General features: G+C 41.7%; 3 protein-coding genes and 1 pseudogene across 5 annotated transcripts in view; 3 read left to right on the forward strand and 1 right to left on the reverse strand.

The window, feature by feature from the left end:
• The first annotated feature begins 1,687 nt into the window (after positions 1 to 1,687).
• On the forward strand, positions 1,688 to 75,310 carry GPR155 (G protein-coupled receptor 155). Of its 2 annotated transcripts, none has more exons than XM_089690478.1 (16): positions 1,688 to 1,924; positions 16,011 to 16,509; positions 25,933 to 26,332; positions 40,585 to 40,750; positions 42,913 to 43,068; positions 43,971 to 44,054; positions 46,362 to 46,482; positions 48,603 to 48,687; positions 49,319 to 49,409; positions 50,044 to 50,248; positions 53,859 to 53,954; positions 56,680 to 56,816; positions 60,897 to 60,992; positions 62,893 to 62,957; positions 66,167 to 66,307; positions 70,706 to 75,310. In XM_089690478.1, exons 2-16 carry the CDS (start codon positions 16,071 to 16,073, stop codon positions 70,926 to 70,928), a joined length of 2,505 nt encoding a protein of 834 aa, XP_089546604.1. In that variant the 5' UTR covers positions 1,688 to 1,924; positions 16,011 to 16,070; the 3' UTR covers positions 70,929 to 75,310. The 2 variants fall into 2 exon arrangements, with proteins under 2 accessions (XP_089546604.1, XP_089546605.1); XM_089690479.1 differs by having other exon boundaries at positions 70,653 to 70,844.
• A 7,273-nt stretch (positions 75,311 to 82,583) lies between these two features.
• Positions 82,584 to 106,618, reverse strand: SCRN3 (secernin 3). 2 transcript variants are annotated; one of them, XM_089690480.1, is made up of 8 exons: positions 106,463 to 106,618; positions 94,346 to 94,515; positions 94,069 to 94,250; positions 93,779 to 93,978; positions 92,425 to 92,637; positions 89,904 to 90,066; positions 84,747 to 84,927; positions 82,584 to 84,582 (listed from the first exon to the last, which is right to left on the reverse strand). In XM_089690480.1, exons 2-8 carry the CDS (start codon positions 94,499 to 94,501, stop codon positions 84,433 to 84,435), a joined length of 1,245 nt encoding a protein of 414 aa, XP_089546606.1. In that variant the 5' UTR covers positions 94,502 to 94,515; positions 106,463 to 106,618; the 3' UTR covers positions 82,584 to 84,432. The 2 variants fall into 2 exon arrangements, with proteins under 2 accessions (XP_089546606.1, XP_089546607.1); XM_089690481.1 differs by having other exon boundaries at positions 94,346 to 94,511; positions 106,463 to 106,615.
• Positions 106,619 to 107,130: 512 nt separating this feature from the next.
• Positions 107,131 to 144,179, forward strand: part of CIRSR (corepressor of RBPJ and splicing regulator) — a 65,130-nt gene continuing 28,081 nt past the window's right edge. The window contains 7 exon segments of the mRNA XM_089690482.1: positions 107,131 to 107,316; positions 114,280 to 114,374; positions 117,744 to 117,817; positions 119,991 to 120,001; positions 127,231 to 127,286; positions 131,646 to 131,694; positions 133,065 to 133,182. Of these exon segments, the coding sequence (XP_089546608.1) occupies positions 107,245 to 107,316; positions 114,280 to 114,374; positions 117,744 to 117,817; positions 119,991 to 120,001; positions 127,231 to 127,286; positions 131,646 to 131,694; positions 133,065 to 133,182 (475 nt within the window). The 5' untranslated portion in view covers positions 107,131 to 107,244.
• On the forward strand, positions 120,947 to 127,271 carry LOC149451615 (uncharacterized; annotated as a pseudogene).

Raw genomic sequence — 144,179 nt, forward strand, 5'->3', positions numbered from 1 at the left:
TGACACTACTGGTAGCATGAGGCGATACCTGGACCCTACAGAGGTTGCACAGACAGTCCAACTCCTCCAGGATGGCACATCAGTACGTACCATTGCCAGAAGGTTTGCTGTGTCTCCCAGCACAGTCGCAAGAGCATGGAGGAGATTCCAGGAGACAGATATTTACTCTAAGAGAGCTGGACAGGGCTGTAGAAGGTCCTTAACCCATCAGCAGAACCGATATCTGCTCCTTTGTGCAAGGAGGACCAGGATGAGCACTATCAGAGCTCTACAAAATGACCTCCAACCACTGCTGTGAATGTCTCTAAAAAACATTCAGAAACAGACTTCATGAAGGTGTCCTGAGGGCCTGACGTCCTCTAGTGGGCCCTGTGCTCACTGTCCAGCACCATAGAGCTCGATTGGCATTTATCATTGAACACCAGAATTGGCAGGTCCGTCACTGGTGTCCTGTACTTTTTACAGATAAGAGCAGTTTCACCTTGAGCACATGTGACAGATGTGAAAAGGTCTGGAGAAGCCATGGAGAAAGTTATGCTGCCTTGGTGGTGGGTCAGTGATGGTCTGGGAAGGCATATCCATGGAGGGACACACAGACCTCTACAGGCTAGACAATGGTACCCTGACTGCCATTAGGTATCGGGATAAAATCCTTGGACCCATTGTCAGACCCTACGCTGATGCAGTGGGTCCTTGGTTCCTCCTGGTGCGCTGCCTCATGCGGTGAGAGTATGTAGGCAGTGCCTGGAGGATGAAGGAATTGATACCATTGAATGGCCCCCACACTCGCCTGTCCTAAATCCAATAGAACACCTCTGGGATATCATGTTTCAGTCCATCCAACGCTGCCAGGTTGCACCTCAGACTGTCCAGGAGCTCAGTGATGCCCTGGTCCAGATCTGGAAGGAAATACCCCAGGACACCATCGGTCGCCTCATTAGGAGCATGCCCCAACGTTGTCAGACATGCATACAAACACGTGGGGACCATACAAACTACTAAGGACCATTTTGAGTTGCTGCAATGAAATTTCAGCAAAATGGACTCGCCTGCTGCATCATTTTTTCACTTTGATTTTCGGGGCATCTTTGAATTCAGTCCTCTGAAGGATGATAATTTCCATCCATCGATGGGGCATCCTTACATTCCTAACACATTACCCAGTCCATATCAGTATAGATATCCAGCATATTTCCCCCATTGAGATCTGATGTTTTCAAAGTGTTCCTTTCATTTTTTTGAGCAGCGCATGTTTATTATGAGGTTCTTTGGCTGCATTTTCTTCATTGGGATATCGTAGTAATGGTAAACCTGCAATAACACAGCAGCTGCTAAGCCCAGCAGGTAGTCACGGTTCTGAAATGATAATTCTGTGGTCACCTCAGTGCTCAGCTGAAAGGTTTCCACACACAGGGCTCACAATTGGCATTCCACGCCATAACTGAGCTATGGTTTATCGTGGGAACCCTCACCTCTCCTCTGACAGAGATCAATTTACATTGTATTTACATTTCACACAACCCTCCATGAATCATTTATTGGGGACTGCCATTCACACACAGCCCATCCTCCCTCAGCCCTCTCCCTCGACATTTTCACAGAGCGCAGCGATGTATTTTCTCCTCATGTCCCCGCCCAAGACGTGGCGTTCTTGCCCACGTGATCCAAGCCCGTCTCACGCCTTTCATTGGATGGTCAGAGTGCCGCAGACACCCTTGATTGGTCGGGCTCTGCTCCGTTATTGGTTGGAATGCTGCGTCAGATCTGCGCTGAGCTGCTGAATGAGGGAATGTTGTTTTGTAATTGAAGTTACGCAAGTGTGCGGATCCGTAGGGAGAGCTGTGGCCCTTCAGTGCGGCTGCTGGGGTAGCCAAGGATGGGGAAGGTGAACGAGCCTCCCTGGTAATTGCTGCCGGTAATACAGGTAAGCCCGAGGCAGATGTATGCAGACCACCCGGGGGGAGGGGGGCAGACACCACATGATATTTACTCGGTAAGTCAGGCAGGCTGACACATGGCAACAAATTGTTTACTGCAGGAGAGGACCGAGACATTACCATGATCCGTACATTGGGGGCGCTACACTCACCCTGCATCTTCATACACTGCGTTATACTATTCGGGGGGTTACCGCACTATTTACATGCATTATATTGCCAAAAGTATTGGGGCCCCCTCCAAATCATTGGATTCAGGTGTTCCAATCACCTTCATGGTCACAGGTGTATAAAATCAAGCACCTAGGCATGCAGACTGCCTCTACAGACATTTGTGAAAGAACGGGTCGCTCTCAGGAGCTCAGTGAATTCAAGCGTGGTACCGTGATAGGTTGTCACCTGTGCAGTAAGTCCATCCGTGACATTTCCTTGCTACTAAATATTCCACAATCAACTGATAGTGGTATTAAGACAAAGTGGAAGCAACTGGGAACAACAGCAAATCAGCCACGAAGTGGTAGGCCACGTATAATGACAGAGTGGGGTCAGTGCATGCTGAAGCACACAGTGCGCAGAAGTCAACTGTCTGCAGAGTCAATAGCTAAAGACCTCCAAACGTCATGTGGTCTTCAGATTAGCACAATAACAGTACATAGCTTCATGGAATGGGTTTCCATGGCCAAGCAGCTGCATCCAAGCTGTACATCACCAAGTGCAATGCAAAGCGTCAGATGCAGTGGTGTAAAGCACACCGCCACTGGACTCTAGAGCAGTGGAGACATGTTCTCTGGAGTGACGAATAATGCTTCTCTGGCAATCCGATGGTCATGTCTGGGTTTGGCGGTTGCCAGGAGGACAGTACTTGCCTGACTGCATTGTGCCAAGTGTAAAGTTTGGTGGAGGGGGGATTATGGTGTGGGGTTGTTTTTCAGGGGTTGGACTTGGCCCCCCTAGTTCCAGTGAAGGGAACTCTTAAGGCGTCAGCATACCAAGACATGTTGGACAATTTCATGCTCCCCACTTTGTGGGAACAGTTTGGGGATGGCCCCTTCCTGTTCCAACATGACTGCGCACCAGTGCACAAAGCAAGGTCCATAAAGACATGGATGAGCGAGTTTGGGGTGGAGGAACTGGACTGGCCTGCACAGAGTCCTGACCTCAACCCGATAGGACATCTTTGGGATGAATTAGAGTGGATTCTGTGAGCCAGGCCTTCTTGTCTGACATCAGTGCCTGACCTCACAAATGTGCTTCTGGAAGAATGGTCAAACATTCCCATAGACACACTGCTAAACTTTACAGACAGCCTTCCCAGAAGAGTTGAAGCTGTTATAATTGTAAAGGGTGGGCCAACTCAATATTGAACCCTACGGACTAAGGCTGGGATGCCATTCAAGTTCATGTGTGTGTAAAGGCAGGCGTCCCAATACTTTTGGCAATATAGTGTATATTGTACAGCCACACCAGTCCCTGCCCCAGAGGAGCTTGCACTCTATGGTTCCTATCTCACATACACATATTAGGGCCAAACAGGAACCAGTTATCCTATTGACATGGAATATGAGAAGAAACCCTTCAAGCACAAGAAGAACATGCAAAGTTCTGACCGGGATTCAACACCAAGGACCCCCCCAGTGCTGCAGGACAGGACCGATTAATCAGAAATGGGGGAATGAGCACAGCATTGTAGCTGTTGCCAATAGCAACCTTTCAGGTGTTGCCTGTTATAAATTGTGATTGGTTGGTGTGGGGGCAACAACTTCAAGTTTTGTGCTCATTTCCAGCTCCCCAAATTTAAGAAGTTACCCCATCTATACCTTTATGACCTGTTCAGAGAATGTGTCATTGGACCATGTTGCTCTCTGGCACTCTGTTTATAGGTGGTGATCACGGCATTTTGGCTGGACATGGTGACACTGCCGCCTTGGTTGTCACGAGGCATGATGGCGCTGTGATCACATGGATGTTGCTGGTTATGGTGGCACCGTGTATACATGATTGTTACTGGGAATGGTGGAACTACAAACATGATTGCGGGCTGGGCTTGTTGGCGCTGTGATCACATGATTGTGGGTGGTCATGGTGACACCATCATTTGTCACTGGTCATGGTGGCACAGTGACCACAATTGTAGCCAGGTATGGTGACACCACAATCACACAATTGTCACCTGGCATAGTGGCACAGTGATCACATGATTTTTGCTGGGAATGGTGGCACCGCACTCACATGATTGTGAGTGGGAATGGTGGCACCATAATCACATGAATTTTGCTGGGCATGGTGGCTTCATGTATACATGATTGTGGCTGGGCATGGTGGCACTATGATCATAGTTTTAGCCAGGTATAGTGGCATCGCAATCATGATTGTCACTTGGTATGGTGGCAATACAATCACAAAACTGTCACCTGGCATGGTAGCACTGTGATTACGTGATTGTTGCTGGGAATGGTGGCACCATGAGCACATGATTGTTGGTGGTCATGGTAGCACTGTGATCATGATTGTCGCTGGGCGTGGTGGAACCACAAACACAATTGTGGCTGGTCATGGCGGCCCCAAAATACATGAATGTCGTTGAGCATGATGGCATCGTGATCACATGATTGTGGCTTGGCATGGAGACACTGCGTATACATGATTGCAGTTGGTCACGGTGGAACTATAATCACACGAATGTTGCTGGGTATGATTGCACCGTGTTCACAGGCATGGTGGCACCACAATCATGATTGTCACTGGGCATGGTGGCACTACAATCACATGATTGTCACCTGCCATGGTGGCACTGTGATCACACGAATATGGGTGGTCATGGTGGCACTGTGATGTGCAAATAGCAATATACAGCATTGTGATTCTGGTGTGTGTGTTTTCTGTGGGTTTTTTTACGAAGTAAAGTGACTGGCCTTTAGGAGATATGTAGGAGGATGTGTTTCTCCTCTGCATACGTTTTACTTATCTACAGCTGTTTGTTCCCTATATCTATTTAAAGTGCAGAATTTACACAGGATCTCTCAGCTCTGAAAAGCAGGGGGAGGAGAGCTGAAGTTACACTCAGGAGAACTCTGAGAGCTGATTGGAAGGAAGAGATGCACCCCCTCCACACAGTCCCTCCCCTGTCATCTTTTTTTCTCTTGGTGTCAGGAAAACTTGTGGTTAGTGACTCATGCTGAGAGCAGAAGAACTTGGCAGCAGACAGAAATAACACTTAGTGCTCTGGATTGAGACCAGCACACACTATAGTGGGACATGTTTTTTCATATTTCACATCTGATGTTTATAACCACTTTAAGACACAAACTGTGCATCTGTTGTAGTATGTGTAATAACTATATTCTGTGCTGAGTGCAGTTCCTCCATTTGTTTGTCTGACGTCCTCTGCTTTCCATCAGTTTTTTTTTTTGTGCTGAGGACTAATAATGTTGACCCTGCCATTGTAGCAATCCAGGGTAAGACGGAGCACAAATATGACATTTAAATGTCATATAATGGGCAGGAGAGCAGGGAACTAAAAGATTATGTAAACGCAACATTTCATATTCCTGATATATGTGCCTTCTGTACCCATGTACTTGTATGAAAAAGTATCCTGTTCTTTTTGTATTTCTTACTTTGTGAGAAATCCCCAGTGTCCCCAACAGTTCCTCTGATGATTTAATAAAATCTGACCACACTAGGCAAAAGAGCACAGCGTGGTCAATGTACTGCTGTTTCTCTTCCCCCCCAGCTCTCTATGCAGCTTAGAACACAGGTCATGTGATAGAGAGAAAACAGGTGGCACACACACCTAGTGTATTATCCAAGGTTTATTGTAGGAATTAAATCATAAAAACATACTCACAGACGAAGCATGTATCTAAAAAGCATAGAAAAATGACTATGGCCACAACGGCGGGCAAGGTGTTCTCACTGTCAGTGCGGTCAAATGGATGACGCGTTTCGAGGACGAATCCCTTTCCTCAGAGCTGATGACCAACCTCTGATGCATGATGAATGGAAAGTAAAGTAAGAGCCATTCTGTTGATGCCTCAGGCATCATTTGTCATTTTTCTATGCTTTTTAGATACATGCTTCGTCTGTGAGTATGTTTTTATGATTTAATTCCTACAATAAACCTTGGATAATGCACTAGGTGTGTGCGCCACCTGTTTTCTCTCTATCCAGTGGCTGATTTCCCCATCTGAGGAGGGCTGCACCCCTGGAACATTTCCTTTTGGTTGTCGCTGTCCTGGTACCCTTGGCTTCCCTTTTGGCTGTGCATATCCTGAGGCGCTGGAGAGTACATACACTAACAGGTCATGTGATCACTTGGTCATGGCCAAAAATATTGGCACCCCTGCTTTCCTGTCAGATAATGCACCACTTCACCCAGAAAATTGTTGCAATTACAAATGTTTAGGCTTTCTCATTTCTTTTGTTTGTATTGGAATGACACAAAAAAGTGGAGAGACAAAAAGCCAAATCTGACACATTCCATGCAAAACACCAAAATGAACTTTACAAAATTGTTGGCACCCTCAATTTAATAGCACGCCCCTTTAGAAAAAATAACTGAAATCAGTCACTTCCTGTAACCATTAATTAGTTTTACACTTCTCTTCTGGAATAGTGGACCACTTTTTTCTTTTGCCAACTGCTCCAGGCCTCTCAGATTGGAAGGGTTCCTTTTCCAACTGCTGTTTTGAGATCTCTCCCCACAGGTGCTCTATGGGATTGAGATCTGGACTCATTGCTGGCCAGTTCAGTATTCTCCAGCACTTTGTCTTTAAACCTTTTCTGGGTGCTTTTTTTTAAATGTTTTGGGTCATTGTCCTGCTTTAAGACTCATGACCTCTAATGGAGACCCAACTTTCTTATACTGGGTCCTACACTGCACCCTAGAAATCTTTGGTAATCTTTAGATTTCATAATACCATGCACAGGGTCAAGACATCCAGTGCCTGAAGCAGCAAAGCAGCCCCAAAACATCAGTGAACCTCCACCATGTGTGACTGTATTCTTTTCTTTTAAAGGTCTCATTTATTTTTCTGAAAATAGAATTTTGGGCTTTACCAAAAAGCTGTAGTTTTGTTTTGCCTGTCCAGAACACATTCTCCCAAAAGGATTTTTGCTTCCTCAGGTAAGTTTTGGCACACTCCAATCTGTTTTGTGTTTTTTTTGTGTCATTAACGGGGTCTCCTACCATATCATCCCTTTTCATTCAGATGGTGACGTATAGTGTGAGCTTACACAGTTGTACCCTGTGCCTGAATGTCAGCTTGAATTTGTCTGGAAGTTGATTGAGGTTCTTTATCCACCATTTGAACAATCCTTTGAAACAACCGTTGATCAATTTTTCTCTTTTGTCCACATTCAGGGAGTTTAGCTACAGTGCCATGGGCAGAAAAAAACTTCTTGACAATGTTGTGCACAGTGGACACAGGAACATTAAAATCTCTGGAGATGGTCTTTAAACCTTGAGATTGTCCATGCTTATCCACAATTTTTATTCTCAAATCCTCAGACAATCCTTTGCTGTTCTTTCTCTTCTCCATGCTCCATATCATACGAGGCATGGAGGAGCTCAGCTATGAGGAAAGATTAGAGGAACTAAATTTATTCTCTCTTGAGAAGAGGAGATTAAGGGGGGATATGATCAACATGTATAAATACATCAGTGGTTCATATAGTGAACTCGGTGTAGAGTTATTCACCCTGAGGTCATCACAGAGGACAAGGGGGCACTCTTTACATCCTGGAGGAAAAGAATTTTATTCTCCAAAAATGGAAAGGCTTCTTCACAGTGAGAGCTGTGAAAATGTGGAATAGACTCCCCCAAGAGTGGGTTCTGGTCAGCTCAGTGGATTGCTTCAAAGAAGGCCTGGATTATTTCTTGGATACAGAGAATATAACTGGATGCTAACATTTATAGGTAAAGTTGATCCAGGGAATATCCGATTGCCTCTCGGGGGATCAGGAAGGATTTTTTTTCCCAGCAGGAGCAAATTGGATCATGCTTTGCTGGGTTTTTTTCCTTCCTCTGGATCAACTGTGGATATAGGATTATAACTTTTTTTTTTTTTTTCTGTGGTTGAACTGGATGGACTTTTGTCTTTTTTCAGCCAGACTAACTATGTAACTATATGGCACACAGACACCCAACAGAAAGGTTGAGTACATTTTAACTGGTTGCTGGTATGATTTCTATATGGTTAGCACCTGTTAATTGATACAGATGAGTTTATTTACAAATTACAGGAGCATCACAAACTTGGAATGCAGTTATTTCTTATAATTTTGAGAAGGCGTCAATTTTGGCCAGTCCGTTTTTGGGGTTTTGCGTAAAATGTGTCAGATGTGGCTTTTTGTTTCTCCACCTTTGTGTCAAAACAATACAAACAAAAGAAATAAACATGAGAATGCCTAAACATTTGTAATTGCAACAATTTTCTGGGGGAAGTGGTGCATTGTCTGACAGAAATGGGGGGGGGGGGGGGGGGGCAATATTTTGGCCATGACTGTATAAAAAAGAAAATATGTGTTTTTTTTTTTTTGTTTTTTTTTTATATCTATATGCAAATGTATTGTATTTTATTTTAACTTGAATGGGTTGTCTTACAAATACATTAAGTGGACCCAATCTGTACAACAATTATTTGGTCTGGTCAAGATCCCTTCATCTATCTGAGATTTGAGGTTCTACAGACAGTGGTCTTACTTCTCCTCTCGGGTTGCTGTCCTGGAAGATATTTGGAGAAATTCCCCTTTTAGTCTTACCAGTCAACAGTTTTTCTACCCTTTTTTACTTTCCACCCTTTTGATTCTAGTTTATTTTCTAGTTATGTTTTTTCCCCCTCCATACACTGGTGGATGTAATCCACTTTCATCTCAACTGATCTCATAGGAGGAGGGGGGTATGAGGGTTTTTTTCACTGGTTTGGCTTGCCTTTCCTGTAGAGGGAGAAAGCAATCATCTGTCAGGTTGCTGTTTTGGAAGAATCCTAGAAAAACCGTTACCCGCAAGACAAATGGAATTTTTTCTTCCTATGTAGATTGTGTGTCATTGTTGATGATCTACAGATTGCTAAATTTGTTGGCCAGTTTCCATTGGCAGTGTGATATAGTGGCAAGAACAAAACTGCTTAATCTAACTTGGTAATTATCACAAGGTTTCCAGTTTCCCTACCACAGCAGAAATGTTATATTACAATGCCCCTGATTTTTTTTAATTTTTATTTATTTCTGCTGGAAATGTTTGTGTTTGAATAATTTAGTTACATCATTACATTGTGTATATTCTGGTTAAAGTGTTAGTAAACCCACAGCAGTAAAATCAATCTGTGTAGGCAGTAAAGCATGCTTGTTATGCTCACTGTGGAACCTAAGGGGTTAATCCATGCATTGTGTAAAAATGCTGATTGATCCTGACTTCTCTGATCCTTCCCTTTTTTCCAGTGTCTACCTCTCATCTCCTGTTAAGATATATTGCATGGAGACACTGCACATGCTCAATTTGGTGTGTATTCCTATAGAGGTGTTTTTTTTTTTTGTTTTTTTTTTTTGGGAGAGTGCATGTGATCAGCACAGGGCCAATCGGCTCTGCCCAGTCAGGGGTTCTACATCCTCCTAGAGAAAACACCTCCTACAAGCTTTAACCAGTGCTGGGCTGGACACTGATAGAAGTCACAAGACTGCTCTAACTGCTGATGAGAAAAGGTATTTAGCAGTTTATATTTACAAAAATAATTGCATTTCCATGTTCTGTGTACTGTGGGAGACCAGATATAGTGAATGCAGGGTCCGGGGTTTAGTAACACTTTAAAGCTGAACTCCTGCTAATAAAATGCACCAACACTGTACTAATGACACTGGGTAGGAAGGGGTTAACATCTGGGGCCATTCAAAGGGTTAACTGTGTGCCTAACTATGTGTAATGTGTGCACAATGTGCTGTTTTACTAAGGGATGTGACTGTTTTTGTCTCCCTGCTTTGCCGGGAGACAAAAACCGATACAACGCCGCTGTCAGTAGAGGGATCTGTGTTTTCTGCCACCGATCTCTTTTCTGTCACTTTCTCTGATGATCGGTGGGTCCCAACCATGAATCATTAGCTGGGCCCCACTGATTGGCATGTAAAGGAGCCAGTGACATCACGAGTAGGCAGGCATGTGTCCCCTACCCGCAAAAGCAGAATCACGTGTATATGTACGTGATTCTGCACAGCCGTCCACACGCTAGCAGTAAAGCTACAGTGCGCAGATGGCAAGGGGTTATTATGCTAATTTACTTTGGATAGATGTGTGGTGGGTTACACACTTTTGTGTACCTCTCTATGTTCACAATTCAGAGACCCAACGGTCCTATTTATGACTACCTTTAGCTGCCCCTACTTCCCCATTTTGTTTTTTTGTTGTTGTTTTATTGGGTTTTTATATATTTTTATTTCACATTTATCTGTGTTTTTATTTACTGCTAGGTTAAGAAGTGGGTAGGGTTTATTTTTTGGGGGAAGATATATGTAATGTTGGTCTCTGGGCTTTATTTGTTCATTTTGGGGTGCACAACATACACTTGACACTTTATACACAGCATGCCACTGCATACCGTGCACCAAAAAAACACGTATTTATTCCCATGTTATTGGTAAAGGTATGGAGAAAAATTACCTCTGAGGATCACTAGATTTTCGGTCTCTTTGTGCCTATACTCTTTAGCTGTTATTTTATTATGTAATCCAAATAAGAATAGTTCTTCCTTTCTCCTCCCTCCTTCCTCCTCCTCCTCCTCCATTAGACCAAGTAGATTTCAGTTTGCTATAGTCGTACCAATTTAAGTTTTTTTTTTTGTTTTTTTTTAAATAAGTTATTTATTGTGGTCAAAATTGGTACCTAATATTCTTCCTTTGTGTGTTGGCAATGGACACTGTGCATAGCTTTCCTACATTGCATGTGTTCTGTATTCACATCATTGTCTTGTGAGTAGGGAGCCATCTATTGGGCATTCACTGCAACTGCACCCTTTCAGTATTTTTATCAATGAACAGGAAGTGTCTCAGGTTTGTTAAAAATAAAGATTTGCCATCCACCACTGCACATCCACTTTAGCTTCAAGAAGAACACACCATATGCCTGTAAGTTCATTCATTGTGTTTGTTTAAAGTCACGTATATCTAGATTGCAATTGAATGTATTTAATATGATTTGTAGGTTTGAAAGAAATGTGTTCATTGTAAGTATTTGTGAGAGACTTAGAACAAGCATATTGTAGCTTCCATTTATGTGATTGTATTGCAGTTTTACAGAACCATTCACAGAAGTAAATTCAGTTGTGGGATGAAACACAATGCTGCTTCTGTCAGTTTTGTTAGCTAGCTGTCAGCTAATCGTTAGTAGGACAGCATAGCATGTCTGCATTACTGCATTTATTTTCATTATTAGCCCTGCAAAACTAATGTCTGAATCAGTGGGGGGGTTGTCTTTTTTCACTTTGAAATTTCATTATTTTAAAGCCAAATTCCAGGTTTCGTATAAAGCAGAATTTCAGTCAAAATTGAAAATGTGTCCATGATTGGTATGTTAAATATCTTTAATTTTGATGCTATGCATTTTCAGACTTGCTGACTGTCAAGCTCCGATTGGTGTTGGTAAATAACAGAAGACAGCTGATTGTCTAGCTTACAGACAACGGTTTGCCTGCTGAGCAGAATTTGTCAGCTCTTAGTCACTTCTTAAACCGTTGTCGGTCTCTGTGTGAGAAATCCAGCAGAGTTTGATTAAGTCACCGACCACACCGCTGTGATTTGAAATCTCACGATTTGTATGCAATTACAGCGTGATTTCTGAGGACATTATTACTACTTGTGAAGATTTTCAATTTAGAGTGCGATTTCCATTATATTCTATGTATGTGAAATTGCAACAAAACTGCAGAAAACCTAATTCAAGAACTACTTTAGAAATCGCTGCAGCATATTATTATTATTATTATAATACAGGATTTATATAGCGCCAACAGTTTGCTCAGCGCTGTACAATATAAAGGGAGACAATACAGCAACATATCGCAAATGTTAAGACCCTGACATTCATTAGATATGATTTCAGGTGTGATTTCAATTCCCAAATTGCACCTGAAATCACACCGATATGACCGGGCACTTAACTCGCCCCTGCCTTTCCCAGTTCCACCCAGCATTGCCCCCATTTCTCCAAGCCATCGGTAGAATGTGCAGCAGCTTCATCTTTAACTTGGAGCATTGCCAAGGAGCAGCCATAGTAAGGCTGTAAGTACACTGCACATATACACAATCGTGGAGTTTTCAGCTTGCAGTGCGCTACACTCGCACTATAAGGCGGAATCGTTGCGTTTTCAGCTTTCTGTGCGGTACACTTGCACTATAAGGCGGAATCACGGCGTTTTCAGCTTGTTGTGCGTTACACTCACAGGATAATGTGGAATCGTGGCGTTTACAGCTTTCTGTGCGTTACACTCGCACGATAAGGTGGAATTGTGGCGTTTTCAGCTTGCAGTGCGCTACACTCGCACTATAAAGTGGAATCGTGGCGTTTAAAGCTTGCAGTGCGCTACACTCGCACTATAAGGTGGAATTGTGGCGTTTTCAGCTTGCAGTGCGCTACACTCGCACAATAAGGCGGAATCGTGGCGTTTTCAGCTTGCTGTGCGTTACCCTCGCGCTATAAAGCGGAATCGTGGCGTTTTCAGCTTGCTGTGCGGTACACTCGCACGATAAGGCGGAATCGTGGCGTTTTCAGCTTGCAGTGCGCTACACTCGCACTATAAGGCGGAATTTTTTTTTTTAATCATTATTTTGAAAGGAAAACTGTCCCAAAAGAGTAAAAAAAAAAAATCTTTTTTTTTTTTTTTTTTTTTAATTTAGCTGTGTGTTTTCTTGTTACTGGCATAACCTACCACCAAAGAACAACCCAAAATACATTTTCCAGCTCTTGACGATCACAGCGATACCATATATGTGTACTGAACTAGATCAAACCTTGTTCTAGGTATTTTTATTTTATTGTTTTAATATTTATTTCTTTTTTTTTAGTGTTTTTTTTTTTTTACTTCTTCTTCTCCTCTTTGCACTGTATCTCATCCATTCAGAGAGAAATAAAACAAGGGGGATGGGCTTCACAGTGACTGATCACTGTGATAGCCAATCACAGGCGGCTATCACAGCGATCATGTGATCCGGAATCGGGAGTCCCAGAAGCTAAATTCCTGCTAGCATTTTCTAAACAGTTATAGCAAACAATTGTCGTCCTTTTGGGGTAAAGGTTTTACAAAATAATACAAGCTGATCATTGTCAGCATCCCTGTTAGTGTTAAATGGTTGGTCTTAACCCTCTAACTACTACATCTGCCGGACATTTTGTTCTGTTGAAAAACAGCAGACTTACTGGCTGGATCACCAGGTGAAAATAAACAAAAGAATCTTAAGTTCATTTGGGCTGCACTACAGCTGGGGGTCCCTAACATCTCTCACTATTACAAAGCAGGCCAGATAGCCCCCTTAGTTCTACTATATGCAGGTAAAATGGCACCTTTAGGGACTTCCATTGATGTGCTAGATACCAGTCCCATTTCACGTTGGATTCCCACACTAAACCTCTTAATCCGGTACTCATACCCTAACAGTTTGGGTTTGATTAAAGGATAAGTTTGCCTATTAAAAAAACAAAAACATCTTTTTGCAGGTAAAATAAAATGTGCCTAAAAAGTATTGCACCTGCGATAAGCACATCACGGGTGCCATGCAGGGCTCCCAGCAGGCTTGTCAGTGTATCTATGCACTCGTACCTCATATGGGCAGGCAAACACACACTGACAGGAAGAGAGAATGAACTACCACAGTGATCACAGTGCCATGATAGTTAATTGAGAACTACAAGCCAACAGCTGCAAAGGCTGTTGGTACTTGTAGTTTTCCATTCACAGAATTCTGCAAATGAATGATGCAGCTGGGCAGGCAGAGCCCCGCACGACTGCATTTTTAAAAAAAGTAGTGACAGCTAGTGGGGGGGGGGGGAGAGAATGCCCCACTAGCTGTCACTAGAAGCAGGCAGCAGGAAAATGTTAAATGTTCCACCCAAAAAATGGGTGGAACATGTAATATGTTCCCAAGGGTGAACGTATCCTTTAAGTACTCGGCACGCTTGTCTCCATACCTCCCAGTCTGACAGATATTTAACTGCTCCCTCTTCCCCACTGGGCTGGAAAATCCCCAGAGCTATTATTGGTGGCATAACAAGGGCCCCGCGACAGTCCGCTCACATTTGACTACATTATGCATTCAGTCCTTCCAATAGCTAAGGGAATCATAACATACCAGACTCTGAAAGATTCCATTGTTGGAATCAGAATTAGGACTGGTCTATGCCCACGGCAGCTTTCGAGTCCAGATGTCAAACGTGCTCAACAACTCAAAGTTTTATTTCCCTGCTATACTCCTCTGTATTAGGTAATACTAATACACAAGTCTCAACGAGAGCTTGATTTCTACACTACCCTACTCTCCAAGGACTAGAATAATATGTGGGAAGCTGTATTCAAGTTGTCTTGCACTGGAAAAGGCCACTTGCACAGGGGAGATATATTTACGACCTGTGTGCAAGAGGCCAAAGGCTGTGTGTAAAGACCTGAGTAATGTTGATTTATAGGCAAAGGTGTGTGATCGTATAGACAAGCAAAATACTTCTTCATTGCCAGTATTGGAATATACTCATTTATGTTTGTGTAAACATTATGAATGGGCAAACATGCAAGTAAATTACTGCACTCAAATGAAAATATTTCTATTTTTGTTTACTGCTCTGTCTTCAACACTGTATTACTGACCTTTACTCAGCTGTATGCAATGCCCCATAGACAACAATGCATCTCATTTCAGATCAGTAAAAAATTCTGCATTTTTTACTTTCCATATGCAACAGGCCAAACTCATCCAAAGTTATGTCTTGGTGGTACTTCACCCCTGCTAGGATTGTAAAGTGCCTCCCCACTTACCCCAACATGTATGGGGGAAATGCTGTAGGGTTATAAGGCTTTGGATAAGGCTCTGCGCTATGGTCAACATGGGGAGGCGCTTCTATACTATGGTGTACTTTTATAACTAATTTATCTTCTAACTCATATTTTTATGACAGCAAGACGGACAGTAGGGAAGGCATGAAGGTCGTCAACGTTCTGCTTTGACAAAGTGAAAACCTGAGTACATGGCACATTTTATAAACCAGGAACTCAGAGTTGCCCCAACAATACAAATGACAAATGTTTGCACCCTTGGCATGATCAACTTCCTTCCTCACAGCTAACCACACACTTTTTGGAACTCTAACTTGAATGTGTCTGAGTATGTTTTCCCAATTTGCTGACACATACTCTACTTTTTTTTTTTTTTATGGTCTTATACCCATGTTACATATCACTGCGCATGTTGGAGCGAGAGCAATAGTTCTAGTACAAGACCTCCTCCATAATACTAAACTGACCTTTAGGGGGCTTTTGAAGCTTTTCTTATAGAAAATATAGGGTACTGACGTTTGTTGCTATTTCATGGGCACAAACAAATTTAAGGTTTGACATGTAGGGTTTCTATTTACTTAGCACAATCTTAGCTTTTATATTTTACCAAAAATTTGGGTGACTTCTTGCATTTGTTTGCCTTAAAATTCACTTTAGTGTGTGTGGTTTTTTTTTTTACAATTTTGTGTTTCCTAGACCTTTGCGGTAATATCGTGTTTCCTAGACCTTATGCGGTAATATTGTGTGACATAAAAAATGTAAACTACCACTATTGTATTCTCTACTGTGTCAAAAATTATATAATGTTTGAGGGTTTTGTGTAACCTTCTGGCCTAAAATGATTTTTTTTAAACCTGCAAAAGTGGCTTTGGCAGCAAAAGGGATTAGACCAGCACACACTAGCTTATGGATGGTAAAAACCAAACTGGTATGTTTACACAAGAACTAGTATCCCTAGCTAGTGTCCCACCATCCAGCTTCATCCCAGAGCTTTTGTGCACACTTTTTGTCTTTTATGATTTAGATTTCTTTTTGTTGTCTTTCACAGACCATCATGAATCTGTCTGTGGCATAACCGTAATTGATATTAAGAGGAATAATCGAAAACATGGATACTGCTATGGAATCTGTATGGAGCAACTTCTCTGCACCCAATATGACCGACATCACAAATACCACCAATGGCAGTCCATCAATGTCCATAAACAGGCTTTTTCCAGCACTCTTGGAATGTTTTGGTATCATTATGTGTGGATACATTGCTGGGAGAACCAACGTGATAACTCCTACTCAGGCAAAAGGACTTGGCAACTATGTTTCCCGGTTTGCACTTCCAGCGTTGCTTTTTAAAAATATGGTTGTCCTAAACTTTTCAGATGTCAACTGGTCGTTCCTGTACAGCATCCTTATTGCCAAAGCCTCAGTGTTTATCATAGTATGTGTTTTAACTTTATTGGTGGCACATCCACAAACTCGTTTCAGCAAAGCTGGACTATATCCTATATTTGCTACTCAGAGCAATGATTTTGCACTTGGCTATCCCATTGGTAAGTAGTCTTGTACTCTTTTGTATAGTTTGCTTAAAGCTGACTTCCAGGCAAACCGCTATATACATATATACACATATGAAATTATTTGTAATTCTGTCCAGCCATTTTGTAAATCGTATACCTCTGTCATACAGCTCAGCCAGCAGGGTGACACCAGTTCCTTATTAAACGTTGAGGGTGTCACCTCCCACATGTTAAAATGAAAAATGAGCATCATCACACTGATAACACATCAGCCCTGCTCTTTACTCCAGTTGGCATGTACTTGTCAGCACATAGCTCTGCCTGCTTGATTATTAGTGCTGCCTCTTCCTGTATTTCTGATTGCTGGTGTGCAAGGGAGGACAATGGCTGATATCCTTGGAAGGTGTAGAGTAATAGCTCACTACATCAACAGTATAGATATAGTCTAGATAAAGTTATTTCTTCACAGAAATTCAAAAAGACAAACAATAGGGGAGATTTACTAAAATTGGTGCACACAGAATTTGGTCCAGTTGTGCATAGTAACCAATCGGCTTCTAACTTCAGCGTGTTCAATTATGCTTTGACAATAAATTCTAGAAGCTGATTGGTTACTATGCACAGCTGCACCAGATTCTGTGTGCACCAGCTTTAGTAAATCTCCCCCATTGTGTTTCTCCATACAAATTGGCTCCTTTTTGTTCAAAAGCATGTCTCCGCAGCTGGTTGTGAGAGAGTAGAGAAGCTTTCTCAATGTTTTTAACAAGTTAAAACCATTGAAAATAACTTTTTAGTCTACAGCCCATGCTAATAATTACTATATCTATAGCCAGGGCTTGACCAATTTGCTTTCAATCTAGGAGCCAGCTAAAAAAGTAATAAACTTAGGAGCCAGGTTTTTTTTTGTTTTTTTTTTTTTTTTTTTTTTTTTTGGTTGTCGGCGCAGTAGGCAAGGCAACTTTTTGGGCAACAAGCTTCACATGATGCAATTTGCCACATGACAATCACAGCAAAACTGCACTACATTTTAGGTGCCATTGAAAATAATGGCACCTCAACCTGCGTTTCGTGATCGCATCGATTTCTGCTGTGATCCCAAAGTGCCCAGGTGTGAATGGAGCCACCCTGGATCACACATATGCGATTCTGGATGCGTTTTCAAACTCACAAATTTGCATGACAGGCTAGATATTATGTGTTCCTGTTGAGGTGGTTCACCCAGATGCGATCTACATGCATTGCTTTTTGAGTACCATTACAGAATGGGTCCTGTGCGAGTTTGCCGCGGTGCGTTCTAGACTCGCAAGTGATAGCATAGAGTGCCACGCATAGATAGGTGTTCACATAGGTTTGCTATTGACAGGAGTTTTTACATTGAAGTCACCGGAAGGCGATTTTTTGCATTGAAGTCACTGGGAGGCAGTGTGTGAACCCAGGCACAAGGATGCAATATCTTGTCGCCATGGCAACCTAGCACCTAGGATTTTGTCTATAGCTTAAGGTAGACCTTCGCATTTTACTTATCTTTATATTTGAAATTGCTGTCAAAGGATAAGAAATGTAGCATACTATGTATATTTGACACCTACTCTATATGACCGTTATTTTCAGCAATCGTAATGAAATTAAATAAAAATGAATAAAGGTCAGAAAAACTGCACACAGTGAAAATGGTAATGTTTCCTTACATTGGTGGTTGGTGAAGCATTCTCGTATACAGGTGGTCAGTAAAATGCTCCTTTACATTGGTTGTCAGTGGAGAAGGGGCCCCTTTTTGATTGGCTGTCACTGCTAGGAGTTTCAGCTTACATTGGTGGAAGAAGGGCTCCATTACACTGGGATGTCGGGGTACCCAGTGGGAGGAATGCTTCATGCAATAGGGGTCAGTGGGAAGCAGTCTTTTTACATTGGGGATCAGTAGAAAAAGCACTCCTTACATTGAGGGTCAGTGGGAAGAATGCTTCCAACAGTGAAGGTCAGTGGGAAAGATTTCGTTTTAGCTAAAAAGAATATTGTTTATTGCTGTCAGTGGTTCCATATCTGAGAGGCAGAAAAGGCTCCTTGTTCAAGGAACCCCTAGCAACCTCTGGAGAAACCCTAGGGTTCCATGCAACTTTGAATGAGAGAGGCAGGAGTAGAGGCTGATATCAGGAGGGTTTCAGATACAAATTATTATATGTAAAAAATACATGTATTTATTTTTAAAGGAATGCACATAAACGTTAAACGGTGCTGTTTTCTATATATAAAATGCCTGAAGTTCAGATTTAAAATGCTGTGGTTAAAAATGAGGATAAACTGGTTGTATGATTAAAATGTAGATACTGCACATATTTTCACAAATGCCATCAAGCCATGATTAATTAAAGCTGTTTCACCAGAAGTTCCCTGGGGGATTCAGTCCTTATTGAAGTCCCCAAGGGACCCAGTGCATGCAGCATTTGTTCCTATTCAGATCTGTGCAGTGCTTGTTGAGCTAGAATTGTTGACATCAAACCCCTCTCCCTCCTTCATTGTCTGACCACCCTGCTCACAGGGTGACAAATATAAAATAGCTGTGGCTGAAAGGAACACAAAGGAGTGGATGCTTGAGAACCATAGCACACAGAGGAGAGCTCATACAAACCTTGTCCCACCTCCATTGAAAGCTGCCAGGACAGAACATTCTATTATCTGCAGCTCTGCCATCTAATTTTCCAGCTCCCTGCCTCGTCTGTTCTACACGTCTGATTTCTGCCATCTTCCATATACTAAAAAGGAGCTCATATACTGAAACAAAAGACTGAGCCCAGACCTGACTGCCAGCTATTCTGGGGAGAGAGAATAATTTCATCATGGCACTGTGCACAGTGTGCGCTAACCCGCACTCTCATCCAATCTCCCTTGTGCCTGATATGAGGGGATCCCCTGAGCGGTACTCACAACCTGTTGTGGAGCAATTGGGGTGTTCTGTTCTGTGTCTCACAACTGAAAGCTCCTGGTAAAGGTGAACATGGAGACCAGGGCCTAAAAACAGCATGATTGAGTCTTGTCCTGTAGCAGAGCATTTGTTCAAGATGGTGCCTCAGCTGAGCAGGACGGAGATGCCACCTCCAGGTACAAGACTATGCACACTTGGCAAGCTACTGCCTACCCGAATGTGTTGCAGAAGATGTGACACACTACAACAAGGGGGAATGCATCTCAGAAGATGTCACACAATTACCAGAACAAGGGGAATGTGGAGGTGAAGATGAATACATTTATCAGAGAAAGGAGGGAATGCACTGAAACAAATACTTATCTTTTCAGTGCAGTTGGTTGCAACAAGAACCACCACAATGAAACACAGCTACGGTGCAGAGAACCCCATTGAAATGCCATACATAACCTGTGGCCAGGGTAGCAATTCTATAAAATTCATAGGAAAAGCATTGAAATCGTTGTGTAAGCCAGCTCAGTTCAGCTCACCCAGCTCCCCTTCCCAGCAACAACTCAGCAGTGTTCCTAGCTTTCTGATTGCCAATGTAAACACAGAGCTGTTCCAGCTGCTTTTCACTAATGGAAGGGAGAAGCAGAGCTTTTGAGAGATTGAAGTGTTACTAAATCCACAACAGTAAAATCGGTCTGTTTGTGCCGTAAAGCATACTTGTTATACTCTGTGGAACCTAAGGGGTTAATCATGTACATTGTTTAAAAAGGATGTTTAATCCTGTCTTTACTGAATCTCCTTTTCTTCTACTGTCACCAGTCCATCTGCTGCTAGAACAGAGCCTTGGAGGAAAGCTGCACATGCTCGGTTTTGGTGTGTACTGCTAGAGTTTCTTTTTTTGGGAGAGTTTATGTGATCCGCACAGTGCCAGTCAGCACTGTCCAGACAGAGGGCAGCCTCATAGGACAGTCAGGAGAGAATAAACTCCTACAAGATTTAACTAGTGCTCTGCTGGACACTGATAGAAGTCACAAGACTGCTCTAACTGCCGATGAGAAAAGGTATTTAGCAGTTTATATTTACTAGTGTAGCACCCTCCTAGTTACACTAGGTGGAGCTAGATCTCTAATGGTTAGACAGGAGCTGAATAGCAGCTTGGGTGCAATAGCCAGAGCAGTCAGATTCGGGTCAGGGTTAGACTCTGCAGACCAGCCCCTGTGGAAATTTCCCCTGTTCTGAGGCTTTCGGAGGAGGGTTTTGGAGGCAGTGGGTGGATCTGAGGAGTAGCTGGCTTCACCTTTTTGAGGGACCTCAGCCAATCCCCAACAGGAGGCTTGGCAAGGGGCTGGACTACCTTAAAATGTGATAGTGGCAGGAGTTGGAAAGTGGTGGTGGGAGAAGAGTGAGAGTCAGGAAGATGTGAGGCTGGAGGAGGAAGGCTGCCAGGAGGCCTGCTGGGATCAGGTCTGCCTGCAAGCTTGGAGCTGGAAAGGAGGGAACCTCAGGACTCCCTTATTCCTTAAGAGAGGACCACCTGTGTGGCAAGGAAGGCGCAGCCCAGCTGACAGGCCTGGTAGCAGCAGCCATTCCATAAGCTCTACAGGAGAGGATTTGAGTACACCTACACCCCCTGGAAGAGGAGTCCTTCAGCGTCTGGTAGTATAACTGGAGCTGCTGGCTAGCACCCCAACAGAGACTGTCAGAGAAGAGAAGCTATAAATAGTTCAGGATGTTTTCCTTAGATTTCAGTTCCCTTCAGCATCCTATACATCCCTATACCCTATCCAAGTTTAAGCCCCTCAATAAAACAACAAAACCAACACTCAAGGCCTGATCTGTGTGGATGAAATTTTAGTTGAACATGCTTATTGACTGGCTTTGCAGGACTATAGGGGAACCCAAATTTCATCAGCAATCCCTAAGATGGTAATGCTACACTTAAAAAAAATAAAATAATGAATTTCCATGCTCTGTGTACTGTGGGAGATCAGATATAGTGAATGCAGGGTCCTGGATTTAGTAACACTTTAAAGGATAAGTTCATATTAAAAAAATAAAAGCACATATTTTTGCAGGAACAAAAAAATGCACTTTTTTTTATATATAGGAGCCTGCAGAGCATTGTACCTGCGATTAGCAGCTCTGCATAGAAACCAATCAGCTTCCAGGTTTTATTGTCAAAGCCTAATTGAACGAGCTGAAGTTAGAAACTGGCTACCATGCACCAGATTCCGAGTGCTTCAGTTTTCGTAAATATCCTCCAGTGCTACAGAGGTGCGTTTATTTTAAAGCTAATTTACTGCTTGTTAAGATCATGCAAGTACCTAAATGTCCATAACGTGGCTGCAGGCTTACATTAAAGGTTAGTTTTTCCCAAGTATGGTGTCATGCTTTATGTTGTGTGTTCCAGTGCAGGCAAAATACCTTTCAACAAGATTATACATTATTTCCAAAAGCATTCTCACAAATGTGATGCATTGTGGGAAAATAGACAGCTGAAGCCTCCCCCCAAAAAACAGCAACCAGTCAGCATGATTCCCTATCATGTGATCACCGTGACATGATGAACATATGGTTTGTTTGTAAACAACCCCTCCTTTCTGTGCTTGCAATAAAAAAGAAAATCTTGGCACAACGTTGAGCATTCCTTTACACCTGCTGAATTAGTCACTCATATGGAACCCTTCTGTTATACATATTGGTATCTCAAAGCTCAACTAACCAATACTTTAGGTAAACTCCAAGTATCCATCCCACCTTCTAGCCCCACCCCACAGTTATCCTCCTCCCTGTCCAACAGTGGAGTGCATGCTCCTCTCTAAGGAATCTAGCCCACACAGTAATTCTCTTCAAATGTCTTCTGGGATAGAGATGTGCTTTTGTTCAAGCTTCCACAACCAAGCTTCCATGCCTAGGGATTGGCTCAATTTTGAGGTTCGGCTCTTTTTACTGCTATGTTGTTACATTTATGTCTATTTTTGATACTGTTTCCTTCCCATTATAATTGTTGTACTGGTTTTTGTACTCCTAGTCTACACATACAGTGGATATAAAAAGTCTACACACCCCTGTTGAAATGTCAGGTTTCTGTGATGTAAAAAAAAATGAGACCAAGATAAATCATTTCCACCTTTTTAATGTCACATATAAACTGTACAACTCAATTGAAAAACAAATTGCAAAAATAAATTTCAGCTATTCTTGTAGGTCTTTCCTGATATTTTCTTAGTCACATCCTAAAGCAAAAGCCATGGTCAGCAGAGAGCTTCCAAAGCATCAGAGGGATCTCATTGTTAAAAGGTATCAGTCAGGAGAAGGGTACAAAAGAATTTCCAAGGCATTAGATATACCATGGAACACAGTGAAGACACATTATCAAGTGGAGAAAATATGGTGCAACAGTGACATTACCAAGAACTGGACATCCCCCCAAAATTGATGAAAAAACAAGAAGAAAACTGGTCTGGGAGGCTGCCAAGAGGCCTACAGCAACATTTAAAGGAGCTGCAGAAATATCTGGCAAGTACTGTCTATGTGGTACATGTGACAACAATCTCCCGTATTCTTCATATGTCTGGGATAGAGTGGCAAGACGGAAGCCTTTTCTTATGAAGAAAAACATCCAGGCCTGGGTACATTTTTGCAAAAACACATCTGAAAGCATATGGGAAAATGTGTTTGGGTCTGATGAAACCAAGGTTGAACCTTTGGGCCATAATGCCAAAAGATATGTTTGGCACAAAAACAACACTGCACATCACCAAAAGAAAGCCATACACATAGTGAAATATGGTGGTGGCAGCATCATGCTTTGGGCTATGTTTCTTCAGCTAGAAGTGGGGCCTTAGTCAAGGTAGAGGGAATTATGAACAGTTCCAAATACCAGTCAATATTGGCACAAAACCTTCAGGCTTCTGCTAGAAAGCTGAACATGAAGAGGAACTTCATCTTTCAGCATGACTACGACCCAAAGCATACATCCAAACAGAAGAAGATTAAAGTTTTGGAATGGCCCAGCCAGAGCCCAAACCTGAATCCGATGGAAAATCTGTGGGGTGATCTGAAGAGGCCTGTGCACAGGAGATGGCCTCGCAATCTGGCAGATTTGAAGTGTTTTTGCAAGGAAGAGTGGGCAAATATTGTCAAGTCAAGATGTGACATGCTGATAGACTCATACCCAAAAAGACTGAGTGCTGTAATAAAATCAAAAGGTGCTTCAACAAAGTATAATTTAAGGGTGTGCACACTTATGCAACCATATTATTTTAGTTTTTTTATTTTTACTTCCACCTAAAGCAGTGGTTCTCAACCTGTGGGTTGCGACCCCTTTGGGGGTCGAACGACCCTTTCACAGGGGTTCCCTAAGACCATCAGAAGACACATATTTCTGATGTGTAAAGAGCAGCTACTGTGTAGAAAGCAGCTGCTGTGTTGAAAGCACGGTCTGGATAAAAGCGCACAGATGTGTCCCAAAGGAAATAAGTGAATGGTATATGTCAACTATGATTGGTGGGGAAAAAACTCACTGCTGCCATGGTAAAAACACATCGGTTTGTGGGAGGTATGAACAGGAGTCAGGCGCTGTGTAGTTTTGTGATAGAAATAATACACCTTGTATGGAGGTATGCCTTTAATAAGTCATATGGTAAAACAATAATAAATAACCAGCCTGTGGCTTTAGGAAGCCAGGTTCCAAGATGGACGGCCCGTCCGCTCAGAGGGAAGCAGTGGAGTAGAATGCCTGTCAGTGCAGGGACCACGTTTACCCGACGTCCCAGCGTCCTGGATGACGTCACCACGATGTGGAGAGACGGAGGGGGGGAACTCTTGCTGGAGCCGCAGCTTTATAAGGAAGAGGCCGGTTGCTGGGACAACATGTTTCGTGCGCACGCGCTTTGTGGAGAGACGGAGGGGGGGAACTCTTGCTGGAGCCGCAGCTTTAGAAGGAAGAGGCCGGTTGCTGGGACAACATGTTTCGCGCGCATGCACTTTGTCAAGTGTGCATGCGCGCGAAACATGTTGTCCCAGCAACCGGCCTCTTCCTTCTAAAGCTGCGGCTCCAGCAAGAGTTCCCCCCCTCCGTCTCTCCACATCGTGGTGACGTCATCCAGGACGCTGGGACGTCGGGTAAATGTGGTCCCTGCACTGACAGGCATTCTACTCCACTGCTTCCCTCTGAGCGGACGGGCCGTCCATCTTGGAACCTGGCTTCCTAAAGCCACAGGCTGGTTATTTATTATTGTTTTACCATATGACTTATTAAAGGCACACCTCCATACAAGGTGTATTATTTCTATCACAAAACTACACAGCGCCTGACTCCTGTTCATACCTCCCACAAGCTGTGTTGAAAGCAGCTACACTGTTAAAAGCAGCTACTGTGTTGAAAGCAGCAGTATTGGAGGTAAAACGACACTTCATGAATTATAATTACTGGGTAAATAATTTTATTGTTGGGGGTGACCACAACATGAGGAACTGTATTAAAGGGTCACGGCATTAGGTAGGTTGAGAACCACTGACCTAAAGGATTTCAGTTTGTTATTCAACTGAATTGTACAGTTTTTATAGATTACGTTAAAGGTGGAAAAAGTTCTGAAATTATTTATCTTTGTCTCATTTTTTTACATCACAGAAGCCTGACATTTTAACAGCGGTGTGTAGACTTTTTATGTCCACTGTATGTTGGCTGATAGATTTGTATCTCAAGATCGTATTCTTGTACTTATTTTACAAAAATCCAATAAAAATTTGTTTAAAAAAAGAAAAAAATCATATGTAAAAGTGCATCTGTGACTATAGACATTAAACAATTTACATATGCCTAACAAATGGTAAAAAGCACTTTAAGAGTTCTGTCTGACCTCTCTTGGTTTTTAACAGCTAAGACATGTGGTGCTTGTTTTCAGTAGGGGGCTAGTAGGCTGTCAAGATTGTACTGTCATAGAAAAACTCCCTGCCTGTTTTGTGAACATTGAAAATAAATTTATCTCCAAAGATTATACATACAGAGATAAATGAGGACACACGTTCACTTCAGCAAAGACCATAGAAAGCTACAATAAAAATAAGCTAAAAATATTTTTTGATAATTTGTAAGCCTATAATGAAAAATCTGAGCAAGGTATTTGTAAAAACAGGATAAAAATTAAGTAGTCAAATTAGTCATAGAGTAATTTGTCAAATGTAGCCACATACTGACTCTAAATAATGCTAAATTGAATCTGGACATCTATGCATTTATAAGGTTTAGTTCTAAGCTGGGTGATTATGTGCCCAAATTCTGTATGTTGCTCTTACTTACTGGCATTGGCTGCCCTTGCTTGTTCATGTTTCAAATAGCAGTTTTTTATATTAAGTAGCAGAGACCCTCAGGAGTTCAATTAACCACAGAACTATAAAATCAGTATGAAACATTACACTCACTCCCTGTTCAGACTAATACTGCTATTCCTGCACTGTCTGTGATCACTAATGACTAACTAGACCTTTTTCCCAGATTTTTGCTAATCTGTAATTAATCTACTTGTTTAATTTTATTCTAGTTGAGGCCTTGTACCAAACAACATATCCTAAATACCTCCAATATATATACCTAGTGGCCCCTGTGTCCCTCATGATGCTGAACCCATTGGGCTTTGTTTTCTGCGAGATCCAGAATTGGCGAGAGAATCCCGGGAACTCCCAAGGCAGAATGAAGATTTTAGGACTTGCACTTCTTCGTGTCTTCCAGAACCCCATTGTCTTCATGGTATTTATAGGGATTGCCTTTAATTTTGCACTTGGACAGAAGATTCCTGTTTACTTGGAGAATTTTTTGGATGGTCTAGCTAGTTCTTTCTCGGGATCAGCTTTATTTTATCTAGGTCTTACAATGGTTGGACAGACTAGCAAGCTTAAGAAATCTTCTTTCGTTGCATTGCTTCTACTTATCACCGCAAAGCTGTGAGTATGATTCATAGTCCTTAAGTTTTAGCTTGCCAATTTTGCTTTCATTTGATTGTAAAATATCTCCTCTATTTGACTAGGCAGTTTGCAGAGCAATTAGTCCTATTTGCCCTTTAACATGTACTGCCAAGGTAGACTCAGCACATTTCCTCTTCTGTATAATTTAGGCAGTTTGTTTTTTTCTGTTATAAAAGTGCTATGGTCCATAGTCTGTATGACAGCTAAGAACACTGAAAGTGTTACTAAACCCACAACAGTAAAATCAGTCTGTATTAGCAGTAAAGCATGCTTGTTATACTCACTGTGGAACCTAAGAGGTTAATCCTCTGCATTGTTTAAAAGATGTTTGATCCTGTCTTTTCTGCTCCTCGTCTTCTTGCACAGTCCCCAGTCCATTTGCTGATAGAACAGAGTCCTGGGGCAAGCTGCACATGCTCAGTTTGGTGTGTATTGCTAGAGAGTTTTTTTTTTTTTTCTTGGGAGAGTGCATTTGATCAGCACTGTCTAGACAGAGGGTCAGGGGTTCTGCACCCTCATAGGACAGTCAGGGAAGAATGAAAACTCCTATTACAAGCTTTAACCAGTGCTCTGCTGGACACTAATGGAAGTCACAAGACTGCTCTAACTGCTATTGAGAAGTTTTTTTAGCAGTTTGTTTACTAAAATAATTGCATTTCCATATAATAAAGCGAGCACTTCAGAATATAGTATCAAAAAGCAGCTTGCATAAGATTGACCCCTAAAATCCTAAACATAAATAATATAAAAGATGCAGCGCTCTTAATATATAATATAGTGAAATAGTGACATATAATACGCAATCTTATGCGTTAATGGGTGAACATATAAGTGATGTCTTTAATGAAGACAGTATTAAATAAAATGACATCATCTCATAATGACATATCAAACAGCAACAAACTGAATATGTATAAAAGTCCTTGAAATATTAAATCAAGATGCGCCGATTTTCCCGCACATTTGTGCACATGACTTCAGTGATATGAAGAAAAAGGTGTGCTTGCACTCACCAGACATATGAGGGCAATAGTAGTCATCTGGGACCCAGTAGGTAAAAGGCACTCCAATGGTACTGGTTACAACTTGGGGAAGACCTCTAGACCTCTTGGTGGACCCTCTTAGTGGACAGGGACTGCTCGCTGTAGTTAGTACTCGGTATACGATGGACTCAGCAGAAACACCACCTTTCTGTAGCTCAAAATAAAGCCACCAAGACAAAGGGCTCTTGGTCCTCATTAGCAGTCATGGTGTAAGCAGAGCGGCTACTATTTCCATATAACAGCGCTGATCCCGCCTAGCTCATGGGTGACAGCTCACGGACGTCTACCATACACATGTGTGGTTAGAATGGGAGGATGTCATATGACGTCCTCCCAGAACGAGAGAACCACCTTACGCCTGTCATTGTACAATATGGCGGGTGGGAGGTGGTTAAAGAGGCACGAAGAAACGGGCAACGTTGAGGACCGTAGATGCAGTAGTTGGCCATGGAAACCTAATGCAGCAGATGAAAGACACATCATGCTTACTTCCCTTTTGACACTGAAAGATGTCCAGCAGTGCCATAATCGCAGGTCTGGGGGAAATCGGGGGGACCCAGGTAAACCCACTGTCTGAAGAAGTCTGTCTAGAAGTGGTCTTCATGGAAGAATTGCGTCCAAAAGTCTTACAGTACCTACGACGTGGAAACAAGGCTAAGTGTCTCAACTATGCATGAAAACATAGGAAGTGGGGTGCAGAAAAATTACAGCAGGTACTAGACTGATGAGTCAAAATGTTAAATATTTGGCTGTAGCAAGAGGCAGCTTTTTTGCCGAAGGGCTGGAGTGTCTGCAGGCAACAGTGAAGCATGTTGGAGGTTCCTTGCAATTTTGGGGCTACCTTTCTGTAAATTTGGAGACTTGGTCAGGATCAATGGTGTCCTCAATGATGAGAAATACAGACACTTATCCATCATGCCATACCATCAGGTAGGTATGTGAATGGCCCCAAATGTATTCTGCAGCAGGACAAAGGCCACAAACATACAGCCAATGTCATTAACCTCCCTGGCGGTATGATTATTTCAGATTTTTGGTGCTGAAAGCGGTACCATTTTTTTGCATGGAAATATGTATTTTTTTTTATTGTAGGCTGTAATTTTTAGGAAAAACTCACTGAAATCTGTCCGAACAAGAGTCTAGTAAACATCCCGGGTATGATAAAATTTGAAACACAAAATCATAAATTATAATTTAATAAATAATCATAAAAATAATATAAAAATAATAAAAATTTAATTCAATAATATAATCAAACCAAAAACACTGAAATGTGAAATAGAGCGCCAAGTTCGCACATTGCTGAGCTCAGACGCAAAATCGTTTTCAGTTTCTGATGACGAATTTCCCCCACAAATCATTATCACTCAATTCTGTAAGTGGTTCTGATTTACTATCGCTGTTCTCTAGCTGATCTAAACCGCTTTTGACCTAAAGGGACACTTTTTGGACGCCATGGACATTTCTCAGTTTCCAGGCAGAAAGAACAGACAAAATGCAGGCAGGGCGCAGGACAAAGCACTAGGGACAATATGTATGTGAAATAGGTTGAAACAGCAATGTTTTACTGTGTAAAATGAAAAAAAAAAAATGACATTTTTAAAATTTTTAAATTTCCCGGCGGCGGCGGTGCCCGTACGTCCCGACGTCACAGGGACAGGACACAGAAGCCGGATGCCGGCATCGGCCGGAGGAGATGGCCGGGGACGCTGCAGGGGACACATCGTGGGAGCGCAGGGTAAGGTAAGTGAAGAACACATGCCGGAGCAGCGCCGCATGGTATTCCCGAGTGTAGCTCGGGGTTACCGCTTTTGGTACTGAAATGTTACCCCGAGCTACACTCGGGAATACCGCCAGGGAGGTTAAGAACTATCTTCAGCGTAAATAAGAGCAAGGAGTCCTGGAAGTGATGGTTTGAAGATCTGTGGTTAGTTCACCAAGATGTTTGGAACAACCTACCTGCCGAGTTTCTTCAAAAACTGAAAGACTGTGTGCAAGTGTACCTAGAAGAATTGATGCAGCTTTGAAGGTAAAGGGTAGTCGCACCAATTTTTTTTTTTTTTTTTTGGATTTCTCTTCTGTTCATTTACTTTCAATTTTGTTAATTGATAAAAATAAACTAAACACTTCTATTTCTGAAAGCATTCATACTTTATAGCATTTTTTCACAACTACCTAAAACTCTTGCACAGTACTATATATCACAGTATGGTGTGACACAATCCATCAAATTGCACAGTGCTGCAGTCAGAATTTAATGAAATGTCACTTAAGAAAAAGGTAATGGTGATTGGTGAAAGTATACACTGTAGGCTAAAGACTGTGTTGCTCTAATGAATTCTTCATAGGAATATGTGGAAGATGCAGGCCAGAGAGGAAGCATAGGAAGTGCAGCTCAGACCTCTACAAGCCAAGGGGCGGCGTTCAGCCATAGAAAGTAATGGCCATATCTGCCTGTATAAGGTGGCAATTTCTCTCTATAGATGGGCCCAGCACATATACACTGGCTGGTACAGGACCGTATGAAGGAGGCCCAGCTGGGCCTCGGATATAGTCTAGGGTTATTAAACTATAATTTTTGTTAACTTAAAAACAAAACTGTGCTTTGTGCCACGTATGCTGTCTTTACCTTTTTGCTGCTCCGTTTTTAGCCACATTGAAAACTAATGCCAGTATTTCCAGGTATAGAGGAGCATGTTACTACCCTCCCTTTCACGATGAATTGGTACTATGAATAGCACACACAATGCATACAATCCCAGTTTAGTGCCCTTATGCCCGCAAAACTCAGGGTACATGTGCTGACCTGGACCCTGTCTTACCCAGCATTCTGTTGACATGTCAGTATGATGAGCAGCCTAACAGATAGGTACGTTACATGGAACAGGGTCAAAATGTATTACTTGACTCCTACGTTTATGGGATGCAGGGGCATTATGCAGAACCTGATTTGTCATACAGTCACCTGGAGTGCCTTTTACACATAGCAGGCAGAAATTACAGAAAAATTGCTGTTGGTTTGCATTAAGGGTTAAATAAGGGTGATTGGCCCAAAGCATACCTGTGACTATGCTAATGCTCCTGTTGGCACTGGTGTTGGATAGGGCAGATTTTAGACAACATGCAGATGGTTGGATAGAATTAAATATTAATATAAGAAAAATCTGAGGCTGTTCCAGGTTAGTCTTTGCTCACCAGGTAGCCGGGTGCTAGTCCAGCTCATTACAGACTAAAGTTTCAAAAGATGAAATGACTGCACACTAGTAGTAATATCTGATATATTTACCAGTTGATACAACTAACAGCTCAATAAAGCATTGGAACAACACAGATGTGAATCCTCTCCCCCCTTGATAGAGGGATGCATTATATGCAGCTGTGGATTTCTCAGACTATAGCTATACAGTACATAGCAATGAAAAATTAACAAAATATAAACACATAATAGCACAACTATACATGATACTGCCAGGGGGGCTTGTCAAAGATGGCAGCTGGAGCAGGCGCTTGAGAAGGGAGCTCTGCGGCATGTGTCTTATTATCCGCATTTGTACAAGGATTACTGACCTCTCCTCCTCGTTGACCTGCACCCCCACTCGTAGACACTGGCTATGGGCAAGCTGTCTGCCAGGTACAAGCGTCCTCCGCTCCTCGTAGTGAAGAAGTCTGGGCCGACATCACAAGATCCAATATGCCAGACAATCCAGCGGCTCTGGACCAGCAAAACTTCACGGCCCTCATGGAAGCCATTACGCATGCTAGACTACTCTCACGGCCAAAATGGACCACCTTCAGACAGATATTGGTCTAATTCACCGCGGCATGGATAAGTTCTGAGACCAGCTTGAGGAGGCTGAACACCGCATCGGCGAGTCGTTTCTGGCAATATTTCCTCAGGTTACTATGGCTCCACTTATTATAGTCTCTTGGAATGTCCGAGGACTTAATGCCAAACTTAAACGATCCCTGGTTTTTAACTATCTCAAAAAGTACAATTCTCATATCTGTATTCTACAAGAAACCCATCTGATGGGTAGTAAGGTCCTTTTGCTTAAGAGAAACATGGGTAGGTAACTACTACTATACCACATATTCCGCCTATGCTAGAGGGGTTCGTATATTGGTCTGCAAGTCCCTGCGGTTTTTCTTACTCCATCCAGATCAAAACCCAGAGAGCAATTATGTTCTCTTGCATGCAAATATTGACTCTCTCGATATGGTGATCTTGGGTGTTTATTTTCCCCCGCCAGTACATCCTTTCCACTTCCACAAATTAGCTCCACTACTTGCGTTCTTTCCTATGGCGAGGCTAGTGTTGGCAGGTGACTTCAATATGCCACCTTGCCTAAGTGTAGACAAACTAAACCCTGTCAATTCTAACAATAGTGCTTTGTCCAAATGGGCAGCTTTGTATGGATTTTGGGATGCCTGGAGATGTAAGCACCCTGTCACGTACCTGATCGGAGACTGAATTGACGAGGTCGGCCTTACTTGTGTCACTAGCCCTGACCCCGCTGAGGTTGGAACAGAGGGAGTCTAGGGACTAGGGGGACAAGAGCGCCAGTGGTGGTTGTTTGCGGCTCTTGCAGATGATGACTTTGGTAGGCAGAGTATCCTCTGATTTGGTTACCGGAATAGCAGGCAGAGCAGGTTCTGGGCAATACCCGATGTGCAGCAGGGCAATGTAGGTAGCCAGGACACTGGACAGGTGCAGGGTCATAGAGTAGCCAGGGTCATCAACCGTCGGGCAGCGAGGTACAAAATCAGCAGGAGAAGCCAGAGTCAAGAACAGAGCCGGAGTCAGGAACCAGGAGCAGGAGAGTAGTCTGAGTCGGGTCAGGAGCAAGCCGGGTCAGCAACAAGGAAACGTTCAGAAGCAAGCAGGACACGGGGGAGCTGAAGACCAGTCAGCACTGAATCAGCACCGAGGTGGTCTTTAAATGGCCCGCCCAGTGCTGACAGGCGCGCCTGGGTCCTAGTGCCTGCCCGATGCCGTCATTGTTGACAGGTGCGCCTGGGTCCTAGTGCCCGCCTGCCTGTATGCCTTGTCGGGACCCTGCGCATGCTCAGATTCATGCGCTGCGGCGATCTTCTCTTAGCCGGAAATCCCTTACACACACCTCTGACAAATGTTTTGCTTGTGTTTCTTCTACTTATAACTGTCTCGTATTGACTTGATATTCGTCTCTGCTGATCTGTTGCGCAAGATACTGGAGGTTTCTATACTACCTAGGAGCATATCTGATCATGCACCTATGTTTCTTAGACAAAAAACTCACTGTGCCCTTATGGATAGTGTGTATCTCGCTTCTGGATACATAACGACACTGTGGCTCCGCTGTTTGCTGTCTGCTGTCTTTAAATGGTTGTTCTAAATATATTTATGTGCTGCAATGGTTGATCTTAGAATAATTTTCATGTTCTGCAATGGTTAATCTTAAAATATTATTATGTGCTGCAATGGTTGATCTTAAAATGTTCTTATGTTCTGCAATGGTTGATCTTAAATGTTAAGATCAACCATTGCGGAATATAAGAATATTTTAAGAATGTCACCTGTACTACTGCATGTATTGATGGGTGCAATTTGTATACTGTACCTGATCTTAATCTCAATCCTATATTGACTTTCATTTATAATAATATTATTATAATTTTCATTTTGTATTTTTCAATCTCAATTGTAATTGTTACATTCAAGTATGTTTACCCTGACACCAATACCCCTCCCCCTTGTTATGACACATCCAGCCCATATGGGAGTGTCTATACAAATGTCTTAAATGTTTTATATATATATATATATATATATATATATATATATATATATATATATATATGGGCAATCTCTATCTTGTTGGCTCTGAGAAAGAAGGGATCTTCCTTCCAAATGTGTCTGCCTTTTACGAGAGTCTCTCTGCCAGTGGGATTTGCATGCTACTTGATCTCCTGTGATACATCCTTGGACACTATACGCTTTTTATTTTGCTATGTTTGTGAGTACATATCTTATTTTAATAAAATCATCTTATTACCAAGGTAATAAGAGAAGAGGTGGGAGACCGGGAGAGGGTGAAGTTAATAAGGTGCTGATCAGAGAGCGGGAGAGGGTTGTTGGAGAGGTTGCATGAAGTGCATAAATAGAATACAAGGTCAAAGGTGTTGCCATTGAGTGAGTAGAAGCCTGTATCCAAATACTTCAGGCCAAAAGAGGAGGCTAGATAAAAAAGTTTAGAAGTAGCAGGAGTATTAGCATTAACAGGGATGTTGAAGTCACCGAGAATGATTGTGGGGATTTCAGAAGAGAGAGAGAGAAGGGTAGCCAGGCAGAGAAGTCATCAAGGAAGATAGATACTGAGACCAGGTTAGTGATGTAACTAGGAGCTGAGTTGTGGATGGCTTTAAAAGTTGTAAGTATCTTGAATTTTATTTGTTGGGTGAGCGGGAGCCAGTGGAGGGATTGGCAAAGAGGGAAGGCAGACACTGAACTGTTCGTAAGGTGGATGAGTCTGGCAGTAGCGTTCATGATGGACTGGAGGGGGGATAGCCTATGCAAAGGCAAGCCAGTGAGGAGGGAGTTGCAGTAGTCAAGGTGGGAGACCAGGGAGTGAGGTTTGTGGTGTCATTGGTTAGGAAGGAGCATATCTTGGAGATGTTGCGGAGGTTGAAGTTGCAAGCTTTGGACAGAGATTGGATGTGGGGCCAAAGGATAGTTCAAAGTCTAGTATTACACCTAGCGCCCTGGCATGTGGGGACGGGTTGATGGTTGAGCCGTTGATTTTGACAGCGAAGTCAGTGGAAGGGGCACGTTGGGGAGAAAATATTATGAGCTCAGTTTTTCATAATTCATTTTCAGGAAGTGGTGTGACATCCAGGCAGGATGAGGAAACTGATGGAGTGAGCTGAGGGGTAGAGAGATAGATTTGGGTGTCATAAGCATAGAAATGGTATTGGAAGCCATGGGAGGCAATCGGCTGAGAGGAGGTGTAGATTGAGAATAGGAAGGGTCCCAGAACAGAACCTTGGGGAACCCCAACGGAGCAAGGAAGAGGAAGTAGAATTGTAAGCAACACTGAAGGTACGGTCCGATATGTAGGATGAGGACCAACAAAGGGCACAGTCACAGAGACCAAAGGAGTAGAGGTGTTTTTTGTTTTTTTTTTGTTTTGTTGACAGAAGTGGCTAGATCTGGGTAGGACAGGGGTGATATTTTGTCATAGAGGTGGTCAATAGCAGAGAAGAGAAGGGTTGAGGTGGCGAAGGCTTCTACGGTGTTTGGAGGGAGAAGAGGTGGGAGACCGGGAGAGGGTGAAGTTAATAAGGTGCTGATCAGAGAGCTGGAGAGGGTTGTTGGAGAGGTTGCATGAAGTGCATAAATAGAATACAAGGTCAAGGGTGTTGCCATTGAGTGAGTAGAAGCCTGTATCCAAATACTTCAGGCCAAAAGAGGAGGCTAGATAAAAAAGTTTAGAAGTAGCAGGAGTATTAGCATTAAAAGGGATGTTGAAGTCACCGAGAATGATTGTGGGGATTTCAGAAGAGAGAGAGAGAGAAGGGTAGCCAGGCAGAGAAGTCATCAAGGAAGATAGATACTGGTCCAGGGGGAAAGTAGATCACAGCAATTCTTAGAGAAACAGGAGAGAATAGATGTATACAATGTGCCTCAAAAGAGGAGAGTGTCAGAGAAGGGATGTGGGTGAAGTACCTGATAGGTGCTCTGTGGGGCCGGGAGCATTCCTGCTCCACCTCTTCCGTACACTGGATCTGGGAGAGTGAGTCCAGAGAAGGCCACCATGGGAGAGGGAAGCAGTGTCAGAATCATGAAGCCAGGTTTTGATAATGGCAAGAAGGTTAAAAGAATTTGTGATAAAGAGGTCATGGAGGGAGGTGAGTTTGTTACAGATAGAACAGGCCTTCCAAAGGGCACAGGAAAAGGGGAGTCTGGCTTTGGGGAAAAAGAGGAATGAAGACCAAGTGTTCAGGTAAGTATTGAGAAGGCTTTTTACCTCTTTAAGCTTATAACACATAAACAATTCTAATTTCTTGTATCTTTATTGAACACACCCATTAAACATTAACAGTGCTGGAGGAAAAAGTAAGTGAACCCATAGACTAATTACTTCACCGAAGGCTAATTGGAGTCAGTGGTTTGCATACCTGGAGTTAAATGAATGAAATGAGTTTGGAGTAGATCTATGATTAAGCACCATAGGGAGGGCTAAACATGTCGGAGGAGCATATCCAGGTGGAGTTCAGGCTGAAGCCATATTTTTACTTATCTATATAGTGGCTGTCTTCTGATCAGTTTCTGCTAGCCTGGATGAGTGAGTTTGAACGTCGGTACATGATCTGTGCTTTGGACTGCAGGGGGAAGTTTTGTAGTGCTTTGAGCAGCGCTCCAGGTTCTCTGTATTTGGCTACATCAATCAGCCAAAACATTATGACCAGTGACAGGTAAAGTGAATAATGTTGATTATCTCCTTAGAGTGGCATCTGAAGGGGGGTGAGGTATATTAGGCAGCAGGTGAATATATTGTCCTTGAAGTTAATGTGATGAAAGCACAAAGCAAAATTGGGCAAGCGTAAGGATTTGAGCGACTTTGACAGAGGTTAATTGGTAATAATTAGACGACTGGGTCACAGCAACTCCAAAGCTGCAGCTTTTTAGGGATGTTCCTGGTCTACAGTGTTCAGGAGCTACCAAAATGCGTCCAAGGAAGAAGACACAGTGAATCGTGACAGGGGCATGGGTTGCCAAGAGTCATTGATGTACATTGGGAGCTACAGCTGGCTTGTGTAGTCCAATCCAATAAAAGGGCTTCTGTAGTTCAAATTGTTAAAAAAAAGTTAATGCTGGTTCTAATAGGTGTCAGAATAAACAGAGCATTACAATCTTGATTTATTCAGTCTTGATGGTAGTAGGCTGGTCATATTCCCTGATGGTAGTGACCTCTTTTAGTAGGATAATGCCCCCTGCCAGACTGCAAAAATGGTTGAAGAATAGTTTAAAGTGATACTAAAGTGATCTTCTTTTCAGGTTCCCTGCTGGTGCTGCTTGCCTCTCCCTCCTGTTGGGTGACCCTGTAGCAAGCAGCTTGCTGTTGGGGCACCTGAGTAGGCACGCTCCGGTGCCGCTGCTCCATATGTCCATTCACACATGGAGCTTTGGCTCGGCCTCACCCACTCTCCTCATTGGCTCACTGGCTTTGATTGGCAGCAGCAGCCAATGGTTCCCGCTGCTGTCACAGCCAATGAGGAGATGGAGCCCTGGCATATCAAAGACTCCAGTGCACATCGTTGGATGGAGAGGGGGCTTAGGTGAGTATTGGGGGGTGCCGCTGCACAGAGAAGGTTTTTTACTTTCATGCATAGAATGCATGAAGGTAAAAAAACCTTCAGCCTTTACAACCACTTTATCTTTCAATATCTTTATTGAAAAATTGGTATACACAGAAATAGAAACATTGTCCACCTACATGGTGAGATGGGTTGTATAAACATATTCATAAAATATATAGGCATATGAAAAAACATTAGTCGATGATATTGTAAACAGGGAACACCATCCCCACAGGGAATGACCAGAGACTGTGGCCATAGGACAGGAGATGACCAGAGACTGGGGACACAGTACAGGAGATGACCAGAGACTGGGGACACAGTACAGGAGATGACCGGAGACTGCGGACACGGTACAGGAGATGACCGGAGACTGCGGACACGGTACAGGAGATGACCGGAGACTGCGGACACGGTACAGGAGATGACCGGAGACTGCGGACACGGTACAGGAGATGACCGGAGACTGCGGACACGGTACAGGAGATGACCGGAGACTGCGGACACGGTACAGGAGATGACCGGAGACTGCGGACACGGTACAGGGGATGACCGGAGACTGCGGACACGGTACAGGGGATGACCGGAGACTGCGGACACGGTACAGGGGATGACCAGAGACTGCGGACACGGTACAGGGGATGACCGGAGACTGCGGACACGGTACAGAAGACCAGAGACTGCAGACAGTAAAGGAGATTACCAGAGACTGCGGACCTTTGGGGAGGGAGGGGGAGCGGGTACCTGAATTTGACAGGTACCCGCTCCCATTTCCGTGAAGTTGTCCTTCCTCCTTCCCGCGGCGGCTTCTGTGACAGCCGGGTGCCCAATGCGCGAGAAGCGCCGCACTTTGCGAATGGCCCGGAGCCTTCTGGGACCTGCCATGTTTCCCAGAAGACACCGGACCATTCACAAAGCGCGGCGCTTCTCGCACATGCGCAGTGGGCACCCGGCTGTCACAGAAGCCGCCGCCAGAAGGCTGGACCGAGGAACAGGTAAGGTCCTGCAGGAGAGAAGAGCTAAGCGGCCGGCCTGATATTCTGACATGGTGGCGGCAGAAATACCGGACTGGCTGCTTTACATTCGCTCCATAAGACGCACTGACATTTTCCACCCTTTTTTGGGGGGAAAAAAGTGCGTCTTATGGAGCGAAAAATACGGTAATTCCTGTCACCGTATAGATGAAGTTAAACATTCGGATCCAAAATCTATTCACTACCGGACATTTCCACCAGATATGGAACATAGTGCCCTCTTGTCTGCAGTGTCGGAAGCAATTAGGTGATACTGATGGATACATTTTAGCAAGGCGTGTAGGAACCAGATACCAGCGAAGTAGTGTTTTGTAATTGGATTCAATAAGAGCAATATTAATCGAAATCTTTGATAGAGTATGGGCCACATTCCGCCAAGTGTCCTGGTCTAGTGAGCTATTCAAATCCCTTTCCCATTGAGTCATAGAAGATAATTTAGTGAGTGGATCAACAAGGGAAGCATAAATAATGGACAAACGGCCCTTAATCATCCCAGTTGCCCCACAGGAGACCTCTAAAAGAGTGTGCAAGGTTCTACGAGTAATTTGAGTTTACTAGTGATAAAAGATATAATTTGATGGTAGCAAAACAATTCCCTGGAAGGTATCTGATACTTTGTCAAAAAGCACTAGAGAGAACGAGGACGAAGTCCATCCCAGAAATCTCTTTACAACCACTTTAAAGTGTTTACTTGTCCTCCAAAATCTCAAGATCTCAATCTGTGCGATGTTCTAAAAAAAACAAATGCGATCCATGAAGGCCTCACATTACAACTTATTGACTTAAAGTATAACGAAGACAAGCCTATATTCTTTTTTGTTTTCAGTTTTGGGCAGAGTGGAGATGGATTAGACAGGTTTTTATTGCTGACTGTGCCCCTGTTAGAGAGATTTCACCCTTTGTATTTATCCTATTTACCATTATCACTGAAAGTGACAATAAAAGAAAATCCCACATTTTGGGTTGTCCCCAGAACCGGAATAGGGGGAAATTTTCCAGTGGGGATACTTGTTCTGGTGACCTTGGGATTTCCTCTTACTTCCTGTTTTGGTTATTGGACAGGAAGTGAAGGTAAATTTGCCCAATGGGACACAGATTGCAAAAAAAAAAATTGACCGGGGTTATAACCCGCCTTTTATCCAAAATGTAAAAACATTTTGCCTATAGTTCTACGTGAAAGGATCTGCTACTGATAGTTTGGTGCCAGATACCACAGTATATGTTCATACCTCAATTGGTCAGGGCTGTTTTGGTAGCAAAAGAGGGATCTGCTCAATATTAGGTGGGTGGTTGTAATGTTATTGCTGATTGGTGTATAATCAGAGTAGAAGGTCCCATTTGTAATCCGACATCAAGTTTGCCCAAAAGACAAATTAAATGATATTTTTGTGGTGAGAGCCAATTTACACATCACATTACACAACTCAGACTCTGCAGATTCAGATCTCTATATGATCTACCTGCTCCATGCTGGGAGGAGTTGTTCCACAGTGGAGAAGAAGCTCTGCCATTCTTTGCAGACACTGTTCAGACCCTATCCTGTATGTGGTGCAGTGCTCTGCAGATACTGCTTAGGTCTTATTCTGTACATTTACTGAAGACTCTACAGTAAATGTATGGTAAATTCTCACCAGAAAAAAAAACTGCACTAGTCCAGGGATCCCTGCTGTGTGCCAGCTGCCACTTGATGTAATGACTCTTGCTCTCATTACAGCTGCTCTCAGCATAGCCCTACCCTCCAGCCTCAGAATTTAGATAAAGCCTGAGGAGCATATCACTCCACCAGTCAATGACGGCTGGCACTTTTATCTTAGAAATCCTGGCTGCAGTGCCGAAAATGAAAAAAGTTCTGCTTACATGTCTGCTCTACCGCCACTTGGGGCAGCATGTGTCAGGGCACAGTGGGCCCACCTTCTTTTGGGGTCCCACGCACACTGCCCACATGGATGATATGCCACTGAGGTAGATAATTTGTGTCTGCAGTAATTCATTATGGTTGTTTTAAAATGTATTAGCTGTTGCATATTTTTGACTATGTAGCAGTATCCTGTTTAAATTCAAATTAATCCAAATGTCACTTTTTTTTTTTTTTATAGTTCTTCCTATGTGTTTTTGTTTTAGATCTTACAATTACTATACTTATGTATATATAGTGTTGGTCTGAGCCATCCATAGCTGAACCATATGCATTCCCCTACCAAGGTTTTGTTAAAGGTTGGCATGGAACTCAAATGATCATACTGAGAAAGCACCAGATGGTGTGAAACGCGTAGGAGTATTCACATTTGTATTCATATGCTGTATCGAGCTGTTGGTATTATTGACTGAAATAAAACATACTGCTAGTGTGTAGTCATGCCATCTTTTTGAAACTACAAAATTGGGACTTGTCTGGAGACAGACTTTAGGCTTCTTAGAGTGATATGATGCACGCGGTGTACATTTAATATCCATATTCATAAGGCACAACATTAATGTAACTAGGTTATGTGGCTGACAGTACTAATCACCTTGTGAGAAGCTTATCAATTTTTCCTTGAAACAGAAGTCTACTTTTTAAAAAAACAAAAAGCATCTTTTACCCTTTCTTTTTAGGAAATTATTTCAGGCTTTGTTGTCTGTCCATCTATTGTCACCCACAAATATACTGCCCTCTTCACCTCCTTTTAACCTGAGCACACTGCTTGCCCTTTTATCCAAGACTCTTTGGTAGGTTCCTGAAGTTGTAACTTGCTACATCATACGTAGTTAAATGCGCTTTAAATTGTTCTGCTTGATTGATCAGTCACTCACTTTGTTTTCTTGCTTGTTTCAGGCTTGTTCTGCCTCTTATCTGCAGGGAAATGGTGGAACTGTTGGACAAGAGTAATTCGGTGGTCAACCACACCAGTTTATCGAACTATGCATTTCTGTATGGAGTCTTCCCAGTGGCACCCGGTGTTGCTATATTTGCCCACCAGTTTAACTTGGAAGTAGAGATTGTGCGTATGAATAAAGATATCATTATAGAGCCTTATGATACTTTGCACATATTTTTAAGAATGTTTCTGGGGGTGTTTTAACTACTGATCCAGAATATTTGATGTTACTGTTTCTGAGAATCGTATTCCATCTGTTATGTTAATGACAATATACATTCCTTTCTTTCTAACTGTTAAAGCCGAACTCCAGGTTTACTTTCACTCTAAATAGTTAGTTTGGGACAAGCTGGCATATACTGACAATTTCCTTTACTAGTTGATGCAGCTGCTGTCAGCACTATATAAACTGTATGCAGCATCACCTACATACAGTATGCAGCTCTGTGTTTTAGCAGCAGCACAAGGACTTCCCATCTACTGCTAGCACATAATCAAATCAGGCTGAGTGCTTCTCAACCATTCACAGGAAGTATTTTTTATTTTTATTAGTGAATACAAGGATTGCTCTGATTGGTTAAGGTGGAGATCATGAAGTCATCTGCATGCCTAGCGATCTCGTCTATTCAGAGGAAGCTTGGAATACCGCACTTTCATACAAAGTAATAGGGCTGCTCACTGCGGTTCTGCAAGTCTTCAAGATAGCTTTATGGAAACAAGTAAATTAGAAACTCCACCTGTTGGTTTCCTCTGATGTGCTTCACTCCCTACTGGCATAAATGCATAGTCTAATTTTGAGATTCATGTGAAAGGAGGGGGGGAAGGGACATGAGTGTCTGATCTGACTCATTAAGTTGTGTGTGTAAATGTTCAGAGGTTGAGCTCTGTAAACACGTTTATACATCAAAGTACCAAAGGAGATATAGGAAAAGTGCAAAACAAAAACAAAAGGCCTAATCTGAAGTCTTCTATAAATGTCTATAAGATTTTTTTTTTTATCACCTAAAGGTTTGCGAATGTGTAGGTGATACAGGGTGCGTGCAGCTATAGTTAAGTATACATAGGGGCTGTTGTGCAAATTCTTTCTTTGTCACATTATAAGAATTTGTAGCTGAATTTTCACTGGAGACAGTCGGCACACCGAGACTCGGTTTATACCTGCTAAAGCTTTTAGTTCCATAACTAGTAAGGTTAAAAAAAGACTGTCCTTTCATTTTTAGGCTCTTGCTGTTTCTAGGACAATGGCATTTTCAGTGTTATAATCAAAATTTCTGTGACTTTTTTCTTTTGCCGCTTTGTTCTTGGTAGCTAAATGCAATATTTTGTTTAATGTATGTTTTCCTAAACAGTGTGAAGTCATTTTTTGACACAAAGTTAACATCAATCCAAAGAGCTGATCTCTACTTTTTTATGGAATAAAACTTTATTAGGTTTCAATAGGGAACATAGAGTAGTTACAACCATTAGGCCAATGGGAACGCTGTGCCAAGCCACAGCATAAGACAAAAGCAGCACATCAAAACAGGATTCTCATACTGTATATATTAAAGTAATTATAAACCCTCACCTTGTAAAACAACCCATTCAGGTTAAAATGGAAATGAAAAGTAAAACATTTGTGTATAGATAAAAAAACATAAATACCTTTTTCATAATTGATCACATTCCCTCAGTTCTGAGCTACATAAGGATCTTAGAGAGCTGGGGGAGTAGAAACAGCATAATACTGAGCTTCCCAGTGAAAACCTGTGTCGGGGGGGTGTCAGGACAAGTCTGATCATTGGAGAAGAGCAGACACTAAGCTGGAGAACACAGTGTGGTCAGTTCTCTAGCAGTGTAGTCAGTTTTTAATAGAAAAGCTGGCAGAAACACCAGGGATTTCACACAAAGGAAGCAATACATGGAGAACAGGATAATTTTTCATACAAGTATATGGTACAGCAGGCACATATCAGGAATATTAAATGTTGGGTTTATATATTCTTTAAGCACAAAGAAAGGTCCATACAGGAAGATCATAGAGGTTAGTCTCTGTCAGGGTGGGATGATAATGCAGGGGAATCATGTCATCTACTAAGATTTGAAGGATGGCGACTCAATCATCCTTCCAGGCTAGTAGGCTGTAAAAAGAGTGTCACCCACAGGAAAGGGGAAAAGAATCCCATGAAGGCGGAGAAGCCTAAGAGTTAAGTAAAAAAAAAAAAAAACAGCAGAAGATCAACAGATGAAAATAAAAGGCGTGGAGCAAGGCAACTAATCCCTACATTTTGTTTATTCTTTTTCAGATCACATCGGGTATGGTTATCAGTACCTTTGTATCAGCTCCAATTATGTATGTTTCAGCCTGGCTACTGACTATTCCTTCAATGGATCCTAAACGTTTAATGTCTTCTTTGCAAAATGTCAGCTTTGATATCGGCGTTGTCAGTTTGTTTGCCTTGGTGAGTTTACCATTGATGTTCAGTATGTAATAAATTTGTTGTGTTTTATTAAACATATCATGTTCACATAGCATGTCCTCTAATGATTGTTGCATTGTATTTTAAATGAAATGCTACTTTTGTAAGTTGACTGTTTTCTATCAAGTGATTAAATTTAATTGGAACTCTAGACAAACTACTAAGCTTACAGATGAAAATTTAAAGCATGTACAATGTTAACAGTCTTAGGATTTCTGTTCTGTTAAGCCAGTCATCTTATTTACATGCTTCTGTCACATTGCATAGCCAAGTGGCCAATACAACTATTTTCTGTTCCACTTTGTGTTTGCTACATCTGCCTCCACAGTGGATAATCATTTAGCAGACTAATGATGCTGATACAATGTAGGTTGGATAGGCAGGGGTCACCGGAAGCTTTACAGCTGAAATAGACAATAGTGATAGCACCTGTCTGTGTACACACACACACAATGGTACAGGTGTGTGAATCCTAGAACTGACTGACCTGAATTGTAAAACTTCAGCAGGTGAAATGTAAGTATGTAAATTTGTTTTACTTGTGTATTTTAGATTTTTTTTTTTTCTGGAGTTCTGCTTTAAAGTGCAGCTGCCATGCAGAAAATAGGTGGGATGCTGTTCCCTTCCTATACATACGGGTGCAAATATATATGCAAAGAAGGGAATCCTCTATTTAATTTAGTGTTTTGGCAGGGTATGTAATATGTGTTTGATACATCCAAATAATGATGGGTAAAACCCCAAAGTAGATAGGATCTTCATCTGAAGATGTGCAGTGGAATGGGAATGCACAGTGCTTCAAATGAGAGGGTGAATGGAGCAACTTCACAATTATATAATTTTATTCATTGATTCATTTTAATCATTTTTATATTTTTTTGCAGGTTTGGTCTCTTGCTGTTTTGTTATTGAGTAAAAAATATAAAAGACTTCCTCATTTACTGACTGCAAATCTGCTTCTGGCTCAAGTGAGTCTTTTATGGGCTTTTTTTTTTCCTTTATGTATGTTGTAATTATTCTCTTTGGAATATTTGGAAGGAGATCCAGATAGCACATTTTGGATAGTGCGACCTTTCAATGCAGAATGTATTAAACATTTTCCATACAGTTAGGCTACATGTACACTGGAACTTCCCTAGACATTAACTCTCCTGGTAGCAGAAAAACGCATGTAAACGTATCGCATTTAGCCACATTTAAAGCAATACTAAAGGTTAATTTTTTTTTTTTTTTTTGTAAAATAACACATGTCTATACTTACCTGCTCTGTGCAGTGATTTTGCACAGAGCAGCTTGGATCCTCCTCTTCTTGGTTCCCCCGCAGGCTCTCCTGGCTCCTCCTTTCTGTCAGGTGCCCCCACAGCAAGCAGCTTGCTATGGGGGCACTCGCTGCTCGGTGTCTATTCACACACGTAGCCGTGGTTTGGCCCTGCCCCCTCTCACTTCTCATTGGCTGACTGGGTGTGATTGACAGCAGTGGGAGCCAATGACTCTCGCTTGCTGTCTCAGCCAATGAGGAGGCAGAGACCTGGGACAGCCAAGGCTGTCATGCACATCGCTTGCTCTTGATGGGGCTCAGGTAAGTATTGAGGGGGCTGAGGGCACTGCTGCACTCAGAAGGTTTTTAAAGGTGAAAAAACTTGAGCCTTCACAAACATTTGGATGTTTATTCACTTCATTGGCTAGCGTACTTGCCGTTGAATTGAATAAACACCCAAATGCTGAATGCAGCTAGCACTTAGGAGTGTATTTACACATGTTTTTGCCACATTTGGCATTTTCTTGGCCAAAACGTTTCTCTCCTGAACGCAATCCTTTGTGTTCAAGAGAGGAGCGTTTAATTGCCGCTCAACTCTGCTGCTCCTAGAAACAGGTAAAAGCCTATGTGTGTTGAGTTCAGGGGCTTTGGCAAAAAAAAGTCAAAAGCTCCTAAACGCGCAGTGTGCATGAGGCCTCTAGTCTAAAGTTAAAAGTATTCGATCTGCTTCTTCTTAGGTAATGTTTGCACTGATTTTACTAAAGCTGATTTTCTGGGAAATTACCCATGTGTTAAAGTGCCTCCATTTTGCTTCTCCTTGGTTATAGCAACTAATCCAGGTATGTAGAATACCTGTTCCCCCACCACATGCTGTGGTTCCTCCCTGTGACTTATAGATCAGTACAGGACACACGGGTTGATGGGAAGAACAATGTGTAACAGGCGTTCAGTCTACCCAAATGTCAAGTGACTTCTATGGCCAGGGAGAAGCAAAGTGGTGTCTCTCCAAAACACCAGCTGCTGGAAAGGTAAGTCTAGAGCTTTGACAATTAAGGAACAGCAGCGTACTGATGCGGTCATTGCTGTGCTCTCTCTTTTGTGCTAGGCCAATAACACTGTGCAGAGACACACTGAGGAGGGCTTTATAGCTAATAAGGCACTAGTAGGAATGTTGTGCTGCCTGCTTTTACATAGGAACCTTGCTTTGAAATCTTTGAAAGGCTCACATTTAATTGTATTTGTTTTACATTTCTATCTGAAGCTTAGCTTGTTATAGTACTACTTTTGGTTTCCTGGAAGGGGCTAATAAACGTATACATCAACTTTATGGGCATGTCTGTTTCCTTTCTATTTCACATAATACCTTCATGGCCACATAGAGCTCTGCTCAGTCTTTTTAAGGGCTGCATCTCGCATGGTGATTTATGCCTCTTGGCAGACTTGTGTTGATGTAACCTTTTTAGTCAAGTGTATATATATATATTTTTTTTCCTCTAAAATGACTACAAGCCTCAGTGTGACACAGTGGAACATTCAGCAGTGCTTGTTAAATCTGTGCAATGCTGGCTGGTGCTACAAACACATTTCAGCCATTAATGTATACCTTATCATACTGAATCAAGGTGTGTTTTTATAAGGTGTAAATCTTCCAATGAGCATAAGCTTTTATGTGTGCTAATCCGATAAATAGTATAAAAGGCTGGGTGTATGGCCTAGTGCTATGTGATCTGTACCAAATGAACTTCTGCGGGTGGGTGCAAACTTTGAATTAACTCATCAACTTTGAAAAGGAGGAAACACTTTTTAAAGCATGTGGCTCTCCCTTATGCTTGACACAAAATCATATTTTGGTTTTATTACATTTTTTTTTCTTACTGGAGCCCTGGTGTCAGGATATATGGAAGTTTAGAATGGTGAGGGTAATCTCGCTGCTGGCTTCTGCGACAAAACTCAGTCCGCATTTCCTCTTGCTGCAACATTGCCTTATGGTTTTAATTGGTATTTCTTCTTTGTTCAGCTGATTGTCTGCATTGGAATGGTGTTATGGAACTTCATAATACATGAGAGAAATGTGGTGGGACAGATCCTAGTGTTTGTAATATTATACAGTGCCCTCTACAGTACATACTTGTGGACAGGTATTTTTTTATTACTTAATACATAGAATTCTGTGTGCGGCTCAAATTTTATTTCACATTTGTTAAAAGCATTGTACACTTTCAAATGTTTTTCTTTGTTTTAGCTAGGTATTTGTGTAGTTACTATTTTCCCTGTGTCGCTTGTTTGCCTTACCTTGTAATGATGGGTTTACATGTTGTGGCTGCAGTTTGTAGTGTCATAACTTCTATGTCTAAATATTCATTCACCTAGCTTGTCCCTATTTGCAAAAGGGATAGGCAACTTCTTGTTTCAGGTCACACAGTGTCCAATGAATGCTTTGCCATTTCCAATGTGTTTTACCACATTAGCACTCCCACATTTGTGATGCAAAACTGCATAGTAATCTCTCTTTTAAAGGATAACTTCACCTTTTAGGAAAATAATAATAATAAATGCACATATTTTTGCAGAAGCTTGGAAAGCCATGCACCCGTGATCAGTGAGTCAGGGTACAATGTCAGGCTTCTGCAAACAAGTCCTGCACCTTTTAGCCCAAACCTGCATACGGGCTGTTGGTTACAAAGTATATTATATTGGAAATTTAAGCAACCATTGTTGTGAAACATGTTGCGTGTGATACAAAGGATGGTGGATCCCCTGCACCTGGAGGATAGGAAACAGCTGGTGTAACACCTATTGTGTTATATATTTACATAGTCCTCATAGATGGTGTTATTATAGAGGATCCCACCATTTAGAGTGCTTAGGTTTTTTACGTAGTTTTTTTTTTTTTTTTTTTTTTTTTTTTTTTTTTAGTACTGTATTGTGTAAAGTGTTATGCTATTGTCATTATTAAAATGATTGTGTTTTTTATAATTTTTTGGTCTGGTATGTGCCTCCAAAGTCCATATTCCTAAATTTCCAATATAATGCACTGTAGTTCGGCCATGGCACTGGATATATACACTTGGCTGTACCCATGTTTCAACCCAATGGGTACTATACATTATACTGTCGGTTACAAAGCTGCAGGGCTTGTGAATGAACTACAAGGGCACACATCAGCACCCTCACAGTGTGAATTAAGGACGTGGACAGAGTCCCACATGGCTGCGCTGTTTTTTATTTGTGAGAGCAGATGCAGGGAGAAGATTCCAAGTCTGCTGTCATACTGAGGCAGAGATCAGGGGGAGAGGCTGCAGGAGCTGTAACATGTTACATGTTCCACCCTAAATTCAAGTGGAACATGTAACAAGTTCCAAAAGGCAAACTTATCCTTTAATTGCTCTGCCTGTTTGTTTCTGTACCAAATTTAATTACTATTTAGCTCTCACTTGCAGAGCACTAGACCTCGAGACCCAGGGACTGTGGGATATGTAGTCTCTTCACAGGAAAGAGGTCATGATTACCCTGTGCAGTACCATGTTGCATGCCTCGCATCTGAACACACTGAAACATCTGACACAGGAATCTGAAGAGTTACTCTACTATAGACTGTGAGTACAGGGCAACAAACAACACCATGACACTACATGATCAGTGCACATCCTATGCAGGTGAAAAAACACAAGGTGCAGGTTGGAGTGTTTATAATGCATTTAAAAAATATTGGCACTGTATTCACTGGTTAGATAATTCAGTTTCTGTGAAAAATAGTTTTTCTTATCTCACATACTTTTATATTTTTTCCACTTGTGCATGCAGACATTGCTGACCAGCGAAAGTGACAGTAACTGGAACCAACATAACATTTTCAGGAGTGTTTACAACAGTCACATTTAAAAAAAAAAAAAAACTTAAGAATTGTAAAAAAAAAATAAATAAAAAAAAAAACCCTAGACACTGTAGTCTGGCCCAACCTTGTGACTGTTACTTTTTCTGGACAGCTTGGTCTGTATATTCATTTAGTGAAGAAATTGAAACGAATGTATGTTTCATTTTAAAAAGACTCAATATATTATTACTTACAACATATATTTACCAGAATACAATGTTTTTTTTTTTTTAAGTCTGTGCTTTAAAAAGGAAACGTCAGAATTTCAGATCTAAATAGTTCTAGAGCACAGTACAGCCTATTTTGCTCTTTAGTTATGTGTTATTTTAATACTGAAAGAATTATAAATTATATATAAATGTTGGCACATGATTTTATTTCCAGGTCTAATCTCGTTATCACTATTTCTACTAAAGAAGAGAGAATTTGGGAATATTCCTGTAGTGATAATAGCTTTAGCTGGTTGGGGGTAAGTATTCAGTAGTAATGTATTTGGACATGGCATTTGTTGCGTATATGTGATAAAGGTTTAGGGGGAATTCCACTGATATTGGAAATGGACTGGGCTGTAGTAACTTTTGTTGAGCAGAAAACAATTGCCTTTGGGTGATCTATGTACATTGCAAGTATATTAACAAACTCCAGCAGTGAGGAAGTCTGGGATCAAGTCTGCTGCTTATAAATATTATTGAGGGAATCCATTTTGCTTGAGGTGATTGTAGCCGTATTAGTGCATTTGCGACAAACAATTGAGTACTGTCCGTGATACTGTTTTTTTTTTTTATTTGCACTAACATACAATTTTGAGGACAAGCTTTCGGGGAGTGTCCCCTTCTTCAAGGTCCAAGCAGTACTGCTTGGACCTTGAAGAAGGGGACACTCCCCAAAAGCTTGTCCTCAAAATTGTATGTTAGTGCAAATAAAAAAAGTATCATGGACAGTACTCAATTTATTGAAGGAATCCATAACTGATCTTTGGTATCCGTCAGGTCCAGGAAGAGATGCATGAAGCTAATGTTGTGTGACCCAATATGTAGGTTTAATAGAAATAAATTGTATTGTGGGTGTTGTTCGAATTTTTTTTGTTTTTGTCCAACCAGCATTCCTGTCTTAATGGTGTGCGTCCTTCTGAGTGTAGGAGAACGTGATCTAGACAACATTGATTCTGCTTTCTTTTATGGAAAGTCTCAGGTAAGACTTTAAGATAAAAATAAGGTAATTAAGTAATTGCATCTCTTTAAAAAAGACACGGACTCTTTTTTGCACATTTAGGGCAAAGTCAGTGTGTTTAAGGAGGCCCTTTGCCCACTGATACCCACCTTTCCAGTGCCCTCTTGCAGCTCCTGTTGTTGGCTCAGGGGTGCATAGGGAGCACGTGACTCCCTACCATGTGACAGTGCTCAGGTCAAGCAGCCGAACTCTAGACCCAAGCATGGTCACACGAGGTAGGATGTGACATTACTGCTGCCCTTAGTGTCTAAACGTCAACTAAAAAAATAGGGATTTTGGTATCAGTTTTGATGATGGAAGATGGAGTCGGAATTGTTTGCAATGTGAGTATCAGTGGGTGGGGTAGGGGTAGACAAAGTGACAGTGTCTTTTTTTTCAATCATTTAAACCAATAAATTGTGTGAGGGGTTGCAAATAGGAAGGGGGTGGGGGGGGGGATGTGTAACTATTCTAGTAATGCCTCTTCCATACAATAACACAATGTTTCTCCCTACAATATGAGGAGCTTGGGTCAGAGTGAGGGTTTAAAAAAGAAATGGTTATAATCCCCACAGCTGAATAAAATATAACATTGCTTTTCTCTGTTTTGACACAGATTATCAGCACAGCAGTGATTTTGTCTGTTAGTATACTGCTGTCTGGCGTTTGTCTTATGTGCATGAGTAGAAATGGACAAGATGGCAATTACCAGGTGCTGAATCAGTCCTCCCATAGCAGCAGTAACAGAACAGCAGATGTTACATTTGAATCCAAGCCAGACAGTCCTGTGGGATCAAGTACACCCCCTACTTTTAGATCAGGTACGCAAATGCTTTATGGCAGTAAACAATGTTCATTGGTATAGTTAAAAACTAATTTACATGTATTACTTATGTTGGTCCAAAATATTCTGCTGCAGTTCAGAGAGGCCAGAGAACCATTCGCATCCATTTTCTTTCAAAAGCATATGATGTAATGTTGTACATACGCATGAAAATTTGGGTGGGTGCTAATTAACCTACCTGTATGTATTTCAAGAGTGGAAGGAAATCGTTGTACCCAAAGAAGTTCCACACAAAATAACTCAAACACCATGCAATTGGCGCCTGGTGGAAATTAAACCCAGTTCATGGTACCCCATAATTTGCATTTTGTAGGTCTTTAGGTGTTCAAAAGCAACTTTACATATCTTTTGTATAGTAGTCCCTACCACAGCAGCAGGATATAGACTTGACTACAACACACATAAAAACAGGTGACTAGTACCAAAATGGAAAAATACAATATAGGAAATAATGAAAAAAATATTGTATGTCTGGGGGAGACGTCGGTGTACTAATAAACCAACAAAAATAAAAAGTGACCTGACTTTGACTTCCAACCCCTTACGAAAGAGAAATATAAAAAATGCACTTCTCTTTATTAGTAACATTAAAAGCATGAGCAAAAATAAAAAAATTCTTGGCCAAGAGTCAACAAAACTTCTGGTACCAGTAACTTCCTCTAAATGTAAACATCCAATATGTATAAACAGGTTATTTGAAAAGGCTGATAATGGATCCACTTATAAATCAATGTCCATATGTATCAAACTAAAGGACACCATAGTACTAGACACAGTTATAACGCGGCCATTTATAGCGTGGGTCTGCCACATCCATATCCATATGGAGAGACACTAAAGCCATCAGGCCACTGCCAATATACAGTGTGTATATTGACACCCCTTATGAATAAGTCCAGGAAGTGACAAAATGCATCAAGGGACGTGACGTCGGATGCTACCAGAGGACAAGAAGTAACGGAGCGGCCATTTTGAAAGTTGGAAAATAATACCTGGCATTCCTGGAAGCTGCTTCGAGGTTTGGAGTCATGGGAATAAGGCGTGTTTTTTTTGCTGTTTTTATGTAAGGGCAACCAATAAAGTGTTTTTTAATATCTTTAATGGAATTACACTATATGGGTCTATTCCTCTTTCCTATGTAAACTGTGGAGCATTGGTACTATGGAGTACATGCACTGAGGCTTTGAATGCATCTATGGAAACAATACTGAACATACCCTCTGCTGGATTAAAGTGTGTTTTAATATTTATTTGGTAAGGGTATTTAATTCAGACACTTTAGAAGTGCGCAATGAATGCCACTGGAAATGTATAATAATTTTATTTGTTATTGACTATTGATTCACAGAGTGATACACTATCACGGTTTTCACAAGTGTTCACAATCACGTATATATTTGGAGTGACTAGTGCACATATGTTACATTATTAAGGATTTAGTTTATTAATGGTAATGCACTTTTGAGTTTTCCTTGTTTTGAGGTTCATGTCTTCTTTGGAGCCATTCAGAGGGCTCGGCAGAAAGATTTGGAATTTTCCTTTTGGGATCAGAATTTTGAGTGACTTTATAATTTATGGACACTGGTGACTGATATGTTTTTAATAAGACTGGGACTTTATTGACTTCCACTTTTATTAATAATTACTTTTTGGAGTATTTATGTGGAGCACATAAAAGACACACACACACACACCTACACACACCTACACACACACACACACACACACACACACCTTCATGAGACTTGAGGCTCCACCCGTTCTGCCTGTAATAATACCGGTACATAGAAGCAGTCCACACATGGAAAATAATTTTCAGGATGGGTCATAGATTAAATGCCGTACAGTTAACTGCAAAATACAGGTAAATTGAGCTCCACTCAGACTAAGCCAGATAGTGACCCCAATTCCTGATACACAAGAGTATAAATGTGCACAGGAAGCCAGGGTGTCCACATAAGGAAAGGGGCAGACCATATAGTTATCAGTCCCAAATGCGTATCATCCTGAGGGGCTGACTGGTTTCGCCGGTACTAACTGGCTGCGTCAGAGGCTAAATGGCTTAATGCCTATTCCTCAGACTTCTACTTCCATATGGGACTTTGTATATCTACACTACGGGTGGAGCTTGGTTACTTGCATTCACTATGAAACATGGATTTAATGTCTTCCCATATGGATGTGGCAGACTTTCGCTATAAAAGGCTGATTTAAAACTGTCTAGTACTATGAACTCCTTTTAGTTTGATACATATGGACTTTGATTTACAAGTGGATCCATCATCAGCCTTTTCAAACTACATATTGGATGTTTTTGTTTAGAGGCAGTTACTTACACCAGTAGTTTTGTTGACTCTTGGCCAAGGTTAATAATTTTTTTTGCTCATGCTTTTAATATGTTACCAATAAAGAGAGTTTATATTAATATATTTCTATCTGGACATGTTATGCTATTTTGTTGATTTATGTTGGGTAAGGGGTTGGTAGTCAAAGTCGGGTCACTTTTTATGGTGTTTTAAGGATATAGACTTTGCAGACCCAATGTGGTCCTTTCAATAGAATGATGCTTGAGGTAGATTGTTGTATCTGAATGCATGAGCTGCATTACTAGGCTTGGCTGTTGCTCCTGCAGAAGTTTCATTTTCCAGTGTAGCTGCTTGGTGAGAGCAGATGAGTGGGGGAAGAGAAAATGCAGCTTGAATCCACTTTTTGTGTAAAATAAACTGGTCACAAACATGAGCATATGAAATGCATTACCAGAGGTGCCTATACTGAAAGAAACAAAATGCCAAAACCATGAGTAGATCTAGATATATAAGCATTTAGATTATTTTGTAAATACCGCCTTTTCCTGAAAAAGTTGAGTTTGAGCCTTTCTCTCCTACCCCACCTCCTAAATCTCCCAGTTGGTCAGTGAGCAATAGAGAAGCTTCATAACTGAGGCTGTGTGTGACCAAGTTTATCTTTTTCAGGCATTCACCTTTGTGTCTAGATCTGCAGATCATTTTGTGCTGCGGTTTTCCTATCATAAAATCATTTTGCATTGTAATCTTAATGATCAGTCCACCTTAAATGAATCTGTTTTGAGCAATTGATGCCAGGTTGTTGAGGTATGTTTTTGTTTCTTGAGACTCTGGTGACAAGATCTCTGCATATGAATTTCAAATTCCCCGATTTTGGGACCATTCCGAGCAGTAGCACCTCACCCTTGTGAACGTTTTACATAATAAAAGCGGAAAGGATGATTGACATTTGGTAGTGGTGATTGTGGTGGGAATTCCACTTAGAAACTTGTGTCTAGAATCCCTGAAACTTGTACAAAGCAAGTAGGAGTTTTTATGGTACAGAAATATTACGTAATTGTTAACTCTGGCATGCTGTGGACACATCAAATGTTAATTAGAAAAAGTTCACTGAGAAGTGTGCTATAACACTAACAAAAAATCTGGTAATTCCAGGAAATCAAAAACATATTATTGTACCTGAGAAAATTGTATTGCAGGGAATTATGTGAAAAATACAGTAGGCCTTTCTATTGCATTGGCTGCTGTGCAGTAATAACAATGCGTGCTGTCTCCTCTGTACAGAGATGTGTACATGTGGTCAGGAGAACGGAAGTGTGTGCCAGCCTGTGGACTCTGCAAATGTTCTGCATACAAATGAGGCTCCCAACATAGAGGAAGGTACAGTATGCAGACTGTCATGTTTACACTCTAGCTAGAAAACCCCTGCAGATTTATTCTGTTTCTACATGTCTATATCTCCTTTTATGCTTCATTTAACTAAAACATAATTGTTTTGCTAGGAATTTGAAAATCTGGTGCATTCTAAAAGTGGTGATAAATAAGATAACCTTTTTGGGGGGAGACATTGCAAAGAATATATAAACATAAAGCAAGATTTGGTTTTAAAATGAGGAACTCTAATCAGCTAAAGGTTTCTTCCAGTCAAAATTGAAGGGTATATCTGAAAATCATACAAAGGATATAGCCTACATGTTTGGGGCTTATTTTTCCCCATACCTGAAACGCGTTAGCCTTTTTAAGTCCAGTCAAAATTTGAAAATGAAGTGCTGGATACATACTAATATTTTTTTCTAATCTTTTTGCCTTTTGTTTATCAAAATTTTTCTTATAGATAAATTATCTGATGACACTCCCAGTCATTCATTCTCCTTTGTTCTTGGTGACCAAAATCTGCCGACTTATAGAACCTCTGCATCATTGCCACCACGGTGTGCATACTCCTCTTTTTTTTCTACTAGATGAGCCCTGTCCATAGCTTAAAGTGGTTCTAAAGCCTAAACATTTTTTTACACATTCCTGCTGCTGTCAATTAGAACCAGTGAGGAGGGAGCAGGGGGTGGGGTTATGGACACAGTGCCAGCTCGGGAGTGAGACTGTACGAGTGCCCAAATAGCAAGCAGCTTGCTATGTGGGTACTCAGAAGTGGGGGGAGCCAGAAGCATTGGTGGGAGAGCCAAGAAGAGGAAGATTGGGGCTGCTCTATGCAAAACCATTCCACAGAACAATTAAGTATAAACCTGCTTGTTTAATAAAAAAAAAAAAGAAAAGAAAAATTAACATTTACAATCACTTTAATGGTAATCTTCCTACTGCCCAAGTCAGTGTGGCCTAGGTCAGAGGTTGGGCTAAGACATAGCGGGTCACATGGTTTTTCAGGCCCTGCTGAGGTGAGGCAAAAGGGAAAAAATCATGTGGCCTGCATATGACAGATTTAAAAGGTATTGACTTTTTTTTTCTCTGTAAACCAACTGCTACTGCTTTTTCCTATGCTTGAGATGTGGGCAAACTACCTGTGTTTTGTATCCACAATAAGAATTTTGGTCCTGAACCCCCAGCTCCACTTTTGCCTGTTTACTTAGTCCACGATATTGTGTGTCCCTCCAGCAGTGATGGAAATACCCCAAGCTAGGCCCAGGTTGCCATAACTAGCTTAATATTGCTCTGATATCGCAGGCACACTCTCTATTCCTGCTCTCAGTAAGTCATCAGTTTTATAGGTTATACAGTAGGGAAAATAATTATTTGATCCCCTGCAGATTTTGTACGTTTGCCCACTTACAAAGAAATGAAGGGTCTATAATTTTTATCATAGGTGTATTTTAAATGATAGAGACAGAATATCAACAAAACACATGATACAAATGTTATAAACGGAGTTGCAGTTCAGTGAGTAAAATAAGCATATGATCCCTAAGTAGAGCATGACTTCGTACTTGGTGGAGAAGCCCTTGTTTAATGTGCTTCTTCTTGAGCCACTCCTTTTTGTTGCCTTTAATGGTATGTTTTGAGTCATTGTTATGCTGGAAGACCCATCCACAACCCATCTTCAGTGCTCTGGCTCTGGGAAGGTTCTTATCCAAAATTTTACAATGCATGGCCCCATCCATTGGCCCCTCAATGCAGCAAAGTCAGCCTGTACCTTTAGCAGAGAAACAGCCCCAAACCTTATGTTTCCACCTCTGTGCTTCACTGTAGAAATGGTGTTTCTTAGGGTCATAGTCAGCATTTTTCTTCCTTCAAACACGAGTCGAGTTAATGCTAAAGAGCTCAATTTTGGTCTCATCTGACAACAGCACTTTAGATGTTCATTGGCAAACTTCAGACAGGCCTGTACATGTGCCTTCTTGAGGAGGGGGACCTTGCGGGTGCTGCAAGATTTAAGTCCATGGTGGCATATTGTGTTACCATTGTTTTGTTTGGTGACTGTGGTCCCAACTGCCTTGAAATCATTCACAAGCTTCTCCCGTGTAGTTCTAGGCTGATCCTTCCTTATTTCTCTTGATTATCCTTCCCCCATGAGGTGAAATCTTGCATGGAGCTCTGGACCGAGGGCGATTGATGGTTATTTATATTCCATTTGCAAATAATCCCTCCAACAGTTGTCTCCTTCTCACCAAGCTTCTTGCTGATGGTCTTGTAGCCCATTCCAGGCTTGTGCAAGTCTACAATCTTGTCTTTGACCTTTGACAGCTCTTTGGTCTTGCCCATGGTGGTGAGATTTAAATGGAAGAAAGATTCTGTGGACATGTGTCTTCTATACACATAATGAGTTGTCGTTAGGAGCAGCTTCTTAAATTGACAGGACTAATCTGTGTACCACATGAGCACATAGCCAGTCTGTGGGAGCCAGAATTATTGTTGGTTGGTAGGGGATCAAATACTTATTTTACTCACTGAACTACAACTCAATTTATAACATTTGTATCATGTGTTATTTCTAGATTTTTGGTTGATATTCTGTCTCGATCATTTAAAATACACCTATGATAAAAATTATTGACCCTTCATTTCTCTGTAAGTGGGCAAACTTACAAAATCTGCAGGGGATCAAATAATTATTTTCCCTGCTGTATGATGTAATTCTGCCTTTTTCTTTTACAAGTACATGATTGTCTGAGTCGCTGCAACTCCCAGAGATGTCCTCTTTCCCAGGAAGAGCAACAACACCGACACACCGGAGACAGACAGATTGCCAGACATGTATTACTCTGCTTACTTCTCATTGTTGGCCTGTTTGCTGTAAGTTGACTTATTTTGGCACTCTTCTGGGATGGGTAACTATATAATGCTAACATTTACTGAGTGGTGCTTAGGTGTATGCAAGTTGATCTGAGGCATAAATAGGTAAAAAATATCTACGTACTGGAATGAAGAAGGTTTCTAACTCAAATAAAAATGAACTCGGCTTCAGAGTCCCTTCCTGTTCTTTTAAAGAGTGGAGCATTTCCTTGAGCTTAGCCACTCCTATAGTCTCAGTGCATTTGAAACTAAGATGTTTGTTATGTTCTAGAGATGGCCTTCACTGTCTTCTGTGAGTATAAATGTAAACTGCTGCAGGTGCTTTTTCATGTATTTGTTTACCACCTTGCAAAACAACTATGATCTCTATTTTGGAAGAATGAGAATTAAATATGAATTTTCTATTTGCTAGGAGCAGCAATAAAACACTTTGATATGAACAGATCCTTAAAATGGGTCTGACCTGATTAAAATCCAAACACACTGCCAGCACTCAAGTGCTAACAATTTGGATCAGAAACATATCAGGGTATTCTTCTCATACACTAAGCCAATTCCTGTGATGTCATTTGCTTATTCCAGGCCTTGCTGCTGCCTTCTGACCCGGGAAATCTTCGAACAGAACAAAAATCATAATAGGAGAGTGCGCACCAACCCTGTGCATCACCTTTAGTTCCACTTTACAATAAAATCCATGCCACTTTAGCAGCATGGCAGCTCCACAGTGAGAGAGTACATTGAGAAATGCACACTAAGAGTGATCTGTTATGGTTTTTTAGTGCTGCTGCACTTGTTGTAACCTGTGAACAGGTGAGAACATAGCAGATTGAGCATCTTTTCACATCTGATTTGAGCATGTAAACTATGGGATTGGGCATGATGCCAGGTTATCTCCGCACTCCATTGTTTGTGTAAAAATACTGATGTTTGGGCTGGTTGTGAGTGTAGAGCTGTTGTCCCTAGTGGTTCACTCCCAGAGGTCCCGCTCCATGAGGTTTGGATGGGAGGGTACTAGTGACTGATAACCTCATACCAGGGGCGGACTGACAACTCATGGGGCCCCCGGGCAATAGGGGATCATGGGGCCCCTGTGTCCTTGCCCAAGCTCAAAAAAGCCTATGAAAAAGGTACCAGGGGCATCTCATGGGGCCCCCTACTGACCCTGGGCCCTTGGGCAGTGCCCAAGTTTCCAAATGGTCAGTCTGCCCCTGCCTCATACTTTGCCTTGACTATACAGAGAGAAAAGTATGTGTACAAGCTGGCTAGCTCTAAAGAAGAGGGCTTTTTCCTGGAAACACGTCATCTAATGTGAATCTGCAGTATATTGTTGTAGGAGTACTTCTATTGACTTTACCAGTGTTTTTCAACCGGGGTGCTGGGAGGAGTCCTCAGAGGTGCCGCGGCAATAGCCCAAGCTGAGCGATCCTCTGCTAGCTCCTGTGCTAGAGGAGGCAGAGAGCTAATCCCGTACCTCCCCCTTCTCTCTGTTCCTCCCTGTACTGTTGCCAGCAAAACTGAAAACTGAGCTGGCTGCATGACCGCGTTCCTGCAAGAGTACAGAAAGGAACAAAGAGACAGAGAGGCTGTTGCTGGCACAGCTCTCTGCCTCCTGTGTAAACAGTGCTTTCTTCCTCCTGTAGCACAGGAGTTAACAGAAGACCGCTCTGAATATACAAAGGAGCTGGGGGAAGGGGGTTAGAGAGCACAATCCACACCACCTCCTGGCTCTGTCCTCCTCTCTGCTGCTGTCACTGGTGAAGGGACATAATTTGTACCAGGAAGAGGGGGGATTAGGGAGCCTGTTGGGGAGTTTTGCTGGGGGAAGAGGGATTGGGGGGAGGGGGGGTTGTGCTACGAGGGGGTATTTTGGAGGGTTTGTGCAGGGAAGGTGATTTGAGTAGGAGGGGGGATTTGGGGGGGAATTTGTGATGGGAGGGGGATTTGGGTGTTGGTGTTGTGCTAGGAGGAAGGGTTTGAGGAGTTGTGCTAGGAGCGGGGGGGATTTGGGGACTTTGCTAGGAGGGGTATTTTGGAGGGGTCATGCTGGGAGGGTGGTTTGGGTGGGGGGTTGTGCTAGGAGGGGAGATTTGGGGGGAAGTTTTTCTGGGAGGGTGATTTTGGGTGGTGGGGTTGTGCTAGGAGGGGGGATTTGGGGGGGAGGGGAGTTGGGCTGGGAGGGTGATTTAGGTGGGGGGGGGTGCTAGGAGGGGGTTTGTGCTGTGCGAGTGATTTGGGGGAAGGGATTTGTGCTTAGAAGGGGGATTTGGGGGGTGGTTACAACCTACAGACCACTAAACTCTGCCTCAGAGTACATTTTACGGCTTAGTAACAGGTGTGAAATTGCATGTTTTCCCATACCACACAAAAATGTGGTTCCTTTTGCAGGCACGCATGTGTGCTGTTAATTCTTAATTACATCCCCACTCATCTACCAAATGCATGTACATTTGCTCTTGCTAAAACACATGGTACCATAGCACCATGTGTTTTGGTGTTGTGCAATTTTAAAAATCATGCCTGCACCCTTTTGCATGTTTCCCAAAAAAGCGCATGTGCTGAGATGCACCTCCTGGTGTGAAGGAGCCCTCAGACTGGTGTGTCCCGGGCATGTGCGCAATTCTAAAGGGTGCCTTGACTGAAAAAAGGTTGAAAAACACTGGACTGTACCGATGGAGAGTTGGAGGAGGTCCTGTCAATAGGATATGATACTACATGCCTGTCATTTTAGCAGGTTTGTGAGTATTTTATTTCTATAAAGTGGTACTAAAGGTGAATCATGAGGTCCGTGCACTTTTTTTTTTGTATGATATTGGATCTTACCTGATATAAAAACTACCTTTTTAAAGAGACTTACTTTAATAATACTGATAGTTTCTGATTGGTGTGAAGTGCGGGCATCCAAGCACGTTTTTGATAAGAGAAAAATGGTGATGGGGAGGGCACAGCCTGTGATTGACGGCCTCAGAGCTGTTCTTGTTTGCTGTGTGGAGGTGGATGTGTCCCTTCCCTCCAATCAGTTCTCAGAGCTCTCCTCACAGCTGCAACTTAAGCTCCCCGACCCCTGCTTTTCAGAACTGAAAGATCCTATGTAAATTCCTCACTTTGGATGTAGGAGACAGACAGCTTTAGATAAACCGGTACAACATATGTAGGAGGTTTTGTTTAATCACTGTGTATCTCCTGAGGTCAGTCACTTTATTTGGTATATGTAAGGGTTTTCAGCTACTTTAAAGTAGAGTTCCACCCAAAAGGCCACGTTTTGCTTTCAAGATTGGTACCCCCGCTCCCCATCAAGGATTGGCACCTTAAGGGAGTGGGGGGGGTGGTAACGGGTACCCGAATTTCACAGGTACCCGCTTTCACTGCGATTGCCTAGGCGACCGTAAACGGAAGTTGTCCTCCTACCCTCTCTCCCCGAAGTCTTGTGGGACACGTGACAGGTCCTAGAAGACGACGGGGCCACTCAGGAAGAGCAGCGCTACTCGCACATGTGCAGTGGGCACCCGGCTGTGAAGCCGCAAGCTGTCCCAGCTGGGTGCCCACGCTGAAGATACCAGCGCCTGGAGTACAGGACTGCCGGTGAAACAGGCTGCAGGGGTGGTGGTGGTGGGGGGGGTCAACGCTCGATCGTGGGACAGCTGAGTGGCTGTTTTTCAAAAGTCAGCAGCTACAGTTTTTGTAGCTGCTGACTTATTTTTTTACAGAGTGAGTGGAACTCCGCTTTAATATTAACTCGGATAGATGTTCGAGACCTGTGTGCGGCCTGGAACTAGTATCTGTGAAGGCTTCACGGGACCACAGCAATTAATATGAAGCCACCACAAAGAGCCTGCATATCTGTACTTTTGGCATAATTTAGGCTAGCTTAGTAAATTGCAAATAAACAGCCAGTGTTTAAAGTGCATGAAAGACCAAACAGGTTGACTAACCAACCAATAAACAGAACATATTCGTGTTGCTGGAAGCGAGTATTATGGATTTTCTTCATTGCTTAGAGACTTAGGAATGTTGTGCCTTTTACCTGCTGAGAAGTATTTTCATGCAAAGCATTTTATTCTCACCATTTTTCTTCTTCTACAGAATGTATCCAGCTGCTTCTGGTGGCTGTTTAATCTGGAGCCAGGGAGACTGTATGTTGAGCTTCAGTTCTTTTGTGCTGTGTTTAATTTTGGCCAAGTAAGTAATCTTTTGTTTGGAATGTAAATCACACTCTAGAGCAGTGGTTCTTAACCTTGTTGGAGGTACTGAACCCCACCAGTTTCATATGCGCATTCACCGAACCCTTCTTAATTGGAAAAATAAAATATGATTTTTAAAATTCAAAACATAGGTATATATTTATACATAGGTGCACAAAATGAACAAAACCGTTAAGAACAAAGAACAAAACCATTAAAACATGATTTTCACACAAAAACAAAAACATAATAATGAATATTTACTGCACGAATCATATGAGTCGGGTGTGGGTCTTCACCTCTGCCGAACCCGTGAGACTGACTCACTGAACCCCTGGGGGTCGATCGAACCCAGGTTAAGAACCACTGCTCTAGAGCTTGCTAAAATATTTTACAGTGAATATGTGTGGATTATTGCCTGAGCTGAATGCTGCATCATGTGGATATAGAATAAGCTGAGAAACGCAGTGAGCGGCAGCATTTTTCAAACTGGATTGCTGTGTCTTATAGAACAGTGTTTTCATGTGAATTTCATGTGATAGAAGAACTAACATTTTCTGTAGTATTTATTTATGAATATAACCAAAATTCTGCACAGCCAGATTTCAGACAGTCTCTTGCATGTAGGGTGGGTCCGCTTCCTAAAGCCTGAAATATGTAACTTCTGCTCTCTCTCCTTGATGTATTACAATCCATTTCAAACTGCCAAGAAAGGGTTTATTGTAATAGTGGGCTGTGAGGTACTTGTCTTTCTACACGTGGAACACGTATAGATCCTATGGTTTTGGACATTTGGGTGGTGGGGGGGGTACTTGCCCTGCATTCCTAACAGCTATGCAAAAGAGCTTCCCAGATTACTGACAAAATTCAGTGGCATGGCGATATGCACTACAACTTTGCCTTGGTAAAAGAAAACTGGGGCCTTGAGCAGGTAGTCGGTTTTACTTCTATGCATTTCAAAGCAGATTTTAAGTTTAGACAGGAGTATAACTTTAAATAACCAGTAACCATTTTTGTTTACTGGGAGAGGTTTAGACTGTTGGCTATAGATTTTGTGTCTTTACCTTAGGTGTACATGTGGTGTTCACATGGTTTGCAAAACCACTGCAAGGGATATGTTTTGCAACTGTTAAATGCTACCTGAGCTAGTATAGTCAGAAAGCTTGTGCCTTTGTTTAGCAATAGGTTGTCATGTGATCGCAAACGTGTTGACCGAAACTGATTGTAATGATTGCAGTTATCAGTCAATAGGTTTGAGATTAAATGGAAGCCTGTTGGCAACCAAGACACTTGACTCCTGTCATGCCCCCTCAAGTACAGTACTTGTGCTGTGACAGGCCTGTGGCGCCGCTCAAAGTCGGGCAGTGTGGAATAACCCCTCCGGTACTCTGAAGATGGGAGTGGGTGTCCTGACACTAATCCAGAAGTGTAGAGACACAGGAGAAAATAGACTCTGCTCAGACCGACTCACGTGAATTCAGTGAAAAGTATTGGCCTCAGCCCTTGCTCCAGCTATGCCCTGACGCATTTCGCCCCGCCCATTGGGGCTCTGTGACCAAGCTACAATGAGGGGGATGAAACGCAGTAGAGGGCGTGGGGGCTGATGCCAACACGGATACCTTTGATTGAATCCATTTGGGTTTGTCTGAGCGGCGTCCATTTTTCCATGTCTCTACAGTGTTTGTGCTGCCCTATCTTCTGCAGTTTTACTTGGCTCCCCCACACTACCTGGATATCATTGGTCGGCACATGTACCAGGCAAGTATAGGGGAGACATGTTGCTGCACATGTGAAATGTAACTTAGCTGGGGCTATGTGGCTTTGGAGGGGTGATTGCAGGGATTCACACCACCACATACATTTTCTGTGTATAACTTTTTGTTGATTGATCTCTATAGGGTTTCCTATCATTTGCCATTTTTGGATTGGACAAACACCTGATTATCCTTCCATGCAAGAAAAGGTATCTCTTACAGTATTTTATGGTGTTGCATGCAATGTCTAAAATGGCAAGAACAGCTAAAGTTCCACCAGTGGTCCTATCTTAATATCTATTAAGAAGATGTATATTTAGAGAAATGCATTGTCAGACACCACAGCAAACACAGCTGACATTTTTAGACTGTTATATTGGAAACCTTTTCAACTGTGGTTGTAGCCTTGTGTATGTATGTATGTGTATGTAATTTGGTGTACTACTATTTTCTTTTAGAGCCCAACTGAAGTCACAAAAATAGATATCTAGTCGGATAGACAGTGTGATAACAGCGTAAATTTTCATACTCTTGCCTGCCTATTCCTGTTATCAATTATGCAAGGTGTCTAAATATGTCTGTGCAATCTAACAGGCACCACAGTTAGACCCAGTTCAGTCTATAGTCGGTGCTCATTAACAGAATTAGTGGTGTGGCTGTTACTAAGCGCTGGCAAAATAGATCACTGGAGTGGGAGGGAGGGAAGCATCATTTTAACAAAAAGAAAAATGTTTAGTGGCACTTCCAAGCATTTTAAAGCCACAGTTAATGACGTGTGGATAAAGGATGTAGATATGAAAAAAAAAATGTCGGCCTTCAAATTGATTTTAAAAGAACTTTGTCAGGAGTAAAAAAGTCCTGTGTAAATGCTTCTGATGGAAGCTGCTATTCCCCATGTCATGTGTTCCCAGCCAGTGACTTACCCTTAGGAAATCTAAATGGGTTATAATATGTTCAGCTGCTTCCCTCAGACTTGGGACAGACCCCTTTTTGAAGCAAAAAATGTTCAGTATAAAAATACAGATAAATGAAAGTAAACTAGACACATTTTGTCTAAAACAAATGGAGCCCGACAAAACCCCGTCCCCCATTCCCTTCTTCCACTCAATACTTTCTCACTATTGAGTAAGTTGCCATAATGGCTAAAAGAGACTTACCCCATTGGATAGTGAAGTGGTAAAACTCAAGAATCAGGACAAAATTGAGGCCTGGTTGTGGCTAGGTTTAGGGAAACTGGCCTCTTAGATGAAGATATGAATACAAACAACTTTGAGGTACCTGCTCTGAAGTGCTGTTATCCAATAAAAAGTCAGATCTATTAAAACACATTTGGCACTATATTAACTAGCTTTAGATTTTGGACGTGCTACACACACCTAAAATAAGGCCATCAGTACACAGGGCATGTGCAGCACGTCCAGTCCTTCTGCCTTTTTCCAACTTCCCAGTACACAGCAAATTGACTCTGATTAATCAGAAATGAATTAATGTGTACACAGAAAAGGTTGTCCACTTTCACCTGTCAAAAAAAAAATGCAGAAGCTGTCTGCAAGGGTTTAGAAATAACACTCAGAAGCTACAGAAAGACAGCTTTGCATATTGTAGCATTTGTATCATTCTGTTCATTCATCTATAGATCAAAAGGATAAACTTAGATCTGCAGATGAAGTCAGTTAACACCCCATTTACACTTGTGTGAATTGTCATGTGACATTGGACATCAGAGTCGCATAAGTTGTATACCATATTTTCAAATGATAACCATTCATATATATGAAAAACAAAAAAGATACGAGCGCTGGATAAACAACCAAAAAGCGACTTGCATGAAAGGCAAACACCAGGAGCCTCAAACTACAATATATCAAACAACCATGCAGCGCTAGTTAGACATAATATTGCATGCAAATCCTCATACGGTGCATATAATAAAAGTGCATATAGTGAATGGTAAAGTGAACACCACTTAATAAAATAACCTAAAACGTCCAGGGATAATAATGATGATAAATAAGTGAGTAAATAAATAAATAAATGAAAATCTTCAACAAGAGAGTTCCTGCGGTGTATGATGTAAACCAATTTCAAGGTAAAAAGGTGACACAGTAAGTGACTTCTGTGACCATATTCTTCCTGCAGAAATGAGTGTAGATTGCACTAACCAGAAAGCGCAATGGTAATGCGCATTTGAGTGTTAACCAACTCCTGGTCATCCAGCTAATGATACTGGAACTGGATCACAGAGAGTGGTCATCTGGCCTGCATCAGCTGGGCAAACATCTCAACCTCAGGAGCTCCAGGTAGCAGCGGACGTGTAGTCGTTTCACCACCGGGGGGAGTCTAACCAATCCTGATGTGGCCACCAGATCATCCCAATAAGCCTTGAAGAAGGGGGGGGGGCTCGGAAGTAACGAGCCAAGACAACAGGAGATACTAATAGTGTAGTACTTTATTATCCACAAGGGAAAAAGTAGACAAATGACTGAAAGAAACTACTCACATGTACAATGAGCAGCTAGTAGCAGGGATTCCAAAATGGCCACCGGCCGTCCACAGGGGCCATGCAGTGTGACGTCACAGGGTATAGGGCACCTCCCTAACGCGTTTCGTGCGATGGCACGTTATCAAAGGGATATATGTTTGACTTAAAGTCACAGCAACCTCTGAATAGTTCATGCACTACTTTGGTCTGACCTTCATGCAACTTGAGGGCCATAGACTTCAATGTTAACCCTCAAAAGTTACTAAAACAGTCATACCTGAATGTTTTACATGCAACAGTGGGTTTGACTTTGCAGAGGACAAGTAGTCACATCCAAGTCGCACCCATCCAAAGTTGCATCAAAGTTGCACTCCAAAGTCTTGCGACTTCGTACCAGTGTGAATGCAGCCTTTAGGCAAAGTGTGGTTTGCAAATGTTTTTGTTTAAACCTTTATTAACCGCTAGCTTATCAGCTCCAATTAACTCTTTTTAACTTTTTTTTGTTTTGTTCATTAATATTTTTACACATTTCACATAGATTCAAGTCTTAAATTTAAAAAGTCATAAGTAATTAAAAAGTTATCGCTGAATAAAACCAGTGGATAGCAGAAATGTAAAAATTGCTCTGGCCCATAGGGAGTGAACAGGTGAGAGGCAAAATGGTTAAAGTAGGGATTCTTAGTTCTATACATTTCTTAGCTGGCAGAATTTTCCTTTTTAGTTCCTGGATCCACATCAATAAAACACGCATGTGCGCACAAACACAGAAGTTGCTGTTAAATTCTGTCCGATCACTCTCAAACTGCTGTCAATTCACCCCATCACTTTTAGGGTCTAATGAACCTTTCTTAAACCAAAATGTCACATTATAAACTCGTTCATTGTGACCTGTGTAAATCTGGCTGTTTTGTGAAATGTCTCCTATTTGCCCATTAGACTTGAATTCCTGTGGAATGGCAGAGAACGCACTGTGGCTGCTGAGGAAACCCGGCTGCCAGAAGAAATCCGCATGACATGCAACCAGTTTGTACAATACCACAAAGACCTGTGTGTTAGGAATATCGTGAAGGAAAGAAGGTATTTCCCCTGTCAGTGAGCTGGAGAGCTATACTTGTAACATGTCACTTTGTTATGTAAAAACTATTACTAACACCAGTCACTGTTCTACTGTGTCATTCACTGTATTTAGTTTTCTGTAAAATGAAGCCTGCCTAATCTGAAAGAATGTTCAAGAATTACACATTGATGATTGTTCTCAAAATTTTAGTCCACAGTGACATTAAACGGAACCTGTGATAGCAAAACGAGAATTGCCATGCTGACCTTGTTTGTAAAAGTGCGGATTTTGGGACTTTTGTCTCGTTCTTGGCTTCTCTACCTAGTGAGTCAGAGACCTGAAACAAGAATGTATCCAATGACATGCAAAAAAGTCTTAACTCCCAATCTGCATAGTGTTTCAGGTCTTTGACAGACTAGGAAGAAAATTCAGTATCAGAGTAAAAGCTGGGGCCTGCACCTTTTTAAAAAGAAAGTCGCAGATAATTTCCCTCTTTCTTCCTCCTAGGTTCACCTTTAAAATGTATTCAGCGTTCTATACCAAATAGTAATAATGCCTCAGGTGGACAAAAATGTTTTACTTTATAATTTTTGCTAATGCATGTTGCTTCTCATCCCTTTTTCTTGCCATTTCTTCCTTGCTTCTTTCATTTCTGTTTGTGGTTTGCTTTTCCTGGCTGTAGCAGTTGGCATTTTCATTTGCACCATAAAGCTTGTTTTATTTGTCCACACAGCCATTTCACATTAAAGCCCACGAGTGTAACGACCGGATAATCTAGTGAAATAATTTAGAAGTCAAAGCTTTGTGTCAGTAAGGGTTTGTAAGATTTATTTTATTTATTTATTACAGGTACTTGTATAGCGCCATCAATTTACGCAGCGCTTTACATATATACTGTATATTCACATCAGTCCCTAACCCTCAAGGGGCGTACAATTTAAGGTCCCGAACTCACATTCATACATACTAGGGCCAATTAACCTACCAGCATGTCTTTTGGAGTGTGGGAGGAAGCCCATGCAGGCACAGGGAGAACATGCAAACTCCAGGCAGGTGGTGCCGTGGTTGGGATTCGAACCAACGACCCTAGTACTGCCAGGTGGAAGTGCTAACCACTTAGCCACTGTGCTGACCAACTCCTGTATGATCAAAATTCATCCGGGCCACTTTCTTCTCGCATATTATTTTGCTTGTGGGAGCATTCACTGTCTAAATGTGTGAACATAACAATTATATTAGGTTTAACTACCGAGTTTTGCTTTAAAGGGAGTGTGTGTGTATGTATGTATGCATATATATATATGTATATATACAGGTGAAACTCAAAAAATTAGAATATCGTGCAAAAGTTCATTTATTTCAGTAATGCAACTTAAAAGATGAAACTAATATATGAGACTCATTACATGCAAAACAAGATAGTTCAAGCCGTGATTTGTCATAATTGTGGTGATTATGGATTCCAGCTCATGAAAACTCCAAATCCACAATCTCCAAAAATTAGAATATTGTGAAAAGGTGTAATATTCTCGGCTCAAAGTGTCCACTCTAATCAGCTATTTAAGCCATAACACCTGCAAAGGGTTCCTGAGCCTTTAAATGGTTTCTCAGTCTGGTTCAGTAGGAATCACAATCATGGGAAAGACTGCTGACCTGACAGTTGTGCAGAAAACCATGATTGACACCCTCCATAAGGAGGGAAAGCCTCAAAAGGTAATTGCAAAAGAAATTGGATGTTCCCAAAGTGCTGTATCAAAGCACATTAATAGAAAGTTATGTGGAAGGGAAAAGTGTGGAAGAAAAAGGTGCACAAGCAGCAGGGATGACCGCAGCCTAGAGAGGATTGTCAGGAAAAGTCCATTCAAAAGCGTTGGGGACTTTCACAATGAGTGGACTGAGGCTGGAGTCAGTGCATCAAGAGCCACCACGCACAGACGGATTCTGGACATGGGCTTCAAATGTCGTATTCCTCTTGTCAAGCCGCTCCTGAACAACAAACAGAAGTGTCTTACCTGGGCTAAAGAAAAACAGACCTGGTCTGTTGCTCAGTGGTCCAAAGTCCTCTTTTCTGATGACAGCAACTTTTGCATCTCATTTGGAAACCAAGGACCCAAAGTATGGAGGAAGAATGGAGAGGCACACACTGCAAGATGCTTGAAGTCCAGTGTGAAGTTTCCACAGTCTGTGTTGATTTGGGGAGCCATGTCATCTGCTGGTGTTGGTCCACTGTGCTTCATTAAGTCCAGGGTCAACGCTGCCGTCTACCAGGAGATTTTTGAGCACTTCATGCTTCCTTCCACAGACGAGCTTTATGGGGATGCTGACTTCATTTTCCAGCAGGACTTGGCACCTGCCCACACTGCCAAAAGCACAAAAACCTGGTTCAATGACCTTGGGATTACTGCGCTTGATTGGCCAGCAAACTCGCCTGACCTGAACCCCATAGAGAATCTATGGGGCATTGCCAAGAGAAAGATGAGAGACATGAGACCGAACAATGCAGAAGAGCTGAAGGCCGCTATTGAAGCATCCTGGTCTTCCATAACACCTCAGCAGTGCCACAGGCTGATAGCTTCTATGCCACGCTGCATTGAGGCAGTAATTGCTGCAAAAGGGGCCCAAACCAAGTACTGAGTACATATGCATGCTTATACTTTTCAGAGGTCCGATATTGTTCTATGTACAATCCTTGTTTTATTGATTGCATGTAATATTTTAATTTTCTGACATTGTGGATTTGGGGTTTTCATGAGCTGTAAGCCATGTACTATCTTGCTTTGCATGTAATGAGTATCTCATATATTAGTTTCACCTTCTAAGTTGCATTACTGAAATAAATGAACTTTTGCACGATATTCTAATTTTTTGAGTTTCACCTGTATATTCATTCCATACATTACATCCAGGACTTTTTTTTTTCTAGTAGAGTAAAGATATAATATTACAACTGAATATTTGACATTTTCCACTTACAAGCAGTAGGTGGTGCAGTTTAATCCATTCTTCAGTACCTCTGCTGCTAAACTTTTTTACTATTTTTCTGTGAATGGGCTGTTGACAACACTCAGAGATGAAACGGAGGACAGATACCCCTTTTCAAGTTCCTAAAGCTCAGCATAAGGTTTTAGTCAGAGAATGCCAGAGAAATGGAGAGCCATTGCTGGGCTTTTTTGTACATGACATAGAGCAGCCTCCCCTCTTCTAGGAGGGCTTCATGGGATTTTGGAGTATGTTGGGCTGTGATTGGCCCTGTCTGTATCATGTGACTGCCTTGACCCGTCACAACTAACAACATATTTGTATTCAATGGATGGTATGACAGGAAGCCATCCATTGTATACAATTGACATGTGAGCTGCTGTGATTGGTCACATGACACTGGCAATGGGCCGGTGTAGTGATATGTCATTGGCTGTGTCCTGTGGGGCACAGCCAGTGACAGATTCCACGGCCATGTGAGCGGTTCATTTTGACAGGACGTCATATGACGCCCAGTCACAACGGCAAGTGTCCCGTCCGGCTTTCAATCTGCTGTAGAGCAGGCGGAAAGGTGTTAACAATAGTGGTTAAAGTGGAATTCCATTACTCGGAAGACTGTCCCCTGCCTCCTCTTAACAACTATGCTTACTAACCTATGTAAAAAAAGATGTATATACTTGCCTATTTTCAGCATGTTCTGGTCTGGTCACTTGATCTCCCCTGTGTCAGCCAGGGTGGCTACAGGGGAGAGGAGATAGTGCTCCGACAATGGCTAGTAATCCTGTAGCAGGGATATCACTCATATGTGTCAATGGCCCATCCTTCGTTGGTGCTCTCTCTTCTTACCTGGAGCCATGCTGGCTGATAATGGGGAGCCAGATCGTGTGACCGGACTGGAGCATCCTGAAAATAGACAAATCTATACATCTTTCTTACATAGGTTAGTTAGCATAGGTATTAGAAGTGGGGAAGAGAAGTTTAAAGCTAGTTAGGGTTAAGCTTGAATTCCACTTTAATTTTCTTGCAGTGGAATTACGTATGTGCCAATTCTCAAGTGTCAGAAACCCTTCTGGTTTATGTATCTGTGTGCACCAATAAACTACATTGTGTAGAGCAGAACAGGGAAGGCTTCCACCTCATCATTAGTCTTTTTTTTATACCTTGCTTCATTCATTTCACAAATTCTATATCAATATGCATTCGTTACAAATTGTAGATTATTCCATTTGGCTTCTACAGCTTGTGCACAAATGTATTTTATTTTTATGCCCTTCCCCCTGCCCCTTACTGGCTTCTAATGTTCTATGACCCTGTACTGATCTAACCTGCCTATATCATGCTGTCCTATTTTCCCTCTTATTTTTCTTTACCTGCTGCCAATTACAGCCCTAGCACAAGAGTTACAGAGCATATGGGTGAATCATTCCTTTGACACACAGGTGTGGTGCCAGGAACTCCGCTATAATCTTCTGGGGCTCGGATTTGGTGAGCTGGCTTGTTGAAGTGGGACTGGCTTCTGATCGTGGGGAAGCAGTTAAGTATGGAGAGAGACTGCTGAAAGGAGGCATCATTCAGCATATCACAGACGAATATGAATTTCGAGATGAAAACCTCTACTACCGCATGCTGAAAACAAGGCGTGTCCCACACCAGAGAAGATGACACATCTGGGATTTTGTGTACTTGTTTCCATTGTCTTGAATATTGTGTGTCTTAATACTTGTCTCTAACCTTTCTGAAGACACCATTAACATAAGTACTCTGAAGAGTTTGTGTTTGTAGCTATGCAAAAACCATCAGGGCTGGCTATGTGTAAAGCCTTGGTAAACCCGGCACTGGTAAAACTATTGTGATAGCTGTGCGAAAGGCTTCTGTAGTAAAGACCACAGAACTAGCTTGAAGCCCAGGGGTTAGTTTTGCCATTTTAACTATGTGTGCTAACAATAGTCCCTTTATCACTGTGTGATAGAGCACACAGCACATTTTTCCTCTAGGTGAGCAGTCACTACCTGGAGGTTTTATCCTTGTGTCTTTTAGTGTGCTTCTAGGCTAAAGGTAATCCAAACTCTCCATTTACTCATATGGTGGAACCCAAGTGGTGGGGTTGGTCTGCTGCATTCACAATTGGCAATGGCATTGACCATGGCTCTCAAGCCATTAGTTTAGCACTGGAGCTTTTGGTTTGTTCTCTATCACAGTAATCCATCTAACACTGAATTGTAATTGTTGAATGGATTATGCCTTTAAAGCCCAATCAAACCCTTGCAATTAGTTATTTACTAAGGGTTTTGTTTGGACTTTAACTGCATAAAAAATGCCATTTGTGATGAGTAACAAAGCCACTGCTAGATATGTACATATACAGAACCCAAATGTCAACATTTGATTAAATGTAAGGGTAAAATTTGCATTATATATCTGGTTACCTCTGCCATATGGTGACGATTCTCCAACCTTTAGTGTGCACATTTTACCTGAGTAGTATAGTGGACTTTTCATGTGTGTTGAGTCACATAAATGACTTGTTCACTCAGCTGCCTGTAACCTTGTCTTTTTTTTCTTTGAAATAAGAGGAGAGGGCTGCAGAATGGATGGGACAGCACCAGGATCTGCTTTGCTCTATAGGGTATCATGTCTTCTGTCCTCACTGAGCCTAGATTACTCTGGCATGGGAAAGGGAACAAAATAGTGCACTGTGTTGTGCTTGTCCAAACTACTACTGAGAACTAGGCTGGGCACCACTGCTCACATGTATTTGCATTACATTGTTTACAGATATCCAGCAGTTCTGTTTTCCTATTCTTTCTGCATCTCTTTTCCAGTTTAAATAAAATGTGATGAGGTCATGAGGACACTTAGCATTATGGAACCTTTTTACAGATGTACCGGCATCTTGTCATTGGCTGCACCATGCCTTTCTCTACACAAAGCAGGGATGTGGGCAGTGATCTTCAGTTTGGTTCGTCTTACAGATTTTACTGCAGAATGGACAGACATTTGAATTCAGAGGCTCAATTTACTAAGAAACATTGTGTAAAATCTAATTGCTTGGTGAATTGAGCCTCATGTTTCACTGCAGCAAACTATACATGTACTGTGTGCCATCCATAAGATATATTAACATATTTTTTTATCTTTGCACTGCTCTCAGATGACTTGGTCCCTGTTTATAATATCGAATCAATTGCAGTATCTGGTGACATGGTAGTAATTACTCCACAGTATGCCTCCATTTTATATTTCATAAAATGCAAAGTGTGATTAGGGGCCAGCAGTGTCCTTAAGACACCGCAGAAAACTGTTCAGGATAGGACAGGTTTCCTCTTCCAGACACTTTTTTATGTTATTGATCCAAAATGAACGGGACTTTGCTTCAGAGTTCTAAAGCAAACAATTTTGTAAAGCACCACTCTGTGCTTGATAAAAATGCTATAATTTTTTTTATTTTAAAGAAAATGTATGACCATAGTTAAGCCATAATGATGATTTATAAATAAGCCCCTCAGACGTGTAACCAGCAGCAAACACTGCACATCTTTCACCTCTGGCTGCCATATATTCTTTTAAACATGTTGCTGTTGGTTATGTGGGGTGGAGCTGTTTGGCCATACAAGGCAGCTTTATGTAAATTCTTACGTTGCATGGCCTAATGGTGTCTTTTGGGATTTAACTGCTTATTTTAAGAGAATCTATATATTTTTTAATTCATGGTTTTTAGATATATTGTGATTTGCAAGTTTAACAATGTGCAATGTTTTAAAAACCTATGTTTAGTTTGTAAACACATGAGGAAGTCATATTGTTTTATTAACAACTGCACTTTACTGTTACTCTCTGATAGGTCTGTTAGTTTGCTTAAACTAACTGAAAACAGGCTAATTGCTCTTGTCTCAGCAGTTTTGTAGCAGGGTTGCTGCCTGCTATACAGAAATCTACTGGAAGAAGAATCTACAAATGTGATGCAGTATCATGTGTGGAGTTTATTGAGAGGATGGCTTTATCCTTTGATAAATGTTTAATATTTTCCTGTACTAAAGTTGGAGCTCTTTTTTTTTTTAGTGTCAACAAAAATTATAAATGAATGCTGTAGCACATAAATCTTTGCATTTAAGTGGCCATAAACATGAGATGACTGTTTGCAGATGTGATATGACCGTCTCCTTTTTGTTGTCACTTGCAGACACCCTTTAGGGCCAGGGTCAATAGGCTTGAGACTTGTCAATGGCGTCAGTGTAAGACTCTTCTGAGATCATTCAGAATTCATTGACATGTGCATTTGACTTGATTCGAGTGTATTTTGCATTCCCTTAGACTGGTATGGGAATGCAAACCTATTTGATGAAAAAAAAAAAAATCCATTGACACAAGCGCTTTGTTGACCAGCCTGGACAGGCTTGAAAAATATCCAATTGCTTTTTGTTTTCCTCGAAGGTAAAGCATTGTTGGCTAACCTCTCTTTGTGTACTTGTGATACCTACACAGTGCTGCTATAAAATAGTTTGTATATACTCTGAATATATTGTATTAACAAATGTAATATATTATGTTTTGTATACAAATGTTTAAAAGCGAACATATTTTAAACAATGATTATAATAGCGATGTTAACAATTCCCTTAGGCCTCATTCTAGTGGGTGTACCTATGGATATGACTGTGTAAAGGGTTGTCTATGCCTGCATGTGAGCACAGGTTTTCCGTGACTCTGCATGCAGGTAGTCTCATTCATGTCTGTTGGGCCGCAGCAGTGCAATGGACAAAGTTGCTGGTCAGTTTGACAGCTGCGCAGATGTGTGTTCCGGTACACACACCATCTGTGTTTGGGGACATGAACCCACATTACATGGCTATCAATTCGGGGACAAATGTTGCGTCCCAATAGATATGAATAGGACTACCTGCAAAAGAGGCATGGAGCATCTGTGCATCCCATGGAGGCAGAAACAGTCCTTTACATGAAAGTACACTTAAAGTGGTTGTAAACCCTTACATATACCCAGTGAAGTGACTGGCCTCAGGTGATACACGGAGATGAAACACATCCTCCTCCATTAGTTGTACATGTTTATCTGTAGTAATCTCTACATCTGTTAAAAGTTCTAAATTTATAAGGCTTGTCTGAGCTTTAGGGGGTGGAGAGCTTAACTTACACATTGCAGAGCTCAGTGAGAAGAGCACACATCCCCCTTCACATAGTTTACAGAAACAGAGCTAAGGCTGTCAATTAGCTGGAGCTCCCTCCCCTATCACCATTTTCCTCTTGGTGTCAGGAAAACTTGTCAGCTGTGGCTCATGCAGATAGCAGAGAAATGAGGCAGCAGACAGAAATTCCGCATAGTGCTCTTAATTGAGACAAGTACACACAATAGAAGGATATGTTCATATTTCATGTCTGAGGTTTACAACCACTTTACATATACCTGTGTGAACGAGGCCTTAATGTGTGACTCTCATTGGGGACAGCTAGCTTGTGGGCTGACCAAATATTCACAAGTTGTCCACTGATCTAGCATCTAGTACTATTAAATAAAATGAGATATTCCCACACTATTCAAAGTGAGCTCAGCATTAACAAAATCAGATGAAGGAACATTGTACCTAAATAGTGTAATCCCTGCAAATTCATTTTTCAAGAAAACTGCTTTGATGCTTAGAGGCACAGCCACCATAGTAGCCATTTGAGACAAGATCATGTTGCATTGTGATATGCTGACTGGCTGTAAGAGTCTCAGCTTCAGGGGATTACATTGAACATATCTTCCTGACAACCAGATGTATGTACATGCAACTACTGGTGTCTCGTATTAGGTTTTTACCCCCATAACATAATTAGTTTGCATCTCTTAGATTAAAGTGAACATGTCACCCATCTGAAATGTTTAAGAATACTAGAGAAGCCGGTTGTTACTTTCTTGGCCAAAACAATCTTGTTCTGTGTGATTGTTTTTAATTGGTTTTACTTTGATACTCTGGGCCTGACGTAAAGGACTGAGCCCCACCAACTGCCTTTGTCATATCTAATTAAAGTGGTCTTAATGTTATAAACAGTTGAGCTGTGGTTTTTCTGCCCACCTAAACAAGGACATGCAACTGCTCAGGGCAGTCTGTGAATGAGTAAAGTTCAGCAGTCCGTACTGCACATAACTCATTCAAGTTATTGGGGCCATGGCACAACTGCCTGGCAACCACATGTAATGCTTTTGACTACAGTGCAGTGGTTTGGCCCTTTTGAGGGTTAAGACAGGGAGTGAGGAAGTGACATATTGGGGTTGATTTTTGAAAGGCAAATAGACTGTGTACTCTACGGCCTGTTTCACACAGGCCTCAGCTTGTATAAGAGCAGTGTAAACCTCGAGCTTTGACTAACATTTGCAGACATTTCAGTAAGCTTTGTTGAAGCTTTAAAAACAGAAAATTGAATGACAGATACCATAATATTCCTTTCCTGACTAGCTCCATGTCTGCACAGTTCATTAGGAGGGGCAGAGGGTACCAAGGGCCCTTCGACCAACGTGGCATTGCCACCAGAACTATCACCTTCCCCTGCCTCATCAGAAAGCTAAGAATTGGGGGGGGAGAGGCAGAAAGGCATAAGCTGTCCTTTAGATTCAGTCTGCGATCAACAATTCCACCCCAATTGCTTGTGCATGCTGGGCCAGGGAATAGAAATTTAGCAACTTTCTGTTAACCTGGGATGTGAACAGGTCTACCCCTGGAAGAAATTACCAAGCCCATTTCTTCCTGAAAGACTTGCAGCAGTCTGGACCATTCATTACCGTCCAGGATTGTCCTGGACAAATAATTTGCCTAAAGATTCTGACCAGGCACATAGGTGGCAGACAGCTGCAGGATATTGACTTGGGCCTTCTCTAGAATTTGCGAAACCTCCTTCTTGTGCCCCTTTGATTCCGGATGCCAGTCTTTTGTGTTGTCTAACTTCACCAGGACAGGTCCACCCTGAATGAGGTGACTGAAGGCTAAGAGCCTGAAATTCTGATCTTAACTTCAGAATGTTGGACCCTTGGAAAAAGGCTGTTGGTCCTCAGCCAATTGCTCCTAAATTAGGTCTCTCCATCTATTTGCTGGTCTCTGACTGCACCACCAGCGACTAGGTCATCAGATGGGAATGACATCGCAGAAGATTCTACTTCTCCAACCACAAGTTTAGGCTTGCTTTCATACAGGGTGTAATCCATATCTTCTGACCTAGACCCTCTGACTGCTACCAGTGCAGAAAGCCGACTTGAAAGGGGGTGAGAGTGCAATTGAGCCTATCTGACCTGCTGGAGCGAGGTGATTTTTGTGGCCCAATCTGCAACGTGAAGGATGAAAGATCTCCCAAATATGGCCTGAAATGCTTGCCTTGAAAGACCATGTGTTCATCACCAAAACTGTACCTATGTCCAAAGATGAGCCACCAAGTGTCCGTATGACATGTATGGATGGCAAAATCCCTAAAATACCAGAAAGTATTCTGAAAAGAAGCTCTTCCTTGACTTCTTGGATTATGTGCTGGCTTTTTCTTTGACTTGCAGCCAGAAATGCAAAAGCTACCCTCTCTGGAGTGACTGTGGAAACGGACTCTTGAACTTCAGTCTCCTTTAACTCAACAGACATTCATCTTGAGGCAAGAAGCCAAGCTGACCACTATTAATTAGGCTTCACCTTCTAAGATCAAGAACAATGCAGTGATTGATTACATCCTTAAAGGCCACAGCATCTTCTAATGTAAGGTCATGTATCTGGCCAATACCATAAGGGACACATTGACCCAAGGGGTGATTCAAAACCCTTGACATCCTGCTGTGTCAACATGCTCCCATCTTTTAGAACAAGCGCTTGATTCAGTCACTATAAGGGGATTGTCAACCTGTCCTCTGGAGGCACTTAAAATACTTCCACAGCTTTGCTTCTATTTAACCACTTGCCCTCCGTCCTATAGCTGTAAGGTACAGATGTCAATCACCGAGTCCTGGCTGGCACTCAGCGTTAGTCAGGGAAAGCTGATATGGGAAAGACCTGTATGTAAACAAAACAGGTCTCTCTCCTGTCTGCATTAACCGCTTGCCGCCCTGCCACTGTGTATATACGCGTGCAGGGCGGCAGTGGAGCGCAAAAGCACGTTTTAAAACGTGCTCCACGCTCCCGACACATTCGCGGGTAGGGGGCGCCCGCCGACCCACGGGTGATACGATTCGATCCAGGAGGGATCGATCATTAGATTTCAGCCAGTGATTTCTGGCTGAAATCACATGATCGGTCCCTGTCCTATCCTGTCCTGTGTTGATATTTACACAGGGCAGGATATGATGTCATTCTTCTCTGCCTGGACACATTCCGTTCCAGACAGAGAAGAAGACATCCAAAAAGTGAGTACACAAGCACTACACTACAGTTAGAACACTCTAGGACACATTTAACCCCCTGATCGCCCCCCCCCAGTTAACCCCTTCACTGCCCTGTCACCAGTGTCACTGATCAGTGAAGCGATTTTTACTGATCAGTGTCGCTGGCGACTTCCGATAGAGTTAGCGCCCCTCCCAGATAGCGCCAGTTTGCCCGCCAGTACACCAGTAATTCCGTTTAACCCCTTGATCGCCCCCCCCTCCCCAGTTAACCCCTTCACTGCCCTGTCACCAGTGTCACTGATCAGTGAACCAATTTTTACTGATCACTGTATCAGTGTCGCTGGCGACTTCCGATAGTGTTAGCGCCCCTCCCAGATAGCGCCAGATTGCCCGCTAGTACCCCAGTAATCCCCCCCCCCCCCAGTTAACCCCTTCACTGCCCTGTCACCAGTGTCACTGATCAGTGAACCAATTTTTACTGATCACTGTATCAGTGTCGCTGGCGACTTCCGATAGTGTTAGCGCCCCTCCCAGATAGCGCCAGTTTGCCCGCTAGTGCACCAGAAATCCCATTTAACCCCTTGATCGCCCCCTCCCCCCCCCCAGTTAACCCCTTCACTGTAATCAATGACACTGGTGACAGGGCAGTGAAGGGGTTAACTGGGGGGGGGGGGAGGGGGCGATCAAGGGGTTAAATGGGATTTCTGGTGCACTAGCGGGCAAACTGGCGCTATCTAGGAGGGGCGCTAACACTATCGGAAGTCACCAGTGACACTAATACAGTGATCAGTAAAAATCTGTTCACTGTAATCAATGACACTGGTGACAGGGCAGTGAACAGATTTTTACTGATCACTGTATTAGTGTCACTGGTGACTTCCGATAGTGTTAGCGCCCCTCCTAGATAGCGCCAGTTTGCCCGCTAATGCACGGGATTTTTTTTACCAAAAACATGTAGCAGAATACATTTTGGCTTAAATTTATGACTAACTTTGAGTTTATGATATATTTTTTATAGCTTAAAGTAGAAAATATTGGTTTTTGTCAAAATTTTTGTATTTTTTTGATTATAGCGCAAAAAATAAAAAGCGCACAGGTTATCAAATACCACCAAAAGAAAGCTCTATTTGTGTGAAAAAAGACATAAATTTTGTTTGGGTGCAGCATTGCATGACCGCGCAATTATCATTTGAGTTAGTGCAGGGCTGTATAGCAAAAAAATGCATAAATTGCAGTATCTATACCATAGTTTGTAGACGCTATAACTTTCACACAAAGCAATCAATATACACTTATTGGGATTTTTTTTACCAAAAACATGGAGCTGAATACATTTTGGCTTAAATTTATGACTAACTTTGAGTTTACGATATATTTTTTATAGCTGAAAGTAGAAAATATTTTTTTTCAACATTTTCGTGTTTTTTTTGTTTATAGCGCAAAAAAAAAGTGCACAGGTGATCAAATACCACCAAAAGAAAGCTCTATTTGTGTGAAAAAAAGGACGTAAATTTCGTTTGGTTACAGCATTGCATAACCGCGCAATTATCATTTGAATTAGTGCAGCGCCAAACAGCAAAAAAAGGCCTGGTCATTAAGGGGGGTAAATCCTCTGGGGCTCAAGTGGTTAACTTGCTGTTTTGTATTTCTCTGTATAGGAGAGAGATACAACACAGCACACAGGTTTTGATTGCCCCAGATGTTAATCCCTTCCTGCACACTGTCATTAGTGCAGTGTTGGTGCTTTTTATTAGCACTGATAACTGTATTCGTGTCACTGAGGATGTCAGTGGCAGTTAGTTTTCACCCAGTGTCAGAATACCTGCCCCAGTCCCGCTATAAGTCGCTGATCGCCGCCATTGAAAAAAAAAAAAAAAAAAGTTAAAATTCCAGTGTACTGTCATTTGTAGACACTATAACTATCACGTAAACCAATTAATTTACACTTATTGGGATTTTTTTTTCTAGCATGTAGCAGAACATATTTTGGCCTAAATTTATTACGAAATTTGATTTTTAATTTTTTTTATTGGATATGCTTTTTTTTTTTTCAAAATTGTCTGTCCTTTTTTTTTTCTCTTGTTTATAGTGCAAAAAACACAGAATTGATCAAATACCACTGAAAGAAAGCTCTGGTTGTGGGGGTAAAAATACATAAATTTCATTTATGTACAGCATTGCATTACTGCGCAGTTGTCAGTTAAATTAACGCAGTGCCGTATCGTAAAAAATGGCCTGGTCAGGAAGGGGGTAAAGCCTGTGGAGGGCAAGAGTGTTATAGGCATTCCATCAACCTGAAGAGGATTGATTGGTTTGAGAAGGCTCTGAGATCAGTTATAATGGACCTTGGAAGAATGGATGGCCCTTGTACAAAGAGAATTCAGCAATTCCTTGTCTTGGCCATATGCTTAATAAATTGTGACAACTTGGTCATCATCATCTTAGTCACTGTCTACTTGAACAAAGCAGTAACAAGCTACTAGTAGCTATATGACCTAGTCCCTAAATTCAACATATAAACACTGTTCGGATGTAGCCATGGACTTTCTGACATATAGATAAGAACACTGCATGTATAAAATGGTTTTATATATGCAGTGTTCTTATCTATACGTCTCTCAAAAAGTCCATGGCTACATATGCAAGTTGTTTATAAGCTTCAAGAAGTGCTGAAACTCGCCAGTAGCTTGTTTAAAGTGGCAATCAACACTCCCAATTAGGATCTGTGTTCAGCATTTACAAACTGGAGCTGAATGGTACTTTAAAAACTTCAACAAAGCTTCCTATTCACACTGCTTTTGTACAAGCTGCAGCTCGTGTGAAACAGGCCTACAAGTGCAGTTGCACTCATTTTCCCCAGAGCTTGGTGAATATGGTAAAACGTTGCTGATTTCCAACATCCAATCATGTGCAAGCAAAAAGCTTTTTATTATATTTTCCTTGCACATGATTGGGTGTTCTTTTTGCATGCATACCCAATAAAGCCAAGTTCAACAATATAGAGCTTGGGTGCTCTTCTCCATTTAGCGCTTGTGTGGAGACTATTCCACAATCAATATTAGTGATCAAGCAGCCAGCTGTGGCCCAGACTTGAATGTTCAGAACGCTGCAACACACAGCCAGGCAGATGATCATGTGGTACTGAGTTAATTGTCTCATCTAAACCCTTGTTTTGTGGACACATAGCAGGTTTAAGTACCAACTCCCAAGGGCACTATTCAAGTGTCAGTGTGAAGGAAGGATTTAAAAGGAAAGAAAAAAATGCTTGAATTTTAATTGTGTTCACATACCAAATATCTGAAGAATTGTAAAACAGGCTCAACATTTACATGTCAGTACAGAGCAAGATGCTAACTGTACTGCAACAATGATCTTTTCAGATATATACGATGTGGCATAGTGCTGTAACCTATAGCAACCACTAAGATTCTCTAAATGGTTGATTGTGACTGGTAGCTTGCATTGCACTATTATACTTTTTACTACCTTAAGCCTTGACTCAGTATGTAGATTGACAGGTGCTACCAGCTATCAAACTCACTGGGACTGCACTGCCTGGTTCATAGTTGTCGCATGGTAATTTACATGCAAAATTGCCCTTTAGCAAACACAAACAGAAGGCATTCAGGAGGCAGCAGTGTTGTCTCCTTGAAGATGCTCCTCTACAACCCTCTGAAAAGTGTTCCACTGCCAAAGATCTGATGGGTGGTAAAGATCTGCCACTGGTGTAAATGAAACCTAGCTGAATAAGCCTATGATTTACTTAATGCTTTGGTTTAGACAGTTTGATGCTTATGCATCTCAATTACCTGACTCAATGGCAAACCGTATTGCAAATTCATACACAGTGCCAAAATTAACTACTGTTTGATTTTATTGTAATTACATAAAGGTGGCAAGTAAATATAAATTACATGTTGAAATTTTAAGTTGCATTAATATTCAATTTATTAACGTGATCAATAATAATAATAATGCAATATTTGTTGTGTTGTAGTTTTTATTTCATGATCTGCTTAGTGTTAAGAGTGGAGTGGCATTCCTGGGTGGCTTCAGCCACTCTTCTGCAATTATATGACAAGATGTCAGAAACACCTGTCTTCCTGCATAGTTATAGTTAGTCTGGCTGAAAAAAGACAAAAGTCCATCCAGTTCAACCATAGGGAAAAAAAAAGTTATCCTATACCCACAGTTGATCCAGAGGAAGGCAAAAAAAAAAAAATTTGAACTTCTCTGCCCTCCAGTGCCAGTCACATGATCAAATGCTGAAAAAAGAATTCTGGGATTCCTGGCACATAAATAGTTTGTGCCAATTTGGACCAAATGATTTTTTTTTTCCAATGCCAGAATGGACTGACTGCTGCTTAGACTAACATAATGTAGTAATTTAGGTTATGTACAGTATGCAGGGGTTGTGCTTCAGCAGCAGAACTGATGACGTTCCTTCTACTGACAAATCTGCACCATGGAGTTGGAGAGGCGAGTGAATGATGTCACAATCTCCACTTTAGACAAAAAGAGGAAGCCTTGTACTCATTGATAAAACTATAAGGCACCACCTAACTGGGGGAGATGTAGTATGGGCAACACTCTGGGAGTAGAAGGGAAGTCTCTGGTACCTCTGCCAGAACACGGTGTCACCTACTGTACATACCACAAGCTACTACAATATATTATAGCCTAACCAGCAGTCAGTCCAGCCTGGCATGCAAAGAATTGGTTTGGTCTAAATTAATTATTTAAAACCTGGGATTTTCTTTGAAGTAATGGTCACATGGCCTAGTCAAATAGGCTTTGGGAGCAATGAAATAGCTAACAAGTCAACTCTGCCTGGCATCCGATCCTCTCACCTGACCAAACCAGAGGAGATACAAGTTCACAAAAAGCCACACTGCTGGCCTGTCCCCATCATTACTTGAAACTGATTTAGAACATAAGTCTCATTAAAACAAAATGTTAGAGTTGCCAAGTGGAGCTTTTATGACTATTTTATTAGTTTGAATATATGCACATTGATCACTTACACTCAGTTTAATATTCTTTAAGTAATGTATGTGTTTGCTGAAGAGCTGTAAACCATCTACCATAAAAATGACTGATGTTGAACTCTAAAGTATGATACCATACGCTCAATCATTTTGTACAAACACAAGAATCATTACATAATTTATTTGCAGTTTAGTTATTGTAGATTGATGCCTGAGTAAAGCTGCAATATTTGCATATGCAACAAAATATTCATACACATTCAGTCTGGCTTGTGCTTGTTTCCACCCAAGATCTCCCTCTAATAAAAGTACAATTGGATTAATTTATTTGATTGTGTTTTTTTTTTTTTTTTTTTTTTAAGTGAAGCACTGATATGTACAAATTGCATTACTCTGAAGATCACTATTTTTTACCGCTCACATTAATTGTGTATAGTGCAGGAAATAACCATGGCAGAAAACACATTGACATCAGTAGTAAATATTACAAAGCTTGACAATTAAAGGAAATTTCTACTTTCAGAAAGAAATTTGACTGGTACATGTCACAAACACTTGTCCGGAAGGGGTGTTACACTCAAATTCTACCCAGCAGCTGATTAATAACCCAGACCCCACTGGACATAGGATTGGGGGGCTAGCCTGCAATGTAACATTTGGGCACTGCCTTGTGGTGGTTTCTGGACCGTATATAGTGTGAGCTACACCGTGATCTCCAGACCCAGGCTTGTGGCACACCTATGCAGTTTGCGTTTGATCTGTTTCTGCAGTGCTTTTTGCGGTGTGTTTTGCATTTTTGCACGTTTTTGATGCATTTTGTTTTTTTAATGTTGCTAGGCAGATTAAAATGCAAATGCAGCAAAAAAACACACTACATGCTTTTCTGCAGCATCTCCATTGAAGTCTATAGAACCAAAAACGCCCTTTCCAAAAAATACACTGGGTGAAAATGCGGAGATGTGAACGTGTCCCATAGGAAATCATGTTAAATGGATTGCAGTGAGTTTCTGCAAAACGCTGCAGAAAACTTTTAGGTGTGAACCTAGACTTAAGGCAGGTTTAGCAACATTTAGAGCATCTAATCAAATTCTGGATGCACATAATTACATATAACTGCAGCTAAATACACAATGTGAACGGTACAACTGACAAATCATCACATGCATTTAGAAATGTCCTCTAAATACAAGTATGACCGTGCCAGTGTGATTGAGGCCTTAGGGTTGATGGAGAATGTGATGCAGGAAAGGTATGTTCCATGCGCATTTCTCACATCACATTTAAAACACACTGCCCTTGCAATCTGCATACAGGTACCCATGTAATATTAAAAGCACCCCAAATGCAGACTGCAAAAGTAGGGCATTTGTGGGCACCAAATTGCATGGTACCACAGTACCATGCGATTTGATGTGTGTTTTAAAAGTAGTTCATATACTACTTTTTTCATGTTCCAGTGCGATCTGCAGCCCATTCAAATGAGTGGGCTGCAAAATCACACCACACTGAACACCTTTGGGATAAACTGGAACATGGAATGCAAAGACGGGTCTTTTTGTGTAACATTAGAACCGGATACCAAAAATGCTTTTAGTTTATTGCTCACAAATTCCACAGATACGCTCTTTCCATACGAGTGCAGATCACTAGGGTATATATACACACAGTAAATTGTGTATATACACAATATATATAAATACAAAAACTTTACATAAGTGACAGATGGCAAAGCAAATTTTATCGCATCCTATTCAGATTCACAAACTTGTTTTACATCAAATGTAAAAACTCTATATTGTGATATTTAACATGGCAAAGTGCAATGCTACAATCACTCATAAATCTTCAGTTCTTCTTCCACACATTTGAAAAACAGTAAAGCTATAGCAGAGCTATCATTAGTTCCATTCTGTAGCAATAATTCTACCTCATCCAAATTCTGTTTTTCCAAGTCTTTTATTTTTTTCAACAACTCCTTTACCTACAATGAAAAAAAAAAAACTTTTAAGGGCAAGTCACTGATGAATTACACCCTTTTGCTTAAAATAAAACTTGTTTCAAAATTAAATCACAGATTCAAAGAAATTAAATTGCCCCATACAGTGTATAGGAGCCTCTATCATGAACTGTGATAGCTGTGTCTACCTTTGAGGTTTCTAAAGCCCTCAGAGTTCTTCCATGCTTCTTATAAAGCTCGTGCCTCCTGTCTGGTCTTGTCTGGAACCTTGGATTTAATTTGACGGGATCGTCCGAGCCCAACACGGGTGAAGCTGTATTTACAAACTGCTGAATCTGAGGCACAAAAATGAAGGGCTTGAACACAGATCTAGGAAGAAATAAAATTGAGAAGGATAAGCCCTAGTTCCCATTGAATCCACTTTTTTTTAATAAGGATATATGTAATTATTACAAGTATGTGGCAGTTTTGCAGGGCATATATCTCTGCATCACCACAAATTGGTGTTTTCAGTAATGCTTAATGCAGGTCATACAGAGGGCTACATACTTTTTTAAAATCACTCACAAAAAACAGGAGAATTTGTATTCTGTTTTTTGTGAGTGTTTTTATTCCTATGGAATAAATTAATTCTTAACTGCTGCACTTAGCTGGTGACTTTTTCTCTCTCTCTAATCTTAATACTTAGAGTTGGCTACACTCTCAAGAATGGCTGCCGCTTTTTGAACCCCAAGTGCATCAAGGACTAAAATATTTATTAATGGACTCTTTAGATTTTTTTGTCCTTCCCTTCAATGCCATTCTAGCCGATTAGCTAATGTTTAACCTGTTTCTATGTTTATGATATATTGGGATAAGCCTTCTCTGTGCGCCAGAACCTCTGCTTTTTTTGACATGGTAGATGCTCCAAATCCAGCACTTTAACATACACATGTAAGGGGTCACACAATGCAGAATGACCTCACAGCTGCATATCAGACATGGAAGCCAATGTGAACATTCCTCCTCCTTCCCTCAATGAGGTGCTTGTGCCTGAGGAACCCATCATTGAGTCCAAACACTGTCTCATATGAGTGTAGCTTGTGCTGAACCATTACCAACTTTCAGAAACATCAGAATATAAATAGCATCTTTGAGGATAAAGTAGCAGAAGGCTTCTACTAAACAGCTGTGGGGTCACTTTGATATATTACTTAATGAGAAATGACAGGAAGGTTTGGGAAGTTGCTACAGATTTGTGCAGACACCTGTACATACACCCCCAGTAACTAAGTCTCTTTAAAGTAGAACTTCACTCTCTCAATCAACATTGACTATTTTGTATCCTGTTTTGAATCCTGCTGTTAGCATTAGTAAATACATAAAAAAAGTAAAAGGGGAGAAGGGGTTTTCTCAGCTAAACACACCCTCCTGCATGCCTAAGCTTAGGGCAGATGGATTCTTGGAAGCAAATACTACATGAATCTTCTGTTCTTACTAAAGATGGCCACTGCCAAAAATGCTAGGGGGTGTTTTTCAAAGTAACGTCTCGCCAAAATAAAGCATGGAGACGTGGTTGGAGAGTTTGCTTTGAATATTACAAATTCATTTACTAGCATTTTTGGTTTGTGATGATCAGATGCAGTGTAGTTCAGCTTTAAGTAACAGAGTAAACCAATAGATACATATAAGACATGATCCAGTGTAGTACAGTGTTTATGGCACTAAGGGGTCAAGTCACTAACAGTTATCCCATGAGAAGGTTGTTTTGTTTTTGGAAGCATGACATGTAAAAATAAAAGAGTCAGTTCACCAAAGTAAAATATCGAATTTGCGGTAAATACAGATTCGTGAAATTCAGCAAAAATTTTTTTGAGAATTCATTAAAGTCATTTTAGTAAAACAAAAAACACATTTGTTATTTATCTTATGGTATCCTTAACAGTCAACATTTTAGGAATGCACCAAATAACAAGGAAAAATCTCCACTGCCCGGTTAGTTAAAAGAAAACAATGCATCAGTGTGGTAATGTTATGCACTTAGCTCAGGAGTGTATAGAAACCTATGACACTGCACTAGAGGGAGATCATTCTGTGAGGGCTGGTTTATGTCAGGATTGCACTGGAACACACAGGTTCAAACCTGCACAGTGCGATTTTTACTGCCCATTCATTTGAATTCAGAAAAAGTAGTGTATGCCCTACTTTTAAAAATGCACCAAACCAGCAAACACATTGGTTTCTACGCAGAGCAACACCAGATTTTACACTCTCCAGTTTTAGTAAATCATCCCCATTGTGTTTTTGATCTGCATTGGGGTGCTGTTAACAATAGATTGGCACTCACACGCAGATCGCATGTGAAATGCATTTGAATGTGGTGCAGGAAATTTGCATGTGTTCTGGTGTGAACCGACCCCAAATGATGGCACACTGAACATTTTTTCACAGTTTCACAATATTTCGGTGTGCCTTCATTCACAGAACAATCTCCCTCTGCTGCAGAGTTGGCCTGTAAAAAAAATTGCAACAAAGGTAAATAAAAAAAAAATTAAAAATTTGAGTGCTAAATATCGCATTTGTTAACCACTTAAGTTCTGGAGATTTTACCCCCTTCAGGACCAGGGCATTTTTTTTTTTATTATTCGGCACTGCGCTATTTTAATTGGCATTTGAATGGTCATGCAACACTGTACCCAAATTAAATTTCAATCTTTTTTTTTACACAAACAAAAGCTTTCTTTTGGTGGTATCTGATCACCACAAGGTTTTTATTTTTTATTATATAAATGAAAAACAGACCAAACAAAAACAATACTTTTTACTTTCTGCTATAAAACATATCCAATAAAAAAATTTTAAAATCTAACTTCTTCATACATTTAGACCAAAAATGTATTCTGCTACATGTCTTTGGTTTAAAAAAATCCCAATAAATGTACAGTTGTGTCCAAAATTATTCAACCCCCAATGCTGTAAAGGGGTTTAGGGACTATAGTGTACATTTGGAATTGTATTCAGAATCAAATCCTACAAGGACGTTGTAACTACCCAAATGCAACTAAAATGACATCAATTGTTTATGTAATACAGTAGTAAATGGTTCTTATGTGGTTTCTTCATTGCCACAATTATTCAACCCCTTAAAGACTACCACTCTGAAGAACAGAGGTTCATACAGGTGCTTTCCATCAGGTATTGAAAACACCTGTGGATGTCACCGAGCAGCAATCAAGCATAATAAGCACCAATTAGGCAGCTTTAAAATGACTGTGATACTCAGCTCCTTCTAGACATTTACTGGTGTGGTTACAAACATGGTGAAGGCAAGAGAATGGTCCAGGAAGACAAGAGAAGAGGTGATTTCTCTTCACAGGAAGGGCAATGGCTATAAGAAGATTGCAAAGATGTTAAACATACCAAGAGACACCTTAGGAAGCATCATTCGCAAATTCAAGGCAAAGGGCACTGTTGAAACGCTACCTGGTCGTGGCAGAAAGAAGATGCTGACTTCGACTGCTGTGCGCTACCTGAAGCGTAGAGTGGAGAGAAGTCCCCGTGTGACTGCTGAGGAACTGAGAAAAGATTTGTCAGATGTGGGTACAGAAGTTTCAGCCCAGACAATAAGACGCACACTGCGTAATGAAGGCCTCCGTGCCAGAACTCCCAGGCGTACCCCCTTGCTGTCTCCAAAGAATAAGAAGAGTCGACTGCAGTATGCCAAAAGCCATGTGGACAAACCACAAAAGTTGTGGGATAGTGTTCTGTGGACTGATGAAACAAAATTAGAACTGTTTGGGCCCATGGATCAACGCTATGTTTGGAGGAGGAAGAACAAGGCCTATGATGTAAAGAACACCTTGCCTACTGTGAAGCATGGTGGAGGGTCAATCATGCTTTGGGGCTGTTTTGCTTCTGCAGGTACAGGGAAGCTTCAGCGTGTGCAAGGTACCATGAATTCTCTTCAGTACCAGGAGATATTGGATGGAAACGTGATGCAGTCCGTCACACACCTGAGGCTTGGGAGACGTTGGACCTTTCAACAGGACAATGATCCCAAGCATACCTCCAAGTCCACTAGAGCATGGTTGCAGAGGAAAGGCTGGAACATTTTGGAGTGGCCATCGCAGTCACCAGACTTAAATCCGATTGAGAACCTCTGGTGGGACTTAAAGAAAGCAGTTGCAGTGCGCAAGCCTAAGAATGTGACTGAACTGGAGGCCTTTGCCCATGAAGAATGGGCGAAGATACCCGTAGATCGCTGCAAGACACTTGTGTCAAGCTATGCTTCACGTTTAAAAGCTGTTATAACTGTAAAAGGATGCTGTACTAAGTACTAAGATTGAATGTCACTTGGGGGTTGAATAAAACTGATAATGCTGTGAGCACAGAAAAGACATTTGTGGTTATTTCATTATAACTGTTATGTTATATTTGTCTGACCTACAAGTGCCTCTTTAATGTAAATGTAAGCAAGATGACTGAATGATCAAAAGCAATGTCAAACTGGCCAAAACACTCAATTTCAGTGGGGGTTGAATAATTTTGGACACAACTGTATATCAGTTGGTTTGTGTTATAGCGCTTACAAATGATGGTATATATACTAGAATGTTTACTCATTTATTTATTTTTATACTAATGGTGGTGATCAGCAACTTATAGTGAGACTGTCATAGTGGGGTGGGCAATCTGACACTGGATGGGAACTGGCTTAAATGGCACTGACATCTCCAGTGACTCTAATATAGTGATAATACTATACACTGGCTGGAAAAGGGTTAATATCCAGGGACAATGTGTGCTGCTTTTACTAGGAGATGTGACCGTTTCATCTCTCTTCTTTGCAGAGAGAAAAACCTGCCGCATCTCTGCTCCATGTACAGAGCCCTGTGTTGTTGGAAAAACACAGGGTTCTGCACTGTCATTCACTTCTCATCAACAGGGCCTGGCCATAAATCATTGGCTGAGACCTGCTAATGGCCTTGTGCTGTGGCGAATGATAACACAAATGGGTGTGGCGGGGGTGTTTGCCCCCCTATCTGGAGTATATCTGCATGGGGTGGTCCACAAGAAGTTAAGTAACACATTTTTAATTGAATTGACTACTTTTGAGATAACCCATGAGTTATATTAAGGCATAATTCTAAATTTCTGTATTAATCGGTTAGCAAATTGACCCCCAAGTCCTAAAGAGATCCTGATGTTTCTGAGAGTTATTTACATACATCTCTGCATGTGACAGTGTCTGTGCCCAATGATAGATTGCGGTTTGAGAAACACATCCAGTTGTGAGTGTCATTTAATAGTTTTGAACCTGACAGATCCAGATTATAACCACTATTCCCTCCATATCCTACACATACCTGGAGGGGTCTGGAGTTCCAGTAAAAAAGTGGCAGCAGGGCTGGGATGGATCTTGTGGCAGGATGGACACCATGCTTCCAGTTGTCATAAAGCCACCCTCCATATTAATGCCACTTGGCTTGTCTGACAGAATCTCCATCATAGTCTCAGCCGTAATGTTTCCTAACAGACATGTAGACAGAGCAGTTATATGGCATGATAATAGGACTTTGCGGTATTGGAAGTGCCTGTGACAACAGTGTCAGATCCTTCTGTGCTGCCAACAATATGTGACAACAGTGGTGCCATATTTCACAGTACTGACACTATTATGTGACAAATTCTGGGTAAACTCACACCACGCTGTCACGAATATATGATGATACTCTCAACCTCACCCTGCACCAAAGATTTTCCAGTTCACGGGGCCACAATCTAGGTGCCAGCATACTGACTGTGATCACAACTGGGTTTAGTCAACTGCGCAATTAACCGGTTACACACCAAACAACAGCCACCAGATGTTTTATTGGAAACAAAAGCTGTTTACAATATATGAAATAATTATGATTTTTAGGAAATATCTGTCATACACACTGTCATGGCAGGGAATGTCAACAAAAGTCTGATCATTGGAGGAGAACACACTGATTTCCCAGCACAGCTAGAGAACTGACCATGATGTGTTCTCCTGCCTAGTGTGATCATTTTTTTTTTTAATAGGAAAGCAGAGGGGCTGGCACAATGGATTTCACACAATGGAAGAAATACAAAGAGAACAGGATATTTTTTCATACAAGTACATGGTACAGCAAGCACACATCAGGAATATGAAATGTTGGGTTGACATATTCCAACATAGCTCAGCTTAAAAAACATTAATGTGCTGATAAAGATATATATAATAAATTATATATAAATAAATTGATATAAAAAAATATATATAAACATTAGAATCATAAGTCCAGTGACAAAAAAACAAAGTGACAAAAAAAAATCCAAAAAAACCTCAGAAAATATATATATATATACAGCAGGATGGCAGACCTCAGCTACAGACTCATCTACTAGGCTAAGATGGCCCCTTGGAACGCACCGCCGGCGTGCGCTCCACTCACCGGAAATGACGTCAGACGACGGACCAGGCAACCGGAAGTGCGTCAACGCGTTTCGCCCCACCCACAGGTCTGCCATCCTGCTGTACACTAAACTGTGGGGTCTCTTACAAAAATCGATGTACATGAAAAGTGGATCATTTTAGAAGAAAATCATTGTTGTTTTGAATAAAAGGCGGGCTATATCCCGCAAAAGAATGTGAGAGGTCTGGAGAGATTAATTTGAGGAGAAATTACTACGGTATCACGCTATGGTCTTTTCTTCTTCCTGATTTTCCTTGGGGGATTCGGTGAGAGGAGTAAGCAGAAGAGGTACCTAGACATAAGAGGAAACAGCATTTGGAGGTCTCACACAAAGTAAAGGGGGTCCAGGAGCCCTTAACAATCCTGAAAGGCGTGTGACTCACCAATATCTGGTGAGTGCGGCTAATGTTGATTTCTGCACTGGTGGATGGTGAAGGGATCAGTAACACGGAAGAACCAAATTATAATTTAATTTGATTTAATTTTGTCACGGGACTGTAATTATATATATATATTTTCTGAGTTTTTTTTGTCACTTTGTTTTTTTGTCACTGGACTTATGATTCTAATGTTTATATATATTTTTTTATATCAATTTATTTATATATAATTTATTATATATATCTTTATCAGCACATTAATGTTTTTTAAGCTGAGTAATGTAATTGACCATGTGGGTTTGCGCTGGTTTCCATTGTTAAAAGTTTTTTGGTCTTTTGTACCTGTACACAGCAGCATCTCACGGGGATTTGTGTGGTAAATAGGAAGTCCTGAGCGCTGAGGTTTTGTTTTCTTTACATATTCCAACATAGACCAACATTGGCATCAGCAAGTAAGTATTACAGCTTGAGCTGCTTTTTTATTTGACAGGTGCTGGGGGTCTATTTATTTTTAAAAAAATTTGAGCCCTTAGCAGGGGCGGACTGACCACTCATGGGGCCCCCAGGCAATAGGGGATCATGGGGCCGCTATGTCCTTGCCCAAACTCAAAGCACACCCAAAAAAGCCTATAAAAAAGGTACCAGGGGCATTTCATGGGGCCCCCTACTGACCCTGGGCAGTGCACGAGTGCTCAAATGGTCAGTCCGCCCCAGGCCCTTAGTCAAGTCATTGCAGTGATTACTCTACAAATTTCCACTTTTAACAAAATAACACAAACATGGAAGAGCAAGCTTGTCATAGTAATAAGGTAACAAAAAAAATGAAGGGAAATCTTGCTATTGTCACTCAAAATGTGGGCTCTAGGGAAATACTCTATATTTTTCAGAAAATTGGAGGTATTCCTGAAAACAGCTACCCAATCTCTATATAAAAGTGTTCTATTGAACTTTGGGAAAAACTCATGGACACAATCACATCAATAAAAAAAAAAAAATCACATTTAGTGATCAGTTAATCTCACCGTTGTGTTTTCTAAGCAACTTGTAGCCTTCACAAAATCTGTCTCCAGAAGAAGACGATCTAGAGGGGTTGAAATAGGAATACACCGCAGCAAAATTAAACTCCTTTTTCCCATCCCACCAGCCTTTCGTCCTGGCATACTCCCTCATTAATGGGTGTTCACGGTCAATCTTGGTGGTGATAGAGAGGTTGTTGGATATGTTCTTTATACCTTCTGCCAGAAAATACAACAAAATTGCAGTCAGCTGGTACTCCACAATACTACTCATATGATCACATGCACATAAGGAGAACCTGTCAGCAGGGCCAGAGTTACTATTAGGCAAAGTACCTCTGCTATGAATATGAGGAATAAATCCCAGAACCTGCACTAATTCAGCACAGGTAGTTCCTCAATTATTTGTTTCTGACAGATTTACTTCACATTGTCCAGCTACAGACATTGGAATCGTCCACTGTCTGATGCACAGAAAACAGTCTGGCGCATAAAAACGGGCTAGGATTTCAGTAGGATCCAGCATAATGCAACACTCCTTAAACAACAAGAATTATACACTGAATGCCTGGATGTCTCTGATGAGGCCTAATGGCTTCATTGCTCAGATAAACACTTAACCCCTTCATTACCGCAGTACATTTTAAAATAGCAAAATGCTTGACATGCATTCCTGGCATGTCGTTTATAAATGACACTCAAAAAATAAGACCTGGACCTTTAAATGTCTAATTAAGCAGTCATGCTACAGCTCAGATCACAGACTAAAGACACAGAGCCAGATGGAGTGTCTATGAGCCTTGCAATTGCTGGGATGGCCAATCACAATAATCACAAATGTAAACAGTACCACTGTTTATATTTGAGAGCCCATCTCTTCCTCCTCTGCCATTGATTCTCCTAATCTTTTTCCTTTCTCCTCTCTCAGCGGTTCTCCTGCTGATCCTGTAAGTAAAACTCCTTCCACTGACTATCAACAAAAGGGGGCACACTGATCAGCATTCGGTGGGGGGGATGGGAAGCTGTACACACAGAGCAGCAAGGGGGAACAGAGGAAGTATATGGATGATAAACAGGACACACTGACCACCAATGCTATGTGGAAAAATACCACTGATCACCAATTTATGCTGCACTAATCACTGACCAAAAACATTTACATTGCCTTGAAAAAGTATTCATACCCCTTGAAATTTTCCACATTTTGTCATGTTACAACAAAAAACATAAATGTATTTTATTGGGATTTTATGTGATAGACCAACACAAAGTGGCACATAATTGTGAAGTGGAAGGAACATGATAAATGGTTTTTGCTGCAATTACAGTAATTTTTAGGCACACTAATAGCACAAATTACCAGCTACTCTCTCTGCAGCCCAGTACTGGCCAGCAGTCTCCAGGATCCAGGCTTCCTTTCTGTCCGCTATCAGGAAACTGTTGTGGTAGGTAAAGGACATCTGACTTTCCATGCAGTTGCCTCCTTGTCCGTACTTTTCTAACAAACCAACAATGACATCCAGGGCTCCCTCTGCTGTGTCTGCTCTCTCCAAACCAAGCCTACATGAGATATGAAAATACAGCAACGGATGTGAAAAAATATCCTTCTGATTATTCATTCTGCCTTTAAAAATAGGTTTATTTTATAACCTGACTAGGTCCATGCCAAGTAGTGCTTCTTTATCATCAATTTCCTCCTTTCCCCACACTGCTTCATTTCCAATGCAAACACCAAATTCATTGGCTCCCATCTCAGCTCCCCACAACCAGGATGGCCGACTCAATACCACAGCATGCGTCTTCTCTACTTGCTCAATCTTAATATAAGTGCACTTGTAGGAAAGCAAAGGTGAAAAACAAATAAGAAATGTATCCATTTGAGTCATGTATGTCTATGCAGCAAATTTTGCATCTTAGGAATGATTACCTCCAGCTCCTCTCCTGCTCCATAAGACCTTCCAGGAAAGTATACTATCTCCTGTACTTCATCGCTGGGCCTGTCCGAGTTCTTTCCAAAGATAATCCGGGCACCAACTGTTGAAGGTGGGAGGGCTATGAAAGTGTCACATGAGCAGGGTTCCATGTTGTCTCCACTACCTGGGACGAAGAGAAGATGAGGAAAAGGACTTCATTAAAAAACTATACGATATATTGTGTGTGTGTGTACAGTGCTCAGCATAAATGAGTACACTAGTTTTGAAAAGTAAGATTTTAATCAATATACACAAGAACAATTTCCAAAGTTTTTACAAAACTGAGTTTTATAGAACATTTGTGTGGGGTTTTTTTTGTGCATGGGCTTTAGGAGAGGCTTCCTTTATGTACAACACCCATGTATGCCATTCCTCTGCAGTGTACACCATATTTTGTCACAGGAAACTATCACCCCAGTTTGGCTTTCTACTTTATTTAACTGCAGTGAGTTTGCATGGCGATTTTCTTCAACCTTTCTCATCAGAAGATGCTTCTGTCAAGCTGTTAACTTCCATGGACAGCCTGGACGTCTCTGTGAGATGGTTGTAGTTCCATCTTTGTTAAATTTTTGTATCAATTTTGCTACAGTATTCTGACTGATGAGTAAAGCTTTGCTGCTCTTCTTGTAGCCTTCACCTTTCTTGTAAAAATAAATTATTTTCTCTCTCAGGCCTTATGACATTTCTCTTCCATGTGGTGCCCTATTTTGCCCTATCCATTTTACCTTCTATCCTGACAAGTGCTCCAGTCCCTGCTGCAGAGAACCCCCCCCCCCCCCCATGACAGGATATCACCACCTCCATGCTTTACTGCAGGAGTGGTGTTATTTGGATGGTGTGCTGTATTAGATTTCCGCCAAACATATCATTTAGTGCTGAGACCAAATAATTCAATTTTAGTCTCATCTGACCATAACACCATTTTAATTTTCCATGTGGCCTCAGAATCTTCAATGTGCAATTTGGCAAAGTTCAGCTGTGACTACATGTGATCTTACTTGGGGAGTGACTTTTCTAGCAACCCTCCCTTACAAGGCACATATGAATTTGTGATATTGTTGTCATATGCACATGACCACTCTGTCATCAATTCCTGCAACTTCTTCAGAGTTGCTATAGGCCTCTTGGTAGCCTCTCTGACCAGTTTCCTCCTGGCTCTTCCATCCAGTCTGGAGCGACGTCCTGATCCAGGGAGGGTTTGTGTTATACCAAATACCTTACACTTCTTAATAATATACTTTACTGTGCTTCTTGGCATTGATAGAGTCTTTAAATATTTTCTGTATCCATCTCCTGACTTGTGCCCAAGGGCGGACTGACAACTCATGGGGCCACCGGGCAATAGGGGATCATGGGGCCCCTGTGTCCTTGCCCACACTCAAACCACAGCCAAAAAAGCCTATGAAAAGGTACCAGGACATCTCATGGGGCCCCCTACTGACCCCGGGCCCTTGGGCAGTGCCCGAGTTTCCAAATGGTCAGTCCGCCCCTGCTTGTGCCTATCCACAACTTTATCTCAGAGATCTTTTGACAGTGCCTTACCATCCATAGTTGATTGTCTGCTTCATTTGCACTACCAGGGCCTATATGCTCCAGGAAAGCTCTTTTCATGCTGAGCTAATCAAAATGACCACAGCTGATAACAGTTGAAAGTCCAATTATTTTGTGTGCCATTGAGAAGGTGATTAGCTACACCTGATTGAGTTTAGAAATCAGTTGGGGGGGGTGATCCTTTTTCCCAACTCAGTGATTGTTTTTGAATATTTTACATTTTTTTGAGATGTTGGTGTTTACATTTTGTTGCTTTGCAAGTGAAATATATATTATTTTAAAATGGGTGATTCTTTTCTTTAAATGATAAGTTCATCTTTTAGGAAAAAAAATAATAAATGCACATTTCTTTGCAGGTAAAAAAAATGTGCATTTATTTTTGTCTCTAGCAGCCTGTAAACCATTGCACCAGCAATCAGCAGATCGCTGGTGCCATGCAGGTCTCCTGAAGATCTGTCAGTATATCTCCTTGCTCATATGGGATGGACGAGCAAGCAGATATACTGATAGGAAGAATGAATGAACTACCAATGCGCATCACAGCGCAGCTGTAGTTCACTGAGGACTACAAGCTGACAGCCGCTAAGGCTGTCGGGACTTGTAATCTCTCATTCACAGATGACTGTGAATGAGTGACATGGCTGTGTGGGCGGAGCCCTGCATGGCCACTTTTTTACAAATTTGACAGCTAGCAGGGTGGGATGGGGGCCAGTCTGATCGTAACATGTTACACCTGACTATGGGTGTAACATGCAACATGTTAGGAAACGAGAACTTCTCCTTTAACCACTGTATATAAATTAAGGCCGCAAATACTGGAGGTATTAACATTTCTATTAAATAAATAATAGTTTAAATGTATCATTAAATTGGTTTAATTTAATTTATAAAATCAAATTCCTCTAATACCAGTCTGATTACAGTGGAACCCAGGGCCGGTGCTTCCACTAGGCAAACTAGGCAGCCACCTAGGGTGCAATGCTACCTAGGGGCACAGCACAGGCCAGCACTCTAAGTGGGACGCTGCCTCATCATGAATGATCCTCCAGCTGAGGGGAGGGGAAGCAGAGGGGAGGAAGAAAGGACAGAGGAAGACGTCAGGTGTCTGGGGTCAGTTTAGTAGCTGAGCTGCAGCTTCTTCCAGTGTTCCTCTCAAACTCAGTCCCTTACTGCAAGCCGACTGGTGGCTGCTGATCACTGTTGAGTTCCAGCCCTTCTCTTCCCATTCATCAGTGGAGCTGCACCTGCAGAGGAAGGTAATGTCTAACTCTGATGTCTCGTGTCTGTGTGAGTGTTACCCGGCTGGCCATCCATCCATCACATATGCAATGTGTCAGTGAGTGACGACATCATCACGATCCCACAGCCTGCTCTTCTAGTGCCTGCTGATCTGTGTCAGTGTTGGTGGTGGTGTGTTGTATCAGATCTGTCACTGTGTGGGACCAGTCAATTCAGGTGTTCTCTGTGTGTGTTTGCGCTAGGCTGCCTGCTGTCACAGCATTTTATCTCCCCCCATTGCCTGGGGAATTCCAGCCTGGGATCTTTCAGAGTGTGGATCCATCATCCTCCACTCACTGCAACTGTCACCCTGCCACTGCCAGCCACAGATACAGTATGTCAGTGACACTGATTTTGTCTTTAATATTGGCACTGGTGGCATCTTATGGCACTTATTTTTGCAAATTAAAAAAAATTTAGCAGTTTCGTGTTTTGTTAATTTAATATTTTCTACTGTTTTTAAATGGTTTCTTTTTTTGGAGGGGGGCACAAGTAGCTGGTCTTGCCTAGGGTGCAAAAAATAGTCTAACACTGGCTCTGGTGGCACTAGGACCTAGGTAATATGACTAATATGAAATAGTGACATAAAATAATGACAACCTGAATAGCCTACAGCCGTGGTGGCAAACCTATGGCACGCGTGCCTCAGCAGGCACAACCCCCGCTGCCGGCACGCCAAGTTGCCCCATTACTGCTCTGCAGCCGAGCATCAGGTCCCGCACATGCACGGCTGGCTGATGACATCATGTGCCATGACTACCTCCCTAGCCACTCGTCAGAGCTTTCAGCATGCCTTCAGCCAGCTTGGTTAGCCAGCAGTGGATCTGCTACAAACAAGAATGCCGATTTGCTGCACTGGATGTGAGTTTTTCTACATATTTACCTGAGACTGACATTCTTTTAATGTCGTGCTGTCCCCCTGGCATTTAAATCTGCAGCATTGGGAACATTGCCCCTCTGTGCTGGTGGTCAGTGGAACATTGGCCCCTATGTTCTGGTGGTCAGTGGAACATTGGCCCCTATGTTCTGGTGGTCAGTGGAACATTGGCCCCTATGTTCTGGTGGTCAGTGGAACATTGGCCGCTATGTTCTGGTGGTCAGTGGAACATTGGATCCTATGTTCTGGTGGTCAGTGGAACATTGGCCCCTATGTTCTGGTGGTCAGTGGAACATTGGCCCCTATGTTCTGGTGGTCAGTGGAATATTGGCCCCTATGATCTGGTGGTCAGTGGAATATTGGCCCCTATGATCTGGTGGTCAGTGAAACATTGGCCCCTATGATCTGGTGGTCAGTGGAACATTGGCCCCTATGTTCTGGTGGTCAGTGGAACATTGGCCCCTATGTTCTGGTGGTCAGTGGAACATTGGCCCCTATGTTCTGGTGGTCAGTGGAACATTGGCCCCCTGTGCTAGTGGTCAGTGGAACATTGGCCCCCTGTGCTGGAGGTCAGTGGAACATTGGCCCCCTGTGCTGGAGGTCAGTGGAACATTGGCCCCCTGTGCTGGAGGTCAGGGGAACATTGGCCCCCTGTGCTGGAGGTCAGTGGAACATTGGCCCCCTGTGCTGGAGGTCAGTGGAACATTGGCCCCATGTGCTGGAGGTCAGTGTGAACATTGGCCCCCTGTGCTGGAGGTCAGGGGAACATTGGCCCCCTGTGCTGGAGGTCAGTGGAACATTGGCCCCCTGTGCTGGAGGTCAGTGGAACATTGGCCCCCTGTGCTGGAGGTCAGTGGAACATTGGCCCCATGTGCTGGAGGTCAGTGTGAACATTGGCCCCCTGTGCCGGTGGTCATTGGAACATTGCCCCTCTGTGCGGGTGGTCATTTGGTAGTTCTAAAGATGAGATCCTTAAAGTGTGGAATTCTCTGCCAAATACTTTTAAGTCAATGAAAACACTTGTGATTGCTTTTCGTGCTTTGGATCATTTTATGCTTGTAAGCAGCGGTTTGGTTTTCAGCTTTGAATTATATCAAATCTGATACAAGATGTCCTGAGTGCTGCATGTGTTTCTCTCAAAATAACGAAGTATGAAACACAATTTGACAAATTATCAGCATGCATACAACAGCAAAGATCACATTAATTGTGGAAAAGCACACCAAATGCAAACTTTTACTTTTCAATAAAAAGCTGTTTGTATCATTGAAAGCTCTATTATTGTGTTTTTCTTTTAAGACAAAAGATGTTAATGTAAGAGTTATCTTTTCTAAACTAAAACCTCAGTATTCAGGTTTAATTGCAGTGTTGACACTTTACGATAAATAAGTGGGTTTTGGGTTGCAGTTTGGGCACTTGGTCTCCAAAAGGTTTGCCATCACAGGCCTACAGCTTGGCATAGAAATCAACTTCAGGCGCCACCTGCTGGCCAAACACAGCAATCACAGCAGGAAGAAGCAATTTCTATTGAATTTGACGGATGATAAAATAAACCTCATGAGAGGTAAACAAAATGTTAATTTTGACATATTTTAATTTAGTTTTAGCCATAGTCTTTTGGCTAAAATGCCACTTTAGTCATATGTTATCTGAATTGTTTTAGTCAACTAAAATGTCCAGTACATTTTAGTAAACTAAAACCTATTGGGTGTAGTTAAATTGTAATGTATTAAGTAAGCATTTCTCTAGAATTGCCAAACTCATTAAATACTCCTGGAGTAAATATCTAATAGCATGTTATTACTTATGGTATTAAGGTTTGTACATGCACTACAGACACAGATTTAGCCATTGTGATATAGAACATCTTTAACCAGTTACAGACTCTATATGTGTTAGATACAATCCAAAAAATGTCACCATTGTACAACAGGGAGTGTGTAATATGTCCAGTTTTTCTTCCCTGCGTCTAGGACCTCTTTTGTCCCAGTACTCTGAAATTGAGCTCTGATTATTCAAAGCTGCATTGCCAAGTACACAGAGAAAGTTCAGACAGCTGGAGCTGTCAAACAAAAGCAGTCTTTACAATGTTTATCAACAACACTGCTCAAAAGAAACATTGTTTCATTTTGTATCTGTTTATTCATCTACAGAGCAAAGGGATGAACTGCAGATGAAGTCAGTTAAAGCAACCTGGCAAGTAAAAAGAAAAAAAGTGTTTTTTTTTTTAATTAAATGATCCTCTGTTTAACCCCTTATTAACCCTTAGATTATGCTAATCAGCCCTAATTAACATTTTATTCTCCTTCTCCATTCAATTATTATTTTCCTGCTGATTTCTTTTTGTTAGTTTCTATTTTCTTAACTAATATTTAAACTTTTTTTTCTTTTTGTTTTGTTCGTTAATATTTTCACACCTTTAACATATATTTACAAATTTCACATTTAAAGTGCACAATTAAAAAAAAAAATTTAATTAGTAAATAACTTTGCAGTGCTTTGTACCTGAATCATAAATTTAGTGTAATTTTAACCAGGACAAATTACAGAATAAAATCTGCACTTCTTATCTGCAGTAACACTATTTAATTTCTAAACTAACACTTCTAAAAAAAAAAATGTGAATTTTATTATATTCTGCTACGTTTACTTGTTTAAGGATTGCGAAAAACAAAATCATTGTTGCAAGACCATATTCACAAAAACAAAGTCTTGCTTGTCCTTTAAAAACAATGTATGTATTACATATTTATCTTAAGTAATGACAAAGTTATCGCCGAAAAAACAGGTCTATAGCAGAGGTGTAAAAATTGCTCTGGTCCATAGGGTTTGAACAGGTGTGAGAGGCGAAGTGGTTATAAAGAAAAGCAAGTTTCATAAACAAACAAAATATAGCCTTTTGACAAACAGGAGTACAACTTTACAATAAAAAATAACCTATCAAACTTTAAACTCTATTGGCTGTAATGCCATTGTGTATTATACCTTAATATATTAACATTAACCACTTGCTGTCCCCCTGCTGTTTATAAACGGCAGGGCGGCGGCAGTCCAGGGGCGGGTTGCCGCTCATAAACGGCACCCGCCTTTTCTAGCTGTGCGCGCTCCCTGGGAGCGCGCAGCACCGCGATCCGGTGCCCACTGTGTCCTCCGGACACAATGACACACCGATTGTCGGACGGGACCTCTGTACGAGGTCCCGATCATGTGATCACTGATTGGCCAATCAGTGATCACATGCAAAGTAGTAAGCAAGATGTCAAAATAAAAAATAATAATAAAAAAAATAAAATAAAAATGTAAAAAAAATGTTAAAAAATTATAATTTTTGATTATAAACTAATTTGGATTTTTTTTTTTACTAAAAAAATAACGGAATAAATTTTGGCCAAGATTTATGATGAAATATTATTTATTTGCAAAATTTAATTTAAAAAAACACTTTTTTTCAAAATTTTTGGACTTTTTCATTTACATAGCGGTGAATAAATACCACCAAAATAAAGCTTTATCTGTCTCAAAAAAATGGTAAAAAATTCATATGGGTACCGTATTGCATGACCGCGCAATTGTCATTCAAAGTGTGATAGCGCTGAAAGCTGAATATTGCCCTGGACAGGAAGGGGGTAAAAGTGTCCGGACAGGAAGTGGTTAAGAAAAAAAAAATAAGAAAAGCCTTTTTCTTATTTTTTTTTTCTTTCAGTAGCTTAGTAGGTACCCCCTGCTTATTCTTATGTTGTAGAGCAGTTTTAATTTTTACATCAAATTTCAATCTAGTTTTAGTCATAGTCTTTTGGCTAAAATGCCATTTTAGTTTTAGTCATATTTTAGTCACCTTAATAGATTTAGTTTTACTCATATTTTAGTCGACTAAAATATTGTTTATTACATTTTTTTTAATTATTGACCTGGAATGAGTACGCAGCAAGGATGAGTAAGCTAGAGCTCATGGTATAAATTGAGGTCAGTAGATCCGCATGACAGCCAGGCATATGGCATATTTAGAGGGGTGTCAGCAATACCTCACTCCATATTTGATGCATATATGCATGCCTAAGTATTTATCCTTTTATCAAATTCCATTTTTTTCTGCTGCTGTGCTGTTCATGTTCACTGCTCTATGTACATTACAAATCCCAAAGTCTGCAATCCCTAGGACATTTTAGGAGTGAGCAAGAGGGGGCGGCTATGTTCTTACATACAGTAGCACCCTGGAGAATGAAAGCAGACACCCTGCAACTGGAAGTCAGATCTGCAACTAATGTGCATTGCTTCTGCATGAGTGTGGACGCCGCTCCGACTGCTCGTGGAATCCTAGATTGAGATGGCCTCAGCTGTAACTCCGGCTACGCCCGACGCACTTCATTCAACCTACCAGGGCTTGATCACAGAGGACATGTGCATTGATAATGCATTGCTTGTTCCAAACAAAGAAATGAAAGGGAAATGAGAAGTTCAGGAGCTGACAGGATATTTCAAGAAGGCAGAAAACAGTTTAATAAATTAGATTACCGGACCATTAATTAGTGGATGTGTATGGAATTTTTTGGGGAGATCATGGATATAATTTAGTGTCATTTTAACCTTGTGCTAGTAGACCGTACATCCAATGTACACTGGCTGCATAGACAGTGCATAGTGCTGCCATCCAAGTCCTGACAAGACATAAGGTTGATTTAATAAAACTAGAGAGTGCAAAATCTGGTGCCGCTGCACATAGAAACCAATCAGCTTCCAGGTTCTATTGTCTGGGCCCATAGGATACTTTTGTGTTCAGATCTGTGTACGGTACCGATTGGTACACAGCAAATTGTACACCTGTGAGCAGCAGCCCCTAAAGTGCATGAGTGTTTTTTTATAGTTTTGGATGGAGTAGGGAAGAGTTAAAACCTCTGTCAGTTTTTTTTTTTTCTTTTTGCTGTGTGACACTGGGGAAATTTCCTTCACTTCCTGTCCCAGAGATGCAACAGGAAGTTAGAAGAAACACCCCATAATGAGAGGAATCCCTCTTAGGACAGGTGTCCCCATTGGTAGAATTACCCCATCTTCTGGGGACACATTTGTGGTCCATTCATACAAGCCACTCAGCGACTGGTGTGTGGTGTGACCCAGCTAGATAAATGCCAATGCCCTGATCCCAATACATGGCACTGTTTACATTTTTTTTAAAATAAATTTTATTGAAATGTCACACGGTGACATGTCATTAAGTTCTATCAGCCGGCACACAACACAAGGCAGTGGATTGCCTCGCACTGCACTTGGCAATCAAGCAGCTAGTTAACCATTCTGATTGCTTGTACAAGCATGCCAACCTCTGGCTCTAAAAACACAATACTTGGATGCAGGGGCGGACTGACAACTCATAGGGCCCCTGTGTCCTTGCCTACACTCAAAGCACACCCAAAAATGCCTATAAAAGGTACCAGGGGCATCTCATGGGGCCCCCTACTGACCCTGGGCCCTCGGGCAGTGCCCAAGTGCTCGAATGGTCAGTCCGCCCCTGCTTGGATGATGTCTGCAGCTGCGTATGAGTCACTGGTCTGGAATTGGTAAAGCAGTATTAAACCCAAATGGGAACATTTATTGTATTGCAGCTTTCCTGTTCTTAGATGTGATGGCTGCATTAGCTTTCATTTTAGGCTCTTTCTTCTATTTTCAATTGGTGATCCAGGCAATAAGTCTGTTTTTTTTTTTTTTAGAAGAACAAGCTCTCTAGCGGAATGTATCAGTTCATATGGATGAGACACACCATGTAACACTGACAGGGGTGCTTACAATGATCAGCTTGTATTTAGCGATCTAAAACCTTTATCCTAAAAGGAAAAAACAAAAAACTGCTGTAACTGTTTATAAAGTGTGAGCTAGAGTTAGGCTTCAGTTTGCTATTGTATTCAAATCTGCTAATACATTTACCCCCCCTACCCCCCCCCCCCCCCGTCTGCTGTGCCTCCTATGCTCCTTAATTGAGGTGTGTTACTGGCCAGATCACCAGGTAAAAACAGAGGGAGAAAAAATACTAAAAAAGAAAGAAAGGCAGCCACCACATGTGAGAGAGATCATTTTACCCCGGTACAAATCATTAGTAATACCTCATCTGGAATATGCAGTTCAGTTTTGGGCACCAATTCATAAAAAGAGCATTGGGGAACTGGAGAAAGTACAGAGAAGGGCAACAAAACTGATAAGAGGCATGGAGGAGCTCAGCTATGAGGAAATAGAGGAACTGAATTTATTCTCTCTTGAGAAGAGGAGATTAAGGGGGGAGATGATCAACATGTATAAATACATCAGTGGTTCATATAGTGAACTCAGTGTAGAGCTATTCACCCTGAGGTCATCACAGAGGACAAGGGGGCACTCTTTATATCTGGAGGAAAAGAAATGTAATCTCCAAACATGGAAATGTTTCTTCACAGTGAGAGCTGTGAAAATGTGGAATAGACTCCCTCAAGAGTTGGTTCTGGCCAGCTCAGTGGATTGCTTCTTGGATACACAGAATATAACTGGATACTAACATTTATAGGTAAAGTTGATCCAGGGAATTGCCTCTCGGGGGATCAGGAAGACATTTTTTTCCCTGCAGGAGCAAATTGGATCATGCTTTGCTGGGTTTTTTTTTCCCTTCCTCTGGGTCAACTGTGGATATAGGATAACTTTTTTTTTTTTAATGGTTGAACTTTTTTCTTTTTTCAGCCAGACTGTGTAACATGTAATGATTGATCAGCTGTAATATATTCCATTTTTGGTTTGGGGTTTAATTCTGTTTTAAACGCCTCCCCCGCTCACTTCCTGGTCACGCGTACAGAGGGGTGACTCTCCCTCATGGGGACACAGACAGCAATAAAAATCCGGCAGAGCGTCTTACCCTTCCCCACTCTATCCAATACTAAAAAAAATCTTTTGCCTGTAGACACACTTTAACCATTAGCCGCCCGGCCAATAGCCGTTTGGCGGCTTGAAAAGCGCTGCAGCTTTCCGGGTCCACGCCATTTGGCGTGCTCCCGCACATGCGCCGTTTGCGCTATTGCAGAGCGGCGCAGCAGCGGGATCTGTCACCGCCCGTGCACCTCGGACACGGCCGATGACAGATCCGAGTACCGGCTCCCGTTGCCGGTACCATGTGACCTGCCGCGACCAATCACAGCAGGTCACATGACAGTTGTATACAATGGATGGCTTCATTCATGATGCCATCCATTGTATACTAGTGCCTAGCTGTGAATGGTCACAGCTAATCACATGCACATGTCATGTGATTAGCTGTGACCAAATCACAGCTAAGCACAAAAAAAAAAAAAAAAAAAAAAAAAGCTGAATGAATCGATTTCATTCAGCTAAATGCTTGCTTATAGCAAAGTAATTCTTTGCTATAAGCAAATTGTGTAAAAAAAAAAAAAAAAAAAAAAATACTGATCACTTCCCCAAAGTAGTACAATGTTACTATGGTAACATTGTACTATTTTGGTCATAGTAAAATATGAAAAAAAATCTTAAAAAAAATAAAAAAAAAATGTAATAAAAAATTAAATATAATAAAAAAATAAAAAAAAATTAAAAAAAAATATAATTTTTTTTTTTTTCATACTGTCACCAGTCAGTGTCCCTGTTCACCGCCATGCCAGTTATATGATGACGCTGTACTGCACTGGTGACAGTATGTAAAAAAAAAAATAGTGAAAATAATATTTTTCATTTTTTCATTTTCGGAAAAATTATGACAAAAAAATACAACTTCAAAAAACTCGCCATGCCTCTTATGAAGTACGTCCGACTGTCTACTCAGCAAAAAGGGGTCATTTGGGGATATCTGTACTATTCTGACATTCTTGGACCTCAAGAAATTAGATTGGCTGTCAGTACTTCAGGATTGATCAATATTCAGATCTATACCATAGTTTGTGAACTCTATAACTTTCCTACAAACTAAATAATACATCCTAATTTGGGTTATTTTCACCAAAGACATGTAGCAGAATACATCTCGGCCTAAATTTATGAAGAACAATTATTTATTTGTAAACTTTTATAACAGAAACAAAGAAAAATGTGTTTTTTTTCAAAATTTTTGGTCTTTTTTTGTTAATTTAGCAAAAAATAAAAACCCCAGCGGTGATTAAATACCACCAAAAGAAAGCTCTAGTTGTGTGAAGAAAATGATAAAATTTTAGTTTGGGTACAGTGTTGTATGACTGCGCAATTGTCATTCAAAGTGTGAGAGCGCTGAAACCTGAAAAATGGCCTGGGCAGGAAGGTGTAAAATTGCACGGTATTGAAACGGTTAATACACAAAAACAGAAATCTGTCAGTCAGTAGCACAGCACGAATGACACATGAGACAGTAATACACACATATAGCACGCACCTAGCCTCCCTCAGTCCCCTCTGACCCCGGCACTGTGGTTGGGATATCTCCCTGCTTGTGTCCAGCAAATCACCCTCCAAACAGGAGACGAACAGCTGGCTGACACAATCAAGTCAAAGACGCCATATTGCGGCTGGAAAACGGGTGTCTGCCAACCAATAGTGTCAAGGCGTAACGACGTAAGGGCTAAGCGTAAAAGATCCGAAGCGACAGGAGGGAGTGAGAGGTGTGTCTCCAATTTAGTACCATAAAGTGATATGGAGGCCATTTTTCTGTAGTACAAATTCCTGTGAAGGAGTGCATTTCATCTCACACAAAATGACCGCCAGATGGAGACACAATTAAGTGCCATGTTGTGACTGGAAACTGACGTCTGCCAACCATTAGCGTCAATACGTTCTCACAGACGCTCATTGACAGCAACGTGAGGGCGGAAGAACCAATTACACAATCTGTCTCAGATTTAGTATTATAATGTGTTTAGGCGGCCATTTTTCTGTAGCACACATTTCTGTGATATAGTGAGTTTCATCACATATAAAATAACACCCGGAACGGAGGTAATAAACTTTTTACTAACTTCCCTGGAAAGGACTCTTTTTGGATAGAGGGTGTATCATTGTTTGGATGAGGTTTTCATGGCACCGCCCCTTCATTGACGCACATCCGGAAGGACACAACAGGAAGTGGGCTGTCCCTCGGTTGTGTATGGGGGTGCAGTTGTGTTGGCAGTGACAGGTCTGGAGGTTCGGTAGGGAGATCTTCCCTGAAGAGCAGCAGCCATGGGCAAGTCATTTGCCAACTTCATGTGTAAGAAGGATTTCCATCCTGCATCCAAATCCAACATCAAGAAGGTGAGGGGGAGATGTACTCCTCTTATTATTGTGGTACTGGTGAAGTCTGTAAAAAGTCCAATGATTTATAGTAGAACTTTTAGAACTGTTTTTATTTTGGATACGTTAACAGAGGGTTATCACTCCTGTAAGGTTTATTTTTTACCATCTGTGTTTCGTTAAGGAGATTTCCCTTCACTTCCTGTCCCATCGCCAAAACAGGAAGTGAGAGGAAATCCCTCTAAAGTGAGGGAATCCCCTGTTACCAGAATTAGTGTCCCCAGTAGAAGATGTCCCCTCAATTCCTGTTCAAGGGACAACCCAAATTTCAGCTGCGTTACTTTAACTGACAATTCCACAATGCAATGCTCTACATAAATTAAATTTGTCATTTTTTTTCCCCACAAATAGAGCTTTCTCCTAGTGGTATTTGATTACCTTTGCGGTTTTTATTTTTTGCGCTATAAATGAAAAAACACCAACATATTAAAAAAAAAACAATATTTTTTACTTTCTGCTACAAAATATATCCAATAAAAAAATCTAATTCCTTTATAAATTTAGACCAAAATGCATTCTGCTACATATTTTTGTTAAAAAAAAATCCAGACAAGCGTATATTGATTAGTTTGTGCCAAAGTTATAGCGTCTACAAACAGCAGTGTATATATACTGGAATTTTTTTTTTTTCATACTAGTAATGGTGATCAGCAACTTATAGCGGGACTGCGATTTTGCGGCAGACAGTCTGACACTAACTGACACTTTGTGGGGAATTAGTGACACTAATAGTGATCAGTACTTAAAATATGGGAAGGGGTTAAACATTTAGAGCGATCTAAGGGTTAATTGTGTGTGTAGCCAATGTTTTACAGTGTACTGTTTTTACCGGGCAATCTGCTAGAATTTATTCCCTGAATAAAATCTAGCAGATCACCGTTGACATAACACAGCTCTGCCTTGTTTACATAAGCAGAGCTGTGTTCTGTCACTCTCATCGGAGATCAAAAGGTACCGGCACTCAACCATTGGTTGGCACCTGTTGATCGGCTTTTGCTGTGTCCAATAACGGGAGAAGTGGCGCTCTAGCAGCAAGCACGCACCCTCAGTGGCAGAAGCGAAAAATCATGTTTATATACATGATTTTGCACAGAATGTCCTCCCTGTAGCAGTAAATCTGCTATAGGGTGGACGGCAAGTGGTTAATTTTCGCTCTCAGTGATAATGGTAAACATTACAAATGGAGAGGGTGTCTCTCCCTAAGAGGGACACAGACAGCAATAAAAACAGATATTCTAATCCCTCTCTACTCTATCCAAAATTTAAAAAAAGTTTTGACTTTAGTTATACTTTAGATAGTAAGAACCTCTGTCAGTTTATTTTTCTGTGTCCCATTGAGAAGATCCCCCTTCAGTTCATGTCCCGGGGACACAACAGGAAGTAAGCACAAATCTCTCCAAAGTGAGGGAAATTTCCTGTTGTCACCAGAATGGGTGACCCCATTGCACGATTTACTCTATTCCTGCTCTGGTGATATATTCGCCAACTAATTTCTCAATTGTTTTGATGGCAAATGGTGAATCTCTCCAGTGGGGACACAGACAACGGTAAAGACCTGAATGAGGAAAGAACAAAGAGAGGACGCACAGGCCTAGTGCATTACCATAAAAAATGTTTAATAAGAAATAAAATAGGTGTTGTACTCACAAACGACAATAAATTATCGTTTGTGAGTACAACACCTATTTTATTATTAAACATTTTTTATGGTAATGCACTAGGCCTGTGCGCCCTCTCTTTGTTCTTTCCTCATTCAGTATATTTGGATTCCCCCGGTCTGTTGAGGGCAGCAAGGTGTGCGTGTTCCAGGACATTCTTAATGTGGTTGTATCCTGCATCGAGTCCATCCCCAAGCGCAGGAGCATTTGTATTTGCTGGTTAACGGTAAAGACCTGACAGAGGTTGCTCCTCATTGTCATAATGTTGTTGGACTCTGCAGTAAACATTTCATGTTGGGGGCGACAAACCATTAACCCCTTCGGCATCAGAGGGGCTTGTATACATGTGGCTGCAGGGCAGGAAATGCAGATGATTAGCCTTTACAGGTGACATTTTCTTGGTGGGTTTGCACACATGGGTTCACATCCTAATCCAAACACACCTGAACTCATCACTGACGTCTATATGACCAGGCTGAGCTTAGCTCTGCCAGTTAACCTGACAATAGCTTTAGGGCTAACTTGCATTCGGAAATAATTTATTTTGCACATTGTTGTAATAAAAAAAGCCCACTCTTTTTTTTTTTTTTTTTTTTTTTTTTATTTTAGGATGTCAGATGGACAAAACTACAAAATAAACTTTTTTTTCCTTTTTATTCTTTTTTAAAATATTTTAATTTTGTCTGGCAAAGCAGTTAAAGCGCCACTCTGGTCTGCTGTTAAAGGGTAACTTCACTTCCTCCTCCATACTTTTTTTTTTTTATTTTCCCCTGTCCCCTTTTACTGGTTATGTTGGGTTCTCACCAGAAAACATATTCACCTGCCCAGAAAACCCATCCATGTCCTTCTGTGAGACAACCTATGTCCCACACCTCCATCTTATGTTATCGGGAGCCAGCCCTCTTTTTAGTCCTCATGCACACTGGACATTTTTACAGCTGCTGTTTTTGGCTTCTGGCGTTTTTTCTACAGCCCGTAAACTCCTCAGCATGTGATCCTGTGTGTTCATGCACACATAGGCTTTAATCAGCGTTTTTTTAGCAGGAGCGGTTTCTGGCTGGAAAAATACCCAGAACTAGTTGGTTTCAAGAGGAGTTTTTTAGCTGTAAAAATGCTTTAACACTGATAAAATCTGAAAAACACAAAAAAATACACAAAAAAATGCAGCTATCTGGAGTTTATGAGCGTTTTTCAGCCTGAAGATTTTGTGGGAGTATAACTTTGCTAAAAAACAAATGCTGAAAAACACTAAAGAACGATGAAAAAAGCTAATGCAAAAAAGCTAAAAAACCGCCAAAAAACTTGTTTTTATTGCAGCATTCTACAGCTAACGCTACTGGCATTTTTATAACGTCCAGTGTGCATGAGGCGTAATAGTCTTGCTGCCAGGTCCAGTGAAGGTATTTGCCAGCACACCACGGATCTTCAGATTGAGTCCAAACTTTTTTTTATTATTGAAGAGTGATCACATCACAGATAGGAAAGTGCAACGTTTGTGGCACCATGCAGGACCCCTTCAACAGGCATGTTTTTCCCTGGTGATCTGGCCAGTTACACACCTCCTGTATTAGATTGCCCTCACTCTGGATGAAGGAGCAACTGAGACACCTTTTGGATAGCAGTATTTGTCCTGGGAAGAGGATAGTGTTAGATGTACTATCAGATTTATATACAATAACAAACTTCACATAATACTTTATAATCAGTTACAGAAAACAGTTTTTGTTCGTTTTGGAATAGTGATTTTACATAAATAAAAAGTGATCATTGTAATCACCCCTGTCAGTGATAAATGATTTGTCTCAACCCTCTAAATGTGATAGTGGGAAAAGTGCAGCGCTAAAAAAACAAAAACCTCACAACTGAATTTTCATGTACCCAGAAGAAAAGAATGCACATTTTACATATTAATCTTTATAAATCCACAAAAATATATGTGAAGATTTTAAACTACTGAAATATTAATGTCCATAAAGTATCCGTAAACAGAAAAGTTATTGTGCTCGTAAATCAGTTTCAGATCCAGACTGACATCAGACAAGTCCACTCTCCTGTGACATTGAATAAACAAAATAAAACCTCAAGCAATCTGGGCTCCACACTGTGTGCCATACAGGAGCCTTACTGGATATATTTGACCACTATAAGATAAATGGTCAAACCGCACATGTGGGGTTAAATCCTCCCAATCCCAGAGGTGCCGATTTCAATAGAGCCCAAGCAATATTCTCAGGTTCTTCCGTGTAAAACATGACATAAAGGAGAGAGCAACTCTCGTGAACTAATATAGTTAAAACCAACCAATTTTTCAAATTAAAAGTGCGCACTCCTATGTGAAACAGTAAAATTCAGCAGTACCACATTATGCGCATGCAATCGGTAAGACCATCTGTACTGTGCACATCAGATAGCCCCTATCTACGCGTTGCATTGTAGACATCAGGGGGAGTGGCTGCAACCCTCTAACTGCTGCATCTGTAGGATAGCTTAGTCCATTGTTTTTCAACAGAACTACTGGTCAGATCACAAGGTGAAAGTAAAAGACAAAAAAAAAAAGAAAACTAATGCAACCATCACATCTAAAAATTGGTAAGCTACAATATAATGTTTGCTTTTAAGTTTGATATGAATTTAAGTTTTCTAACTGTACAAGTACATTTAACAACAACCTGGAATTGGACAGGACGAATGCTGTCACCTTAGGGCTTCATTGCCATCTAAAGGCATGGGATCAGCATATCATAATGATTTCATGATCAGGAACTGATAAGATTACCGATTGTCAATGAGACTGAAGTCAGTGACAGCTGGGATAGAGAGCCACCAAACATGCAAAGTGCCTGCTGGTGGCTCTCAGAGACTGACATTTAATAATATATTCCCAGCATTGGCATCATTCTGGAAAACATTTACATAAGATTGCGGGCGTGAAGGCATTAAAGAAAACCATCCACGTTCGTTGATTCAAAGTGGAACTAAACCCTCATTTCGTTTTTTAGTAAAGGAAGCTGCCATCTTAGCTTCTGTTTGGTCTGCAACTGCCATGGTGGTGCACATGTGATCAGATATGACGCCAGTCATTTGATGGTTTGACAGTTTGGCTGAGAGCAGAAGCAAATGTGACAGTTAGCATTTCCGGCATGCCAAGAATGTAACTGTTTGGTTTTTTTTTAAACCATTAAAAAGGCTTTGTTTACACTATGGTGTAGAGACATGAGTTTTTCTGCATGCGTTTTGCAATGGCACAAAGAAAACATCTGTTCTCTATGTGCCCAAGTCACACCACAACACTAGTATCACGTGTAGATTTTTTTTCTGCACAGGAATCTGTAACGTGTATAAAACTCACTGAAATGTGCATGAAAACTGATGTAAACTCGTGTTTCTGCAAGTGAAAATTGGGAGGTTTTTCCATCAGTTTTTCTGCGTATATGGTGTGAATGAAGTCTAATTTAATGGGTTTAGTTCTGTTTTAAATACTTTTACTGTAACTGTCCCAGAACAAGCAAGTAACAAGGTAAGTCGGTAATCGTTCCATGTATACTTGTCTGTGGTTAGTGACGGCCAGGCAACTGTAATTTTTAGATGTAGTGTTCAGTGATGGCAGTCTCCGGTATAGGGTTCTTTGAACACACAGTAATTGAGTCCACCTCCACTGTTTACATTTGGACTGCATTTTCGTGGATAATTGGCTATAGCGATTAAATGCAATGGAATTATAAAGAGGAACTCAAGCCCCAGTATAAAGCTCAGCCTAGTAAGGGGCACCTCTGATACTAAGACTGCTTTATTTAGTATTTAAACTTTCATCCAGAATCCTCCCATTTTATTTAACGTGATTCAGGGTGAGGTAAGGATCACCTTGTATAGTGACTAGCATGTACTAAGATCTTTTCAAATCACAAAATGTTTGACTCCCATGCTGACTTAGTGTTACTAAACCCACAACAATAAAATCAGTATGTATATGCAGTAAAGCATGCTTGTTATACTCACTGTGGAACCTAAGGGGTTAATCCTCCACATTGTGTAAAAAGGCTGTTTGATCCTGTATTCTCTGATCCTTCCCTTCTTCTATTGTCCGCAGTCCATCTTCTGATAGTACAGAGCTCTAGGAGTCACTCTGCACATGCTTAGTTTAGTGTGTATTGCTAGAGAGGTTTTGGCATGGTGCATGTGATTAGCACAGGGCCAATCAGCACTGTCCAGACAGAGGTCAAGGGTTATGCAGCCTCATAGGACAGTCAGAGCAGAATGAAAACTTCTCCTATAAGCTTTAACCAGTGCTCAGCCGGACACTGATAGAAGTCACAAGACTGCTGTATACTGCTGATGAGAAAAGGTATTTAGTTTACATTTGCTAAAACAATTGCATCTTCATGTTCTGGGTACTGTGGGAGACCAGATATAGGGAATGCAGGGTCATGGGTTTAATAACACTTTATGCGGCATTAATCGTTTTTAAGTCATTGGCCCAAGACAAGTATGCAAAAAAATAATTTTTGATCCAATAAACCTTTGTTTCGGCATCACAGCCAGTAACCTAGCATTCTAGCATTTTGAAGAAAAAGCTGCCTATTAATTGCTCTCTATATGTTTGAGAATCAGGACAGCAATAGGCTCAATTTGCAAAGCTAACATAACAGGTGTTGCTTTCAGACAAAGTCGATGTGATTTCAGCAGCATCCAATGGGATTTGAAAATTGCAGTCTAACAGTTAGAGATGCTTTTCTTTGTGTAAAGATTTGTGATTTTGAGCCAGTTTTGTCAGATTGTTTCAGAATTTTAGGCATTTCCTAACATTTGAAATGTAAAATGCAGCGCTGTATAATAAACCAATGAGCAAATAAAGTGACTAAAACGGAAGTGAAGCGCATATGATTAAGCTATAAATATTTAATAAAGAATACTACACTATTAGCGCTCCTGTTTGTGGCTTGTTTTTGTGAGCCATTTCCCTTAAGGTGGAATACATCGTTTTTGGCATCGTTTATCTATGGTGGAGAGGGACCATTTGAGCCATCCCTGTATGCTCTGAGAGGCCAGTGGTTGGTGTTCTGGAGTCTTCCCTGTATGCTGTAAGAAGCCAGTGGAGTTCCTTGCCTGTGTCATTGGTTTATTATACAGCGCTGCGTTTTACATTTCATTCATATTTGAGGACATAGAGGTTCATCCTTTCATGTTGCTGCTTTATATTTTATCGTGCACTCGCTTGTTCCCTTCTTGTATGATATTTCCTAACATTTATTGATGTTTTTTGTCCTAGGTATGGATGGCAGAACAGAAAATATCTTATGATAAGAAAAAGCAAGATGATCTAATGCAGCAGTACCTAAAAGAACAAGAGTCTTATAACAATCGGTATGTTCCAACGATTATATTCACTGGTCATTTCTAAAGTCCTGCCCAAAAGTTATGGTTTTCACATGTTGTACTCATAAATGCAAAATATACTATATTGCCAAAAGGTTTGGGACACCCCTCCAAATCATTGGATTCAGGTGTTCCAATCCCCTCCATGGTCACAGGTGTATAAAATCAAGCACCTAGGCATGCAGACTGCTTCTACAAACATTTGTGAAAGAATGGGTCGCTCTCAGGAGCTCAGTGAATTCAAGTGTGGTACTGTGATAGGTTGCCACCTGTGCAATAAGTCCATCTGTGACATTTCCTTGCTATTAAATATTCCACAGTCAACTGTTAGTGGTATTATAACAAAGTGGAAGCAACTGGGAACAACAGCAACTCAGCCATGAAGTGGTAGGACACGTAAAATGACAGAGCGGGGTCAGCACATGCTGAAGCGCACAGTGTGCAGAAGTCGCCAACTGTCTGCAGAGTCAGTAGCTAAAGACCTCCAAACTTCGTGTGGCCTTCAGATTAGCACAACAGTGTATAGAGAGCTTCATGAAATACGGTTCCATGGGCGAACAGCTGCATCCAAGCCTTACATCACCAAGTGCAATGCAAAGTGTTGGATGCAGTAGTGTAAAGCACTCCGCCACTGGACTCTAGATCAGTGGAGATGTGTTCTCTGGAGTGACGAATCTCTCTTCTCTGTCTGTTTATCCAATGGACATGTCTTGGTTTGGCTGTTCCCAGGAGAACGGTACTTGCCTGACTGCATTGTGCCAAGTGTAACGTTTGGTGGAGGGGGGATTATGGTGTGGGGTTGTTTTTCAGGGGTTGAGCTTGTCCCCTTAGTTCCAATGAAGGGAACTCTTAAGGTGTCAGCATACTAAGACATTTTGAACAATTTCATGTTCCCAACTTTGTGGGAACAGTTTGGGGACGGCTCCTTCCTGTTGTAACATGACTGCACACCAGTGCACAAAGCAAGGTCTATAAAGACATGGATGAGTGAGTTTGGGGTGGAGGAACATGACTGTCCTGCACAGAGTACTGATCTCAACCCGATAGAACACCTTTGGGATGAATTGGAGCAGACTGCAAGCCAGGCCTTCTCGTCCGACATCAGTACCTGACCTCACAAATGCACTTCTGGAAGAATAGTGAAACCTTCCCATAGACACTCCTAAACTTTGTGGACAGCCTTCCCAGAAGAGTTGAAGCTGTTAATAGCTGCAAAGGGTGGGGCCAACTCAATATTGAACCCTACGGACTACGACTGGGAGTCCATTAAAGTTCATGTGCATGTAAAGGCAGGCCGACCAATACTTTTTGGCAGTATAGTGTATTGCATATGCTGGAAAACTGGCTCTCTATTTACATTTATCTGTTTTGCAAAACAGAATGGGTAAATGTCCACAGGGAAAACATATATAATTTGTATGACTCCACGTTACGCTTAATAGATAACTGTATTTTTTATAGATGAACTCCATGCAAACAGACAAATGCAAAGATAAAATTAAAAATTGCAAAGATAAAATAAAATTGACATGGTGTATTCATTTCAATGATCTAAATCGGTGGTCTCGGAACAGATGTGGCTCTTTGCTTGCTTTTATCTGGCCCTTGGGGGCAACAGTGGGGCATAGTTTCTGACACTGTCAGTGAAGCACTGTTCCTCCCATTGATACCAATGATGGGAGACTGTTCCTCCCACTGACACCTATGATGGGAGACTGTTCCTCCCACTGACATCAACAATGGGGCACTATTCCTCCCATTGATACCAGTGATGGTATGCTATTGCTCCTACTGACACCAATGGTGGAGCACTAGTCTTCTTACTGACACCAATGATGAAGCACTAGTCTTCTTACTGACACCAATGATGAAGCACTAGTCTTCTTACTGACACCAATGATGGAGCACTAGTCTTCTTACTGACACCAATGATGGGGCACTATTCCTCTCATTGATACTAACAATGGGGCACTATTCCTCCAGCTAATACAATGATGGGGTATTGTTTACTCCCACTGATGCCAGGCCATTGGCCACAGTCTGGGCCCCCTAAAGTTTGAAGAACAGTAAAGTGGCCCTTTGTTTATAAAGTTTGGAGACTCTTGATCTAAATGAATAAAAATACAATCTGTCATGCGGAAAAAGGAAGTGCACCTATACATTTACCACCACTTCAGATTTGATGAAATTAGAACCTTATGTTCCAGATTAGGTGCCAATATTTAAAGCGGTTGTAAAGTTAGGTTTGTCACCTAAATGCATTCTGTGGCCTGCTCTCTCACCTGTCCCCTGTCCCCCCAATACTTATTTGAGCTCGATGTTGAAATATTCACGTGGCTTGTTATGGGGGCATTCATGCGTGGAAGGCGGGCATCCAGGAGCATCAGCATGGGACCTGAGAAGAGGAGGATCAGGGCTTCTCTCTGCAATGGTTTTGACATGCTTGACATATTTGTTATTTAAAAAAAAAATTAAAATCATAGATTTACAATCGCTTTGAAACCCCATTGGGGAGAATGCAGGTGGAACCTGTCTTATGTAGGTCTCCGACATCTAAAGTCCGGTGGTTTCTTTGCTATTGTGGTGTCATCATGCCAAGATCAAAAGAGCTCTTAAAGGCCCTCAGAAAACAATTGTGAATGCATGCCAGTCTGGTAGGGACTTAAAAAGATTGCCAAATGATCTGAAACCCATTATTCCACTGTAAGGAAATAAATCTACAAATGACGTAGCTTAAAAAAAAAACCTGCTAATTCATCCAGGACTGGCTGGTGCAGCAAATTCTCAGATAACCCCAGAATTTAATTGCAAGATGTTCAGGTAACTTGCAACAGCTGGGGTTAAAGTCAGAAATTGATTGCACTGATTCAACCGGCATGAGAAAAAAGGCCTTTGCTCTCCAAAAAGAACATTATAGCAAGATTACAGTTTGCCATTGAACATATTTGCAAAGACCTGGTCTTCTGGAACAATGGACTGTGGACTGATCAATCAAAGATAGTTGGTGGTAATGTTATGGTTTGGAGTTGCTTTGCTGCTTCAGGACCTGGACAGCTCATGGCCATCAAGTCAATTATGTATCATATACACTCAATACACTGGACTATCAATATATCTGCCAATGAACTACTAAACGCTGTAATACACAAGTGGAAAAAGTTGTGCTGATTTAATTGTTATCACAGAAAAAAATGCAGTAATCCTATTCCTTGTAACCTGAAAAATATTATCCCTGGATTGCCGAAATGCCAGGCTACAGATAACATCCACTTAGGGATCTAGACTACATCTAGTGTACGTCGGTCACTGTGTATGTATTTTGATTTTCTACTTAATTTTTTTTTCTCATCTCAACAGGTTACTTTTGGGTGATGAAAAGGTAAAGAGTGGGTTGAATTTCATGTATGAAGCACCACCAGGAGCTGAAAAGGGTAAATTACTGATAATGATTTTTAACCAAATTCTTTAAATAAATTCTGTAGAATATTCAAGTTGCTTTTTTTTTTTTCTTTTTTTTTTCATATGACGTCCTCCCATTCTAACCATGCATGTGCGGCTCCCGGAGTGTGCAGTGCAGCGATCGGCAGTGCGCTGTGTCCCTCGGACAGAGCGGATCACTGATCCACGGAAAGAGCCAAAGATGTTGGCTCGGTCGTGATCAGCTGTGTCCAATCACAGCTGATCACATGTAAACAGGGAAATGCTGGTTATCGGCATTTCTCTCCCGAGGAGCTGTCACACTGACAGCTCGTGAGGAGAGGCGAGCCGGTAATTGGCATTCCTCGGAGGGGACATGTACACAGATCATCAGAGCACTGATGATCAGTGTGCCCTGATGATCTGTGTAGCCCCAGCAGTGCCACCTGTCAGTGTCCATCAGTGCCAGCTCTCAGTGCTCATCCATGCCAGTGCCCATCAGTGCCACATTTCAGTGCCACATCAATGCCACATATCTGAGCTGCCTATCCGTGTGCATCAGTGCCATATATGAGTGCTGCCTTTCAGTGCCCATCAGTGATGCCTGTCAATGCCCATCAGTGCCACCTACCAGTGCCTCCTCAGCAGTGCCACCTATCAGTGTCCATCAGTGCAGCCTATCGGTGCCCATCACTGCAGCCTCATTAGCGCACATCAGTAAAGGAGAAAAATCACTTATTTACAAAATTTTATAACAAAAACTAAGAAAAAACGTTTTTTTCTTTCCAAAAATTTTCAGTGGTTTTTGGTTTAAGAAAAAATAAAAAACCCAGAGGTGATTAAATATCACCAAAATAAAGCTCTATCTGTCACAAAAAAAGATACAAAATTCATATGGGTACAGTGTTGCATGACCGCGCAATTGTCATTCAAAGTGCAACAGCGCTGGGCAGGAAGGGGGTATAAGTGCCCTGTAGGCTAATGGAAAAGGTCATACTGTGCATAACAATTTCCATATAATCTTTAAAAAAAACACACAAGAAAGAATGTTATTTAGGAGCAATTTTAAAGCAGGGTTCCAGCTGCAAAAAAAAAAAAAAAAAGTCAAACTGTAGCTGTTGAGATTTAAAATGCAGGCACTTACCTGTCCCTCGGTCCAGCGGCCTCTTCCCCATGGCTGGTTTCACCAGCCGTCTTCTCTCCCCGGCACCGGCATCTTCAGTGTGGGCACCCAGCTGTGACAGCTTGCGGCTTCGCAACCAGGTGCCCACTACGCATGCGTGAGAAGCACTGCGCTTTGTGAATGGCCCTGTAGTAGTCTGGGATCCGTTACGTGTCCCAGGGGTGACAAATTCCGATCACCTAGGCGATCGCAGCAGAAGTGGGAGCGGGTACCTGTCAAATTCGGGTACCCCCTCTACAATGGTGCGAATCCTTAATGAGGAGCGGAACGCAAAGGCTTAAAGCGGAACTTCCCCTTTTGGGTGGAACTCCGCTTTAAATATTCTGTGCTTGCTGTTTGGATATGTGTGGACGTTTCTTCCATTGGTTTGGACACAGGTGCATGTCAGTTTACAAACGCTTTAAAGTGAATCTGTCAACTAAACTTTAAAACATGCCTGCAGTTACATTTCCCAGCCACAAAACGGTCTCTCACCATAAGGACTGTCTGAACAATCGGGGCAAGAGCTAATGTGTCCAGGAAGTGACTACACAGTAAAAATTAAGGCTAGGTTCACCCTGAAGCAGTGCAAGTTTATTCAGATTTCAAGTGGGATACAAGTAGCACCTGCAATGCAATTAAGATACATTTTGACTGTGAATCCCAATGCATTTCATACAGGTGCTATCAAGCTCAAAATTGGATAGCACTGCAAAACATGCACAGGACCCTTTTTCAAAACACAGTGCATGTGGACTGCATATATGTCAACGCCCTCCATAGGAAAACATTTTATTTACCATGTCATGCGATTCAAAAACCGTATCAATGTGAACCAGGGCCAAATGAAGCAAAAAGTTAAATTAGGTAATTTTATAATTTTATTTTAATTCTGAAAATTGATGAGGGTGAAATGTAAGCAATACATTTTTTTTTTTTTTTTTTTTTCTTCGTCTGTTGTCTTCCTAAATTCTAATTGTTCTTTTTCTTTTGTCTTCCCTCCTCCACATGGGTCATCAATAAAGAAATAAAAGAGGTAAGCAAAGCATTTCACGTACAGTGGAGCTTACTGTACCTTTTTGTAAAGTTGCATTCCATCACCACGATCAGCAGGGCCTTAAAAACACTTTATTAAATAACTGTTTTCTCCAGTAATCTTCCAGTATGGCACACCTGAGAGATGACTAGCTCCACCTGACAGGAAACACAGTCAAAAATTGACAGAGTTTAAATTCCCCGCCCTTCCCTCCACTCCTCAGTTTTCTGGTTGTGTTTGCCTCTGCAGCGAAACATTTGTTATTTTCTTCAGACTGAATGCCAGGGGCTGGAAGGTCCCCCCTGAAGGTGGGGGGTGAACAGCTGAGCCAGAGAGGGCAGGCTGAAGCTGGGGTCACTTACTCACTCCAGGGGTTCCCAATGCTGGGGAACTTCCCAGGCACCGGGTAGGTGTTCCTGGAATTTCTGGGACAAGCGTCCTTCCTCCCTCTTCCGGGGGGAGCAGGGAGGTTTGTCCAGGAGAGGACCGGGCTGCGAGATGGCTCTCACGGGTATGGGGGATTGCTGGCCGGCACATATTTACATGGTGCACCCCTGTAGAGTGACGGGGCGGCCGAGATGGAGTCAGCGTCTAGTCTGCCAGAAGCACAGGTGGGCAGAGAGAGCCCAGGGCCGGGGGCGCAGGACCAGAAGTAGGAGCAGGACTGCGATCCAAGCCTCGTTCTCAGTACACTTCTGGCAAGGGTGGGACTTCCGCCCTAAAGATGGCAGCGACGGTCAGCAGTTTTCTTTCCTTAGGCCGGTTAGGAGCCTCCAGAAATTACCCCTGGGAATGGACCCAGGAGCTCGGCGAAGGCAACGCAGACCCAAACAGCCCTGCTAAGGATGGAAGAGAAGACAGTGGCTGCAGCCAGTGAGAATGTCACAGGCGGTGAGTCTGACACGGCTGGTGAGGGGAGAGGAGGGGAGGTAGGTCCTTACCCACTCCCATTCAGGTGTGCCTGGGGGGGAGAGAATACCATTTAATTGGGCCCCTTGTTTTTCCTTCCCTAGAGCCCTAGAGCCATGCGGAACTGCCCAAGAGAGAAGAAGGTACCCCCTCCGTTCCAAACTGTGTGATTATTGCAATGATAAAGTTCTGAAAGACCATGCCAGACCCTTCTATTACAAATGTATGCACAAGTTATCAGGGAAAGAAACCTCGGCAGTTATGAAGAATGTTTTTGTCTGTGCAAACAGAGATGTTAGTCACCTTATAATCCTTCAAGATGGCTCTGACATCTAGAGAGGAGGACTGGGTCCCTCATCCTCACAGGCCACAGAGGCGAAAGATCTGGAGGAGGCTGAGGTTTCTGACCAAAGCTCCCTCGATGAGGGGGAAGAATTGGAAGGTAATAGCAAGGCTAGTGAGGAGTGTAGACCAGGTAGACACCTTTTTGCAGTGGATGATATGGAGGTGCTCCTAAGAGCTATTCATGCGTCAGAGGACATCCCAGAACCACCTACACAGACCGCTCAAGATAAGATGTATAGGGGGTTGGTGAAGCCACAAACTAGGGTACTACCTGTACACCAAGCTCTCAAAGATATTTTCTTTAGAGAATGGAAAGATCCTGAGCGGAGAGTCTTAAAATTGGAGACCTGGAAAAGACGGTGCCCCTTTGAGGAAGAGGTGGAAGAGAAATTCTTCAAGACCACCAGATTAATCGCGGCGCTATCACAAGTGTTTAAAAACTTAGACCTGTCCTTTGAGGACTCGGGTAGCATCAAGAATCAGATGGACCGTAGGTCTGAGACACTATTGCATAGAGCCTGGGAGGCTAACGCAGCTACTATGGCTCTAGCCTTGGCATCCGCTTGCATCACAAGGAATACTGATGCATAGAGTAATTGAACATGTCTCTCGGGGTTCCAAGAAAAAGGGAGAAGCCCAGACAGAAGAGGTGTTAGAATTCCTGGAAGTGGTCAGTAAGGCAGTCGCCTATTTAGCAGTAGAGATGGTCAAGACATCAGCTAAGATGGCAGCACTTATCAACTCAGCCCAGAGGGTGGTGTGGGTTAAGGCCTGGGAGGGCAATCACACATCAAGAGCCTGGCTCTGCGGTCTGCCTTTTGAGGGTTCCTTACTGCTTGACTCAGGGCTGGACCAGGTCCAACTGAAAAGGGAACGAATTTCCTCATCAAGACTAAGAAGGGTAAGGGTAAAAAGGTTTTTCGAGCCTCCCTTAATCAGAGCCAACAAAAACTTACAGCAGTGGGGGAATATTTCGGAGAGCCTGTATATCCTGCAGTTGATAAAGGAGTATCAACTGGAGTTCTCTTCACTCCACCTCATGCCTTTGTGTTAACTTACCCCCCAGAGACAGGGCAAAGGCAGTGGGTCTCTTGGGAGGGATCAGGGATCTAGCAGATCAAGAGGTAATTGTCCCAGTGCCAACGGACCAGCTTTTCCCGGGGATTTTATTCCCATGTCTTCGTGGTCGCGAAGCCTTCGGGGAAATTCCGATTGATCATAAACCTAAAAGAGGTTGAATGGGTTCCTGCGGTACAAAAGGTTTTGTATGGAGAGTGAGTAGAAGTTTGTGTACACTGTAAACAAACTGTTTATGGCCACTGTGGACCTCAGGGACATCTAACTCCATGTTCCCATTGCCCTGCAATACCAAGCATTACGGTTCGCTATATTCACAGAGAAGGTGGTCAGTCGTTGGCGGTTCCGAGCCCTTCCGTTTGGGCTGGTGGCCAGTCCGAGAATCTTAACCAAAGTCCTGGCTGAGGTAGTGGCATATTTACACCTCTCAGGGGATTTCCTTCATCCTTTACCTAGACAACCTGTTGATCTACGGGTCCTCACAGCAGCAAGTCCTGAGAGATTTGGAAAAAGTGATCCTCACCTTGGAATTTCTGGGGTGGATTGTCAATCGAGAAAAGCCCTCCTCCCAGAGCAAGCTGTTCCTGGGGTACGTAGTGGACTCCAGGGTCCAGAGGCTCTTTTTACCCAAATAAAAGATCGACAAGGTAGGGGGGGCCGCTTCTGGATTAATAACTGCTCCAGATTGCTCCCGGAGGCAGATCATGAGAGTCATAGGGCTCATGACAGCCTGTATACCGGCTGTGAAGTGGGCGCAGCTACATTCCAGGGAGCTTCAGGTCTTTCTTCTATTCTCGTGGGACAGGAAGATGGGTTATCTGGACAAGAGGGTGTCACTCCTGCAGGCTATCAAGACTCGCTAAGATGGTGAATCAAGCCCCAGAATCTGGGGGGGAGGAAGTCTGTGGGCACGATAGGACCCATTGCGGGTAACCGCAGACACAAGCCAGTGGGGCTGGGGAGCTCATCTAGAGGACCGACAAGCTCAGGGCCTGTGGAAGCCACACCTAAGGGGCACCTCCTCCAATTACAGGGAGTTGGCAGTAGGTCAGGCCTTGAAGTTCTTCGAAGACAGGATTGGAGGAAAAGAAGTCCAAGTTCTGTTGGACAATGTGTCAACCGTAGCATACCTGAATCATCAGGAGGGCACCGGATCCTGGAACCTCCTGGACCTAGCTGAGGAGATTCTAGGATGGGCAGAGAGCAGAGTCCTTTCGGTGTCTGTGGTACTCATAAAGGGCTTGGCCAACACAAAAGCAGACTTTCTCAACCTATAGTTAATCCACCGGGGAGAGTGGGAACTCGATCCCGAGGACTTTTTGCAGTTAAGTCAGGTTTTTGGCAACCCAGAAATAGACCTTTTTGCCTGCAGTAATAATAGGAAAGTGAGGCATTATTTCTCCATGGCCTATGAACAGGGGTCCAAAGGTCTGGGCGCATTAGGGCAGGAATGGGACTTCGAGCTGGCATATCCATTTCCCCCTCTGGCATTGATTCCGCGAGTGCTACAGAAGTTGAGCCGGTCAAGTTGGAGATTGATCCTGCTAGCCCCATGGTGGCTGAGAAGAGCCTAGTTCGCCACTTTAAATAGGTGGTCCATGGCTCCCCTACAGCGTCGCCCAGTCAGGAAAGATCTTCTCTTGCGGTGGCCAACACTGCACCCCAATCCAGAGTTTTTTCAGTTAACGGCCTGGCTCTTGAAAGGGAGATCCTTAGGAGAAGGGGGTGTTCCGAGAAGGTCATAGACACTCTTCTCCTCAGTAGGAAACAGGTGACTAGAAAGATATAAGCCAGGGTGTGGGTGTGTTTTGCTAGTTTGTGCCAAGAAAAGGGAGTTTCTCTTCCCATGGTCCCTGTGATCTTAGACTTTCTCCAGGTAGGAGTGGATAAAGGAATAGCGGTTAACACCCTAAAGGTGCAAGTGGTGGCCTTATCGGTCTATTTGGACCAGAGACTTGCATCAGAGCCTCTAGTTAAGAGGTTTCTGGGGCCAGGGAAAAAGTGACCCCTATTTCCCTGGCCCCTATTAAGATGCATAGTTTTCCTGGTGTTAGAACAGTTACCAGGCACCATTTGAGCCAGTGGCACAGATTTCAGGATATTATCTTTTAGTCTTTCTGTTTGCCATCACAACGGCAAGGAGGATAGGTAACCTTCAGAGCCTGTCGATCAAGGAACCCTTCCTGGTAGTATTGGAGGACAGGTTATTGCTTAGACAGGATCCCCTTTATTTGCCCAAGGTGGCATTGCATTTTCACAAGACACGAGATTGTCCTACTGTCTTTTTGTCAAAACCCTAAGAATGAAAGAGAGATTTTTTTTTTTTTTTAGATGTCAGAAGGTGTTTGCTGACTTATTTAAATAGAGTAACCTTTTGTATTTTGCTTAGCGGTCCGAGGAAGGGTCAGCAAGCATCTAAACTGACAATAGCTAGAAGGATCAGACAAGCCATCTCCTTTAGCTTATGAGCATTTAGGGGTTTCAGTTCCCTCACACCTGAGGGCTCACTCTACTAGATCGCTGACAATCTCTTGGTTGGAGAGGGCCAGAGCATTGATTGAACAGATCTGCCAAGCAGCCACATGGACAAGTCAGGACACCTTCGTGAGACACTACAGAGTAGAGCTGTTCACCACAGGACTTGGAGTTTGGCAGAAGGGTATTACAGGCAGTAGTCCCGCGCTATGATAGGGCTGAGTTCCTTGCTTATTGTCTCAGGTGTGCCATCTTGGAAGATGACTGGAGAAAAGTACCAGTTACACTTACCAGTAACGGTGTTTCTGGGAAATCATCCAGGATGGCAGGCCTACTTTCCAATCATATCTGGTGTTGATTAACCTGAGGTAGAATACCTTTCATGCACCGGGGTGCAGGAATACTCTTGCATAAACTGAGGAGTGGAGGGAAGCGCGGGGAATTTAAACTGTCAATTTTTGATTGTGTTTCCTGTCAGCTGGAGCTAGTCATCTCTCAGGTGTGCTGTCCTGGAAGATTTCCCAGAAACACCGTTACCGGTAGTGTACCGGGTACTTTTCTATTCTGTATTTAGACAATTGGCATTTATTTTATAATAAGATACTTAGATAATTTGTGACTCTGGTTTCATCGATATTATGAAAGTAAACCTGTGATGGAACATTAACTTGGAAAACACATTCTTACACCACTCCCACATGTAGCAATGTAATCAAAGTAATGTTGCCCTATTCCTGTATAGCACTCATGATGGAGCACCAGGTGTCAATGATGGTTCATTTGGGTTGCAGATCCTCACTGTAACCTCTTGGTGTCACTGTTGGATTACAGAATGTGCAGAGCTTTTAGGGTCTAGGCATGACTAGGTGGAAAAGACTCATCTCTGTATCCTATAGTATCCATTTCATTTTTCTCACTTTAGGTGCTAGTGAAAATGTAGTTATTATGGCCAGTTGTCTCATTATTTCCTTTTGATGTGTTTGTAAATTCTATACCTGCTCTTTTCCATTATTCAGGTAGCCTGTAAAATCTGCATATTAGGCTGGCCATAGGTGGATGGAGAGAGAGAGATATATAATTTTTATTTTTTTTTCATTCAAGAGGATCCAGAAGGTGGATGGAGGAATCACCCCGATGGGACATTTGCATTCTGACATGAGCACCTACAACTGATTGGCTGCAGCCACTGATTGTCCAAAAATTTGCCAACATGTCCCTTTTGAAAGAAGTCAATAAATAATCAATTCCTGTCAAGAGGAGGAGGCCATGCACTGATCAAAATTCTTCAGGTCTCTCCTGGAGCAGCCAAATTGGAACAGTGTCTGGCTAGCTTAAAATGTTACTAAACCCACAACCGTAGAATCAGTCTGTATATGCAGAAATGAATGCTTGTTTATACTCGCTGTGGAACCTAAAAGGTTATTCCTCTGCATTGTGTAAAGACACGGTTTGATCCTGACTTCTCTGATCCTCCCCTTCTTCCAGTTTACACCTCTTATCTTCTGATGAGACATATCCTGCGGAGTCGCTCCGCACATGATCAGTTTGGTGTGTATTGCTAGAGAAGTTTTTTTTCTTGGGAGAGTGCATGTGATCAGCACAGTGCCAATCAGCACTGTCCAGACAGAGGTCAGGGGTTCTGCATCCTCCTAGAGCAAAACGAAAACTCCTCAAGCATTAACCAGTGCTCAGCTGGACACTGATAGAAGTCACAGGACTGCTGTAACTGCTGATGAGAAAAGGTATTTAGCAATTTATACTTACTAAAATAATTGCAGTTCTATGTTCTGTGTACTTTGGGAGACCAAATATAGTGAACGTAGGGTCCTCGGTTTAGTAACACTTTAAGATTGCTGGTGTAAATGAGCCATTTACATAAGTATAGGAGGTCACATTGACTACAGACCATTTAAAAAAAAAAAAAGTGTATGGAATCACCCAACAAACTGAATATACATTATATTAAGAAAACTGGCAATATAAAAAAGGGCAAGCAATGAATTTAGGTTTGAAGGTTAAATCCACCTTTTGGAAAAAAAAAAAAAAAGTGCAGGAAAAAAATGTGCATTCATTCATTTTTTCAAATGAGCATGTAAAGCTTTGTAACTGCTGTCAGTGGCTCCTGCAGACGCTTCCTCCAGCACAGCCATGCAAAATTTACAGCTGACAATTACGCCGGGGAGAACACCCGCATGTTGTCGGATTGGGGGGGGGGGGGTCTGTGGTGAATTTGGAGGTGGGGCGGGTCGGCTTGCCACCATGTTACACCCTGCATATGAGTGTACCATGTTAACGTATTCTTAAAGGTGGAGTTAGCCTGTAAACATTTTTTGTCCACTATTACTTTATGTCAATAGTAATACATTTCCATGTGATTTTTTTTTTTTTTTTTTTTTTTTTCTCTGTCTTTCCTCCGTTCACAGGAAGGAGAGACAACTGAATACAAATTTGAATGGCAGAAGATGGCCCCTCGAGAAAAGTAAGGAAGTTTTCATCTGGCTTTAATTTAACAAATTTTTTCTACACAGAAAACCAGCAAAGTGTGATACACAGAAGCCAGAAAAAAGTGCATACATGGAAGGAGTGTCCAAATTGATGTATTGGTATTGTTCTAAAAGATAGCCAACACATTTCGGGGGTCAAAGGAACTCCCCCTTCATCAGGGATTCAGTTAAAAATTAGAACTTTGAATGGACTCAAAGTAAGGCTTTCCTGTGTGAATCTGTACAGGGAAGCTGATTGCTGGAGGAGAAGACTTGCAGTATCTGCATGAGCGGTCAAGATACACAGAAGCTGTACTGTTGTAAAGTTACAGAAAATTCAGAAGTCCTAATCTTATATACACTACTATATTGACAAAAGTATTGGTCGGCCTGCCTTCACACACGTGAACTTTAATGGTATCCCATTCTTAGTCCGTAGGGTTCAATATTGAGTTGGCCCGCCCTTTGCAGCTATAACAGCTTCAGTTCTTCTAGGAGGTTTAGCAGTGTGTCTATGGGAATGTTTGACCATTCTTCCAGAAGTGCATTTGTGAGGTCAGCTACTGATGTCGGACGAGAAGGCCTGGTTTGCAGTTTCCTCTCTAATTCATCCCAAAGGTGTTCTCTTGGGTTGAGGTCAGGGCTTTGTTCAGGCCAGTCCAGTTCCTCCACTCCAGACTCGCTCATCCATGTCTGTATGGACCTTGCTTTGTACACTGGTGCGCAGTCACGTTGGAACAGGATAGGGCCATCCCCAAACTCTTCCCACAAAGTTAGGAGCATGAAATTGGCCAAAATGTCTTGGTATGCTGCCCCCTTAAGAGTTCCCTTCACTGGAACTAAGGGGCCAAGCCCAACCCCTGAAAAACAACCCCACACCATAATCCCCCTCCACCAAACTTTATATTTGGCACAGTGCAGTCAGGCAAGTACCATTCTCCTGGCAACTGCCAAACCCAGACACGTCCATCGGATTGCCAGACAGAGAAGTGCAATTCATCACTCCAGAGAACACGTCTCCACTGCTCTAGAGTCCAGTGGCGGCATGCTTTACACCACTGCATCTTACGATTTGCATTGCACTTGATGATGTAAGGCTTGGATGCAGCTGCTTGGCCATGGAAACCCATTCCATAAATCTCTCTACGCACTGTTGTTGTGCTAATCTGGAGGCCACATAAAGTTTGGAGGTCTTTAGCTATTGACTGTGCAGACAGTTGGCGACTTCTGTGCGCTTCAGCATGTGCTGACCCCGCTCTGTCATTTTACGTGGCCTACCACTTCATGGCAGAGTTGCTGTTGTTCCCAGTTGCTTCCACTTTGTTATAATACCACGAACAGTTGACGGTGGGATATTTAGTAGCAAGGAAATTTCATGGATGGACTTATTGCACAGGTGACAACCTATCACAGTACCACGCTTGAATTCACTGAGCTCCTGAGAGCGACCCGTTCTTTCACAAATGTTTGTAGAAGCAGTCTGCATGCCTTTTATTTTATACACTTGTGGCCATGGAGGTGATTGGAACACCTGAAATCAATGATTTGGAGGGATGTCCCAATACTTTTGGCAATATAGTGTGTGTGTGCGTGTATATGTATGTATATATGAGAGTATTAAATGCAGAAGATTGTCATTGCAGTCCGACAAGTAGCATTTGAGGACTGAGAAGCAAGCAATAACAGCCTCCATGTAAGAAAACCTGCGTTGTCAAAACACCTTTTGATAACAAACACCACCGGTACCTTTTTTACTATTTGAGTTATTAAACTTTAATACACTGTGGGAGCATCTTTTATTCTCTTTGGCCATATGAGTAGCAATTACTTCCAGGACCACTTTGAGGAGGCTATGTGTGGGACCTTGCCCACCAGTGAGGGAAACTGACACAGAGGTGGACCTTGCATCCGTTGGAGAGGGTCCGGGTTCCAGACCGGTGGTGTTTGTTACCGAAAGGCGTTTTGACCCTGTAGGGTCACCGCATGGAGGTGAGGGGCCATTGCACCTAGTGTGGGATTCACAGTATCCTGTTTCATGTTCTCATTGATTACAGGACTATGCAACACCTCCATCATTTGGATTGTTCTGGACTTTTTAGTTAATTGGCCATTTATTTCACGTTTGCGATTATTATTTAGGACACTCTACCATTTCATGGTTTTGGACTTTTTAGTTCATGTTGGTTGGTGGTTTATCCACTGAGGATTTATGTATGGGGCTTTATGGACAGCGTGAGGCACTTTTGGTGTCACATATTCACATGTTATTTTAGAACCCCCCATTTAGGGTCACTCATCACTTCATTATTTATAGGCAACACAGCCTATTTTTTTCTGTTCACTTTAGTGTATTGGCACACATTTGCACCTATCCCTGGTGGGGGTAGGGGGGGGTCACATATTTATTCAGTGATTGTTTGTTATTCACAAGCGTTTAGCCTATACTCCCTTTTCTTTTTTCACGTTTACCACAATTTGTGGTGTCACAGATTCACTTTGCTTTTCATCCCCCATTGGGATCACTGTTATTTTCTTTATACACTAGTTGATCTTGGGAATGTAGAATATATACATGCGTTTTGTGTCACTCTATTTTATTTATATACTAGTACTGTTATATATGGTTTTATATTCATTATCACGGCACTTATTGCATATATGCATATATACATTTTTATTTATAATTTTTTTCATTTATTTACTCCTGTGTGGCTAATTCTAGCCCAATAAGGGGAGGTGTTGTTTTTTTTGGGTTTTTTTTTTCTGTCTTTTTTCGGGGTCTTATTGGTCGTATTTTTACATATGCTATTTATTTAGTCTCATAGATACTCAGGAATTGTTTTCATAGGGGGTTTATTGTTCACTACAGTGGTACCTTGACATTCGAGTTTAATTTGTTCCGTGGCCGAGCTTGTAGCTCCATTTGCTCACACATCAAATCAATTTTCCCTATTGAAAATAATTAAAATGCCCTTAATCCGTTCCTGTTCATGTTTCTCGATAATTTCACACTTTAATTCAATGGACATCATCCTCTTCTTCTCAGCATTGTCACTAGCACTTACTTTCTTGGGAGACATGGTTATAAGAAAGTTAGAAGGATTTCGCACAAAACACGAAGCACAAAGCAAGTAACCACGAGTACAACGAATCACAGTGTTTACTCTAGGAGGTGAAGAGAACGAGAGAGCGTGTTGGAGGCTGGGGGATGCTGTGGCGTCACTGCTCACTATACCATCTAGCAGCGACGTCTTGAGCTCGTACCTCAATTTTTTTGCTTGTGTAACAAAGTAAAAAATTGACTGAGTGACGACTCGTACCTCAGAAAACTCGTACATTAATTCACTCGTAGGTCAAGGTACCACTGTATTTATATTCACATTGTGACTTATTATTAACAGTGCATTTACTAGCGCAGCACCACAATATTACACATTACCTGGTCTGTGCTCTAGATTCAGTCAGAATAGAGCACAAGATGCACCTCCTTGGGCAGGTATAGGGATTTAAGGAGGGTTTGCATAAAGAGACAAGAGGGCAGATGCAGAAAACGGATTAAAGTGCGTTTATCCTTTAAATTTACTACAAGCAGTGATAGGTTTGATTTTCCTTTGTGGGAGCATTTACAGCTAATCAGAACTCAATTTCCTTTAGTTCTATTTGACTGTTTTTAGGATGATTCACAGGTAGAAGGTACAATGCTTTCAAAACACAAGCATTTTGAATTAACACAATCTCTTTCCTATCATTTAAGTTATCTAATATTGATTGCTTTAGAATATGTAAGAGAATAAAGAGAAAATAGATTGACAGTTATGACCCCCCCCCCCCCCCCCTTCAGTATTTTTTGAGTTAGTGGCCAAAAAGTATACAGATTAGGACTGACTTCACTTGTTCACGCTTGTGCTTTGTGACTCGGAAAAGGATTGAAGCAAGAGAGAGTCAGGCAGATAGCATTTTTAGTTCAGCAATAGTCACGCACAAATTTCTTTAAGGTGACCCTGTTACCACCGGATCAGTTGTAAACAAAGCCAACCCTGTAAAAGAGAACATGTAAAGTTATCCTGGCCTTCAGATGCCACTGCTGCGTTCAGCACATCTGTATTTGTCAATTACTTATCCCTTCTTTACTGCATACTATAGTTCTTCCCCACCGGCTCGTGCATCCTATTGTGAACTACGAACTAGCTCGAGGAACCGTAGCATGCATTAGGTGCACCAGTGTGGATACTGGATACTTTCAAAGATTTGCAGGCTCTTATGTAGCTTTTAATACACTGCAAATTGTTAATCAAGGTTAGAATATTTACTGTTCTCTACAGGTAGGCATTTATTTCTTTATTTTTTTATTACAGGTATGCTAAAGATGACATGAATATCAGAGATCAGCCCTTTGGCATACAGGTAAGAGTCATCATTTTGTGTATTTTTTTGACAGCTTCAAGAAAGACCCTGTGTAGTCACTTGTGTGGCAGAATAATACAGTTGTTTGTTGTGGTATTTGGAGCACGGTCTGGCCTCTTCTGGTCACTTGAAATGTCGCAATGTTCTGCAGTGTGTTTTCTGGTGAATAGTCACAGATGAGAGAGCTGTCATCCTAGATTGTAAGCTGCAAGGAGCAGGGCCCTTCTATCCCTCTTGTATGAACTGTATTGTTGCTGTATTGTCTCCCGTCCTATTGTAAAGCGCTGAGCAAACTGTTGGCACTATATAAATCCTGTATAATAATATCCTTAATCACAATCTGTGTTTAGGGCCACTCATCTGCACCTACATGTCTGCCAAATTAGTACAAGTGGCTGCATCCCCATTAGATTTCCCCGGTCTGCCTGCATGCAGCACCTGACAGTTCAAGCTGCATAAACACACTGCACATTCATAGTGTGTGGGCCTCAGCACCCGTGTAAATGAAGCTTTTGTTTTTAGCATTGTAGTCAAAATTGTTTAATCAATTCAACTGAGCCAAGGGTCTTTATATCTGGTGAGTCCTACATTACAGTGCTGGTGTTACCTGAGCTTGATCTCACACCCACGTAACATTTTGATTGCTAAGAGCAACATGGTAAAGTACACAAAGCAGGGAATTCAGAGAAAGTGGGGTTTGGAAACACAGGGCAAGACCGATGACAGCAGTGTTGGCAGGCACCGATACTGCAAGTCAGGGTCATTTTGATGAAGTTTGAAAGACGCAAGAAAAATGTAAAGTGTTATTAAACCCACAACCGTAAAATCAGCCTGTATATGCAGTAAAGCATGCTTGTTATACTCACCGATTAACTTAAGGGGTTAATACTCTGAATTGTGTAAAAAGGCTGTTTGATCCTGATTGCTCTGTTCTTCCCCTTGTTTAAGCGACCACCTCTTATCTCCTGATAAGACAGACTGAACTGTAGGCATTTTGCACATGCTTAGTTAGGTGTGTATTGCTAGAGAGTTTTTTGTTTTGTTTTTTTTTTTTGGTAGAGTGCATGTGATCAGCACAGGGCCAATCTGCACTGGTCACACAAGGGTCAAGGGTTTTGCATCCTCCTCTTCCTACAAGCTTTAGCTAGTGCTTGGTTGAACACTGATAGAAGTCAGAAGACTGCTCTGACTTATGATTAGAAAAGGTATTTAGCAGTTTATATTTACTAAAATAATTGCATTTCCATGTTCTGTGTACTGTGGGAGACCAGATATAGTGAATGCAGGGTCCTAGGTTTAGTAACACTTTAAGAAAAAAATGTTTTAAATCTGCTATATAATCCATCCGTCATTTTTTTATATTTTTTCAGGTTCGCAACGTCCGGTGTATTAAATGCCACAAGTGGGGTCATGTGAACACAGACAGAGAATGTCCACTGTTTGGTCTGTCTGGGATTAATGCAAGCTCAGTCACTGCAGATGGGTCAGGTATGGAGGACACATATTGTTTGCTCTAATGAGGTGTTTATTCACTAGCCAAACTGCATTTTTCTTTCTTAGTAGTCTGTTTTTGCTGCCCTTACGTTTGTTAAAAGTTTATGGTGACATATGAAATAAATATGAGGTTAGATGTACTTTTCCAACTCAATCACTCTTGTAGAATTTTCCCCTGCAGGGAATAATTATTTTCTCATGCACACTGGAAGTTTAGCCCCAGTGTAAGACATCCTGGTATTCTGCTGTGGGTATGTTGTCCAGCTTCACTACGGGCAGACTGTAAAACGGGGACAAAAGCCAAGAACTTCAGCAGACTGCTTGCATTTCAGGCATTAGTCCCTTAACATCAGTGCCACACAGTGCACCATCCAGCTGCAGCAGCTTTCAGCCTCCCAAATAGTTTTACAGGCTGCCGGAAGTGGGGCTGGACTATGTGTCTGTGCTTTCCACTGGCCTGAAAATGCTGGGATCTCATGCACTGGCACGAAATGCCCAATGGGCATGAGCCTGAGTCGATTGCAATTTTTAAGCAGAAGCTTTCATTCGCCATACAAAGGCAACCTGTGAGATTTATTGTTTATTACATTTTTTATTGGCTCCGGAGCTTGCAGCCAATTAAGGCCGGCCATACATGGGTGGATTTTTGAACGATTTTTCGTTAGAAAATTGGACCCAAGAATAATCAGCTGATTTTCGCTGTTAGTGGGGCAGTGGCACCGGCCGATTTTCATAGTTCCTCCCCATTTCGTTTATCGGGCATGCAAACGAGCGATTTTCAAAATCATTGGTGGTAGAACGCATGACTTTTTCAATTTTCGATCAAGAAATCGTTCGGAATTCAACCCATGTATGGCCTGCTTTAGTTTGCAAATTTAGAATTTTCATTCTGTGCATGTGTCTGAGGTCAGTGAATCACTTGAGAGTAAAACAAGGATCAGGATGATGGCTGGATGCTTGCACCTTTAAACCCAATTCAACAGTGGCATTCCCATGTTTCTGATCTTTATAGGTTTTATTTACTCAACATCATTAAATAAAACCTCCCAAACAGAGTTCTACACCCTCTGGTGCTCTCTACTTCTAACCTCCACTTCTGTCTCCCTAATCTTTGCCACAGCAACCTTGAAATTCTGTTACTTCCAGGTGAAAGGCATAGAGTGTGCTTGAGTAGCCATTCACTAGAGACAAGGGGCATTCCTAGGGGTGTGTTTGAGAATTACATTTCACGAATGGTGAGTTTTGGGATTCACAGCAATGATCAGAATGATAAGTAAAGGCACCAGGGTTTTTTGACAGGTGCATAGCAGGAGGAGACCATTATTTAGTCACATTGTTTCCTGTTAAGAGTAACTCCATACAAAATTAATTTTTGACTGCTGGTAAGGTAAAGATAGTACCAAGGTATTGTTGACAGTCCAGATATAGTTTCTGCCACAGTAATCATTTAAACAGGCAACACATTTTGGAGCCCCTTTCATCAGAGCTCGACAATGCTCAGCTAGAAAGGAAAGTCTGGACAAAAATGTTTCGGGAATCCTGAAGTTGTAATTTTAAAACAGCATAAGTTCTCCAGTTCATGGTTTATAACAGCCTGGGATTACTATACAAGGGAAGTAGGAAAATCTGTGCAGAATATGAGGTCCATTTATGGCATTTATATGGGACTTTAATCATGGCATTGCTAAATTCCAGGTTGCCTTGATTATTACAGCAGTGATGTTTCTTTTATTGGGTACAGTACGTCTTTCTGCAGTAATAAAAGATTGGTGCCTTCTGTAGCTCTTGGCTTTATTTCTTACAGAACATCGCAAATAATGGCTTATTTGCATACTAAAGCAATTTGTTGTACAAGTCTAGCGTCTGACAGGCCTTAAAGTGGACCTTCACCCGGATCGTGAGAAATATAATAAAGGCATTTTTAAACGCATGAAATGTACATCAAAATTGCATATTAACTTTTCAATTTGGAGTTTTATTTCTTTGTGTACCCTTTGGTTGTTTATGTGCAGCCGTCTTCACTAAGAGCAGATAATTCTCTCTCCCTTCACGTCCTGAATTTCACTAAAGAGCAGGGCTACAACCCTCTTGTCTTCTCCATAATGTTCAAGACCTGTTTTGTAGTTCATGGATATACAGTAGCTAGTAACAATATAACTGATAAATGTGCAGCACAGACAGAGAGCCTAGGAAATAGACTATTAAAAAGTGATTTGTTTTAACTGTTTATTTTCATACATATAATTTAGAACAGTTCATTGTTGGGGCTTACTTACATTTTAGTTGTATCACTAGCTTGACTGAAGACTTTCAGTGCTCCATCACAGATGGGAATACTATAAATGAGAATGTTTTTGTAAATGAGAATTTTTAATGTTACCTCCCTTTGCATCTGCTCTTGATTCCCTAAACTATATAAATCCCAGGGGATGAGGAGATTAAGCATGGCAATGTGCCCACATTCTAGCTTGTGTATTGTTCATAGCTTTATAAATGGCACATTTTGGCATCAAATGCCTAGACAGCTGAAATGAAGGTGTGGATTAGGCATGTGCAGGTGAAAAATCTGTACCAGTGGACAGTACTTACAACTGTCCAAACGAAAATTGATATTTTGGGCTGTCCTATAACAGTAAATCATCTAATTGTGTCTCAGGAATTCTGGTGTTCCCTGTTCACCTGTGGAATCTTTTCGAAGGGGATCCTTTCACCCAGGTGGACTTTTTAAAATGATATTATTGAGAATCCTAAAGAAGTGACAATCCCCAAAGGTGGGTAAGAACAGCCAAAACTGCACAGTGGGTGGAAACAAAACCTGTGGAACCACAACAACCACAGCAAAGAATCTGCATTGCTTGAGGCACCATGTAATATAAGACCTCACTGCTGAAAGGTCACTTTTGTTGGACTGGCTTTTACCAAACCCGTTGGCAATCACCAGTACTTGTCTGTTTCTATTTGGGCATTTTTCTGCCATTTTTTTCTTTTACTTTGTAGTCACCGGTGACAAATCGGTGTAGTAAAAAGTAATCGCTCGCCTGGTGCTTCTGTTTGCCACTAATCACTGTTCGAGTATGTAATGAGGATACCTCCTCTACATCAGTGGAGTACAAAGATGGCCACATCGGGTCATTAGGGTGACAGTTAATGCCATCTACATTTATTGAAGAGCTAAAGAAGTAAAAACAATCCCACTACTGAATTGCAGCCGATCTGGGCCTCATATTTGTACCACTATTAAGGCCTAAACTGGCCCAGATGCATCAGTGGGATTTGTTTTTACTCCTGAGGATCATCCATAAATGCATACAAATGTTATTGATGCTTATGTTTTTTTGTTTTGTACTCACTGAGTAATTAGGGTGCTTCTCTCAAGACTCCCAATTTTGAAAAGCTGTGCTTATACCTGTAAGTGGCATTCACTGTTAGTAATTAGAAAGCATGGGGCCTTGTACCTTTTTATGATCGCAGATCTCTTTGGTGAATCTGAATATATTTGTAATTCACAGCACATGTAAATTAGCTGATTATATAATGCAAATCTTCCAAACTTTAGAATGCTCATGAAGATCCTCATGTCTGAACAAGTGGAACTGTTGATCAGCAGTGTGTTTGTTTTTTTGTTTTTTTTTTTGTTTTTTTTTTCAAACTGCTCATAATTCTTCTGTGATAACGGAGCCTCTAAGGGGTGTTGTGGCCCTTCCTGCTTCTTCATAACCATCAGCACACATGCTTGGACACATCAATAAAAATATCATTTATTGAAAGGATTGTGTCGCTATTGTGCTGGTTTGTGACTGCTTTATATAGGAGTGGACCGTGAATAATAAAAGCTAAAAGTCCTAGCTTTAATTTAGTGGTCACACAAGCTTATTCATGTTTTTCCAATCCACTCAAGTACTATAACAAGTCATTTCTGACATTTAACATTTACCACTGTTTAGCACAGAAACATTCACGTTTTTTTTCTATTGACTCTGGTTGCCTTAAAGATCTTTTATTTTCTCCTGAATGTGGTGCCAATAACCACTAGTATAGATTCTATTTATCCCAGGACTTTCTTTGTCATGAGCATTTTAAGTCTAACCAGGGGGTTATTGATGACTTCATCTCTCTATTGTTACAGTGAGTGTTGCACATATAGACTGCTTTTCTGACTAGGGAAACATGGAATTTGCCATTGCTGACCTATCTTCTGCTAGTTGATTGGCTGTAATTCTGACATCTGTGACCTCAGCAGTTTGAGTCGGGAACAAGTATGTAGATAAGGACTTCTGACTTTCCTAATCTGCTAGTTAAGGGTCCAGATTTGTGTATCTTTGTTTCTTTTCTGTGCATAAACCAACAAGGCTTTTCTAGTCTTTAAAGCTGGACTTCGGGAAGGTGTAAAAGAAATCAATGAACACATCTCGGGGGGTAGGGAGGTTACATCACTGTTTTTCTTACTTAATTGATAAAAACACATCTTTTAGTAAGTGAAGCAGCTCCTTTGCATACATTTCATCTGTGTTTTTAGATGTTTGCCTGGAGTTTAGCTTTAAAGGTATTCATTTTTTTTTTTTATATAAAGTATGTAAGTGTACAACTTGTTGTTAATGTAATCTTCCTCTAGTTCTAGCTTTGCATATTTGCAGCACTGGAATCCTGTGTTAGCTTTCAAATAACTAGCCAACATGGACTCCAATATTTTCACATGATTTTCTTTTTTTTTTTTGTGTGTGTTCTGTTTTCCTCTTACTGTCTAGGGATGAGCTCAGGCTGGTTCAGATCCTAATCCGAACCCATCCGAACAAGCCGGCCAGGAAGTTGTCACCTGTATTGGACCTATCATAAGCAGCTGAGGCATTCCCTGCTTGCAGCTGCACATTTACAAGATGAGTATGACTGCAGGATGGGGGATGATTTGTCCGCTTATGATTGGCCCAGTACAGTGATGGCTTCCTGGTACCCTCGCTCACATAGCTGCAGACTAAGATCTGAACACACCTGAGCTCATCACTATTGCTGTCCCAGGAAAACTTTGTAAAGTTTATGGACATCTGGACTATACTGCTTAGAACAGATGTAACTTTAATAAAGGATCCTAAATGGTTCTTGTCAAGCCATGGCAATCAAAAGGAAGGATCTGAGTGTTATAGGGGATAGCAGAGTTTCTCACTCACTTTTTGAAAAGACCCCATTATTATTGGCATGAAGTTGGTAGTTAACAACAGACCTGCCCAGTCCATGGATTATTGGTACCCTGGTATAATAGTAATGTTATGGGTGGTTGAACTGCACACAGCCAAACACACATCCATGCTTATGCAATTTCAGCTTACATATCTGTTGGGTAGTCAAGACATTGTTTAGTATTTATAATAATATCTTTACATCCACCTCTGGTAAGATATCTATGGCTGGATTAAGATGTAACAGATTCCGTGGTCTCTAAAACCATGTGTGGAGATTTATGAATAAATTGTAATTTCTGTTTTATATAGTCTTCCAGGATTACCATTTTTTACTTTGACCCACTTTGAGACCCATATCCTACACCGTATGCTACCAACCTGTGGCCCTTTGTAAGCTTTCTGTGTGAATTAATTTCCACCTAAAACAACATGGACCCGACTACATTTAGCAGTGTGAAATACAGCGTTTGTGTTCAGAGAAATGTATGAACCTGGATTGATTTTTTTTTTTTTTTTTTTTTCTCCTTGTCACCTCTGTTGGCTCTTATAGATATTTTTTTTAAATATCTAGTCAAAATGGTTCTTTTTGATAACATAACAGAGAACGAAACAAAGCACGTAAAAACGCTAGGGTAGGTCTAAAAATACACGCGACTATGGTTAAGGTCACCACCCAACAGCATGAGGAGTCAGGGGAGGGTCCCTCTTGACGCCGCCAGCCTGGCTTCATGGAGATGCTCAAATCCAAGGCTGCAATGATGAAAAAGATTTGCTAGGTATCTCTACATGGTGGCTTGGTCTTTGGAAATTCAGAAGCTTCAGAAACTATGGCAATTCTGTGTTCTCGAAGAGCTGGTACATACAACGGTCCTGTATTCTTTCTGCTCTACAGATGTCAGGTGAATGTATAGGGAGCCGGCAGTAAGTCTATGAAAAGGAAGGCAGTGTCTGCCAATAGCCTACACGCAACAGTAGCAAAGAAAATGAAAGATGGTGGAAGGTACAATGACGCTAAGATGCATTGTACACAGTCCCTGACCCTTCAACTGACTGATGTTCTTTACTTCTAGTAGATCCAGATAATGAGTTTTTTGTAAGAATTCAGATACGTTCTCTTTGACCTTACTTGAAAATCGAATGTGTTTTAGCACTAGAGATGGTGAACCTGATATATTATAACTTCAATTGTAAACCCCCTTATGCAGAAGTTTCATAATCATATACATCATCTTATAGAGGTCATGTTACCAATACTTTCTATGCAATGTGTAGGTTGTTCTTTAACAATGGGGAACTGGTATAAGGCTAGATACTGAAATCAATTAAAATTCTATATATATATATATATATCTCTATGTACACTATATTGCCAGAAGTATTGGGACACTGGCCTTTACTCATGAACTTTAATGGCATCCCAGTCTTAGTCTGTCGGGTGAATATTGAGTTGGCCCACCCTTTGCAGCTATGACCGCTTCAGCTCTTCTGGGAAGGCTGTCCACAAGGTTTAGGAGTGTGTCTATGGGAATGCTTGACCATTCCTCCAGAAGCACATTTGTGATGTCAGGCACTGATGTCGGACGAGAAGGCCTGGCTCGCAGCCTCCGCTCTAATTTATCCCAAAGTTGTTCTATCAGATTGAGATCAGGACTCTGTGCAGGTCAGTTCCTCCACCCCAAACTCGCTCATCCATGTATGTACACTTGGCTGAATGCAGTCAAGGAAGTATTTGTTCTCCTGGCAACCGCCAAACCCAGATGCGTCCATCGGATTGCCAGACAGAGAAGCATGATTCTTCACTCCAGAGAACATGTCTCCACTGCTCTAGAGTCCAGTGGCAACGTGCTTTACACTACTGCATCCAACGCTTTGCATTGCACTTGGTGATGTAAGGCTTGGATGCAGCTGCTTGCCCATGGAAACCCATTCCATGAAGCTCTCTATACACTGTTGTTGTGCTAATCTGAAGGCCACAGGAAGCTTGGAGGTCTTTAGCTATCGACTCTGCAGACAGTTGGCGAATTCTGTGCACAGTGTGCTGCTGCATGCATTGACCCTGCTCTCTCATTTTATGTGACCTTCTACTTCGTGGCTGAGTTGCTGTTGTTCCCAGTTGCTCCCACTTTGTTATAATACTACTAACAGTTGACTGTGAAATATTTAGTAGCAAGGAAATTTCACGGATGGACTTTTTGCAGAAGTGGCAACCTATCACGGTACCACACTTCAATTCACTGAGCTCTTGGGAGCGACCCATTCTTTCACAAATGTTTGTAGCAGCAGTCTGCATGCCTAGGTACTTGATTTTATACACCTGTGGCCATGGAGGTGATTGGAACACCTGCATCCATTCATTTGAAAGGGTGTCCCAATACTTTTGGCAATATAATGTATATCTCTCTTATATATAATCTTGAAACTATGTGCAGCCCCTGTCCCTTTCTACTGCTCATACAAAGTATTGGCAGTTGATGCACAATCACTGTTTTGTAGAGGGATAGTGATGGCACTTCAAGTCAGGTTCAGTTTAGCAGTCTGTGTTGTTTGCACCTGAGATCAGCAGGTTCTCCTCGGCAGAGAGCATAGTGATGTGGAACATAACACAAATGCTTACATAAACTTGTGTGAAAAGAAACCAATACCCAGAAAGAGAAAACTAAGACCGATATAAACAGCCCTGGCCAAACTTTTTGAGAATGACACAAATGTTTATTTACATGCAAGGAAATGTGTGCAGTCATCATTGCTTTGCACAAAAAAGGATTCATAAGCAAGGATATTGCTGCTACTAAAATTGCACCTAAAACAACCATTTATTGGATCATCAAGAACTTCAAGGAGAGAGGTTCAATTGTTGTGAAGAAGGCTTCAGGGTGCCCAAGAAAGTCCAGCAAGCACCAGTACCGTCTCCTAAAGTTGATTCAGCTGCAGGATCAGGGCACCACCAGTTCCGAGCTTGCTCAGGAATAGCAGCAGACCGGTGTGAGTGCATCTGCATGTACAGTGAGTTAGAAGTCTTGTCCAGTGAAGAAAAGGTGAGCTCTACCATCAGTCCTGTGTTATGCCAACAGTAAAGTATCCTGAGACCATTCATGTGTGGGGTTGCTCCTCAGCAAAGGGAGTGGGCTCACCCACAATTTTGCCTAAGAACACAGCCATGAATAAAGAATGGTTCAAAAACATCCTCTGAGAGCAACTTCTGCCAACCATCCAAGAACAGTTTAGTAATGAACAATGCCTTTTTCATCATAATGGGGCATCTTGCCATAAGGCAAAAGTGATAACAAAGTGGCTTGGGGAAGAGAACATCGAAAATTTTGGGTCCATGGCCAGGAAACTCCCCAGACCCCATTGAGAACTTTTGGTCAATCCTCAAGAGATAGGTGAACAACCCCCCCCCCCCTCCACAAATTCTGACAAACTCCAAGCATTGATTATGCAAGAATGGGCTGCCATCGGTCACGATGTGGCCCAAAAGTTCATTGACAGCATGCCAGGGCGAATTGCAGAGGCCTTGAAAAAGAAGGGTTAACATTGCAAATATTGACTCATTGCATAAACTTAATGTGATTGTCAATAAAAGCCTTTGACACTTATGAAATGCTTGTAATTATACTTCAGTATACCATAGTAACATCTGACAAATAGATCTAAAAACACTGAAGCAACAGACTTTGTGAAAATTAATATTTGGGTTAATTCTCAAAACTTTTGGCCAGGGCTGTATTGTATTAGCAGCAGGAATGTCATAAACCAGCAGGAACAAGTTTTATTCTCATGTGTTGTGTGCTAGGCACAGCGCTTCCTCAAAGAATATTTGAAAAAGAGCTATGTCTTTTGTCACGGTTCCCCCACAGCGACTAGCTAACCGAGGCGCGCACGTGCGGCCGTGACTTGGGGTAAGAGGGAATAAGGGGGACTTAACTTTGAATATATATGTAAGTATATAACACCAGCCGTGATATACTTTCACAGCCCGCACTACCTCTTGGCCACCACTGGAGGGAGACTCCACTCCAATCCAGCCGGCCGACCACACAGGGGCAGACACAAATCTTACATGCAATCTGGTGCACTAATTAGGGTTGAGGAGCAGCCTAGCAATTGGCACACCCTTCTAGGATTCCTCCAGCTATCCTACAAGCTAGAACCCCGGTGTTAATCACTCTTCCACTGTCCACACACCCCCACACCAGACACACCACAAACGATAGCTTGCCACCACCCAACAGTTTTACTGGCCTGCTGGGACACCACACACACACAGATCTCTGTCTGGCAGATCTACGTTTACAATCTGCACGCAATCTGCCAACACGCAGTGCAATTGCATACAGATAGGCAATGAACTTGACCGAGCAAATAGACACACACAATCACATACAATGTAATCTCTCCGGAGATATGAGCTCGCTTAAATATACAGAAGTCACTTATTAATTTTATGATTTAATATCCCAAAGTGTGCAGTGCATAAAATATGTATAAAGTATAAAAAGTTACAGAAAATACAACAAATACAAGAAGACACACAATTGGCTATTGACTATAAAATAAAAGGGAATAAAAAACAGAAATAAAACTTTTACCAAGATTTATCCTGCGACTGGAGCAAGTCAGAGAAAGTCCACGATCCGTCAGTCAATAAGGACGGGCTCCATACGAATCACAACGCCCATATCTCAAGTCCTCAATTTATGGGAATATGGACGTGGGCTGGACACGAGCCCTTGGCTAATCAACCCTGGGGGGTTGAAATGCCCAAAGTCGATTGGACCAGGAACGGTTTGAATCACCAAGTCAGGGATTGAATTTCCGACACCAGTGCATCAGTCTGAGCGCGACAGTACCAATCACTGTTCAGCTGTCGCAATTCGGCGCCACATAACCATTTCCTGCATTTTTCTGGTATTCTACATAGGCCACAAATACGGTTTTTACATGCAGATGTAGCCCACAGAGTGCCCAATCAGAAGGAAGTATTTTCATCTCTCTGCAACTAATATTTTAGCTTTTATTAGAGATCAAATCTATTCCTTTGATCTGTGATATACTTTAAAGCTCGACAGACACCTTGGAGCCCTCTCTTGGTACCCCCCCCCCCCCCCCCCCGTTGTCTGTAAAGCCGAAATGTCTAATATGTAGGTGACAAATTTTATTGGCACCCCGGTGTTACCTCCTTCCAGAGGAAGCTCTGTCCCTTCAGATGCTAATTGGTGACCATCTGTCTCTGAACTCTGAACACATATTACCATGGAATGAGCTAAACCTACACTGTCATATTTTCTACAGATCACATCTCAGCTACTCAAATCTTTATATTTATGTCATATCTCAGCTACTCAAATCTTACATGTACGTTACACCTAGCACGAAACATGTCAGAATAGAATTTGTTTCTGCTGGCTACTTTAATAAGGGAAGATTATTTTGCTTCTCGTTGTGCAGCATTCCTGTTGCTAATACAATTGATTGTTTTCTTGGAGAGGCACCAAGCCAGCACCTGAAATGTAATTGTGGAGCGTGCAGCCTCATCTCACCTAGAGCAGTATATGAAATATTTAACCATTTTTGCGCTGATGCCTCCCGGCCCTTTTAAGAGCTTCTAGATGCCGGGAGACGAAGGTGGACATTCAGGTCATGTGACCGCTGTAATTGGTTACCACAGCGGGCACATGATCGGAATGATCCCAATTCCAAGTATGGATCAGGAGCTTACTGATCACCGCCGGTTACCGTGCTTTATATAGGGCCGTATATATGCGACCACTGGGCATTAAGGCCCACCTGCTGAGTGGCCGTGTATATATGTGTGGC

The sequence above is a fragment of the Staurois parvus genome, unplaced genomic scaffold (assembly GCF_062004578.1).
Source record: "Staurois parvus isolate SC_StPar_1 unplaced genomic scaffold, SC_StPar_1.0 ptg000530l, whole genome shotgun sequence".
NCBI classification, from domain to species: Eukaryota; Metazoa; Chordata; class Amphibia; order Anura; family Ranidae; genus Staurois; species Staurois parvus.

Bases quoted from the DNA above. Each gene is read 5' to 3' on its own strand.
- SCRN3 (XM_089690480.1), bottom strand. From the start codon at position 94,501: ATGGAACCCTGCTCATGTGACACTTTCATAGCCCTCCCACCTTCAACA. The intron at 94,251-94,345 runs GTAATCATTCCT...CTTTCCTACAAG, and splicing joins GAGCAGGAGAGGAGCTGGAG to TGCACTTATATTAAGATTGA. The intron at 92,638-93,778 runs GTAATTTGTGCT...ATTTTCTGGCAG, and splicing joins GGCTGCAGAGAGAGTAGCTG to AAGGTATAAAGAACATATCC.
- GPR155 (XM_089690478.1), top strand. From the start codon at position 16,071: ATGGATACTGCTATGGAATCTGTATGGAGCAACTTCTCTGCACCCAAT. The intron at 26,333-40,584 runs GTGAGTATGATT...TGCTTGTTTCAG, and splicing joins CTACTTATCACCGCAAAGCT to GCTTGTTCTGCCTCTTATCT. The intron at 62,958-66,166 runs GTATCTCTTACA...TTTGCCCATTAG, and splicing joins ATCCTTCCATGCAAGAAAAG to ACTTGAATTCCTGTGGAATG.